We start from the raw sequence: 144179 nt of genomic DNA, 5'->3' as shown, positions 1-144179 counted from the left end.
CTAGATCAATGAAAACTTAAGATGCATTCAATTGTCAGTCATCCACATGTATGGTGGATGGGACAGATCAGATTATTTGATCCTGACCCGAATCCGATTGTCATCAAGCCTTTGGCTTAGGAAGTGGATCTGGAAATGGATTCGTCGACAGAATTCTTGCAATTCTGTGAAGAGGAAGCACATTTAGAACATGCATCCATGGTTCATTTGGTTTATGGGTTGGATTTATTTGGGTCCTTAGCCACATTTAATTCAAATTGTTTCTATGTTTTAAATAAATTTCACTGAATTTTATGAAACTTTAACAGTGGATAGCTTTAAATAAAATGAATTGGCCAAACAGGATTCATATAGCCAACCCCAAAGTATAAAAAGGAATATATTATGCAAATTAATTTCGACCAGAATTTCAAATTTTCATCCAACATTTTGGGATTTTAACAATAAAAAATGTAGATAAGATAATTAATTAAATTTTAGAATTTCTCTCAAATTTGTGAATTTTCTAAAAAGAATCATGATGGACCACTGATCTGAAACATGAAATTTTCCAAATTTAATTTAAAGCCCTGCTTATTTCAAATATGCCATGGTTGGATGCTCTTGATGAGAATATCTACCAAGTCAAAGACAACATGGTCAAACAATTCTAAGCATCAAGACATCTTAGTAGTTGTATTGATGAAATATCTTGAAATCGAATGACCAATATAAAAATCTTTCATAACTCACATATGGATTTAACAAATAAATAAAAAAAATATGGATTTACAAAAAGAAAAAGAAAAGAAAAGATCTGGTTTGATGAACCAACGCTGAAGGACAAAATAAGTGAGGTGGGTTTGGCTTAAAAAGATAAATTAATTAGAGATGCAAGAAGAAATGCTCATGCATATAAAGAAAATATCTGAACCCACTAGAACAAGCAGGAAACAAGACAAACAAAAGCATGTACCATAATATACTCACTTAGTCAAATCAAATCACAGTGCTTAATTCCCTTCTTTTTTTTGGACCAAGTAATTAAAGGCTCTACCTACTCAGAAATGACACCCAAAAGACAAAGAAAATATTAATTTTTAGATAAAAGAATTCTTCTTTAAATAATTTTGTTCAACTCTGAAGAAAAGAAACAGTGAGGCATTTCTTCGAACAGGAGAGAGTGTTGGGCTTTTGTGGCTATAAAATATAGCTGTAATAGTCTGACTGTGAGCAGATACCGGCAGCAATAAAGGATTAAACAGTATGGGCCCTCCGGCCAAACCACGCTGCAGAGTCCAAAGACGCCAGCAGAAAGATTGAATGGTGTTTTCTAACTTTTCTTCCTTTTGGTTTTCTGTCGCAGCTTGTTGGGCTGTGGGCCATAGCAGGCTTTAAGAAAACGAGGCGACTGGGAAGGTCCAAGTTGGTCTACAAAGAGACGTGATCTAAAAACTTTTCCCCTGCTTTACTGACTGTATCTAAAAGCTCGCCCAGCCAGCCTTTTCAGATACTTCCAACAACCCCTTTGTCAAGATGTTTTACTTTTACAAGCTATACAGATACAGTATACAGTAAGCAAACAAAATTAAGCTCACAAGCTCCCTGGCTTTACTCGGTTTGTTCTATTCTCAGTGCACTTGTGTTACGGTTCAAAACAGGCTTAGCCTTGCCTATGCTTGGCAGGTTTACGTTAGGGGCATGTCTGTCATTTTCGCCTGTAAAATTTTTGGGAGAACTGATGTCATTTTCAGGCAGACCACCAAAAGCTTAACGTACTCTTTGAGGAGGGGTGGTCGACCTCCTTGGGTGCCTAACCTTGGCACTCCTAGACCTTCATCCCCTTCCGGGGCGACCCTGGTTAACGGCTAGCATGGCTACCAGGGTTCCTCATGGGTGCACACTTGCTCATGGAGACACTATTGGACCGGCACTGCGCTACCGATACTCAAGGGAGGCTTGGCATGCGGGCCTGGCTCAAGCATGTCCCTTCACCTCGCCAGCCCCTTGCCCAAGCTGATTAAGCTATCCCGTTGCCCCTAGCGCACGGGTGTGTTTCGGCCCAAGCGGTTGCCTATCATCATGGCACACAGGTGCCTGTCATCATCGGCAAGCAGGAGACCCTTCACATCGGTGCCAAGTCACCTCATCGACGCATGGTCGCCTTCCATTATGGTTGTCCCCCTTTAGCACGTAAGCGACGCCTCCCATGGACCGGTCTGAGCCAGGAGAGTGCCCCGGCCATTGGACTTGAGGTCATGATCCAGTGCTACTGACTTTGGTGGAGCCATCCCATCGGGCAACTCCTAGCCTCTAAAGGCTTGTCCTGGCCTGCCTTGGCCAGGACGCCGCACGAGTTTCTTCCGCTGTAGAACTACCCCCGTGACACTTGTGCATCAAAGATAGATTTACTTTTATATAAGACTAGGGTTAAGTTGGAGTGCTTAAAAATAAGTGGTTATTCAAATAAATATTTATTTTAGGTCAGGATCAAGGTTTAAAATATCGATATATATTGGAAGCTTCTATCGGGGTTTTAACCGGTTTAGGGAGTGGACCCTTTGAACCGATTAAAAAAAACTAAAAAAAAACAATTGATACTGCCCAATATGTATCTATCAGCATATTGGGCATATCGAAATTTTGAATTTGATCAGGACCACATTAATAAGCACTTATTTATTTTAAGAAATAAGTTTGACTTATCTTGACCCATCATCCATGTCATTTTTAAAATACCTATATTGACCTATCTAAAATAAGTGATTTTTCATTATAAGCGATTATTAGAATAAACACGTATTTTTCAATTAAGCACTCCCATGCAAACTTAGCCTATTAGGAATAAAATAATATTGTCAAACCGTATAATGTTTATAGAGTGAAGACAAGCATTCACCTCTAATTTGCCCAGCCTCCCTACCCCATGCATGCACCCTGCTCCGCCCCCCACCAACAAGTGAACAAACCCACGCCCAGCTCATACCCCACCTTGGTTTTTCTGCCACATGTACACACGTTGAGGGCTGAACAGCTCAGCCCATCAACCTCAAACCGCCACGGTACCCCCCCCCCCCACCTGAATTGGATCAGTTCAGATTTAATGATTCAAAATTGTTATTGGATTGGATGGATTCGACCTGATCTATCTGTAATGGGTTTATAATGATTTGGGTCGAATTGAACCAATATATGTGTCTATTTATAGTAGATGAGAGTAGGAATGGCAGTGGATTGGATTTAGTTTCGACGCAATATGAATTAAAACGAATTTGAACTGGTTGGACAGTCTAACAAGACATTAAATTGGATGAGTCCAATCTAAAATATTTATCAGGTTGGATTAGACCTGATCCATCAGTAATAGACTCATGTTGAACCGGATCAAGTTGGACCAATATCTGGTCCATTGACAATCCTACCGCCCAATTAGCCCTTTACATGTCAAACGAGAGGCACCTTACGGCAGCCACTGTTTGTACTGAATTTTTAAAGCAACCAGGTTTGATAATAATATACATAGATTTAGAAGTAGTTGAATGAATGTTAATAAATAATGGTGGTGCAGCTGCAGAGAAGTATTGAATCTGAGGTGAAAGTTATTTTGGCTGGTCTTCCTTTTATAAAAATCCTGAATTGAAACTCTGTCAACATTGAGTCAAGTCTTTTGATGGCAATCAAGTCTCTAAGGGAGGCTTAGGCTGCATTTGACATTCCTTATTTTAAGAATTTATTTTCTTTTTGTAGTTAAAAAAATAGTATTCATGAAAAAGAAGATAAATCTTTAAAATAAAAATGCCAAATGCAGCCTTATACTGGGGTTCATTGATTATATTATTGCATTGTCGATCTAAGGATTTGTAAATGCATGAACCAAATGCCTTTTGTTTATATTAAACAGAATCTCAATAAGTAGCTCATTGGATACGCAGAGAGCCAAAAACTTTTCTTGGTTCGATAGGCCTCCTACTCTTTTGTTAGACATTGCGTCTGTTGAGTCTGTTCCTAGTTAATAAAAATTTATTTTTGCCCAACAAAAAAAGATAATGGGTTTCTGCCACATCTTACTAGTAGTAGTAATATTTTTATTATATTTAATGTTTAAATATTTTTATTTCATGGCAATTTCTTCATAAAGATGTTAGATTTTTTTCTTTTTCTCCATGGAGCTACACAACAAGATAGCCCATCCCCTAAACCTAGAACCCTCCAAGAAGACCTTAGCAGCAGAGATTAGCACCTTGTAGGATTCATTTTCTTCATGGAAAATAATAGTTGGTGGAAATTTAGAATTTAACTAAGTGCATTCAACACATTAAACCCAAATCTCAATCAATCATATTAAAGCCATCTTACTTTTCATTGATTCACTTTTTAGTTTTTACAAAGTGTACTTTCACAAAGATATCAATTGTTTACTTCTTTTGCTGCATGGTGCAGTGGATATACATCATAGATTTTGCAAGAAATTTATGTTATGAAAGTTTAAATTTCAACTACATTACATTCACTAACATTGGCTACACATTAAATCTAAATCTCAATCAATCATATTAAAGTCGTCTTACTGTTCCTTGATTCACTTTTTACAAAGTGTACTTTCTATTAAAAAGAACTATAAAGTAACTATAGTGCATTCAAGACATTGGTTATATGTTAAATTCATACCTCAATCAATCATGTTATGATTCATTTGATTTATAAAAATAGAGGAATTAGAGTCGAAAACTATTTGCTTTGGTGGAATCAGAATTCAATTAACATTCCTAGTGAAATGACATTCCCCAAATGAGCCTCCTCTGGAAAAGAGAATCCGTTTGAGCCTATTCTAATTCTAATTCTCATTTCATACTGAACCAAATGGGTGAAGAGAATAGATCATTCCAATTCTAATTTTTTAAGACATAAACCAAAGATATGATTAAGTAGTCTTTTTCTGCATATTGCGGTGATGCACCAAGAATTTTACCAGAAATTTATGCTATGAGAATGAATTATAACCACAAAACTCACTTATTGGGCTTGGCCATGAAATTTCACTAGGTCCCACAAAGTTTGCAGCTGAGGTGTCCCCGATAGTTTAAGGGGTGTTTTGATCCACTGAAGCGCTTCGATACCATGTCTTTGTGGTATTATATAGATTTTCCAAATCAACCTAATAAAAATCCATGAGATTCACTATATGAAGTATGATATGATGACACGACACACAGAAATATCACTGTAGTAATTTTAACTTTTCCTCTTTTTTGCCATTTAACTGACGTGTCAGTAAAATCAGGAACCGGATGAAAATGGGTTATTACTTATCCGTAGAAAATACGGTAACTGTCAGCAAATGCCATGACTGGTTTTGTGGCCTTTCGACTTTCTGGGGGAGCAGGAGAGAAACATAGGTTTGTCACTTGGCAGGGTTCTGTTGCATCACCCCATTGAAATATTTCATTCACCCATCCAAACCGTTCAATAAATGGACCCGCCTATTAACCACTTTTCAAACCAAAATGATGGTAACTTTTTGTTCTTTTTAGCAGAAACAAATGAGAGGGAGAGAGAGAATTCGACTCAAATGATATCTGATGGACGTGTACACGATGCATTGACGGCAGTGATTGCTCGGATACATATAATCGTGGTGGCCCACTAGATCTGAATAGGGGCCTCGGACGAAGATTCGAGATCAATGTTTCAGGTGTTATTGCATGTGGGGTGTATGGGAGTTCAGACGTCCAACCATGTTGCATGCTTTGCATGATAAGGGAATCTGCAGAGCACCGAGGCGAGAGCAGCAAAGGACATGAATTATGGAGAGAGAGAAAGATAGAGATGGACCAGGTGGTCACTGACTCGCTGACTCGCTCGACTCGTGGTCGTGGAATCCTCTGAGAGGCAGAAAGCCAAAAACAGCCAAATTACACCTCTGAGAAAGTGAGACGCCTTCGGTCTTCTTTGGCGGTTTATCATGATTTATGACAGACGAACGGACAACGAAACTGGACCCGTCTTACGGTCTATCATCCACTACCCTCTTCTAGTTCTGATGCATGAACATGTACGTCACTGGACCCCACCCATCTCCAGACTCCACTTGGTTCCAATCCATGGATCATCTTCCCCATCAAACACACAGACCAGCGTTGGATGACGACAGACGGTAATTTCGGTCTATAATCTTCCCTGGTGGTGGCCAAAAATAAAATGAAAATGTGCATGTATAAATAAAAATAGTAATAATAAATTAGTCCATCCGTGTCGACCGGCGAGTCGGCGACGTCGTTCTAGTTGATAATTCAGTCACTGTTGTCTTTCTCGGTTTACAGAAAGCCCCAACTTCTTCCCGTTAATTACGAACCCACCCTTAAAGTTTAATTACGAGCCCCAATTCACCAACCATGTGTACTAAATGCAACCGTAACAAAAAATGGAATTCCCAAGGGCAAAATAGTAATCGTAGGGATGAGAAATCAGTATAAGAGGAGAAGCGTGGCACCCAGCCCTAGCCTCAGAAAGAGAGAGACAGGAAATCAGATCGGCCACATTCGTTCCGGCCTGTTTTTTGTCTTGTTATCTCAGTTCCGGTTTCACGGGGAATGCAGAAAGATGGGAGGAGCTCCGACTTACTATCCTGATTTGGGAGGTCCGGCCAAGAAGATCATCGGAGGCAGGAATTGCCACCGTAAACACGTCGAAGACGGGTAGGCTTCTACCTCCGGCCTCCCCCTCCTCCGCCTCCTGCTCTTCATATTCTCCGGCGATTAATTAGATCCAAAGAGAAACTTTTTTCGTCTTTTTTTTCTGTATAGAATTTCGAATCACTTCAATGGCGGACAAGAACAGAGGAGACCAAACCTCGGTGCTTCATGGGAAGTACGAGTTGGGTCGATTCCTGGGCCATGGAACCTTCGCCAAGGTCTACCATGCCAGAAATTTGCAGACCGGGAAAAGCGTGGCGATGAAGGTTGTTGGGAAGGAAAAGGTGATCAAGGTTGGAATGATGGAACAGGTGAAGCGGGAGATTGCGGTGATGAAGATGGTGAAGCATCCCAACATCGTCGAGCTTCACGAAGTCATGGCAAGCAAGTCGAAGATCTACTTCGCCATGGAGCTCGTTCGAGGCGGTGAGCTTTTCTCCAAGGTCGCCAAGGGTCGATTGAAGGAGGACGTCGCTCGTGCTTACTTCCAACAGCTCATCTCCGCCGTCGATTTCTGCCACAGCCGCGGCGTTTACCACCGGGATCTGAAGCCCGAAAATCTCCTCCTCGACGACGAAGGGAATTTGAAGGTTACAGATTTCGGGCTCAGTGCGTTCGCCGAGCACTTGAAACAGGATGGCCTGTTGCATACGACGTGCGGAACTCCTGCGTACGTGGCGCCGGAGGTGATCGGAAAGAAGGGATACGATGGAGCGAAAGCGGATATCTGGTCATGCGGCGTCATTCTCTATGTTCTTCTTGCAGGTTTCTTGCCATTCCAGGACGACAACATAATCGCCATGTATAAGAAGATTTACCGGGGAGATTTCAAGTGTCCGCCGTGGTTCTCCTCCGAAGCTCGCCGTCTCGTTACGAAGCTACTGGACCCAAACCCCAACACTCGCATCACCATAGCTAAAATCATGGAGACGTCCTGGTTCAAGAAATCGTTGCCGACGGCGATAAGAACGAAGGAAGAGATGGAATTCGAGAGTTTCGACCGAGAGGAAAATGGCGCCAAGGAGAAGCGAACAGAGACGCTCAACGCTTTCCACATAATATCCTTGTCGGAAGGCTTCGATCTGTCGCCGTTGTTCGAGGAGAAAAGGAGGGAAGAAAAGGAGGAATTGAGATTCGCGACGACCAAACCTGCGAGCAGCGTGATCTCAAGACTGGAGGAGGTGGCGAAAGCGAAGAAATTCAACGTTAAGAAGAGCGAGTCTAGAGTGAAGTTGCAGGGACAAGAGATGGGGAGGAAAGGGAAGCTAGCGATTGCAGCGGAAATCTTCGCTATAACGCCATCGTTCCTGGTAGTGGAAGTGAAGAAAGACGGAGGAGATACTCTGGAGTACAATCAGTTCTGTAGTAAAGAGCTCCGGCCGGCGCTTAAGGACATTGTCTGGACATCGCCGGCGGAGAATCCGACGCCTGCTTGAAGAAGCAGAGTGGAGGGGGAGGGAGTTTAGGATTAATCAATGTTGTCATTTTGTTGTTAATCAAAATTAGGTAAAAGAATAGAATCTTTGTACTAATCATCTCTCCCTTGTTTTTTTTGTGTGTGTGGTTGTTTTCGTGATTTGTTTCTAGTGTGTATTTGTTTGTGCTTGCTTTGCAGAAATTACTTTCAGCTTTAAATTCTCTCTCTGTACATGTTCTTGTTGGTTTACCTTGGTTTGGAATTTGAATCATTGAATGCAAGTCTTTATTTTTCTTTCTGTGGTTGGAGTAAATACATCTCCTCAGGCTCAGGATTTCAAAATAGCTGAGAAAAGAACAGACAAGAAAGTACGTATAGAATATTTGCCTCCAGATCTCCGTTTTCATGGTGGAATCCAATTAAGCAGAAAAGAACACCAGAATGCCCCAGCAGGGTTCAGGCAAAGGTAACCAATGTCCAATGCCAATCATCCAGCTTAGCACATGGTTTTGAACTACTGATTGGGGGGTAGAAGTAGAGAGAAGAGTGTGGAATGCATGAGGGCCTTATTATTTCATTATTTCATGGGGTCTAGCTCCAGAGGAAGGGAAGAAATCATTATTTCAAAATTACAAACCCAATTGGGCTGGCTGGTTTGCTCAAGCTTAAGCATTAATGGTTCCATTAAGAACAATTACTTGGGTCTCTGTCTTTCCATATCAACTCTCTCTCTCTCTCTCTCTCTCACACACACACAATGAATTCAAAATTTTTTAACTTTCTGGACTTCTCTGATGTGGGAATCATTTCAAAATTATAAACCCAAGCTGGCTGGTTCAGTCATTTCTGCTTAAGAACAATTTCATGCGTTTGGCTCTCTTTCCAGAGGCCAACTGGCCACTCTCTCTCTCTCTCTCTCTAAAGAATTTCAAATGCATGGCATTTGGGAGGGTATCTGCTTGAAGCCTTGCACATGAGTGGGATGAATGAATCATACTTGCGTCAGTTTGTTTTTGTCGCAAGTGATCACTGAATCACTGAAAAACTCAAGAGCCCGTGCTCTCATAAAACCCCCAACACTCTATACCTACCACCCGAAAGTAGCATAGGCATTAGCCAACCGTGAAATCTCATAAACCATTTATCAACAGCTTCAACACTATTTATACATCTCCAATGACTAGTGAGACGGACAAACAAAAATGTTATTCCTGGTGAGAGAAAGAGATAGATTCGGGTTGTTTTCAATTTTTTTCTTATCAACCGGATACAGAATTAGTGAATTACCTTGCTGAGGATTTCAAATTTCCTAGTCCCAAATCCACGCAGTTCAATTCATCCTGCAGTCCATCCACTGGCTTTAAACTATTAACAACAAGTTTTTTTTTTCTTTTATATACCCCTTGATGATTTTGAAATTCTTTGTCAGATCATCCAACAATTGGACCTAGGACAAAACAAAACGCAATTTCTAATCCTTGTGTTTTGGTTTAAATCATGTGATTAAATCTTTAAATAAGTAATTTAGTAAAGTATTAAATAATTATTTACATGTATTTTATTAAATTAAGTGTGCTATCATCTTTCTTTTAGATAATAAGATATTGCTGATGACTGCTACCATTCTACCAAGTTCAGGCCTGACCAAGGAAAACCTAATTATTCTAAAAGGTCCCTTCATAAATTAGTCAAATAATGTAATTCTAGAATGTATAGCTACTAAACCAATCTAGGTTGCGTTTGAATAAGCTTCAGTTTTTGTGCTTTTAAAGCCCAAATGCACAAAGCCCCAATTTTACACATTGTGCTTTGGGGTTCAAAAGTGTATTGACTTTAGATAATAATGTTTTTAAAAAACTAGTCTTATCAAATGCACAAAACAATTTTTAACTCAATTTTGTTTACCACAGTGCAAAGCTCAAAAAGCAAAAGCTTAACCAAACGAGCCTTACTTAGTCTATAATTAAGAGACATTGATAGAAAATGCAACCTAGTACTGCTTGACACATATTAATCAGATGTGTACTTTGCTAAACTAGACAATATCTTAATGCCACAAGACAAATGATGATATGTCCTCATGCCACCAAAACTAGGGGTGGCAATATCTGACCTGTCCAGCAACCCATAGTTTCCAGAACAGTCACCACTCACCACAACTCCACAACTAGGGGTGTTGACCGGTTGCCGTCCGGCCAGTACACCGGGACCCCTGTCCCCTGCTACTTGCGTTAGGCTTGGATCTAGCCATGACAGAGGTTCTAGACCTTCACAACTGAATGATTAGAACCTTATGGGTAATTGTCAACTAGCTAGAATCAAAAATCAAAATCTCTGAATACAGGAAATTTAAGCTTTCAATATTTAAGGGCCCGTTTGGGAGGGTTTCAGTGTAAGTAGTTTGGGGCTTTCCAGGTTTCACCAAACATAGCTTCATGGCTTTTCATGTGAGACCTACCTTACAAAGCATTGCATGAAAGCCCTCCCAAACGGGCACTAAGATGGATACAAATTGACTCACAAAGTTCATATACTCCTTCCGTATGTGGACTGTGGAGGCCCATTTGGTTGGCCTGAATAGTTCTCCTTCAATCTTTACTGGAAAGAATAAATGTAGGCCTGACAATTGGGCCCAAATGGTGGACCCCAACTCTGGGTCCAGTTTGCTAATACCCATGGACTCTTCTATGTAGTAAGCTCCATCACCACTGCAATAGAAATGTCTATGCATTATTTCTTCTGTGTACCAAAAATTATATTCCAATAGACAAAAGATAAAACATTAAAATAACTAAAAAAACAGTAGGCCCATTAACACACATTCCAACTGTTGTAGAATTAAAATAAAATATAAGGCTTGGGTGGTCTGTTCTGTAACTTTGTTTGATATCTAACACTGACCCATCGAATCCTGCCAAGAGTTTTGTGGCTTGAATTGTTATAACTTGACACATTGCATTTGGTGGGGTTGGGGTTGTGCATCCTCTCAACAAGTCCAAACCTAAACCAATCACTTACTGAACAACCTGACCAGCCCAGCCCACACATCTGCTGTGTATGGTTGAATGCTTAGTCTGACTGATAATAAAGCAAGCTCGATTGGTTTTCTCATTCAGACCAAATATACAACAATCCGGCCCATTAATAGTACACAGCCCCAAGTTTGGAGCAAAAGCGGTTTTATTGCTGAGAATCATTGCATAGATTGTGGGCCCCCATATCTTAGATGGGCTGCTTTTGTCTCTAATCTATGATGCATTCAATAATCATAATCTGTAGTCTGTGAAATGTATTGATGGCAGGTTTTACCAACCATAAGCAAACTCATCACTTGACCCTTTAGACAATTCGTCTTCTGTAACTGTAATATGCTAGAGCTATAATGGGTGGGGGACTTCTGATCCCAATCGGACGGTGCAGATGCACTCTGTTATTTAAGATGGTAAGCCTCAGCTTGGAGCTCTCTGAACTCTCCCTTGATTTGGTTGTTGTTGATGTTGTCAAAAAGAGAGGCATGCCCATTCGCAGAGATAACCATGAGTTGACAGAATTTTGTGTTTTAGCTTGCATTAGGAGCCCATAGGCCATGGAAAGTTACCAAGATACATGAATCCGCCCATTTTCAATGGGCTCCACATGGCCCATTCCAATATTCTTGGTTTTGACTGTTTGGGGGCTAGAAATTGAGTGGATAAGTCTCATTGTGACAACCAAATAGGCGTTTGGTATTTTACCAAATCTCGTTGTAATATCTAAGTATGTGTTTGGTATCGTACTGATTAAGGTAAAAAGTAGTTGCAACTCTTTACCTTGTTTGGAGGGTGTTTTCTCCAATGTAGCATCTAATGAAATCTGAATAAATACAAAATATAAATAAATAAATAAAGCTTGGGAGATTGTGCAGAAATTACTTTTCTCCCAACTTCCCACGTGAAATCATTGCCTCAAAATCTTGAACAATGGCTACGATACCAAACACCACCCAAATGAGCCCATGAACAGAGTTCTGAAACGACATTAGCGTTGCTCATCATCCAAATGTTCTTGTGACAAGAAAGAACAACATACCCAAGAGACAGTTGGTATATATTAGCTGTCTTACTGTGAAGTAAGTTGTCCAGATCCTGGGCAGGATTCATGGAACCAGCCTTGGACAGTGTGGTCCATAAACTGGATCAGACCAGTAGATGGGACAGAAGAGGAGAACCAATTGATCAGGAAAACCAGGGCAAGTGGGAAGTAAAGCAAACTTGAAAAATGAAAGTTGATCAAATATTAAATCTGTACAATCATGTGCTTCTATTCTGAGCCAGATAAATGATTCAGCTTCCCCAATCACAAGACAAATTCAACCTAGTTGATCAGATATAAGTATAACCTGCCCCAGCTCCATTGCCAGAGCTATACAGAACTGAACATGTCAATGGGATTCATTTTCCATGCTCATCACTCATCACAAGGATGGGAAGTGGGAAGTGGGAAGCTTTTGGTCCAACTTGCCAACCCCATAGCTCAGAACCTCGGTTTGCCTAACTCTAGCCTAGGCTAAGCGTGGTCCTGAATCCTTGAATCCTGATTCGGATTTTCTCAGTTCCAACCTGAACCAGCATGGGCCTTGGTTTGCATGTCTTCATTCTGTCTGACGCCTCCTTGGCCCATTCTTTCAATACCTTCTCATTGTTCTTTTCGATGAGTATGATAAGAAGGGCATTAATTAATTTGTTGTCAAGTCCTGTGGATCTGAAGGCCCAATTTTCAGTTCTGTGTTAATAATGCTGAACTAGGATTCTATTCCCGGCCCATGGGCTAGGATTTGTTACACTCTATGCTCAATCTAGACCCATCTCAAATTGGCCCGAGTTACAGTATAGAAAATCTTTATGGCGCGATTCAAAGAGATGATACGCAAAGGTGTAAATGATTTAAGGTTTCAGGCTTTTAACCAGGGCTATTTCTGGGAAGGGGTTTTTTCATTTGAATATGGCCACTTATCTTAAATGATTAGGGTTGCATTTGGCATACCTTATTTTAAGGACTTATCTCCTTTTTGTAGTTAAAATGCCCTATAAACACTGAATTTTTAACAGCAAATAGAAGATAAGTCCTTAAAATTAGGAATGCCAAATGCAGCCTAAATCATTATATTTAACATATCAATGACCCTGAAAATCAATATGTATAGTCGATAGTTCGAATGTTGGTCTAAAAAACCCAGGGATCTTCATGTGGCAACTTGTTTTGAAACTGAAATATTCCTTGTGCTCCTCTATCCATTCTTTATTCCTTTATGTAAGTAAATTGATAAAGCCTTTCCAAAGGCCAAATCTAATGAGAGATTATTACATGCATCTTTCTATGATTTTTATATTTTCTTTTCAAAAAAAAATGTAAAATCAATCCACACATAAGATTATAAAGTTCTTTTCCTCTCCTTTTTCTCTTTATATTGTTATTTTTTTTTTCTTTTGTCCTTTTTCAGCATCTTAATAATCACTACAATCCACCTCACTCCTAATTTGCTTTTGATTCCTATAACTCCTTAATTTCTCTCTTCCCTTCCAAAATCATTTTTCATTCCTAAAGCTTCTCTCTCCTATCTCTACTCTTATTTTCGAATTCGGATTACCTAAACGCTTTAGTTGTTCAGCGGATTGTGGAACCAATGATGAGGTTACACGCCAGTAATAAATTCATGGGCCCACTATAAATAAATGCAGGCCCTATATATTTTAAATACTGGCGTGGAACCCTATCATTGGTTCCACAACCTGCTAAACAACTAAACCTTGCTCTTGCCACCCCAAAAACCTACCTTCTTTGTATTAGATTATTATATTCTTATGTTTTGTTATTCATGTCATTTCTATGGTTAGCCTAAAAAGGATTAATAAATTTAATTCAAAATAAAAATACATACGATCACTAAAACCATATTGTTTCCTAGGGTCCATTTGAGACAAGTGAAATACAAATATTTAGACTTTCGGGAAAAATATACAAATATGTATGATGCAAAAACTTGTATATGGCATTTCTAAACCTTGTATTTGCACTCTTCCCCAACTGAATGAAGACAAAGTGTAAATGTGTAATTACATGTAGCTCACTTTCATGGAATTTACAATTGAAACCGTAGAGCAAGAGTACGAACAATGCTCAGAGTACCAAAATGACCAACGAACCTCTATAATAGCACAAGGCTTACAAACTTGCGACAAGCATAAAACACCATCCAGGATCTGCGATGAGCATAAAATGACATTGCAAGCCTATGATGAACCCAATACGCCACTAATATCCCGCAATGAGCATAAAATAGTAGTTCACGTAGTGATAAATGATGAATAAAGCAAAAGCCGACAATATGTTTTTGCAAGCAATTCGCGCTCCGTATAATCACAGCTTGTCGCGACAAAGTGCTCCAAAGATGACTTACGGAGACATTTGAACCCATCGGATGGTTGAAAGTCTCGACATGTGTAAGCAAGAAAACCCATGAAGGGGTATAGCCAACACGTGCTATGCGAGAATCCTTAGGAAAAGGAAACTCTATCCCTAGAAGAGTCCCACTAGACACGTGGCGTAACTTTAATGGAATTCGCTTGATAGTTGATATGAGGATAAATATCCCATTTCCTAACAAATAAATGGTCTCTTTTGGGATCTTCTCATAATAGCATCATGATCCCCTCTATAAAAGGAGGGACAGCCCTCCTCCCATATCAGACACAACCATGACCATATAACCCTTATCCTAGGGTTTCTCAGAGGAGGTCTCTCTCTCTCTCTCTCTCTCTCTCTCACGCTCCCTCCTACACTCTTCTCCCACCGTCCTCTCCAGACCTTTTGAGGCTTGACCAAGCCATGGTGTACATGGAGTCTATGGCACATACACAAAGCAATAAGTCATTCAGTTGAGCTACTTTAAGCCAAGTCGAATATATTGGGCATGATGCATATAGGAATGGGACCCAAATCCCAATTTTGTATGCATACGGTGGTTGTAAGACACGGTTTGGGAAGAGTGTAAATAAAATATATACAAAACAAAATTAAGGTTTAGAATATAGTATTCAAGGTTTGCACTATACAAATTTGAATTTGTACTCTTCCCAAACTAAGAAGGAAGAAAAATTGGCTCCTTTGTGATTTTTCCCTCAATCTCCCATGATCTGATCACTCCACAATTTTGCTCAAGAAATAGTCTTGGCTACTCTTCCATGCAGATATGGTGGGACTTACGAAAAAGGCACACTACAAAATAAAGTTGAATCTTTTTCTCATGAATCCCACATTGTTTGTAGGGAGAAGACATAAAGAGTTGCATAATATCATGTTTCTTTGCATTAATTGTTTGAGATGTATTAGTTGTCTAATGTTTCAAAATTTTAGAATTGCCTAGACTCAAGGATTTATTTTGGGCATACATGCAACTAGAGCTTTTAAGCTGAAATTTCTATTATGAGTAGAAAGTGAAGAGGTAGTATGTGAACTTTTTTTTTATCCCACGCCATATTGAATTAGAGTCTTTTCTGAATTATCCACTAGCAAAACCTATGACTGGCAATGATTTATAAGAAAGCATTAACCATCATTTTACTAAACTAATGAGATGTTATTTTTCTACCACTATCCAATCTAGATTACTGAATAATTTCAAAAACCTAAAACCCTGGGGCATACCATTAACTCATATTTGAGCTTAGCACCTTAGGCTAGGCTCAGCGCATGAGTCCAATACTAAAAGCAAGTAGACTAGGCTAGTCCTAGGTAATCATGGTCAAGTTTGTCACCCATGGTGAAGAATGGTCCATCCAAATATTGATTTATCTAATGCCTATTTGGGAGGGCTTTTCATGCAGTAGCTTATTGCTTTGCAAGATAGGACCCACATGAAAAATTAGAAGCTATGTTTGGTGTAAAAAACTGGAAAATTAAGGCTCAGTTTGGAAGGAGTACAAATGCATACAAAATACAAGGTTTTGCGCTCTACATATTTGTATTTGTACTCCTTCCAAATGGAGCATAAAATACACTATAATTGAATTAATATATTGACTTTCCGGTGAAGTTAATTTCAATAGTTTCTTCACCACAGTTCAATTAAAGCAACTCAATCAAAGCTGAAGCCCTCCTAAACAGGTTCCTAGTATTTGACTTCTTTGCAGTTGGTTAGTAAGAGCCCATTTTATTAAGCTTCAACAAACAAGAAACTACTTTAGTTGTTTGGCACATCTAGCTAGGGAATGAGATGGAGTGGATTAGCCTTAAATCCAACCTAGACCACACTATAAGCAGTTTGAAACTTCATGAAACCCATATTTTAAAATTCAACAAGGTTCAATACTGAAAGCAAGGGCCCTAAACACGACCTTTACCAAGTATATGAACCCTGTCATATCTCATATCTCATATGCATATGTCTTCATATTCTACCCCATAAATCTAATCAAATGCATAATTTGATTAGAAGTGGATCTATATTAGGGATATCCCTCTAGGATCCAAACTCTAGGTGTGGATTTGGATTTACAAGCAAATCGGCCTAGTAAGGCCCATGGGCACGATTCACAAGCTCCCATGTGGGCAATGTCATGTGCAAGAGCTTCATCAACAGCCAAAGTTCCCATTTAACATTAGTTAAGTAGTTACAACCAACTAAGAGACTTTACTAAGATTAACTATTAGATGTAAAAAAATATATAAGCTATATACTAGTAGTTGTAATTTATGCTATATACTAGTCAGTATTAGACCTATTAATGGGTCAGGCTCAAGCTTATCTTTTATCAAATCTCTAATGGGCCTGGCTCGAAGCCTAAGCCCGAAACAATGTTAAAAAGTTGAGCCTGAAGCTTGACCTGTGAATAAGCCTAGTCAATATACATGTGATGCATGAGCTTTGTTGAGCTAAATTGAAGTAGAAATAGCCCTATGACAATCTCAATTATATTGAGTTTGCCTAACTCTAAAGCAGATTTTTTAGGGGGAGGGTTATGTCTACCTATTATAACCGTAATTCAAGTTGCCTCTTAATGTGCTTGGCCAAATGTCGTGTTAATTTTTATTATTTTTAAATGGAATTATGTGGACCCATTAAAATTAATACACTTTTACTATTTTTATTGATTATTATTTTAAATAATGTTTTGTTTTTATTAATAAAAGTAAATATAATTTTAAAACATTATCAAAATAATTGTTTTAAATGGAATTTAATTTAACAGAATATAGAAATTAGATTAATAAAATTTATTGTTTTTTATAGTAAAATTAATTTTATTAATATTCTTTATTAAATTTAAGTATTCATAGATGGACTTTAAATGGTCTTTAAATTAATAGAAATATTATAAATCTAATTAATAAAAAATGTACTAGTTTTTTCATTAGTATATTTGTATTAAACTTTACACTTTTCCAATTTTTAAGTAGAATTTAAATGGGTTTAAAATTATAATAGCTATTATCAATAATAAATATTAATTATTAAAAGAATGTACAATGAATTATAAGATAATAAGACTTTATAGTAAGTATTAGTTATTCTATTTTTACTATTATTTTATTATCTATTGTTTTTCTTTCAATAGTTCCTAGACATCTTTAGTTACTTATCTTATTTCAACATTTAATTATTAACTTGAATATGCTTGAAAATTAAATTCAGGGCCCATTTGGTTCACAGAAATAGGGGTCTAGAATCGGAACTGGAATGGGCCCAATTGTTTGGTTGGGTGGATTGGAATTCCTCTCCATTCCTGGTGGAATGGCATTCCCCTATTTGAGGAAATGGCCATTCCCTCCCCCTGCCATGGGAATGAAATCCCATTCCATCTAATTCTAATTCCCATTTAAATTCCAATCTGAACCAAATAAACTATGGGAATAGGCTATCCCAATTATGAACCAAATAGACCCTCATATGGAAGGAGGAGAGGGATAGATAGATACTAGCGTATCGGGTTGTATTGGGCCTCACTACTCTTTTTTTTCTTTGTGAACCCGGTTCAAAGGGGTCGGTCTAAGGCCCTTCTACCCCCAGAACCAGGTTAAACCCCAAAGCACCCCCTGTAGGAGCATATCAAGAGGCTCCTGATACGATACGTACCAACTAATATGGTTCGATATGTATCGAAATTTTGAACCTTGTTATATAACATAGATTAAGAGAAGTTTTTGGGGAGGGAGATATATTAGGAAGAAGTTGTGGGTAATTGAAAATTTGGAATAGTTAGGTTCAAAAAATTGAAATAGTTTAAGGGGGATTAGATTATCTTAAAAAATAAAAATAAATAAAAAAAATACTAGAAAATATTGAAAAGGGGATATTGACATTGACAACTACCTTTTAAGAATATAGAGTACACACATGTTATTGAATCCCAAAATTATCTTGGAGGGCAGGGTCTCCTCGAACTAACCCAACAACTCATAGTAGTGTTCTATCCTTTCATGAAAATAGGGAAGAAGATAAGAAACCCTCCCCTAGAGGCTTCCTAATGGATAACACCAGTCACCCATGTTACGGCATCTCATCACCTCGAATTGTTACTTTAGCATGTAAGTTGATGTAGCAGACCCTGTAAAGGGTTGTCTAACTAGAGAGGCTTGGATAGAATTCACTAGGGGAGATCATAGAAGAGGAAGCTTGGATCTTCTTCTCTATTTTTTCGGTAGCAAAGATAGCAAGAAAATTGGATTATTTCAAGGAAACCTAGACCTCAACGATTTGAAGTTGAGTACAAAAGATTATCTTTAGTCAATTAACAGGGAAATATTTAGAGCTAATTAATTACAACCGTAAGTTCAACCAAAAAAAAAAGAAAAAAGTTCTCCATGATTTTAGCAATGATCCTATTCATAAGGAGATTTGCGTAAGACTATACTTGGTTGGTAGTAACAACCTGACAATTATTTAGATAGATATATATATATATATACTATTATTAAAAGTGGGAATAAGGTCTAGATTCTTGAATTTTTCTTAACTAATATATTTGAATTTTACCCATCTTTATTATGAGGTCAAAATATGTAATTTGAACTTTTGCTTTTCTTAAATACATTCTCTTTCCTCTATACTATATTCAAGGTGTTAACTTGTATTCCCTCCCATTAAAGTCTATATTTAAGTTAAATTAAATAAATGGTCTTTGTGGATTTTTCTTGACTAAAACACCCTTACTTTTGAATTTGGTCCATCTTTATCTGTAAAGCCAATAAACATATTTGAATTACTACTTGTATTAATTTCATTCAATTCCCTCTCAATAAGTTTTATTTGATTTATCTTTCTTTCTCACCATTAAATGATTTTCATAATACAAGACCTATGTGTTCCTACTTAAACAAGAATTTTATTTTTGGTTCCTAGGGAATAACTGAAGCATTTGGCAATCTGTTCCTTAGGAATATATTTTTGTTCTATAAAAATAGAAAGAACATTTAGATAAAACTATTGATTATTAAGATTAAATATCCAAATCTATACACTCACAAAGCATTGTTAGAAGTCCTTAAACCTAAAATTAATAAAAAAAAGACCACACAACATCTATGCCTTTCATTATCCATCATTGAATAAGACTATTGAGGATCAAAACAACACAAATAAATAGCAAAATAAGAACCCAACATACCATGAAGAAGCAACACCCATAAGTCATAATGGCTAAGAATCAATGCATATTTCATGCAATTGGTTGTTGATGCACCTCAACATGTCTACCACTGTTAAGAGGAATGAACTCGTAAATCCATACAAAGCCATTTTTTGCACCTATTTATATAAATAAAACGTTCTATTATGGAATATCTTGTATATTAAGGACAAAAACATAGAACCACTAAAAGATATTACCATTCCGGTAGGGCATCAATAAAACCATCGGCAATAATTTCTTTATGTTGTTGCCATAAATAGTTGCATCTTGCCCCATCTACATGTACAAATTGGAAGTTTAAAAATTCTTGACATACATACTTCATAAAAACAATCTTAACTTACAATAAAGATAACATCATATTACACACTTAAAATTAACCAAAGTATAACAAAGTTGTAGTCAATAATCATTACCAACCAAAGTATCAAAAGCATGCTATATCCTAGGCCATCTTATTGAATCAACTATCTGATTTGCAATTTCTCATAAAAAAATTGTCATTTCTGATACATAATCAACATTTGCTACACTATTGACCAATTGAGCTTCATCCACTAAATCTTCTTCTACCTCAAGATTTGCATTCCCATATTCATTAAAAAGGTCATCATCAATGATATCTCTCTTTATTTCATCTCAAATAAAATTATGAATCACAGAAGTAGCTATCATTGTCCAACATTGTGTTCTCAACAAAAATGATGGCATAAGCTTCAAGATGAGAAATCTTGTTTTCAACACGCCAAAACAATGCTTTATGTAGTATACAAGCTTGAATGCCTATAATTTAACTCCTCTCTCGCACCCCTTGGATGTCTTTGCCTTATAAAGTCAAACAAATGGTAAAAACCAGTTTGACTTGGGGACCCTGAATCGGCAAGGTAGTACTTTTTTATTATACCAAAGCACACATTTTAGTATTTACCTTTGTTAGAAATGTGAAGTCAACAAGAAATTACCTTGAGGTGATAGGGGAAATAGACATTAGGCCTAGTAAATGCTTCCAAAAAAACATGTGAATCATTAGTGGAACCTTCCCATCTCACATAAACAAATGTAAAGTTCATATCAAACTACATGCGCATAGTACATCTCTCTGTTGTGATTTGCTTTCCACCACAATACAAGAATTGTTGGTTCAATGGAACACTTGCATTGATATGCATGCCATCTATAGCACCAATGCAATTTCTAGAGGAGTATCAAATGTTCTAGGGGTGTTAAAAGATCATGTGCTAGCTTGACTACTGGTTTTAGAACATTCTTAAAATGATGGTGAATTGTCTTACCAAAGTGTTAGCAAAATTCAACAGCCATCCTATTAGATAATCATTGACACATGACCGAAAAAAAATTCCCAATTCTTCTTCAACCGATATAAACTTTGAATCTTTCAATAGTCTATTCTCTCTTAAAGTTTTACACAGATTAATGAATACATGGGCCTCCATCTTAAACACACCTTGACACCTCTCGTGGTGTCCATTAAGCACTGCGAAGATATACCTAGTCCCTCTAACTAAATCTTTTTTTTTCTCCTTTACACTTTTGATAATACTAAATAACATTTGTCATGAACATATAGAATAATTCAAGCACCTCATCATCATCATTTTCATTAGTACCAACAGTATAGTGGTTTATCTTGTTATATGGATACTGATTAAGACAATATATATGAAAACAAGTTGAATGAAGCATTTAAAACATGGAGAACATGTCAAAGCAAGTTCAATAAAGCACTTGGATGAAAGATTTTAATCAATCACAAGTTCAAGTACCTAATTACAAGTTTAATGACTTAGACACCATTCTTTAAGTTCAAAGAGTTAACAATAAAAATTAGGGTAAATTTCTTAAACTACCCTTATGGTTTAGTTAATTAACTAAGTATACCCTTACTGTTTGAAATTTGACTAATGCTACCCATACTGTTTCTGGTAATTGACTAACTCTACTCTTATTGTTAGCTTCCATTAACTTTCTGTTACATGTGATATCGTGTGACTAATATATTTGTCAAAAATTTTGAAAATACCCTTCCCGAATTTTGAAGATGCATTTCCAGCGTGGAGTCCCCCTGCTAACTTCACTGCCTTCTCCTCCTCTTCCCAATCATCATCCTACGAACCCTTATTTTCAACTCAACCATCCTCTATCTCTTGTCTGCATCTACAGTTGGAACAGATTGAAGAAGGCCCATCTTTTTTGTTTCTTTGTCCATTTAGTTGTATTGTTCCTTTTGCTAGTCTGTGCTCTGTTGTTATTGGTAACGTTGAATTTCATTTTGTCTTTGATTTTATTTGCTTTTTGAATTCCTTTCATAAAAGTGTGGAGAAAAAGAGGTTTCTGGAGTGGATTGCAGTGGTTTTTTGTGGTCTTCGGGATGCTCAAAATGACTTAGTTTTTAATTTTAATGGTCATTGTCACGAGTTAGAGATGTAATGGAGTTTTCCAACAGACTTGAAAATGGTAAAATCAGTTGCTCAAAAGTTTTTTAAATGTCTTGAGGGAGCATAATAGGATTTTAGATGACCAATGTATTATCATCAAGTGTGATGGTGGTGTTAAATAGTAGGAAAGGAACATTTGGTTTCTTTGCTAGGAGTTGGTTGAAGTTTAGTTGTTGAGTCAGATTGTCTACATGAAGTGAAGGCTTTGTAGGGAGAAACTAATACTCTTTTTTTGGTCAAACTGGGATCTGGTTTATCATATTAAGTGTCCTTTGAATAAATTGAATAAAATATATGTTTTGTTTATAAGAGTAGAATGGATACTTCAAGAGCTCATGTTATTGCTCAGAATTAAAGATGGTGGTCTGGAAGTGTTCGGATCAAAATTAATCTGGAAACAGATTAATAAAAGGAAAATAAAAACATGTAAATACCACGGAAAGGTTAGAGCTTTTGAGGTCATAGCTAGTGACAGAGGAGGGTCGATTGCAATGGTGGGACATCCGCAATCATCACACGGAGGAGGGCATTAGCAATACTTTTGTTCGTCTCTCAGAGCTCGAGCGTAGTCATCCATCATCTTTCTAGTCTCCTTTGGAAATTGCCTTCCCTCTGCAGATGAATCCCCTTCCCTTTGCTTGAAGCAGATATGGGAGTTGCAGAGCGCATTGGCGCTGGACTATGTATTTCTCAGATCTGGGAGTTGTAGACAAATCCCCTTCCCTCCGTCGCCTTCCCTCTGCTTGAAGTAGATTTACGAGTTGCAGATTGCAGATACCATTTGAGCTAATCACAATGTTGATTAGCTGCCAGGGAACTTGGACAGAAGGGCTAATCATAACATTGAGCTCAACTGCTTCCCTCTCCGTCACTCTATCTCTTTTATCTCTATGTATTTGCGGTAGAAATCGAATGGTCCAGGCTAGTTTCTTGAGGTTTTAGAGTTGTAATTCGTCAAATATGCTAGTGTTTGTGACATACTAGGTATGGTTTTCGTTAGATTTGCTAGCTGTAATTTAGTCGGACACAGATGTAGCGGGATGATGGCAAGCGGTGTATTGAAAACAGAGAGCATCGATGATTCATTTATTCTTTAAAAGGTGGAGTAAGGCCTGCTAACATTGAGCAGCGGAATAGCTATGAATTAAGAGAGACCTAAGACCCATGAACTTATCTAAAGGGTAAAATAGTCCTTTTGTCTTTTTGTTAACATAAAATTAAGGAGTATTAATGGTAAGAGAAGTATTAGTCAATTGTCAAAAATAGTAGGGGTAATGTTAGTCAATTTTCAAAAAGTAAGGGTACACTTAGTCAATTCGCTAAACCATAAGGGTAGTTTATGTGTTGTTATGTTGTTCTAACATAACAACACATAAACCATAAAGACAAGTTCTATAGATTTAAACTCCTATTCCTGATTCTCCAACATCAATATTCTTTTATCAGCTTCCATTGTCATAAATGTCTCTCTCCAACTTTGGTCCTACATCCGTTTGATTGCCCTCATATACATACTCTTACTTAAGCCCTCCATATTCTTAAGGACTTCTTGACACTTGCTGATGGAGAAATTACCGATAGTCTCATTGGATCCATCCATTGCGATGAATGACTTTTGTTTAATGTAGTGTGTGAATGCCTGACATGATTCAACTATGACCTTATTTGTAGTACATTTCTTATGCTTCCTATCTTTGGGTGTGACTATGTACTTAGGATCCAAATCTAAACCTTGTGCGTCTTTCTTAGTAGCTTCATTATAGGTAAATCTTATGTCAAATCATCTAGTAGAGTCATTAGGACGCTCTCTATGCCATTAAGAAAATGAAGTTTCATCACCATCTCCATCAACTTCATGATCCATTTCTACATCCTAAAGCCCATAATAGCAACAACATTTAATCATATATAGTTTGTTTATGAAATTCTCCACTATTTTATATTAGTGATGAATAAAAATTAAAAGTTAATTCACCTACCCTTATCTATGCATCCCAAACTTCATCAATAACAATCACGGTATGTGTGATTGGATTATATCTAAATCTAGTATGTTTAAGCAATTTCTCAAATTCCCTGTATATTATCCTTAGCTTGTTAAACTTGTTTCTAAATTGTGTTTCTGAGTAGTCATTCCCATTCATCTCTACAAATTGTTTATGTATCACACTCCATTCAATTTTGTTGAAAGTTGTGGTGGGTCAATTCCCCTTATTGAATTGCTCATGCATCAAAGTGATAAATACCTTCTCATCTCTTACTGTCCATTTGGTCATGTCATAATGCTTTTTCTTTGTTTCATTACTTTGACTTGTAGCCACCTCCTTCCTTCCCTTTATGACTTTATGCCATCTTTCTATTAAGTCATTAGATCAAAAACCACCAATAACTTGAGCTTTAAATCATAATTGGAAAAAGCATGCTGCTTCCTAGAAGCTAGATAAGAGTAAGTGATGAATTTTTAATTTTTTATATTATCTTCTTTTTCCTTGTTCTTTTAATCCCACACCACAAATGTCAAGAATATTATTTCTCTAGTATGACTCCATTAAGGTCTTATATTGAGCTTGAATGACTACATGATTCTGAAAGAAAGATACCAGTTTTCTTTTATCTTTTTTTTCTTGAGTCATTATTTCCATTGTTCTATTTGTGATAGATTTATTCAATCATTGAATCTGTTTTATATCATTTCATGTATGGAATCCATCCCAGATTTAAAAGAAAGAAGAATTGCTTGGATGACTAGAATTCAAATGGATGTTAGAGAATGGGAGAAATTGAGTTTAGCACCTACAAAGCATAAATGCATCTATATTTGTTTGTTTTAAAATTATATGGTTTTCCATGTGAAGTTATTGGTCTAAAGTAGATAATTACATTAGATTTTTTTTCCTTGAAACTAGCTTTCTTAGTATTTTTGAAATCAAAATTAGTTTATCAGTAACAAAGTTATTTTGTACTTCATAAATCTTTGTTATGGAAACTCTCTCTTATGTCTTGTTTAAAACAACATTTTATTTTGAATCAAATGTTTAGTTTGAATTGTTTAAAGAAAAATTTTATTTAATTCTGTACTAGCTTTCCTTGGTTTCATTTTGGAATTGTTCAAAGCAAAGTTCTATTTTAAAATTTTATCATGAAAAAAATTCAAAAATTTATATTTCAAATGTCACATTTTGTAGAATGTCAGAATTTTGTTTTTCTGATTTTATTTAGCTTGAAGTTAATGACACGATGAAGGTGTGGTTAAATGTGATGATTACTATCTTCTTATCATGGAAGGTTTTGAACTAGATTTTGTTGCTCATGCATGAATGCCACGTTTTTCATACCAGCATATGGAGGATGGTTTCATATTGTACTTCCACATTTGCAATACCAATATGGAAGATGCTTTTACCAAATACTTAACAATTCAAACTTTCATGCTTGGGATGGTCATCTCAAACCATCACATGAACATCAATGGGCTCTGAAATTAAATCTCAAATTCATCTAAAGATGGTCGGTCATCGAAGCCTACAACTTCCACCACCAAAGATTATTAAAAGATCACTACAATCAAATTTTTAATTCAAAGATGATAAGAGATGGTTGGGGCATTGATCAAGAAAGGTAATAGGGGATATATGAATCAATGGATTACAACCACCATTGGAGATTTAAACTATATTCAAAATCCTAGTGATTTATCTAGAAAGCCACTTAGCACAATTCCCATCATAACGCACATTATTTGATAGGGCTTAGCAGCACTACATTGTGTTTTAGCAGTCATACCCATAGTTCAAAAATCCAAGAAATTGCTTTTAGGAAGACCCTGATGCTAAATATGAAAATACACTCATCAAACCAAGCCAACATTAGTCTGATTTACAAAGAAAATGCAAGTGTTGGACCTTACAAACCATATAAACAGTAATGCAAGCATTGAACCTCTATTTCGAGAATGATTGATCAATTTGGAGGGAAGAAACGAAAGATAGGGCGACGATAGATTGCAGAAATAGTATTTGTGTGGCAGATGGTCACTGTGTTTGTGTGGGCATATATGACAGAGAGACATACAAGAGAAATTAAATATATATAACAAAGACAAGCACATAAGAAACATTGAAATTTCATATTCGACCACACAATTAATACTATGAAATTGAAGAGTTGCCAAAGAGGCTTACTTGTGTGGCAATAGAAAGCCCTGTAAAGAAGTGATTGCAAGAAAAAAAGTTGTCGATTGGTAACTCTTTGGTAAGAAGCTCTATGTGGTGGTATCGTGGTAGCAAGCTCTCATCTATGGTGGGAAGAAGAAGGAAGAAAAATTTGTTAAATTTGACTAGGACTTTCCTTCTATTTGCTTTACTTGTAATTACCAAGTTGCCCTTGCTTTCATGTGGGTAACTACCACACATGTTCGCAACTTGAAATAATGATGTGGGAATCACATGTTTCCAAATATTTTGTTCTTATGGAGTGTTGTATCCGTCACTTCAAAAAAACACATCCCCAAAACAACATTCCCATTCTAAAAAAAACACATTTTCAACATAAATGTGGTACTAAATGTGCTTTTGTTCCACAGAAATGTCAGGAATGCAAGAAAACATTCTCACAGAATGATACTAAGCAGGGCCAAAACCTTCCTTTCATTTGGGTGGTGAGTAAAGTAGTTCAACCATCTTGGTGAAACACATTAATCAATGGTCTCATAGTTAAATAATAAAAATTTAAATATAAAAAATACAAAAAATGTGAAAAAGTTTGGGCAATTGTTTAGTATTGTGTGCTCTCACAATAAAAAAAAATAAGTGTGATAAATAAGAAGTATATTTTATTAAGGATGTAAACCAAATACAAAATATCAAATCAACCCATAAATGAAACCATTTTCCTATTTAGGTCAAATAGGTCATCCTATGGCTTCTTAATTAAATAATAAAAAAATCAAAAAAGATAGAAACACAACATTTTTTAAAAAATACATATATTTTGTGTAAACATTTGGGTACATTTTTAATTCCATGTATTCATCGTATTAAACAAAATAAAATTGATAAATAAAAATGATTTTTATTAATGATAGAAATAGAATAAGAAATTAAACTAACTCGAAAAATAAAATTGTTTTTCGATGAAGTGGTGGTTGAAGGTCCATGGCGGTACAAATTGGGTAGGCACAAATATAGTTTGGATTGACCCAGACCACAATTTTAATGGGCTAGGTTTGGATTTTCAATCCTTGGGGTGGGCCTAGGTCTATAAGTTTGGGCTTTTCTGTTTTCTTTCAGTTGGGCTCAAGCCCCACCCAATTGCATAGATACATACATATGCACATATTTGCAAACATATGCATATATTCATATGTATTTTCTTACATACATACGTTTGTATCAAATTTTAGTGCGGGATAATTAACTAGGATGAGCCAAACCCAAGTGCACCAAATTTCAATGTGGCTTAGGACTTGGCTAGGTAGATTAGGTTTAACCTTGAGCTTGGCCCGAGCTTGAGCATTAGGCCCAATTCACAGGGGTTGAGCTTAAACTTAGCCCAACCCACCCAATTTGCATCTCTAGTGGTCCAATTATTTGGGCAAAATGGGTCAATCAATGATGTCATAATAATATAATAAAAAATTCAAATATAGCTAGTGTGAGGCGGTTATTTAAGTGGTTTGAGCTCTAAAATTGAGAAGATAGAAAATTGGAGAAATTAGGGTTTCAAAGAGATAAGGTCTCAACCAGGGAAGATATTAAACATTGGGGAAATAAGATGTTAAAAGTCTCCTTTGTTCCTTGAAGCCCTATTTATTGATAAGGAGACTATGCATGTGTGCATGGAAAAGGATATTATAGAACATTCTTAAGTTAGTTAAGTCTCAAATCCCTACACTGGTTCAACAAGGACACACATTAGGTTGTGGAGTGGGGCCAACTACTGGCCTATGCAAGTTGTTCTTGTCACCTCCTCATGATCCAACCACGTGTCGTTTATAGAATACCCTAATGTATCAAACATGCTATATGGGGATTGTACATCTTGTTCCTACAAGTTTCTGTAAAAGTGAATAGGTGGTACACCATGGTCCATGAAAGCATGCCACAATCAATAGTTAGGTCCTTATCCATACACCCCAATGATTAACCATGGTCAACCACCATATTTCACAATACTACCATATATGCAAGTTTGCCTTCTTATAGATTGAAATAAAAAATTATATAAAATATAAAGTTTTGTCAAAAAATTATGCGCATCTCTAATATTATATATATCATATTAAACAAAAATAAAATAAGAAATATAAACTATTGTTATTACCAAATGGAAATAAAATGTAATAATGAATTTAAATCCACCAACACACTATGCTTTAATTCTTTTTATTTTTTAATGGGTTCTAATATGGATATTAAAATTATTATTGTTATCTGAAATTTTCATGCGCAAATGCACGTGGACACCTACTAGTGGACTATAAGATCATGCATACCTAGAAAGTCTCTCTACTAGGTTAAGCATTCTTTTAGGCTAGTAGCAATGCCCTCCTATTAGCTAAAAAAACTTATAACAAACTCAAAGCCAAAGAAAGAAACTTTTAAATTTTGATTTTCTTTGGACTAGGGATGGCAACGATTTTTTTTCTAAATTTAATAGGTTCAAGTTTTATATAAGCATTTTTCAATTAATTTTGATCATAAAATATAATATTAAAGTCATGTTTAGTTCATTTTTTTCTAGGGAATAGTTCATTTTGTTAATACTATATACTATTTTGATAATTTTTAGTTTATTTTATTTATTCATTTTGAATATCCATTTTCTAATCTGAATCCAATCCAAATCCAACATAAAATTTATGGATAAGATATGATTTGAATTTGAATATAAATTAATCAAACTTGGATCTACCTATATCCAATCAAATTAATTGGATATGCACATAGGAAATTAGCCATTCTTATTAGGTGTTCGACTTGGACTAATACTCATTAGTTTGTCCACTCTCATTGGTACAAGAGAATGAAAGTAACGTTAAATAGTTAAAATTAACTAAAAAAATGATATGTATATAGAAAATTAACCACTCTTACTTGTTCTTCGATTGTGATCAGATTGGTTAGACAATAGACATGACTCCAAAATAATTTCTAGGTTGAAGTTAAACTAGGGGGTGTTCGATATTGTGAATATATTGTGGATAGGACCGTTTTAGTCCCGTCCACAAAATAGCATGGATAGGGACGGACTACACCTCAATTTATCGTCAATACTTTTATCGTGAATGAGCCACATCATGGTGTGGACAATTTGTGGGAAGGATTCAATATAACACACTTATGTTACATTGGCTTAAACACCCTCGTTTTTGTTAACATTTTAACATGTTTTCATTTATAGTTAAATTCATCTTTAAATTGTTTGTTGTTGAAGATAATATTATAGTGATTTTTTTCTAACTATTTAACCATTTTAATTATTTTTATCTCCATTTTTTGTTCATCAAAATGATTTTGTAAAATATATTTATTTTATATTTATTAGTAAGTATATATTGGTGTTATGTTTTATTTATTATTTTATATTATTATTTCAAATTATTTTTGGCTTAAATTATGCTTTTTTTTCATTTATGATTAATTTTTTATCTCACAAATTGTGTATAAGATGTATGGAATCAACATGTGTGGTGTGGACTAATCCACACCCACTAATTTTTCATCCATATTAGAGAACACCCCTTAGATTGGCTCAATTGTGAATGTCATAAGGATTCTTATATTTTTAATTTCATTTAACAAAACCCATGCATCACATGTGTCCCAACTACAAATTAAAAACAGGTTATAGTGTCATTATAGTAAATACCTCCTTTGAACTTTTGAGAAACTCAACAAAACCTCCATTTTGTCATTGACCCCAAATAGAGAATGTATACATTTACAAAATTACCCCCATACATCATTTAAGCATATCGTAAAATACCATATTTGCCCTCAATCAAACGTCATCTTGCTCAAATGCTTGGCTGCTACAAATCCCCTCAATCTTCTACGATAATAAGGCTCTTCTCTACTTACAAGGGGTCCTTGTAAGTAGGACTCCGATTATTCGTTTGATTTCTGATTACCAACAAGAACAAATGAAAATTATTTGTTCCTCAATCAGGAATTCAACAACATGACGAACTCTTCTTGCTGCACAAAGGGCTTCCTGCTAACTTGCTTGATGGTACTTTTTCTTTATCCATTTTTTTTTGTTCTTTAGCATTGTCATCAGCCATGTGAGCAAGTTCACAACTTCCACTTTTTCCATTTCAAAAATCATCAAATCGTCAGAGTCTTGAGACTCTAGACTTAAAAATTGTTGTGAAACTTGAGGCATTTTCAAAATTGATTCAGGAATCAAATTTTTGAAGTTTGCTAAATCCGGAAACCAATTTCTATATCCGTGGGTCTCTCCATTGTCTTTGAGACATGGTTGTTCATGAAATGGCATCTGAATGGCTTGAAATTTGATCATTGTTAGCATGCGGTGCATGGCATCTGTACACCTAGATCTCAAATTTGATTTGCAGATGTAGATGTTTATGACAATCTAGTTGCTATTTAGAATTTTCAAACAAAAAAAAAATCCAAAAGTAAAATAAAATGACCTAGAGAATGATACAATCCCCAATATGATGCAAAACGGTGTCTCACTTCCCTATAGGCATAGGTTTCAGTAGTGAGATAAGCAAAGGTGGTTGATTAAATCGTAAGAATCAACGGTGAAAGAATCATTGACAAAGAGTAGAAAGATGTTCCTCTCTTCCTTAGTCAATGGATCAAGGTTTGAAGGGTTGGAAAATTGAAAGATTCGATGTTCTTTTGGAGTTTTTCTCTTTCTGATGAATTTAGAATAGGATCCCTCCCTTAGAATTGATGAAGTTTTTGAGCAAGGTTCCTCTATCTTGGTGTCGATGGAGTTTAGGATTGGGAGTTCGAAGGAAGAGGATAAAAATCAAAAGGGGTGTCTGTTGAGTTTAAAATGGGGTTATTTAAGTAATTTTGTATGTAAAATAATTTACGAAAGAGTAAAATTGGTATTTAAAAAAAATTGATACATCAATTTAACGTTTTTCGTTTGAATCAATGACAAAAGAGAGGTTTTTGTTGAATTTCTCAAAAATTTAGGAGAGGTATTTATTACAATGAAATTATAGGGGAGGTTTTTATTATTGTTAGAAATTTTAGGAAAGGTTTTTGTATTTTACCTTTAAAAATAAAACAATATAAAACCTATTAACCTGATGATTTTTTTTTTTGCACATACTAACCTAATGAATGGGGTAGACAAATTTGTGACTTGTGAGTTGTGACCACCCGGGGCCGGGTCATTGAATCATTGTTTTTTTTTTTGCAAAGTAGCGTGTGAACCGGTGTTTTGACTGACTCACCGGGTCACTCGTCTAACCGACTGGGTAAAGACGGGTTGAAATTGAAAATCGTCCGGGCGTTTCTTTCAGGACCGGTTAAAACGATCTAACGGTCCGGCTGGACTGAGCTGAGGCCCAAGGGACTCTGGTTTGACCGTTTGAGTGGGTTCGCCTCTTTGGCTCCGTGTGTGTGTGCGAGTGTGCCCTTCGAGATCGGATCTGCTCCTCACAAAAGGCGCCTCATACCGACCTCATAGGCACATTCCATCATGCATTTAGAATATCTTCCATATTTATACGTTGTATACACGAGAGATGCTCTCAATGCACGGTAAGATGTGCCTTAAGGTCAGTGTGGGGCGCCTTGTGTGAGGAGCAGATCCCAATTCGCGCCCTTCTGCCAAGGAATCAGGGATTCCTGCGGGTCAGAGACCTGGGAAGCCCTAATCCGAAGAAAATACTCAGAATACGCGTTAAAAATCCGGGATTCCTCAGATTTCGGTTAATTTCGATCCAGCGAAACAGTCCGCGACCCCGATTCTGATCCCGACACGGGATAACCATTGTCATAGCTTTCTGAAACACTGTGTGTGGGGAGAGAGTGAGAGAGAGGGAGAGCTGGAGGAGTAGAAGTTTGGAGTTGCCGGTCTGTCGTTCTGGGTTTTGTGTAGCTGTTTGTATTCTTTTGGCGGTGAAATGGAGGACGAGGAAATCGAGAAAATGGTGATTGCATACCTGAAGAAGAAGGGCTTCAAGCAAACGGAACTCGCCCTACAGGAAGAGCAAAGCAAAAGCTCCTTTGCTTCTCAGACCGATCCCGACAAACAGATCCTTTCTGTTACTGAGTACGCTTTCATCTCCCCTTAAAAAACAAACTCTTTCTCTCTAGTGCTGCTTATTCTGATGGTTTTCGGAAAGTTTTAATTATCAACTGCAAGCCTTGATAATTTCTTTATATTGCTAGCCTGTAGTCGTTTTGCATATATCTATTGATTGGTTAACGTAAAATGGATTTCATTTCTAGAGGTCACGTTTTGTATCGACCAAAATGGTATAGTTGAAGTGCATTAAATTATGCGAGTCACTGTAAACATGTTCAAGAAGTGTTAAGTCTAAATTTCTCTATCATGGGAATTAGTTTCTTACCGAGCTAACTAGTTCCTATATATGCATAGTCTGCCTAAATTGCTGTATATTTACATGTAATTACAATCCAAATACATCACGCTTCCCCAGTACGCCCCCTCAAGTTGAAGTGTGAATGTCAAGAACACCCAACTCTATTTTCCATGAATGCACACGTGGAATTTGACTATCATCTAGTTTGGCTGGATATGAATGCGGGGTACCAAGATCATGGAGAAGATTGAATAATCAGGTTAGCTCAAAAGATGCAGGCAAGACATGACATTTGACTTCTATAGAATACTAAGATACTTGTGTTGTTTCTCAATCTGCCAAGGTTTGGGAGAGTTGCCTAGTATCATACAGTAACCTGTTACAGGTAAATAAAAATATTATATGCATAGTTTTCAAGGCGCCAAGGCGAGGCTAGGCGACAGGGGGGCGCCTTGTTGCCTAGTCGCCTAGGCGGCGGGCGCCTAGGTGTTGCCTAGGCGATGGATTTTTTAAGTGAAAAATACATATCCTAGGTAGTTCCCTAGGTTCCATAACCATCTTTCCTTAATAACTATACATAATTTTCATAATAAAATTATAAACTTCATGTTTATGTCTAGAAATCAACATATTTATGAGAAGAAAAATAAGAAAGAAAAGAAAATTCAATAAATATGGGGACTGAACCCCAATTTTTGTTATAGGAAAAGAAGAAAAGAAAAGGTGGAAGAAGAAGAGGAAGAAATGTGTTGATTAGACAAAACTTTATGTTTTTCCCTTACTTCTTGGTTCAAATTTTGAAGTCTTTGAGGGTTCAATACAACAGTTAGCAATGTTTGTGTTGATTAAACCCTAACAAATAAGAAAATAATAAAAAGAAATTAGTTTATAAACACAAAAAATGAATATTTTTGTTTAATAATGCCTATTTTATAATTATAATCTCAAAAGAGTAACAATATAAAAGTATTTTATAAGACAGTATACAAAACTGCTAGGCGACTGGGTGAGGCAAGCCTCCAAGGGCGCCTTGTCGCCTAGGCGTCGCCTTGACAACTATGATTATATGGTAATATGTTTTTGAGTGTTCAGTCCTTGGAAAACTAGCTCAACCAGAGTCACAAAAACCTTTCAATTTCAAAGAACTAGTGGATTATAGAAGAAGATATTCTTTTATAAAAAAAAAAATTATAGAAGAAGATATTGACCTGGAGAGCACTTTTAAAATTTAAATAACGCAAAACATGCATAGCAACTTCAAAATGTGGCTTATGAGGCTGCTTCATGAATTTGCTCAAGTTCAGAGAGCAGATATTAGAGTGTGTAATGGCAAGACAAGGAAGGCTTCCTATAAGATGCTGGTAAGAAGTGAGGTTCTGTAAGAGTTCACCATGAGCGGTGGTCTGCATCAAATTTTGCTCCTTAAGAAAATCAGTAGGCTGAGCATCAAAGAGACCCATGTCATCAAGAATCTCAGGTGTATATTTCTGTTGCAATGTATAAATACATTGATGAGAATGGGCCCCTTTAATGCCAAGTAAAATGTTTTGAGACTCTTGATATGAATGTGGTACTGTTATGACGTAGAAAATTGTTAATGAAACAACTTGGGAAAGGATGTATAGTGGGCACTAGTATGGAGGAGATGATAATGGGGACATATGCTGATCTCTCGAGTTGTTCTTTGATTGAGTAGCCTTTGAGGTACTTGGACCTATCTTTAGGAGGAAATCCTAGATGTAGTATATTTTTGGAGCCCTGTCCTTGATAGGTTCTCAAAAAAACTAGTTGTGGAAAAAGAATTACATCTCACTCTCACTAGGAGTCTAGGAGTTAGAATTACCTTAATTAACTCAACTATAGCCAACTTATATGTCTATTTTTCTCTGTGTAATCTCTGCCCTTGTTGCCAAGAATTGAAGAATATGAGGGGTTTTTTCTGGGACTTGGGTGCACTAAAAAGGACCAGTTGATTAATTGGTAGCTCCGTAGCTGTGCGCAAAAGAAAGATTATAGGGGGTTTAGGACTAGGGAAACTTTTATTAAATTCCAATAGGAATTTAATAGGTTGTGGCATGTTGTGGTCAAGAGTATCTTTGGTCTCTTGGCCAATGAATGGGGTGCAACCTTATAGGGAATGTGGCATTTTTCGGAAGTGGTTATAGAGATTCCTGTTGGATTTGAACAGTTTGTGGCATGTTTAATTAAGTGCATCCATGGTCTCTTGGCCAATGGATGAGACATGAGTTAAGAGCTATCCATACTTCTCCTTGGAAAGCTTTTCTCTCCATCTCTCACTTATTCCTCCAACATTTGGTATGGCATGCATTTGGGTGTTATAATCAAAATTTGGACTAATTTTTGGTTGGGAGGAAAGGTTGTTTTCATAGTTTTTTACTCTTTATCCTCCCACAGAATCTTAGGTATCCCATTGTGTCCTTGGCTGATCAAGGGTTTGTTTGGAACTTTGGCCTAAAAAAAGGATTAAGGAAAAAATAAATCTCCATGTCTTTGCGCAAGGTGCCAACCAGCTGGTTGGTAAGGTCTTCTGCTGGTCGTAGTGGAAACTTGGGATTGAATCCCGCCCCGTCTGCACCTGGGTTAGGGGGGTTATGGGTAGGGGGATGGTCTAGCCCCCATTTGTGTAGTCCTTCAGAAGATACAAAAAAATCTCAATGTCTTTGTTCTTATTGGTTCTTTAGATAGCCTTCTCTTAGATGCCACCTAGAATGACAGTAGAAACTGGTTAGTTAGCAAGTTGGGTCTTTTTTCTTATGCTTCATTCCTCAAGACCGTTTCTTCAGACCCCAACTCCCTCTTGATCTTTCTGGTTAAGCTGTTTGGTAGTGATGGATACCGCCCTAGTTTGGGCTTTTTGTTGGGACTTGGGAGGTAGTATATGTTAAAATCATCACTTTTAAGTATATTTATAAGAGAAGGTTAATAGGTATCTCTCCCCACATGTGAATTCTTTGTCGAGCAAGTTTCTAAACCACCTTTTGTTTACTAAATACTAATCTCATGTTTGTTTGTATCTGCAATTTAAGATTTTTCTATTCATTATTTTGATGTATGTGGACTCCCCTAGTAGATTTGGGTAGCTTGTTTCATACAACTTGGGAAGAAAGAAATGTAAGAATTTTTAAGATAAAAGTCCATCAAAAGAAGCAATGGTTGTGGGGGTGGAAAATTGCTTAATATCTATTCCTATTTTTGCTTACTATTCCATTCATTGATATTTGACTTCCTTCCTACACACATCTTTATTAAAATGAACTTTGATGGCTGTAGTTTGGGTAACCCTGGGAATGTAGGGATTGATGGAGTCTTCAGTAGTTTGGCTTAGACATACAGAAGTTCGGCTTAGCTTGGCTTGATTGCACCCCTAGTCTTCAAGAACTTAATGGAGATGTAATGAAACTTCTTTGAGGACCTATTGGACATGGTGGCTCAGCAGGGGCAGTGTTATTGCTAACTTTATTTGGGAGTGGTTTTCCTCTCTATTTGGTTGCAGCTGGAATCCTCTTGCTAATCTGGAAAATCTCTTTAGCTCCAACATATTCAGGTGCTCTAAAAGGAGAGGCAAAGTGATGGGAAAATGCACTAGAGCAGCAGTGGCTTGGACAATCTAGGAGGAAAGAAATTTGAGGATATTTGATGATAAGGAAAGAGGTAGAGATGCTGTGATTGAGGTGATAGCCATAAGGGTGGCACATTGGGTGAAAACTTCGAAAATATTTGCAGATTTTTTATTTTTGATGAATGAATATAATTTATTAATTCAGAAAAGGCAGTACGGGAAACTCAAAAGAGGCACGAGCCGTTACTTCTTCAGGGCAGATTTTAAGACAGAAGACTTCTTCAGATCATGGGGAACAATTGCAAACATTGCTCTTCAGATCATGGGAACAATTGCAAACATTGCTTCTAGAAGACCTATTGTATCTGAATTTTGGTCTCCTCCGGATGTTGTGTGGAAGAAACTAAACTTTGATGGTAGCTGTTTGGGAAACCCTGGCCCATCGGGCATTGGTGGGGTAATAAGGGAGGAGAATGGAAATATCATTGCCATGTTCACAGGCCCTATCCAGCATGGTGATGTGGTGAATTCAGAACTGAAGGCAGCAGTATTTGGTATTGAGAAAGCTAAGGAGTTGGGGATAAACAAGTCGGTTAAAGGGGACTCAAAGGTTGTTTAAACTGGCTGAAAAAAGAGGAAGGAACAATCTGGAGATTAAGAAATGAGTTCAGGCGCTTTAAGCAGGCTTCTAAAGATATGGAAATTTACATAAGATGGATTAGGAGATTAGCTAATAGCATAGCTGATGGTCTAGCTAAGCAAGGAGTTCAAAGACAATCTATGTTCTGGGCTATATTATAGATAGTGGGATTTCCTTTGGGTCCTTTAGGGCTTGTTTGTAACTAATGAATTTCTTTGTTGGGTAAAGCTTGGGTCTGTATGGTAATTAGTGGGGTTTATGTGGATTGTGGACTTTGTCTACCCACAACTTCTTGTTGTACACATTCTATTAATTTAATGAATCTTTTCTGTGTTGCCGATCAAAAAAAAAAAAAAAAAGAGGGAGCTCAAATGGGTAAGCTTTGTTTTCATTGTCAAAAGAGTCGGCAACTGTAGCATTCTTATTACTGGCAATGCTATACAGTTCAGGAGATAAGGATTTCAAAGATGAACCATCACACCACAGGTCTCTCCAGAACCTAACCTTATACTTTATCCCTTTAATAAAATGGGGAAAAACCTTGCAAATTCCTTTCCAGAGGCTGCAACCATAAGGAGAATCAGGGACAGCTGCATCCCAGCCATTACTTTGAAGATCACACTTATCCACAATGAATTTCGTCCAAAGACTATCATCTTCAGTAGAGAATCTCCAACGCCAGTGTATTAGAGCTGAGCTTCTAGCGGTGGTACAAGGTATTCAGATTGCAAATCAGTTAGGAGTTCAGAATTTGCTTATTGAAGGAGATTCCAAAGTTGTTGTGGGTTGGCTAAAGAATCCAGATTCAGTTATTTGGTGCTACAGGGACATTATGAGAAAAGTTAAGTGGTATTCAAGGAACATGATTGTCAATTCTCAGTGGGTGGGTAGAACAGCTAATGCCATAGCGGATGGGTTAGCTAAGCAAGGGGTAGCAAGGGAACTTCTATTCTGGGCAGCTCTGTAATCTTTTTTTCTGAGCTCAATGTAATACTTTGTTGTTGGTAAGGAGAGGTACCAGCTCGTGCCTCTCCTCGGGCAGTCTGTTTTTGTATCATTATCTTATTATGTCTGAATAAATTACCATTCATTTATCAGAAAAAAAAACTCCAAAGCCAGTGCCCTAGAGGAGAAATATTAAATATCCTCACCCTTCTAATTCCTAGCCCACCGCAATTGATCAGCTTGCAAACCTTCTCCCATATAACGAAATGGATCTTATTAGAGTTCCTCCAACCTGACCACAAAAAATCTCTCATGGATTTTTCCAATCCATCAGCCACCACACCTGGGATAGGGAAGATGAACATGTAATAAGCTGGCAAACTTGGAAGAACACTTTTAATTAAAGTAATTCTGTCCCCTTAGATGAAAATCTTGATTTCCAAGAAGCCAGCTTTCTTAATATATATATGTATATATATATATATATGTGAAACAGGTAAAGTGTAATGTCATTAAAGGAACAAAAAGAAAACAAAAATATGTACACCAAGATGCTGTATACAGGGATTTATAAAACACTGCCCAAGCAGTCCTATACCACCCCCACCCTGCTTTACAGAAAGATATTCTCATGTACAAAAAAAAAGAGTCGTAATTCCTATCCTTGAACAATTTGTTTACGGATAGCCATGACATCATTTTGCCCACTATTCTCTGAAAACAGTGTTGGGAGAGCTTCTCTTGTTCTTGAAGGTTCTTGCATTTCTTTCCTGCCATAAACACCCAAAAACAGCTTAACAGCTGCAGGCGCCATGTTCCAAGCCAATTTTCCTTTCAAGGTTAAACCCCCTATACTCCTACTGCATCAGGTGATTCATCTTGAGCCTCACGGATGACACAGTTAGTGGATGTCAACTGCATCCCTTTTCTAACCAAATTGTCCCTGATAAAGAGTCTCTTCAGGCAGGCCAGCCAAACAGAAGGCCACCTCGGTTGGAACATTCTTACACCAGGCGACCTGTACTGGAATATTCTGCTCTTCTGACCTTGAGATAGCATTCTCACCGTGAAATTTTAATAAAGTTGAAGAAAATGGCTTCGGTTGTGTAATTTCCATAGGAAGCAATGTAAATGCTGTGAAACTAAGACTCAGTACCAACTTGAGGATGATTGTATTGTGTTTTTACATGCATATATTCCAAAGCAAGTTATACAGAGTGAAAAAATTCACTTTGCTATGAGCATCTCTTGAAACTGCACCGAAAACTGAACTTTCATGTGTTTAAGGTTCACCATCTTTTAGTCTGACGATGTGTTTGGGCCATTTTAGATTTTCTTGAAGTCTTCTGAGAGGACTACTTGAAAGTGTTTTCTTGTTCTAACATTAACACCCATAGGATTGTACTCATTTATGAAGCCATCTAACTCAATTTTGTCCTTTCTGTAATTCTGTTTCCTCATTTCTTAGTTTCAATGTTTCAAGCAGAATCTTGCGTGCCTCTTTCCTTTATTTTCCTTTCTTTCCCCTCTTCTTCTCTCTTCCTCCCCCTGTTGCATTCTATTACATTGTAGGCAGTGTTTGAACTAGAATTCAATGGCGTATTATTGTTTTCCCGTTAGTCTAAGACAGGCGATTTTAATCACAATACATGCATTTACCATTCTGATGGAATTTATTGCTTGTCAGATCAGAGAGTGGTCCAGCACAGTATCAAGATGGATATAGCAAGCTAAGATCATGGACATATAGCTCACTGGATCTATATAAGGTAACTAAGTCTGTTTGATAGCATCTGTTTTCATCAAAATCATGTCCAAGACATAATTTTTCATGGATTTTTTGCAATGTTGCATGGACTCTCCTAAATAAACAATGTGTCTATGTCAGGCATGTGTTGGATACCAATAATTAATGGATTCTTTAAAGGCATTTTTGCATATATATATATTTTTCTTTTTTCTCCTTTTCTTGTATGAATGAGAAATTTTCATTCATGGTTGTCAAGGCGATACCTAGGTTAGAAGGTGCTTATGGAGGGTCGGTTGCCTTGCTTAATCGCCAAAATATTTTTTACACGGTGCTTTTGGTTGCTATTATATTTTTAACCTTTTGAGATTATAATAATAAAATAGACATTATTAAACTAAATTATTCAGTTTAAGTTAAAATACTACTCTATTTTTATTATTTTTTCTTCATTTTCTAGGGTTCAATCAACATGGATACTGCTTTGAACCCTTGAATATTTCAAAAATTGAATTGATAAGCATGGAAGAACTCAAAATTTTATCCACTCAACACATATTGATTCTCTTCTTTATATAAATCATTGAAGGTTGATAAAATAGTTTTTTTATAACTTTCAGTTCTTATTAAATTTTTGGGAAAATTCAATCTTAAATTATTTATTTCAGTTTTTATAATTATAATCTACAATTTTTATTAAAGTTCAAAAACAATCCAAAAACGGCCATTGTACAGTTTTGTTAAACTAACACTGATACGATTCTGTATCAGACCGTATCCACTGATACAATGTGATATGGCCTGATATGGAGGTGTATCATGCCGATACACACGACTTGTGATATAAGAACCTAGTCATGACGTATTCTGTATCCATGGCCATGGATATGGATACAATACATTCCGTATCGGGAGTATCATATTGATACTTTAAACCTTGCTCATAGGTATTTACTTTGTGGGGAAGAAAGTAACCTCAGCCAACCATTTTGGTTGCTGTATCCAGCAAGAGAGAATAGATGAGTGACACCTCCAGAGGACCCTAGATCAATCCCAAGAAAAGTAAAGAAGAATGAATAGATTCCCCTTTTGAGACACACACACACACACGCAAAAAAAAAAAAAGGAAGTGTTGGATCTGGTTATTTACTGCTTTGATACCATCTTAAGTAGCCTTGCTAGACTAGCAAAATTAGATAGGAGACGGAGAATGGAAAAGAAGAGAAGAGGTGAAAGAAGAGAAGGCAAGGTGCCAACCAGCTGGTTGGTAAGGTCTCCTGCTGGTCGGAGCACAGAATTGGGATTGAATCCTGTCTGCACCTGGGTTGGAGGGTGGGCTACCCCCCATTGTGTAGCCCTTCAAAAAGAAATAAAAAAAAAAGAGGAGGTGAAAGAAAAAGAAGAGAAAGAGGACTATAGCATGGAGAAGAAAAGGGCCATCCTAATCTGATTGACTGTAATAGTTGCAAACTAGAATTACAAAATTATCCCTACACGTTTTTAATAAAATGCTTTTGTTTGATCAGAAAAATCACCCCTACACAATTACTACTAACCAACCCATATATTCACTGTGGAAAGATTGAAATGCCCTTAGTTGAATATCTTTAACAAACATAGTGTTATCTTTGCTTGTAAAGATTTTTATAATTTATAAGGAACTTCTAGCTAATAAGATGTATATGTGCAATGGATCAATTTGCACTTGCAGAGTTGCAGTATTCCTCATATAGTGTAGGTATATGGCCTTCTCTAAAGGATTGGGCTAAGTGCTATATCTTAATAGACACAAACATAACAAGATTATAACTTCCCTTTTATTTTATCATGGTGTAGGCTGCATTACTGGGAAAGAGTATGACATCTCAAGATTATTGCAGATGAACAAAGACTGCCTATCTAAACTATCTGCTGTCAACTTGTTTGCCTTTTTATTCATGGAACCTAACCTCCCCACTTTACCACACACTTCCTCCCCACCAAGGAAAAAGAGAAAGAAAGGAAACAAGCTAAGAACACCACTCAATTAATAATGCCTCTAAGTGCCATTTTCTAATGGCTAAAGTGGCTGAACTGATTACTCATTGTTTTGTCTTTTAGTGGATAAAATAATTCAATAATAAAATATTTCAGAATATGGTAATCAACCCAACTTTAGTTTCAGCCATTAAGGAGCTCACAACATCCTTAATAACTTATTCACTAAAAAACCAATAAGCCATTCAGTTCAACAATTTTATCTGTTACCTAATGGTCCCTAACTCTTGATAATTGAGATTGTTATTCCAAAGCAAGTTTCTTTATATATCAATGAACAAGGTAGTAGATGAAAATGAAGACATATGATGTATTTGTGTTCTCCATTCCCTCATCCTTATGTAGCTCTTCTATGTCTTTTTTATGATGTTTTACCAAGTCTTGTTAAATGACAGCTACATTGTACCATTTAAGACTTGATAAAAGCTGTGCAGGTGCACTTTCTTGTTAGACATATGTCATGTCTATATGAATTTATACCATTCTTATTGCATTGTGCAGCATGAGTTGCTTCGTGTGCTTTATCCTGTATTTATTCATTGTTTTATGGATCTTGTGGCGAAGGGGCATACCCAAGAAGGTAATTTCTGAAAATTGTTGGCAACTTGGCATTGATTCAGATAAGTAGTTTTTGTTTGGATCTGACTTTATCTGTTTTCCTAGCTCGAGCATTTTTCAATAGCTTTCGTGAAGACCATGAATTGATGCACTTAAGGGACCTTCAAAAGTTGGAAGGTGTTCTTTCGCCCTCACATCTGGAGGTTAAATCAACTGTTCTCAACGTTTGTTTAGAATCATTATATTTTTAATTAAATTAATGAAGTTAAGCTTCTAATTTTGTTCTAATCATTACTTCCATCCAGGAGATGGAATTTGCTCATTCTTTGAGGCAGAGCAAAATTAGTATAAAGATGTGTCAGGTACTCTTTTCCTTTAGTTCTTCTCAAACTATGTAATCCCCTCCCAAGTAGTGGTTGGTGGTATGAAGATTACATTGAATTTGGTCCTCTTCAATTGGAGTTACAAAGTTTATGAGAATTCATGGAAATTTCACTTTAACCAATGACATTAACTTCACTAGAAGGAAGGGAGGAAACCAAAATGAAGAGGAGAGACAGAAACACATGAATGCAAAACTAGAAAACAACATGGACAGGCAAACATAAAATAGAGTACATGGGAATAAGGCTAGACCACTAGTGTTAGGTGAACATCTTATTTAGATGGATCCAATGATCGACTAAACTCATTGGCAGATTGCCTTGCCAGGGTGGAGTTGGGAGGAACAAGTTATTTGGAGGCTATCTCCTCCGAGAGCAAGAGGTAGTCAGTATTGTTAATATATTGTTTTTGTCTTAGTTAAGACTTGTTTGTGAATTATCTTTTCTAAATAAATAAATATGCGTATATATATGTTTATTTATTTATTTATCAGAAGAAGATGAATAATTACATTAGGATGTTGGTGACAACATATAAAATAATTGCCCTCCATCATATGGATTTTATTTTTCTTTTATGTGGTATCATAATTAAATCTGATCTTTAAATCCAAGAAAACATTGATATTTTAGTTTTCTACTTTTTCTTTTTTGGGGCAATATTTTTTTAGTTTTCTATTTTGTATCTCATTCTTTTGTCATTTGATAAGGCAAAAAAGTGTTAATTGGAAGACTTTGTTCTCCCTTCTCCCTCTCTCTCTCTCTCCCCCCTCTTTATATTTTGAGATAAATTAAATTGTTGGTACTGAAGTGCCTGTCAGTAGGGAATTCACATCTGCGCCCCACAAATGCCCCACAGCATATCCCAACCGTGTATTGGGAACATCTCCCACTGACAACTTTGGGGGATGTTCCCAAATCCCAATGCACACTGAGATGTGCATGTGGGGCACCCTCTGTGGGGTGCAGATGTGATCTCGTTAGTAGGTTAGTTTTAAGGTATGACCCAAAATGCTCAAATAATTGTAGATGCTTTAACCTTTCTCTCTCTCTCTCTCTCTCTCCCCCTCTCCTATCTTTACACACACACATACGCTTGTGTATACATAGAAAGGGGTTGTGTATATGAGACATATATCTACACATATGAATATGGCTTTGTTTCCTAATCAGGTTATGTAGAAAACCTTGCTAGATGGTCCTACATTTTTTTTTAGCATGCAAAGGAATTCTGCTACTGGTCCAAATCATCTGTTGGACAGGGGACTCTCTAGTTAGGTCAAATGTTCACTCTGTTTTGAATCATCTTTATACCTCACCTTATATTATATCTTCTATAGACCTATATATGATATTACTAAATAACTAGACAAGGTAACATTTACTAGAATTTGTATTATTTTTTCAATAAATTTTTATTTAGAATTCTTTTTTTGTTCCAACTTTTTTTAGACCAATCCCTTCTTGTTTACTTTTGGGTGTTGAGGCATATGTATGTATTATGATGATATTTTATAACATACATCAATACACATCAGTGCAATTAAGATGCTCAGGAATATTACTTTATATTGGTTTCTATTGTGGATCTGTATCTGTAAGAGCAGATTCTTATTTGTTCCAGTAGGTGCAGACTCATACACTTGTCATTTTCTTTAATCTTTAACCTTTGCTGGATGAGGTTCCCATGATAGAGTTACAGGAGACTGGTGTCCCACTTTCAGAAGAAACCTGAATGATTGGGAAATAGCCCACTGGATGGAGTTTATGCAAGCCCTTAGTTCTTTCGGACCAGATTTCTCTAGGCCAGATAGAAGAATCTGGGTGGGAGATCACTCGGGGGTTTTCTCTGTTAACTCCTATAAAAGTTTAAACAGAGAGGAGGAAGGGAATTTCCCAGAGCAGAGAGTTTGGAAGTCTGTTGTTCCACCTAAAGTAGCTTTTTTTGTTATGGACAACCACTCTCGGAAAATGCCTGACAGCAGACTCATTGGCAAAAAGGGGATTAGTGGTGGAGCCAAGCAGATGTAGCTTAGCTTCAGTAAATGCAGAGAATCTTTTCATTCACTGTAAGATTGCTAGTATGATCTGGGGGAAAGCTTTGGGGCTGTTCAAAGTTAGCTTCTGTTTCCCAAAGGACCTGGTCTCCTTGTTGTGGTGGTGGAAGCTTAAGGGTCTGTCCAAGAGAGGGAGAGTTTTGTGGGAAGTGATTCCGGCAGCAGTGATTTGGTCTATTTGGTTGGAGAGAAATAGGAGAATCTTTGAAAACAAATACAATACAGAGGATACAATTTTAAAAAACTTATGGGGAAGAATTTACTCATGGACTGCAGTGCATAGACAGCTAAAGTATATATCTTTCAGTTCTTTTTTTGACCATAGAAATCTTTTTGTATCTAGATCAGAAGTGTAATAATCTCTTTAGTTTCCTTGCCTTGCTTCAATTTCTTTTTGAGCAGGGATTTGTATATCTTTTTTTGCTGTTTATAATACATTACCTTTCTCTCTCTCAAAAAAAAAAAAAAGATAAAATTGTCTGTGTTTTCTCTAGAAGTTCCAGATACTGACTTATTTTTCTCATCAGTACTCGTACGAACTTCTTGTGCAATATCTACAGAAATCACAGTCGATTACTATTCTTGGAATAATCAATGAGCATATTAATTTTGAAGGTACAATGTCTCATGCATTTTTTTTTTTATTTAAGTCACCTGCAATTTGATAGCATTTATAAATGAGTTGTAATAAAATGTAACAAGATTATGTTGATTGAATTTTTTCAGTTTTAATTTTTGGCTGTTTTCTTTTCTTTTCTTTTTTTTTTTTTCTAAATTCTTAACTCGGCATATTCACTTCTAAATTCTAATCATCCTTTGACAGTTTCACCTGGTCAACCAAGCACAATTTCTGATGATGCCGATGTGGTAACCCTGCTTGGAAGCAGCCAAGATACATCTAAGCTGATAAACCAGAAGGAAATACGTTGGGGGGTGAGTCAGGAAAGCCAACTAATTGCTGCTTTTTATACACTTTTAAGGGCAATCTTAGTTTTGTCTAATTCTTTTGTTGAATATTGGGGAAATGTCCTTTAGGGGAGGCTATATTAATAACTAATAATATGTTACAGTAGTTGGTGTTTCGTTATCAAAAAAAAAAAAAAAAAACAGTAGTTGGTATTTGATTACATTCTCTTTTTTGTTCGAATGTTCTATGAAGACAGAAGAAGAATCCCTACTAAGCAACTGGTCAATGATCATAACTCTAAGAATGTTGGGTTTTGCTTAATCAAGCACTTATTCTTTGGACTTTTAAACTAGAATTAGAAAAGAATGACATTGGAATTTTTATTCAATATGAACCAATCTTGTTGGTATTTAGGCAGATGCGGATCTGCGGTTCCAAAAGTGACATTCAGGAAAAGGAACTATAATTACATCATAATTCATTCTTGTACAGTGTTCAGTAGGGCTATAAATGGATCAGATTCAGCAACAGCCAAATCTGGTCTGATTAATGACAACTGAAATCCAAATCCAATTGGATTTGAAGATCTTGGATTGGATTCAAATCCTATGGTGACTAGAATTAGAAAAGAATGACATTGGAACTTTTATTCAATATGAACCAATCTTGTTGGTATTTAGGCAGATGCGGATCTGCGGTTCCAAAAGTGACATTCAGGAAAAGGAAATATAATCACATCATAATTCATTCTTGTACAGTGTTCAGTAGGGCTGTAAATGGATCAGATTCAGCAACAGCCAAATCTGGTCTGATTAATGACAACTGAAATCCAAATCCATTTGGATTTGAAGATCTTGGATTGGATTCAAATACTACGGTGTGTATATATATATATATATATATATATATAGCTTGGGCTTAGCTTTTGTTATAATTTCTGGCCCAAAGCCCGGCCCATGAACACATCTAAATATGAAATGTTGGATTTATTATATATATATATATAAATTTATATATAGTAAAATACTAAAATATTTAAAATTATATTTTTATTATTAAATAAATTTTATATTAAAATCAATTATATATTATAATATAATCGGTTTCGGATTTTTAATCAGATCAGATGGAGTTAAATCTGCATCTGATACAATTATTAATCGGATGCAGTTCGTAAAATCCAAAATCTGATCCAATTATGTAAACAGATCATCCGATTCTGGGATAATTGGATTGGATGTCACATGTCAGACTGGATTTCTGATTTTTGGTGTCTGTTGACAGCCCTAGTTTTGAGCTCAGCTTTCTAAGCTTCTCTAGGTTCCTTGAAATTGTGTTTTTTGAATCCTTATTATGGTTATGGTTAAAGATTTTCTGTAATTAATTTCTTGGATAAATATGATGTGTTATAAGACTGCTATGTCATTTGTTTTTTTTGATGAATAATAGTAAGTTTATTGATTCATAAGCAAATTAGAGTGAGTTCATACATCATCCCAACGAGAGGCGCGAGCTGCAGCCCCTCCTTGAAACTTACAAGTAAACTAGGAAAGAAAAACAAGAATCACAACTGAGCCCAAAATAATTCTTCCCTATTTACCCCTTGCTTAGCTAACACATCTGACAAGGTATTTGCTGATCTCCCCACCCACTGTACAGTGACCAACATATTCCTTGTCAACCAACTAAATTTCTTCATTTCATTCTTGTATCGCCACATAGCCTCTTCAGAATTTTTTAACCAACCCACCACCACTTTGGAATCTCCCTCGATTATTAGATGTTGTACCCCTAGCTGGTTTGCAAATTGGACCCCTTGTACAACAGCTAAAAGTTCTGCCCTGATGGAATTCCCAATTCCCAAAGGACCTGAGTAGAGCAACAAAATCTCTCCCTTCTCATTTCTCAAAGCACCCCCCACTCCGGATAATCCTGGATTACCCATGCTGCTTCCGTCAAAGTTCAACTTAATTGAGCCTTCGGGTGGAGGAGACCAGCTTGTAATTGATTTGGCCTTTAAAGATGAACACCTTGCTACTGCTGACCAATTTCTCCAGATGTCATTAAAGGAGAATTGATGAAAGATTTCCAAGGTCTTCAGCCAATGTATTGCCCTGTTTAACACACAGTCTTTCAAATCTTGGCTGTTCCTTTCCTTATCTTGAAAAATTCTGAGATTCCTTTCCTCCCAAAGAGTCCAAGTCAAGGCAGCACGAGCACATCTCCACATAATTCTCCTTGTTATTTGTCTCCTTTTGCCCTTGTTTTCCATGCTAAGAGTAAACCATATCTTATTTATCTATTTAGGAAATATTCCTGTTTCTGATGGAAGTGTGTGCTTTATATTGGTCTGAGGATTGTTCATTGCCAAAATTTTATCAGTTACCATATGTTTTTCCTTAGTTGCTTGAAGATTCCTTAGAAGAGCGTCTAGAGAAGGCAGGGGCTTTGATGTCAGATTCTGAAAAGCCTGAAGGAGAAACCAAAGAGGGAGAAGTGGAAGAGAACAAGGTACTGTGATTGCTTTTTCACGTGTTTCATGACTTCTCCATCCTGTATTTTCTTTGTATTATATTTTCTTTCCTTTATGTTGTTTTCAGCACCATATGACTTCTCATCTAAATGTTCCACATTGGGAGCTTATATTTAATATAACATCTTTTCCCTTTCCTCTTTCTCAGAAGAAATCAGTGGATGGAGGCAAGCAAGGTGCTTCAGTCAAGAAGTTGAAAAAGGACAAAGTTGTTGGTACAACAGGAAAAAGCATTCGTTCTGAGACTAATATTGTATCCATGGCTCCCCGGGTTAAACCAGAGCTTTCATTGCCTGAAATGTAATCTCCATGTTCTCTATTTCCATTTGATTTTTCCATAGAAATGACGTGGATAATATATGGTATAATGTAGATATCAATAAGAAAAAGCCTGTTAGAGGGTTCTGTACTTGAGGAACCATTCTATGGAATCCCTTTCTTTTTGCTCCTTGTTGTTTAGAAAAAAAAAGAAATTGTTGTATCCCTGATGGAAAAAGTTCACCCATTCGGATGCTGAAGGAAAAATTCAAAGGACATTGGTCAACTGGGCAACAATGTTTAGGGATTTTGTGGGGCTGAAATATGAGAATTTTACAAGATATTGGGAGGACATAATTTTTAGCTCTTCTTGAGGATTTATTTTGTTGTTCAAATCAATGGGTGTATCAACTAGTTTATTCCCTAGTTTTCCTGTATCAGCAAAGCCATCACATACTTCATCTAGGAAACAAAGCTATCCTGCCATGCTTTGAGATGTTGAATTCAGATGGGAAATTCTTTGTAACTGTTGAGAATCGACCAATCTCAGTTAACCTTTTCTCAAAAAAAAAAAGACCAATGTGGGCTGATACAAAAAGGAGCAGAGTCCTTTTTGCATACCACCTTTGGAGATGCAAAAAGGGTGAAAAGAGTGCAGGAAAATGAAGAAGAAAAGAAGAGGGCGGAGCCCCTGTATTATTCCAAAAAAATCACACAAACAACGTATGGAAAAGACAGAAGAAAATGAAGAGGAAAAACTAACGAAAAGGAAGAAAAAAGGGCTGAAAATGAAGAGGTTAAGAAGAAGAATAAGTGGTCCAGGTTGGACTGAAAACTGAAAAGTTGTTAAGATGTCCTTTTTGGTTATGTAGCTACAGGTTGGAGTTGGACTGTGTATGAAATGAATCTGATTGGGCAGCTCTCCCTCTTCTATTTGATTCTGACCTGAAAATAAAAACAAATGTATTAATGTGTCTTGGATCTAGGTGCCTGCCTAGTCGCCTAGGTGTGTGCCTAACTGACTGGGTGTGTGTGACTTGTACAAAATTTACATGGCGTTTGGGCGAGGCGAAGTTTGAAAACCACCTAGTTGCCTTGGTGTTGCCTCGAGAACTATGCTAATGTGTTTCCTGACAGCCTTCCAAGAAATGGAGGAGTCATATCTGTTTCTCTCTCTCTCTCTCTCTCTCTCTCTCTCTCTCTCTCTCTCTCTCTCCTGGGGGATGAGCCCTTCCGCCTGCATTAGCTATGGGTATTTGTTATTTGGGGTTGCTGATTGTCTATGTACTGTGCCTGATTCTAGGCATGGCATTGGTTCCTCTTGTTCATGAGGATATTTTCTGAGCAATTTTTCTGTGTCCATTATAATTCTTTTGTTTTAGTTGTCGAATCCAGGTTGGGGCAAATTTTTTTTTTTTTTGGTGTTTTAGGATGTGCCAGCAAATAAATAGGACATGCCAAAGCTTTGCAGATGGTTTTAACCAAATTGCCCAGAATCTCTGTTTTAATGCTTTGTATGGTAAAATTCAGTCGCCATCATTGATAGGACTTGCTTATTGGCCAGATTTCATATATAGAAACTGGAATACCTAAGGAATTTTTTTCATCAATTTGTGTTAATTATTACTGTTATTATATGAAAATGGGAAAGAACTAAGTAGCTAACCTAGATATTATTTGTGACATTTGTTTAATATAGAAACTGGTGGTATCACATGAGACTCCATTGCCTTAGTTTTTTTTCGTGTCGTCAATATTTCTGCATGTCTTAAGAGTCAATAGGATATGGATAAATAAATTTGAACTGTTTGATGTTTAATTATCTTTTAATGGATTTTATGCTATTTCGGGCAAACGAGTACATACATAGACATTAATGATCATTAGCTGAGGTTTCTATATATGCTGTTGAAATCCTCATTATTTATTGCCCTTTCCCAGACCAACAGAAGTTGAGCATTCTATTCTTGAGGACCTAAGGAACCGTGTACAGTTGGGTAGCTTGGCCCTGCCATCAGTCAGCTTCTATACATTCATTAATACACATAATGGGTACTGGTCATCCAGTCTTAGCTGATAAATATTTATCAACTATTTCTAGCACTCTTGACTTCTATTTCTGCTCCAGTACTGACTCTTCAAATTTTTTTAGTTTAAATTGTTCATCAATATCACATGATGGATCCTTGGTTGCTGGTGGATTCTCAGACTCATCAGTAAAGGTACTGCTTTTCTTCTTCATAATTTATGAAAAAATGCTTAAGTTCCGAAAGTTTATTAAGTTTCTTCTTTTGGTTTAGGTTTGGGACATGTCAAAGATTGGACAACAATCTGATACTTGTAAGTATTTAAAGTGTCAACTTACCAGTAGGATTAAGTGATTATTGTTTTCTTTGTGAATAGATAATTAAATGTTTATTCCTGAAAGTTTATATGGTTGCTCATTGAGAAGGGTCCAGTATTTTTTTTAGAGTATAAATGCAAGGAAGAGCTGATATTTTTGGTGCCTTTTGTTTTATCTTTTAGTTATTTTTCAAAGAAGCAAAGTTGTATGAAGTGGTGGGAAATTCAGGGGTATGCACCATTTTTGGCCATGAAATTGGCATTCTTAATCGGTCCCTTAGAGTGCAGGAGAAAATTAATTATTGTTGACTTTCTTAAGAGTCTCCTTCCGTCTTCAATGGTCTTGAGAACTTTTCTTTAAACAACCAAGGCCTTGGAGTAAAGTTTTGGTCACTATTTGATCATTCCTTGAAGTATTTGGAACAGTTTGGGAATCCTATCTCTTGCCCTTAAAGACTCCTCTTGTAAGCTGGTTTAGGTAGTTAACAGCTGCTTATGTTATGGTTTTAACTTTTCCAAATATCTTTGTTGTAGATTTCATATTTTTTCTTCTAATGACTTGTCAAAAGTGTATTCCACTAAAGTTGTTTATTTGATCCTTGAATTGGAGATGTGGAGACATTCCAGTGGATTCTCTACTAATATAGTGGTTCATGGTGAATTTTTTCCTCCTAGGTTGTTTATGGCCCCTTTGTATGCCCCTTGTTTAAGTTTGCAGTAAACTTTGATCAGTGTTCTTTTGGAGATACAGGTCCTGGCATTGAAGGGAGTTATCAGGAGCAGTACATTTGAGGTGCTTTTAGCTTACTTAGGCTTCATTTGGATTGGTAGTCCAGTGGATTTGATCTCCCTCCTTGTTGCAGATTCTGTTTTTTGCTGGATTTTAAGAGGATTTTTTTTTCGGGGGGGGGGGGGGGGCTACTGAGGTTGCCTAATGGTGTATGAGAAAGGAGGTAGAATTCCTAGGATTAATTTTGGAAATTTGCAAAGCTTTATTTGGGTGTTCCTGAGGTATGTTGGTTATCCCTAGGGATGGTTTGGAGCTGTAATGATTCATGGAGAGTGGGAGAGAAAGAGAGAGAGAGGAAGAGAAGAAAAAAAGGAGATACGATTGAGAGGAAAAAGTCACTACTGGCAGCCGCCAGTTTTCTATTTATATTAACTTAATAAAAGAGAATAGAAATTACAAGTATGCCCCTGGCGGCACACCCTAGAACCAAACTAATAAGAAAAAAAGACAAGTAACTAACTGACAGTATCTTAAGAAGTCAGCCTACTAACAACAACTATAAAGTAACAATTAAATAAGCCTTACAACACTCCCCCTCAAGTTGGGCTGAATATGTCTATCATGCCCAACTTGTCACATGACTCATTGTGCCGCGAGTATGGAAGCCTCTTTGTGAGGACATCAGCAAGTTGTTCCTTGGAGTTGACATAAGGGATGCAAATCTCCCTTTTTTCCAAATTTTCCCTTATGAAGTGTTTGTCCACCTCAATGTGCTTGGTCCTCTCATGTAGGACAGGGTTGCTGGCGATGTTTATTGCAGCCTTGTTGTCACAGTAAAGGGACATAGGACTATGAACAACAACTCCAAGCTCCCCTAGAAGATTCTTTAGCCAAAGGACTTCAACCACCCCATGTGCCATAGCTCTATATTCAGCTTTAGTGCTTGACCTTGCTACCACACTTTGTTTCTTGCTTTTCCAGGTCACTAGATTTCCTCCCACAAATGTGCAATACCCACTTGTGGACTTTCTGTCATCCACAACCCCTGCCCAATCAGCATCTGTAAAGACTTCCACCTTTAGGTGATTGTGTTTACTGAATAGTAGGCATGTCCCGGGATATTTCTTCAAGTATCTAAGAACTCTCTCTGCTGCCTCCATGTGTGGTTTCTTAGGAGAGTGCATGAACTGGCTTAGGACCCCAACGGATGGACAAATAAATCAACTTTCCCACTAACCTTTGGAACTGTTTCACATCTTTCAGAGGTTCACCAACACAGTCACCTAACTTGTGGTCAACATCCATGGGAGTATCTGCCGGCCTTGCCCATCTGTTGCATTGCCATGTGAAACTTACTAAACCAGGCTCTGGGAGACTGTTTTAAGCCATAAAGTGACTTTCACAGTTTGCACACCTTATTTTCACTTCCCTTGGCACAAGATCCAGGGGGTTGAACCATGTATACTTCCTCCTCTAAGTCACCATTCAGAAAAACATTCTTTATGTCCAGTTGATGCAATTCCCAGTCAAGATTAGCAACTAAGGACAGGAGAACCCTAATTGAGTTCATCTTAGCTACTGGAGCAAAAGTCTCATCATAGTCAACCCCGTATACTCGTGTGTATCCTTTGGCTACTAATCTTGCTTTGTACCTTTCAACTGTTCCGTCTGCCTTGTGCTCGATCGTGAAAACCCATTTACACCCCACGGGGTCTTTCCCCTTTGGAAGATCCGCCAATTCCCAAGTTTGATTTTTGTGAAGAGCATTAATCTCCTCCTTCATGGCATCTATCCATTCAGGGCATTTTAAGGCTTCTGCAACATTTCTGGGAATAGGGATGCAATTAACTGCAGATAGGAAGGCTCAGTATGAGGGGGAAATGTGATCATAGGAGACAAAATGGGTAATGGGGTGTCTGGTAGTGCATGACCTGACTCCCTTTCGTTGGGCAATAGGAATGTCAAGGTCATCCATAGTAGGAGTAGGGTTAGGGAGTGGGCTTACCTCCTCGGAGTCTAATGGTGTCGGTTGCTCAGTGTTTGGCTGCTCCATATCTCTATCACACCGCTGATCTCTACGACGTGTATGTTGGAAGACACGGAAGGGAGCAAGGTACGGAATAGAAGGAAGAGATACCTGGACCTGCTTCTCCTCTTCCACACTACTACTCTCCCCCTGAGGAGAAGCAGGGAAGAATGGCTCAGACTCAAAGAAGGACACATCCATAGACACAAAGAACTTACTACTAACGGGATCAAAGCACCGGTACCCTTTTTGAGAGGAGGGATACCCCAGAAAGACACAAGGAATGGACCGAGGGTCTAACTTACCTCGAGATGGAGACAAATCATGGACAAAGGCACGACAACCAAAGACTCTCATGGGAATGGAAAATAAAGGAGACTGAGGGTACAATAACTGATGAGGGGCCATGTAGTTCAGCACTTTGGAGGGCATGCGATTGATGACATAAGTTGCTGCAAGTATAGCATCCACCCAAAACTTTTTTGGAACATTCATGTGTAACATCATCCCGCGAGCTACCTCAAGAAGGTGTCTGTTTTTTCTTTCTGCAACACCATTCTGTTGTGGTGTTCTGGCGCATGAGCTCCTATGAATAGATCTGTGGGAGGCAAAGAACTCATTGAGCTCCCCATGGAAGTATTCTTTTGCATTATCGGATTGGAAGATTTCTATTTCAACATGGAACTGCGTAAATACCATCCTCTGGAAGTCTTTCACAATCTTTGGAACTTCGTCTCTACTACGCATAGGAATTACCCATGTATAGCGAGAGTAATCATCTCGATCAATGTAATGAAGTACTTATATCTGCCCTTAGAGATTACATTGGTAGGCCCCCATACATCAGAATACACAACATGAACAGGATTACTTGAATGAAAAGCTGTTCTACATTGTTTGCTCAACTGACACGTTTGACACTGGAACTCTGGCACTGAACATGACTTAAATAAAACTGGAAACAAAGACTTTATTAGTTCGAAAGAAGCATGACCTAAACGACTATGCCACAAAAAAAAATGACTCTTATTTGACTGACTATGTGACTCTGAGGATGTCACCGAGAGACCAGCTTTGTTGTCAAGAATGTAGAGACCATCCATTAGGCTCCCTCTACCAATCGTCCTCCTAGAAGTTAGGTCCTAAAAAACACATAAGTCAGCAAAAAAGATTACACTACAATTTAAAGAGCTTGTAATTCTACTAATTGAAAGCAAATTTATAGGAAGTTGAGGGACATGCAATACACAATTCAGGTTAAGGCCATGGGGAAGAGATATTGATCCTTGGCCTGCAATGGAAGAAAAAGAACCATCTGCAAGTCTCACTCTATCCTTTCCTGACAAAAGGCTATAAGACTGAAACAAGTTGGGCTCACCGGTCATGTGGTTGGAGGCCCCCGAGTCAATTAGTAGCAAATGAAGTAGAGGGAGTACCAGTGACTGAGCTGTCCATTTGTCGCAGAGCCCTACCATAAGATTCCAGGTGCTCTCTGAAGGAATTCAGTATATCTTCCTTGGGGTCAGACCTATTAGGGTGGTCCCAGGTACTATCGGCAACCTGAGTATCTTGGGTTGCCACATGTGCTGCATTTTGAGTTGTGTTTATTTTCTTCTGATGACCTTGACCTTTACCCTGTTCTTGATTCTTCACTGCCCACTTAGGTTTCCCGTGGTTGTCCCAACAAGTGTCATGTGTATGCCGTGAGCGCCGACAGTGGGTACAGAACAACTTATCTTTATCATCAGTCTTCTTAGTGTCACTTTTCTTCCCCGTGGAGTTATTATTCACTGCAGCCAAAGCAACTTGTTGCTCCCCCTCAGCTGTAACCATTACATTCCGCCTACTTTCTTCCGATTGAACAAGGGAGTATACCTCGTGAACTGTCGGCAACTCTTTGCTTCCTGGGATCTGAAACCTCAATGGCTCATATGCAGGGTTCAGTCCCAACAAGAAGGCAAACACACGTTGCTGAGAGACCAGCTTCCTGTAGGCCTTAGCATCATCATCATGTTTCCACTCTATAGCCTGATAATGATCCAATTCTTTCCATATGGAGGTAAGGGCTGAATAATATGAAGACAAGCTACGGTTTCCCTGTTTACAGGTTGAAGATTCAGCCTGTAACTGGTAAACCTTAGCATAATGCCTTTGCTCAGAATAGGTAGTTTTGGCCTGTTCCCAGATCTCACTAGTGGTGTCTGCCCACATAAAGTTCTTCTTCACATCAGGTTCCATGGCTGCGAGGAGCCAAAACATCACCATACTGTTCTCTTGGTCCCACCTATCATGTTCTGCTGTCTCACCCTTGGGTTCTTTCACCCTTCCATTAATGTAACCAGCTTTACCCCTTGCCGTTACATAGAGTTTTACGCTCTTAGTCCACTCCAGGTAGTTCAGACCATTTAAAGGAGTAATTGGCATGGGAAAAATCATGTTTTCACCTCCCATACCTGCTGTGCTGCGGGTTGGTGTAACCCCTGATGAAGTTGATTCATAGTTTTCCATCGGAAACTGCTGAAAAACAGTCCAAACACCATACAACTACACAGCAGCCACAAACAGAATACCAACTCTCAAGGAATTTACTTCTAGGATGTGAGGAAGAGAACAAGACACTGCTGGAATCAACTCTGAGAAGATTCAGTCATTAAACCAGCCCGGTAATCAGTTCAACACAACCAAGGCAGACATTACTAGCAGTCCGACTGCAGTTCGTACAGCCTAACAATCCAACAACCAAACCAATATATATATAACCAAGGAATAAGCCCTACACATCATCGGCCAAAGAAGACAGACACAAAGAACACACCTGTTCAGCAATTGTATGAAGGTGCTAACCTGAAATCGACTTCACAGCATCGAACAGAGAAGGCAGGGAGTCTGTATCAGCATCGCCCTTCTCCTACTAGGGTTTCCTTGGTATTATGACCAAAAAAAAAACACAGGAAGTGCCGCCAGAAATCTGCTAGGGTTTCCGCCAGTAATCTACTAGGGTTTCCGCCAGAAATCTGCTAGGGTTTCCGCCAATAACCTACTAGGGTTTCTCTGTCTTCCACGTCCAAGATTTTTAAGAAGGGAACCTTGCTCAAAATAGTAGGGATTGTAGGCCTTTTACAGCCCAGAAAAGCTGCTCTGATACCATGTAATGATTCATGGAGTGGGAGAGAGAGAGAGAGAGGAAGAGAAGAAAAAAAGGAGATGCGATTGAGAGGAAAAAGTCACTACTGGCAGCTGCCAGTTTTCTATTTATATTAACTTAATAAAAGAGAATAGAAATTACAAGTATGCCCCTGGCGACACACCCTAGAATCAAACTAATAAGAAAAAAAGACAAGTAACTAACTGACAGTATCTTAAGAAGTCAGCCTACTAACAGCAACTATAAAGTAACAATTAAATAAGCCTTACAACAGGAGCTTATTAACCAGCCCTAATAAACTGAATAGCAAATTAGAATCATATTCTGCCATTACTGTTTAGAGACTCTGCAACTAAACAAGTTGGGATGTTTGAAGCATATTATTACAGTCATAAAACATGGCATTGAATGCTCTTATTTTGCATAAAACATGTCTTCTGGATCTGGTCTTTCTACCTCTCAACAAAACACAAACAGGATGATTAGTTAGAAATGCACCCCTGCTGCTTTCATAGTTAACATTTTTTTTCATGTGAAGGCTGTAACATTGTCTTTTCTTTTTGATTAATGACTGGGTATTAAATAAATATTTTGGTCCCCCCCCAGTATGCTCACAGACATGCATATACACATACACATTCATGTGATGGAGATGGTAGTGAGGTATTTGTATACTGAACCATGTTCCCATCAGCTATCATGCAGGGAGAGAATGACTCGGCTAGTATTGAACATTTGATGGGACCAGAGGATGGAAAAAGGTCTTATACACTGTTTCAGGGTCATGCTGGACCTGTTTATTCAGTTAAATTTAGTCCACTTGGGGATTTTATTCTTTCTTCATCAGCAGACTCAACCAGTATGTGCTCTTTAATATGCCACATATGCTTGTTTATTTATATCTTGGTTACACTTTGCCTCCTAAATGCTGAACTTATTTGGTATTTAAAGAAGAATATATTGCCTGCTGCAGTTCGGTTATGGAGCACCAAGCTAAATGCAAATCTTGTTTGCTACAAAGGTCATAATTATCCTGTCTGGGATGTTCAGGTAGAGCTTAGATTTTTCCTAAACCTGGAATATTTTGCTAGTATCCTCTAGAGCTCTTTTCTCAATGGGGATTGTGCTGTAGTTTTTTTCCCTACTTATGTAGAAAGTTGGGATTAGGTAGGTCTGGACCAGGCTATAAAGTTCAAGTAGAATGGAATACATTCTCTTTTTACAACCTCCTGACATCATCTAAACACTGATATAGTCTGTTTTTGTGCTTTTGATACTAAATTAGCAAGATGTTTGTAGTAGAAGATGGAAAATGAACTTACTTGTTTGCTTCTAGCCCTATATATCCTGAACTTCGTATGATGCCCAGATATGGATACTAACACAGACATATATACAGGAAACAGGGATATGATTCTATGCTTCTTAAGTGTTGTTTCTCAAGACTTTGTCTTGCCAAATTTAATTAAATTTTTAACATATATAGATTTTTATAATATGATTTATAGATTTTCATATTTTCGAAGTGTTGAATTTATAGATTGTATCTAGAAGTGCCTGTGCAGTATCTGGCATAGTATTGAGTAGATATAGATATCATGCCTGTGACAAATGTGTTAGGCATGCCCAGGTATTTGTGTCATTGCTAAACTCTGGATTCCTTAGGTCCCTGACCCTGTATTCCATTTTGGCTAATAAGGCACTATATCCATGTTGCCATATAGTTTTCATATAATCATAGAATTTTCATATGCCTTTAGCTCACCACTAAGGATTATTTATGCTCTTGAATATTTTGATTGGTTATGATTGTAAAAGCACAACACCATGACAACTGTCACATGTAGGATCAGCATCTAGCACTCAGTGGGTCCCACAAAGGACATATTTTAGCCTCCGATTTCAGTATCTTTTTACTATTATCTATAGAATAAACTTTTGTATTTTCTGAATTTTGATCTATGAATTTATGTTGAAGACCTTCATGAGACCTTTTAAATCTTTGGTCATAGCCCTCAATCAACCATCATATAATATTGATTTATGCCTTTTCATTTTACATCTCAGGATTTCAACTCTCACATTGTGCTGATTTAGACACTGTTCCCACAGCATGCCCTGGTACTGCAGTAATAGTAGTATCATTCTCCTAACCTGTGAAGGATTAGGCATGCCAGCTGACTTGTTGCTATCATAGGCATCTGTCTTGTGCTTTTGGTTTTTCCCTAGAAGTTCTTGAACCTAAAACCACTCAGAATGGCTACCAGACAATTGTTGGCTTGGTGGGTCATAGACATAGATGTGCGGACATTGAATATTGTTGGACTTGGAGGTTTCTAGGGCATCAGCAGAAATTTAGGAAACAAAAGAAGAGAGACCTGGTATACATTATTTGACTGATGTTTAAAGAATTATTCTAATTAGAAGTTGAACTTTGAATGAATGCCCAACCAGGGATGCCCCTTTAACTTATCAAGTGGATTTTACTAAGTGTAAGGCTTTGTTGAATTGAGTCTATTATGTCAAATTACAAGTTTATTATAGGAATTCATGGAAAGAAAGATATGCTGTTTCTTAGGAGTTCTGAGTTTCCTTTTGGAAGAGAACCATGGAAAGCTATCTATGAATTGGAGTTCCCATGTATGATTTTTTTTTTTTTGATAAATGAGTAGAATTTTATTAATCATAGAAAAAGTGTACAATCAGCCTAAGAGTAGGCAGGAGATGTTACCTCCCCTTGGAACTGAGCACTAAGCAAATAAACATACTCTAGCCTGAATTACAATTATAAGGTATCCCAAAACAGATCACCCTCTGATACCCCTTGTTTAGTGGCCTAAGAATCAGCCAGCATTTGCCGATCTGCTGACCCACTGAAACTTAACTGCCATGTTTCTTGTCAGCCATTTAACTTTCTTCAAAAGATTCCTGTAACCCCAAAAGACTATCTGAATTTAACAATCAACTCTAGCAGTTTTTTTTTTGAATTCCAACGAATATTATTTTAGGAGTTTGGGAGAGGCTGAGAGGGGTCTACTAATATCAAAATTTATAGATCCATTATTAAACACAGTTTTTATCAATAATGTGAACTTTTTATGAATGAAAAAGATATAGAAACAAGATATGATATATTCTACAGGAATATAAAAGATGTAGCTGAACAAGTAGTGCCCCATCTTCCATCTTTGCTAAGATTCCCCCAAAAAAATACACCCCTTGCATGTATTTCAAATCCGTTCTTTCAATTCCTGACCTGTTAAGCTAACAGCCAATGAATTTGCTGATCTCCTGATCCTAGTGAATTAAATACTAGATGCAAGAGTTCCTGCATCTCTCATATAATCTCATTTTCCATGATCCTTATATTCAACATTCATCCAGCTAATTACTACTTATAAATCTCCTTCCACTTTCAGCTATTGGAATTCCAATAAGAAAGGCCATTACCCACTGGTTGTCCTGGCTATCTGGGGTTTTAAGTGGGGTTGACTGGGTACAAACCTAACCTGCATGAAGTGTCTGCTCTTAGACAGTTAGACTTGAATCTGTATTCTCACTTGTCAGCCTGAGATTTTACTATTGCACCAAGGGGTGGAATCTAGCCTTTGGAGTTCCAGCTCAAATCTACCCATCTCAACTCAGTAAGGCCTCTCTCCAACTATATTTACATGAATCCTGTTCAACTTTTCTACTCTATTCAGTTCCATATCCATTTTTAAGCCTTTGGCATTTCATTGAGTACTTTGATTACAATAGTTGTAATGAGGCAATCATTTTCATTCCAATGGTAGTTCCATATCCGGCTGGAATTGAGTAGACACAAAAGGTGGCACCATTTGCATCTCTAATGACTTCACTAATTCCTGAATTTCCCAAATAGCCATCAAAGTTAAGCTTAATTTCTGCTTGGGATGGAAGGGACCATGGTTGCACCTTGAGTTTGCCTTCTAGTGAAATACTTAAAGATTTCAGGACATGTTCTCATTACATCATCCACAGAAAATTTAGAAAACTCCTCTTGAGAGTGTCCAACGAGCTATCCTCAAATAAATATTCATCATTTCTCTGGACGGTTATTCTTTCTTGAAAATTTCTGTCATTCCTTCCATTCAGGCTATGGAATATCTGCTTCAATACACTTAATATAGTATTCCAAAATAGGACTTATATGCCTAATTATCAAATGATGTAGAACAACTATGACTCTTGAATCTAGGAATTTATTAATTATGTAGAATAGGGTTTATGGATGGTTGTATGGCTAATGGTAGAGATTGATTAAGTTAGGAGGTTTCAGAGTTAAACTACAAAAATTGTTTGTTCCAAAATTGTGAAAACCTTCAAGTTAAGAAACACAAATCTAGGATTGGAAATTCTTCAATGAGATTATGTACACAGGTTTGGAATTGACAGTTGCAGGGAGTGATCTTGTAGGATTTAGAGTAGGTCTTGCATAGAAGGGAAGAAAATATGCTCGGAAATTATAGAATCTAAGGTTCTGGGTAGAGTTTTGAGATGAAATTTGGCTTTATATATATATATATATATACAAAATGTACAGCTCCTTCATGATTGACTCTGAGGCTACTCTCATACAAGCAACAACCAATTCCTCAAAATCTGGCACGCCCTCATGCCACTCTATAACACACCATACAACCACAGAACTCTTCCTCAATTTGAGAGTGGTTGCCATCTCACAATCAGAAAATTGGTTAGCTGGCTTCCTTACCCTACCACCCTTTCCCCTTTCTCTAGTGCTCTTAGTAGACTTTTTGAACCTATTGTCATTTTGGATGTCTGAATGGCCTATTTTGATGGATCCAATTCCTTTTTTCTCTTACCCCATAAAGTCTGGCACACCCTAATGCCAACTCTGCCCCAATTTGAGCAGCAATTCCAGCCCACAATGAGAATTTTTTAGGCTCAGTTTGGGAAGAGTTGGCATTAGGGTGCAAATACAAGGTTTAGAAATACTGTATATTACATTTTGTGTTGAACATAGTTGTATCTGCACTCTTCCCAAACTGAGCCTTAGCTTGCCTCTTTACCCCTTCCTCTTTCTCTAGTGTTCTTATTTGGACCCTCTTGTCATTTTGGATGTCTGAATAGCCTGTAGCCCTTGATGATGGATCCAACTCTTCATTTTACCCCTACCCCTTTCCATCTCTGGAATCTTCTAAATGGACCAGCCACCATCACTTTCTTCTGGGAAAGCTTCCTCTGCTCCTTTTTCCTCCAAAGATTCATCCAACTCACACCCAGCCCCACCTACAACTACCATTAGCTTAGATCTCCTGCTTTCCTCTTCTAATCTTTGAAAGAATTATCTTGATTGGCTTTGCCACACAAGAGAAACAGGCAAACAGCCTTAATGATTTGGATGTTCTAACCTCTTGATCAACTATTTTATATTCAGGAACATTTGTTTTTTGATCAGCAGCAGAAAACAACTTTTAAAAACGGAGGTAATATTTACATTTTCTTGAGTAGCCTTGGCTACCCCAGTAGATCTTAAGTCAACATCAGAATCATTTTCTTATAGTTAGAATTGAGCCCAAAAGCAATTCCCTCTATTGACCCCTTGCTTAGCTAAATGATCAGCTAAGCCGTTTGCTGATTTAGGAACCCACTGCAAAACCACCAGGATGTCTTTTGAAATTTTTTATATCATTCCTGAAATGCCACAGAGCCTTAACATTTTGTTTCAGCCAACTTATGGTCACCTTCGAATCTCCTTCAACCAACAACTTTCTAGTTCCTATCTCCCATGCTTTTTGAACCCAAAAAACAGATGCCTCCAGTTCTGCGGCCATGGAGTCCCCTATCCCTAAAGGTCCAGAATATAAGAAAATCAAGTCTCCACCATTTCTTATCACCCCTCCCATTCCAGCAGCACCCGGATTGCCATAATAGCTCCCATCAAAATTCAATTTAAAGAAATCATCCCACTGGTGGTTCCCAGCTCCTCATTAGTTTCTGCTTTGCTGAAAGTAGAGGGATCAAACAATCTTATCCAAACTACTTGGAGCGTTCCACTTGCAACCAAACAAAGAAAAAAAACCACTCCCAAATTCAGTAAGCAAAAGGACAGGAAATGAGAAGGTGATGAGCAGATTCACCATTTGATTCACACAGAACACACCAACCAGGTCTACTCCTTTGTAATAATTCATGAGTATTGATTGCACCATGGAAAACCTCCCAACAGAAAGCACTCACCTTAGGGGGGATTGGATGACACCACACTTTAAAAAAGGAAACACAAGTGAACACCCCAGAAGGATGACCATCCAACAATTGTAGTAGTTGGGACACAATTCCAACCACTATCAGAAAGGGATGGGGAATGATCCAAGAAATGAGAGATAGGTCTACCCTTGAAAGATGAAAAAGCAAACGAAGATGGAAAAGACTCCATTGAAGGAGCTTCTTCTAGCCAATACTCCTCCCAAAATTTGATTTTATTTCCTGAATTGATATCAAACCTGGTATGAGTCAGAAAAAAGTGGAAGAATCTTGTGGATAGCCTTCCAAGGAGAAGAACTGGAAGTCCTGTTAGATGTTCTAGCGTGCCTACCATTCTCTGAAAGCCCATGAATGCTGACTACCGCTCTATGCTGTGTTTTTACTCCCTATCTCCTCTTCAATCTGAACATCAATCCTCTTCCATCTGTGTCCACCTGTATGCAACAAAGACTGCCCTTACAATTGATCAGTAACCAGACATTGAGAAACATTATTAGTAAAAGGATAAAAGTGCAATTAAAGTCATTTATGAGGCTGTGGGCAGCCAACAACTCTAAAACTCCCCATGGACTTCAGTGTATTTATATCCTTTGGCAATCAGTTTAGCCTTATACCTTACAATTAATTATTCTGTTTACCTTGTTCCTTGTAATGAATGCCCATTTACAACCTATAAGTTCTTATCCCATAGGAAGGTCAACTAGCTCCTAGGGCCCATTTACAACCTGTACATGTATAATTCATTAGGGACCCCCAAAAAAGTCCACTTTCAAAAAAGAAGAAAAGGTATCGTCTTTAAATACAGTATGTATAACAACCAACTACTAAGTTCCTCTACTACTATATATATCACCCTTGCTTCCAGACTTGATTTCTGTAATAAATTCTATTGTTTCTTTCATACCAAATAGCCCAACATAGTCACCAGAGGAATTTCCGACCAGTGAATTCTCCTCTCCCTTTTTTGGACATACCTGGGACACTCCATTCTTGTAAAAGTGCTTTAACTTAAAACGGGAAGCACCACTTTGGATTTAGTACCCTGATAAAATGATGCCAAACAGCACTACTAAACCTGCAATAAGACAGCATTTGGAACTTGAAGAAAACTGAGTATATTGTTTCTTATCCTTGCATAACACAATGGATGAGCAGAGATCAGAAGGAATATCAGAAGAACCATCCGGAAGAGTATCAGAAGATGTAGTTGGATCAAGAGAGGGATTGCCTGAATTACCTGAACTAGATGCCTTGTTATGGGGGATCAGCTTTATAAAATATCTTCTTGCAATGAAATTGGGTTTCATTTTTGTGTAAGCATCACCACAAGCTCTGGGAGGCAAAAGCCTGATTAACAAAATACTATGTCCTGACCATCACATTTAAGAAGGTAAAATTACTAAAATCTATGAAAAAGATAAAATTGCCCAAGCATCCATAGGAGGAAAAAACTAGAATATCTATTATCACTTCAATGCCTGCATCACCTAGGTTCCAACAAATTCTTTATATTCCCTATTTCTTGACACTTGTCCATATCAACATCATCTCACCTTTCCTCATTTTATGCAAATATTTATTTCTTGCCAATATTTTGCCCACTAGGCATTACCAATCCCATAGCTATGTTAACGAATTTCTCCTCTCTGATTTGCATGCCATTGGTGGACAGCAACAGAAAGATATATGGCCACTTTATCCTCCATTCTCTAATATTAATTTATTTATTTTTTGATCAATAACAATAGCTTTATTAAGAAACAAAGCCAAGAAAGAACATAAACTCTATTAGCTCTCCCAGAAAGGTACAAACAAAACAAAAACAAGAAAATTAGCAATTACAATTGAGCCCAAAACATTACATCCCCATTCACTCCTTGCTTTGCTAGCCCATCAGCTATGGAATTGGCATTTCTTTTGACTCAATTTTTTTTTTTTTTAATTTCAATATTTTGTGTTAACCAATTGAACCTTTTCCTTTCATTGCTGTAATTTCAGAAACCGCTCCTCTCATCATCCAACAATCCCACCACTAGCTTGGAGTCACCTTCTATGCACTAATATTAATTTATAGGTAAAATCTTTTGCAATTTCTCCCTTAAGGATAATGAAATGGAATCATCAAAAATATTTTCCAAGTGAAAGGATGCAAAACTATCAGTATGCATATTCGATAAGAAACAATTTGGAAACAGCCTCTCTGTATGTGCAGGGGTAAGGCTGCTTACATTTGTCCCTCCTCAGACCCCACATTGGTGGGAGCCTCATGCAATGGGCTGCCCTTTTTTATTTGACAAGAAGCAATAACAATAACATATTAGTTATGTTGTAACTTGTAAGATAATGCAAGAAATTCCAAGTAGGGATGAAACTTAAGCTGGTTTAAGCTTTTATTGGGATTCAGAACAGATAAGAGATGCTCAACTTTAACTCTTTGGCTTGATTTTTTATTTGATATATCCATTAGTGATGGAAATATGTTCTCTGCAGAAAACATTAATATTTCTTTTTCCTATACTTTTTAATGAACATTTTGTTCATTTAGATTTGTATGCATGTGTTCTATTGGTTGGACCTTAGCTCCCCTTCTTGATAATAAACATTCATCTATCTGTACGCACACATTGTATTGAACTCTTCTTTGTATTTAATATCATAAGTTTCTCTATTAGGAGTCATCTTATCTTATTCTTATACCAAACATGTTTCGGTATTGCATTTTGTCTGAGCAGTTTAGTCCTGTGGGGCATTACTTTGCCAGCTCTTCACATGATCGTACTGCCAGAATTTGGTCAATGGACAGAATCCAGCCTTTAAGGATCATGGCAGGGCATCTATCTGATGTTGATGTGAGTAATTAACTACATCTCTCTCTCTCTCATATACACATGCATTTAAACATCACATGAATACACGCACAAGTGCATTAGTGCTGTTGGCTTTGTAATTGTTCATCATTTTGAGAGATTTTGAGAGCAGTATATTTAAAATTTAAGGAAGAATTTAGGTGGTGCAGAAGAAATATTTTTTGGGCCCTATTGTGCACCTAGATTCTAGGAGCAATAGAGGTAAACTAAGGGGATAAAACTTATTGTAAGGTATTGATATCAGCAACTCAGAAGTTTTAAAGGAACTCAGAACTCCAAGGTAGAATATTTATTTTGTCTGTTGATAATGAAGAATTTATTAGCGAAATAAAAATTTAAGGTACTAGTGTACTACAGGTCCTTTCCAAATAGGAAGGATAGTCACATAGCCAATGGAGATAAAGTTTTGTTTTGGGAGGACATTTGGATTGGTAACTCTACCCTCAATGATCTGTTTCCCTCCTTGTTTTCCCTTTCTTGCCTAAAAAACCAACCTATTAAGAGTTTTGTTTCCTATTCCCTCTATTTCGGTCTCAGCTGGAATTTGGGTTTTAGGAGGGATTTGAGAGACTTTGAACTTGATCGAGTTGCTTTGCTTATATGTGGAAAAAGATTAAACCTGTCTCTCATAAACCATGTAAAGTCCATGTAGACAGGTTTCAGACCTTTATTTTTCATTACAAAAATACAAATACAATGGACTATACTTATATATGGAAAAAGATTAAGGGTTATAAGGAAAACCCATTATGGATGACATAATTCAGAACAGGTCATTCAATATATGTTTAGAGATCTAAACATTTATGTTATATGTTGGCTGGGGTTAACAAAGAGCAGTATTAAAGATCTTGTAGATCAAATCTAAGAATAGTTTTAATAGAGGGAAATTAAAAAAAAAAATAACCGAATGAAGAAAATACCTTGGATGCAGTTGATAAAAGAAAAAGAAAATACCTTGGATGCAAGTGATAAGGAAAACCTATTAAATAGCACCATTTTCAAGTCACAAGGGAAAAGACGACAGGTTATGTGGAGATAGATTTTTTTTACCATTTGGGAAGATAGGAATGAAAGTCTCTTTCAGTGGGTAAAAGCTGATCCAGATGCAGTTATTGAGTGTACCACAATCAAGGTGATTCTTTGGGTCAAAACATTGGGATTGTTTGACACCTTTACAGTGGAGGATTTCTTAGAAGAGGGGACTACAGAGAAGGTTCTTCACCTGCGAGATCTATCCCATCCTTGCATTGGAGGTTACCAAATCCAATTCAAATCAATCTACCCATTGCAGCAGCATGGGTAATCCATGGCCTTCTAGAATTGGTGACCTATTCGGAGATTGTAATGGAGTAATACTTGCTTTATATTTGTGTACCATGGGACATGGGGATTCTACAAAAGCAGAACTGAATGCAGTGCTTAAGGGCTAGGTTGGTTAGGTCTTTGAACTTTGACAACCTGATTGTGGAGGGGGATTCTAGGGTGATTAAAAAACAACAGTAAGGTTCCATGGAGACATCAGAACACTATGAAGGAATGTAGGAATTAGGAAGGGGAAGAATCAGTAGCTCTGTGGAACATAGAATAGCCAATTTCTTGGTGGATGGTATATCTAGACAAGGTGTAAACAAGAGCCAACTGTTTTGGGTGAGCTAAAGGACTTAGGATTGTAAAAGTATAAAAACTTAAGGGTGGGGTTAGTTAACTGATGTTCTTAGCCTAAGTGTGTGTTGGAGTTCTGATTGGCACATAGCTTCAATTGAATGTTGTGATCAATTTTTCAATACTCTTCTGTTGAACTTCAAGAAAATGATGGTTGATGGATCTATGGTAATGGGATGTATGACTGATGGATATTCCAGGTTGTCTTGGAGAGTTGCTGCCAGATGAAAAAAAAACATAAGAATGCTCAATTTAGATCTCAGGACAAATAAAAAAAAATCCATATTATCCAATCACTTCATAAACTTCTTCTCTTGGGACTGCTTGGTGGTCTCATATATATAAAAGCCTAATGTCCTCTAATAGCCAGTATGTACTGAACTATGTAGAAGACATTAAATTTTTATGAGTAGATAAAGATTATTTTTACTTTGAATCCTAATTTCTATAAAAACCGTCATTAGGGAAAGAATGGGTTTTACTTATAATGGAATGATCTATGATGTTTCCCTTGATGGATTTGATCACTACACATGAAGAGGGAATAATGGGGTCCCAACAATATCCAATAACAAACTATATCTCAGTGCTTTGACCTCCAAAGAGTGTTGTAGTTGATGGTGCTGATTTCTCCAATTGTCCTCTGATTGATGACTTCTTTTTCTTTTCATCATCCAGTAGTAATTGGGTGACTCCTATTGGAGGTTATAGGTTTGTTTTTTACAAGAGTGATAACTTGCAGCACTCAGAGGCAAAAAATATTATGGCATGGCCTCCCCTTTCAGTTAGTGTTATGCATCTCCATTCTTCTTAATATAAAAGATTTTATTAAAAATAAAGACAAATGAGATCCTCACTCCTCTTCTTCCTCCTCCCCCTCATTCCACTCCTCTTAAGGAGGCTTACGCTTCCTTGTGTTTGAGTGGCTTACACCTCATACGTTCTGAACTACGCCTCACGCCTCCAGGTAGTGGAATGCCTCGCATCATGCGTCTGTATGTTAAATACTAACTTGAATAGGTAATTCAAATAGATACCTAGAAGTGCAAATGCCTTGGCAGATTCTTTAACAAGGGCAAAGGTTTTAAGGGATCAGATGGAATGGTGATGCCCAGTGCCGGGTTGTAATTTGTAATAGTTTTTCTTTTCTCTACAAAAAAATGTCATTTGTTGGCCTGCTCCCTCTTTTGTGGGGAGTAAGGAGGTTAGCTTTTTGATGAAAATATTATTGTTATTTATAAAAAAAAAGTTTTCTGCCATGATGTTCTATCACTTTTTCTGGTGTTTAGATGTGAACAACTCTTTCGGGAATGGAATTTCAAGCACACTTCACATGCACCCTATGTCTGAAAACCAGGAAGTTGTCCCATCTGCTCTTGAATTTCTAGGAAGTCTTAGAGAGATAGAGGGTGGACTTGGACTCTAAAGGTCATAGCTGATGGTGGATACACGTTACCAACCTAATGTGGCCCATGCTAACATGCTCTTCATTGCCATTATAATTGCACAAATATCTTTTTTTTTTTGTGTGTGTGAACTCTGGACATAAAAGGAACTTTATCCCTTATTTGATAGGAGTTTGGAGAACATTCTCATTCTCTTGATGTTGTTCAGGAGCTCTTCTAAGTGTGCACATGCTTGGTGAAGGTGGTGTAGGAATTATTTCATCTCCAACGAGAGGGGGGAGGAGGGCAAAGAAATGGAAAAACCATCCTTCAGAACATGAGCAACTAGAACTGCATGTAGTACTTAAGTTACTTACAGATGATCTGGTGGGGAAGAACCACCCTTCAGAAGTCAAACAGTCATGGTGGGGAGGAACTCCCAAGGTTGAAGACGAAGATGAGCTGGCAGGGTGGTGGACACATGGAGGAAGGAGAATGGGTAGCGAAGATGAGTTGCAGGGGAAAACTAAAATAGTAATTAATCAGTCAGCTGGGGTAAATCAAACGACAAGTCAGCCTTTAAAGGAAGTTAATTCAATTTTTTTTGAACTAAGTAAAACTAAAGCAGGCAACTTATCCTTTTTTGATGTGGCAAAGAATTTAAGTGGACCAAGCCATGTACACCAAAATGCTTGGTCTGAACCAACTGGGGTTATGGGTGGTTCGATCACCAAACCGGGGTACAGGTTTAGAGATCCACGTGATAACTTAAAAGCTCATGTGGGTCGGGGCAAGGAGAAGGAACTAAGGTCGACTGTAGACGGACCCGCCAAGATCAAGTGGATGCTCCGCCAAGATCAAGTAGACCCTAGCTCCTTGCGACGTTCCTCAGAGAGACCGAACCCTAGATATGCAAGAGAGAGATTTGAAGAAACAAATGAGGTGGACGAAGGATGGGTGCACTATAGAGTGAATGATGAAGACTTGGATGATAGTTTAGATGATGGTACTAGCATTGGAAGTGTGAATGATGGTGGTGGTTATGATGCAGGTTATATGGGTTTGTTGAACATTGCAGGTCTATTTCAGGGGGACATAGAGGAGAAACGGAGGATCAATCCAGATTGCCAGAAATGTTCGACAGGTGATGAAAGAAGTCCTGGGACTCATGAAGTGGGGATGAAGACTCTTACGGGAATAATCTATCCCCAAGACTTCAGACTGTGCAAGGCGCAAATGAAAGGATAAATCAGGAGAACCTGAAGTAGTGCAGGAATACACCAACAAGGGGTAAACCACGGGGAGAGAGGACAGATTGCCATGTTGTCCAAAGGACAGAAATGCTTCCCAACCAACTCAGGGAGACAAATAGTTACCAACTCTCAGAGCAAGAAAGGGAGACTGTTAACATTAGCCCGAATCCACTTCCAACCTTCCAGTCAGATCCAGGTAACCAAGTGAATTCAGTTTTTTCTACTGATGCGTGTTTGTGTCCTATGTTCCAGATTCCGATCCCATTCCAAGTCCAGCAGCCCTAGCATGTGAAGCCAACCAAGGTGGTGGGTGCTCTAAGCTTATGGAGAGGGTGATGAATGAATGTGGGGAGGTGTTGGAAGGAAGGTATAGGAATGAGAAGGTGTGGGGAATCATTGAAAGAATACTTAGTGAAGTTGAACAAAATATGATGTGGAGGAAGGATATAAATGAGATAAGAGGGGAGGGGTCAATTGAGAGGAGAGAAGGAGAGAAGGGGAAGAGTTAGAGAGGATAGTGGTGGAGGGATCTAATATAGTGGATTTGATAGCAGAATTTGTGGGGAAGTTGGGATGTAGAAAGGAAAACTTGAATGTCTTCAAAGGTGGCCTACAAAACAAGGAGGAAATCAAAATAAAGAAAAGAAAATTGAGTGAAGTTGAGAGACTGAAAAGGGATGTGGAAGGTGACAAGAAGTTCGGGGTAAAAGGAGATAGAAGGAAGGGGGAAGTAGTGGTTAGGTGAAGAAGGGAACTAAGGAACAAGTGATTATGAAGATACTTAGTTGGAATGTGAGGGGTATAGGAAGTGCAAGGAAGAGAGCAACAATTAAAGAGGTTTGACCCAAACATTGTACTAATACAGGAATCCAAGAGGATGGAGTTTGACAATAGATTTGCTAAGAGTGTATGGAAAGCCGGGGGGGGGGGGATTAGCTGGGTGGTTGCTCCCTCATGGGGAGCTTGAGGGGGGATAGTGACAATGTGGAAGAGGGATGTGGTTGAAGGATTGGAGGAACTGATCGGAAAATACTCGGTTTCCTTGAAGTTTGAGCAGCAAGAGGATGGTTATGTGTGGGTGCTAACAAATGTTTATGGACCAAATGATTACAGAGAGAGAAGGGAATTGTGAGAGGAATTGGCTGATGTTAGAGGGCTATGGGATGGGCCTTGGTGTGTGGGTGGAGATTTCAATGTGATTAGATTCACAGCGGAAACCAATAATACTAATAAGAGGGTGAGAAATAGCATGAGGAAGTTTAACCGGTTTGTGGATGCCTTTGAACTCAAAGAGATACTTTTAGCCCATAAGACATTCACTTGGTCCAATCTCTAATTGAGTCCCATCTGCTCTAAGCTGGATAGGTTTCTATTCTCCTTGGATTGGGAAGACCATTGGGGGAACTTAGCCTCTAGAGATCTTCCTAGTTTGACCTCTGACCATTGGCCCATAGTGATTTGCAAGGAGGATAGGAGTGGAGGACCTACCCCTTTTAGGTTTGAAAATGTGGTTAATCCATCTTGGGTTTACTAAGAGAGTAAGGGAGTGGTAGAATGAGTGTAACCCAATAGTGGAATGGGAAAGTATGAGGTTCCATAAGAAACTACAATTTTTGAAAGCCAAGCTCAAGGAGTGGAATCAATTGGAGTTTGGAAGGTTAGAAGAAAGAAAGAGAATCTTGATGGACCAACTTGAGCTCCTTGACTCGAAAGAAGAAAGGGGAGAATTTGGAGAGGCAGATAAGTAACAAAGAAGAGGTTTGCGAAGACAGGTAGAGGGATTGCCTACATAAGGAGGAAATAAGATGGCAAAAATCTCAATGCAAATGGCTACAAGAGGGAGATAGAAATACCAGATTTTTTCATTCTGTGGCAAATGGGAGAAGGAGAAACTTTATTTCCAGACTGGAAGTGGATGGAGTTGCTCTAACACAACAGGATAGCAGGGGCCTTTGTAGAACACTTCAAGTCCATCTTAAGAAGGCCTTTAAGTAGGGGGGTGTGGTTAGAAGGATTGGGCTGGCCAAATGTAGGGGTAGATAACAGGCAGAGGTTGGAAGAGATTAAGGATGTTGTGTTTTCTATGGACAGAACAAAAGCTCCAGGCCTGGATGGTTTTACAATGGCTTTTTACCAAGACTGTTGGGATATTTTGGAAGGCGACCTTTTGCTAGTGTTTGAGGAATTTCATAGGAGAGGAGTTGTTAACCTGAGAATGAATTCCACCTTCTTAGCTTTGGTTCCAAAAAAGAAAGATGCATCCCATCCAAAGGATTTCAGGCCAATCAGTTTGGTAAATAGCTTGTATAAGATTTTAGCAAAGGTTGTTTTTGAGAACTTCAGGAAGGATAGAAAGAAGGGAGTGGTATGTAAGCTGGATTTGGAAAGGCTTATGACCTGGTGGACTGGTCTTTCTTGCTGGAAGTTATGACCAAATTTGGGTTTGGCGCTAGATGGTGCAAATGGATTATGGGGTGTGTTCGGAATGGGACAGTGGTAGATTTCTTTCCAACCATTCGGGGCATAAGATAGGGGGACCCCCTTCTCCCTTCTTATTCACTCTGGTTGGTGATGTTCTGGGGAGATTGATTCATAGAGCAGATTCTAGGGCCCTCTAAAGAGGATAGAGATTTGGAAGGGAGGAAACCCCCCTTGCCCACTTATAGTTTGAAGATGACACGACTTTTTTCTGTGGAGGAGGAAATTTGAGGTACATTAGGAACATGAAATTGGTGATACAACTCTTTGAACAAATGCCCAACCTAAAGGTGAATTTTGGGAAAAGTTGTGTAGTGGGTGTGAATTTGGAGGGAGAGATTAGGGAAAGTGCAGAATTGTTGGGTTGTGAAGTCTCAGGATGGCCATTGAATTATTTAGGGTTGCCATTGGGTGATGATAATCCAAAGAACGAGAGTTTCTGGAATCTGGTTGTGGAAAGATTTGAAAAGAGACTTGTATCTTGTAAAAACAATTACTTGTCCCTTGGAGGGAGGATTACACTGATTAGGGCTACTCTAGCCAACTTACCCATTTATTTCCTATCAACGTTCAAAATCCCAGCAAAGGTATCTAACAGATTGGAGAAGATGATGAGAGATTTTCTTTGGGATCCGAGAGAGGAGAAGAGGGACCATAGGGTGAGTTGGGGGGTGGTGACTAGGAGCAAAAACCTAGGTGGTTTGGGGCTTGGGAACACTAGAAAAAGGAATTTGGCCCTTCTGGGGAAATGGTTGTGGAGGTTTCCACTAGAGAAGGAGAAGCTATGGGCTAAAGTAGTGGTAAGCATACATGGGCTCGAGCAAAATGGATGGGATGTTGGAATCCGAGCTAGGACTATAAGCGCGTCACCTTGGAAAGCTATTCATGATTTGTTACCCGTCTTTTCCCCTCTAATCAGGTATGATTTGAATTCAGGTAACTCCATAAAATTCTGGGAACAAACTTGGGTGGGGAATGCCCCTCTAAAAGACCATTTTCCTTCCTTGTATGCTCTATCTGACCTGAAAAATGAGCCAGTTTGTTCTTTCATTACCCCTTCCTCTTCCAATTCTGGGTTTGGGTGGAATTTGGGTTTGAGGAGGGCTGTGAGAGACTCAAACCTTGACAGTATTTCGAGTCTCCTTGGACTTCTTGATAATGTTTTCTTAGACCCTGCTAAGTTGGACTCTAGAATCTGGACCCCCACCCCCACTGGCTCATTTTCCTGTGCCTCTTTCTTCAAAGTCTTAAGCCAGTCCACCAATCCTGTGGCCCTCCCCTTCCCTGTTAATGAAGTTTGGTGTAGACCAATTCCTCCTAAGATTGATAGTTTTTGCTGGGAAGCTTTTTTGGAAAGAATCAGTATTGGTGATCTGCTCCAAAAGAAGAGACCCAAGACATGTTTATCCCCTCACAGGTGTGTGCTTTGTAAAACGGATGGGGAAACTGGTTTTCACCTATTGGTGTCATGCCAGTTTGCAAAGTCTATTTGGGAGTGGGCTTTCTCCCTCTTTGGGTGTAGTTGGAACCCTCCATCAAACTTGCAAAATCTTTTTTTCCCTTCTTTCTTTAGGTGGCGTATGAAAAGGGGAAGGACCATGTGGAGATGCCTAAGGGCTACGGTATGCTGGTCTTTATGAGAAGAAAGAAACTCCAGGATCTTCTCTGAAGTAGAGAGAGGTGCTGAAGAACTGAGAGAACTGATCCATATAAGGGTTGTATAGTGGCTGAAATCCTTAGTGCTGCTCACAGATTACACAGTGGACAACATGTTGAGGAAGTGGGGTGAGATTGCTAATTGCACCCAGACCAAAACAGTAATGAGTGTGTACTCGACCCCCCACCTGCTGGTTTCTTAAAACTGAACTTCGATGGGAGTAATAGAGGGAATCCTGGACTCTCGGGGATTGCGGGTGTGTTTAGGGATGAGAATGGGTTTGTTTCAGCCCTGTTCTCAGGCCCAATTGGAGTGGGTAACTCTCTCAGAGCCGAGATCTATGCAGTTATGGAAGGAGTCTAGAGAGCTAAGGAGACGAATATAATAAAACTCATAATTGAAGGGGACTTGGAGGTGGTGGTAGGGTGGCTGAATAAAGACAACAGTGGGTTATGGAATAACAGCAATGAGAGGAGGAAATTTAGGTGGCTGGTTCAAGAGATGGAAGTCAAGATCAGTTGGGTGCAGAGATCAGCTTAACTCTTTTGCTGATGGGTTAGCTAAACAAGGGGTGGAGAGGGAGTCAATGTTTTGGGCACAGGTGTAGCTTTTTTCTTTTTCTGTTCTTGGGGGTTCAAGCTTCAGATGGAAGATAAGAAAGTTTATCTTCCCCTTTGTAATTATTTCTGTGATTAATCAATGAAATGTGTTATTGATCAAACAAAAAAAGACTTAGTGTTGAAATGTTTATCATGCATAGGCACTAGAAAATAGTTGTTCCACCATGGCCATGTTGTATTTGCATTGAAATGTTTTATTTGTGTTTTTCAAACTTCTCAACTGATTCTTTAATTGAGGCACCTTTCATGATTCAGTGTGTGCAGTGGCATGCAAACTGTAACTACATTGCAACTGGATCTAGTGATAAGACAGTTAGATTATGGGATGTCCAGAGTGGGGAGTGTGTGCGCATTTTCATTGGTCACAGGAGTATGGTTCTATCATTGGCAATGTCACCTGATGGTCGGTATATGACATCAGGAGATGAAGATGGGATGATCATGATGTGGGATCTCTCAAGTGGTCGTTGTGTTACACCTTTGATGGGGCATACCTCTTGTGTATGGACACTTGCTTTCAGGTGGAAATATCTTGATGCTCAAAAACTATGGTTTTCCATACTATTGTTATTTATTGATGTTGTTTCCTTACAAGAAGCAATCTTCAATTAATTATTATTACTCAACATCCTTCTTGCTTGGTATTGTCAGTCGTGAAGGCTCTCTTCTGGCGTCTGGATCTGCTGATTGCACTGTAAAACTGTGGGATGTGACTGCAAGCACAAAGGTGGCAAGAACAGAAGAGAAGTAAGTCTAATTGTTCTAAGAATTGCTTGTGACAAAAAATTTCTGCTAGGCATTTTTAATCGTTCTGAAGAGAGATTTAGTATTTTTATTTCCTTGTTATTAGCAAATCCGGAGCTATGAATAGACTGAGGTCATTAAAAACTCTACCAACCAGATCAACTCCAGTTTATACTCTCCAAGTAAGTGTCCAAATGCATTTCTAGGAAATTTTATGCTATGGTCTCCCCCATCCCTCTTATCTATTGATATTGAATAAGGAACTCTGATAATCTAATGTTGATTACTCATTTTGGGGACAGTTCTCTCGAAGGAATCTTCTATTTGCAGCTGGGGTGCTTTCAAAAGGTGTATAAAAATTGAATTTGGACAGCCCATACTAGAATTCAGGAAATTCAAGTAGGTCGGTGTAAAGTTGTCTTAATCATCCCTTGATGGGGTAAAAAGCATTGTTTTTTATCTCTACACGCTTTCTTCTTACACTTGAGTTCCCGTTCTAGCATTGCCTTGCTTTTAGTTTTTTAGGTTATTGTTGTTACTTGTTATTCTATCCTGTTGGTTTGTTTATTGTACATTCAATCTCACTTCAATTATTGCATCAATACCTTTCCAAGAACACTTGAACAATCTAATTATTCCTTAAGCATCTGTTGTGACTTGTAATTTTTGCAACTTAAATTAGTGCTTAGTGGGTCAGGATATCTGGAACTGTCATGAACAAAATTAGCTGCTATGTGTCAGGCAACAGGTGATCCATTGGAAATGGATCCAATTGGATAGCCCTGTGATTTCTTCTTAAGAAGACAAGGGTCGACATTTTAGAGAGAAATTCTCGTTACATCTGATTATGCAGGGAGATATCCAAATACGAGGTTGTTTGGTGTTATTTGTTTCACTATGCGTTTCCATGTGGATCTATAATCTATGGAGATTGCATACTGAGCAGGTTGATTTGATTGTTAATTCAAAAGCCAAAGGTCCTGGCATGTTGGTAGCCAAAGTGTACTTGCTTTTTCTTGGTTTTGCTACTAAACATGGTTCAAAGTCTTGATCCGAACTCCATGAAAACACCCCCTAAACCTATGTAAACAACATTTCAATGGGTTCAGCAATCGATACTTATAGGGGGTGGTGTGTGCAAAACCAAATCACTGACACTGCAGCCAGCATTTCTTGTCCGTTTTACATGAATAATTGACAATTCGTAGTGGCAAATTAACATGGACCATAAATCATTTTAAACCCTCAATATCAGAGAATGACGTACAATGTAAGAACAGAAGATGATAACTTACTTTTCCAGCCCCTATTGGTCCACATTTCCACTGTGAAATAGTGGACTAGTACGAATACTAGATGGGCTACCCGTGAACAGAACAGTAAGCTCAAATTTTGACTGATACAAATACAATGAACACAAGTGGAATCTCGGGCATGAAATGCCAAGTCGAAATGATCTTCAGACTGGTCTAGAGGAAAATATTTCTCTTCTATATTTTACATCTAGAGATAATAGCATATAAGGGCAACTATTGGGGTTTAATATCAATAAAAGTAATATTTTTAAAAAATTTTAAAAATAGGTTAATTTTTTGAAAATAATATCAATAAAGGGCCAAAAACACTATTCAACATCTTCTTGCCATTTGTCCACCAGTGCTGCTGTCAGCTGTTGCCAGCTGCCCCCTCTGCCCATCTCCGCCTCCGCCTCCGGCAATGTTGCCGGAGTGGCCGGAGGCAAAGGTGGTGGTCATTTCTCTGCCCAACGTCGCCACTTTCACCCACCACTGCCTTCGCCTCCAGCAATGTTACTGGAGGTGGGTGGAGACTGGTGGTGGCGGCGGTGGCGCTGGGTAAAGGAATGACCACCAGCGTTGCTGCTGCCACCTCCGCCTCCGGCAATATTACCGGAGGCAGTGGTGGAGATGGGCGGAGGCGGCGGCTGGCGGCGCTGGTGAACAAATGGCAAGAAAAAGATGAACAGTGTTTTTGCTCTTTATTGATATTATTTTTTAAAAATTAACCTATTTTTGAATTTTTTTAAAAAAATATCACTTTTATTGATATTAAAGTCCAAAAGTTCCCCTTATATGCTATTATCCCTTACATCTATCCCTGTCTAATTGTATCCCCAACGCACATAAGAAAAAGACATGTTCCTTTAACCCCCCCACCGTCTTGAAGAAAAAGGAAACAGAAGATAAAAAGACATCTGTCATGTCAATTTTACAATTGTACACAGTAAGTCTGGAAAAATTCTCATCTTTTGTGGTCCAAACTGTTTTGGACCGCACAGTACGTTCCCTTCTTCCGTTCATTTTTGTACATCTGACGACAACAAACCTCTTAACATTGTCTATTGGTCCCAAATTGTACCTTCAATCACACTGGGCGACTCTCAGATTGGCCATGTGACCATGCCTGGTGTCATAGTTGTATCAGACTGCCGTGCAATTAATTGAAGCAAGGTATAAGTATACTGGTGGACTGAACAGTAAAAACCCCTTAATTGCATAGAGAATACTAGACTTGGAATAGAAATACACAATCTAAGATCCAGGTGACTGTTGTATTGTTTGGAATCACACTCGATGGAGAAAGGACGGGCACTAGCTATTGAAGATTGTACTGGAATGGCCATTAACGGGCTACCAACCAAACCAAATAAAAAGTAGGCTTAATTAGTTGAAAGTACCCCCTGAACTATCTGAAAAAAATACTAGAAGTACCTGTGGAATTCAAAAACCTACTTGACCATGACAAACCTACTTGATCACCCTTCGGTTAGTTGACCGCCAGAACTCGTGTACGTGTGATATCACGTGATCAGTTTAAATTAAAAAAATATATATATTACGTTTGCCCTTACTTTTGTCATTTTTCTTGTTTTGTTCCATTGTTTTTTAATCGTTCTTGACCCGGATGGTCAGACCGTTCGGCTCAGGAACTATTCAGGCAATCGATTTTGTTTACTCCAAACCCGGTCCTTTGTCAAAAATCGTTGAATCAGTCAACGACCTATTGACCCAGGTGGTCAAAACGTTAATCCATTCAACAGTTTTTTGTCATTTTTATGCACAGGGAGATATTCTTCATGTGTGGCTGTGATGTTATGTGGGTACCGTGGGCAGGAGTTTCGGACTCGGTATTCTACAAAATACCTACTCCCTCCAACCCTCCTCAACTGGTCCCCCGTCCCTGCCCTGTCCATATTAGGTAAGAATCACCTTTCATGTAAATGTTTCATTGAAAACGGAAAGATTAACAATTTTTTTCTTTCTTTATATTATAGGACAAAGAGAGGATGCAACTATTCTATGTCGCTAAATGAATTGAAGATGTGTCCATGTGAAAATGTTGTTTGTAGACACGAAGGGGAGGCGTTTTTGGGTTTGTGGAAAAGTGCCAATAAGATTTTGTTTCGACATCAATTAATCAATTATTGTGAAATTTCTAGTGGTTTAGTCTTTAACTTATATTAATTTATGTTGTAGGAAACTAGGAATACAGTGGTTGTAATTTCTTTGCTTGGATACCGATTCAAGGTGAATGTGATGGTAGAGAAATAGTTGTCAAAGGGGAAACACCTGTCAATCAAAGAGGTTTACTAAGGAGACATTGAACTATGTCGAGTCAGTGGTGCAAACGGAAAAAAAGTTGCATTAAATAAGATGGTTTATTTCGATAGTCTGCTTGGTTCAGACGGGAATAGGAATGGAAATTGAAAATTAACAGGGGATGGTTATTCCCTCAAATGGGGGAATGCCATTTTTGCAGGATTGAGAATGGGATTCTGGTTCTACCCAATCAAACAGTTGGAATTGGAATAGTCCATTCTGATTCTGATTCCAGACCCCTATTCCTGCAAACCAAACGGCTATGAAAAATGTGAACATTATGAGTGATTAGGATGTTTAGAATGCTATAAAAATTGCATAAAATATGATGTAAGTTTTTTTTTTTTTTTGTAATAAATAGGATGTTAAGTTGTGGTACATGGAATGCTAGATTTGTTTTGTTTAAATTAAGTTGTAGGCATCGTAATTTATGTTTCAACTCTCATTTTAATCTGCTTAACTCCCAAAACAGTGCGATAACATTAAGGCTTATTAGCTTTTCTAAAAAAACCACATTCTGAATTAGCTCTCTTAACCATTCTACTTAGGAGATTAACCAGATTCGAGTTGCCTGGCCAATCAATGCAGGTTATGTGTTCTAGTGGAACATATGCATCTCATAATCCCTTTAAATGTTGAGTTTATATTGGGTCAAAAGAAATGGGGTAGTTGCACCAAAAACCAACATCATACAATGATGGCCTTGATTTATCCTCCCTTGCTAGATAGTTAGTCTATGGTTGAGTAAAAACTCCAAGCTTAAGTAGAGTGTATGCATCGCCTTTGTTAGAGATTTTGGCGGTGTTTGACATTGGTGCCGTTTTTTTGAGAAAATGGTGCCATGTAGGCACCACATCAGAAAAAGCAGTGTCTTAGAAAATCTCTTATTTGGTACCATTTTTTCATAAAAAATGTTGCTTCAGATCATGCCTTAGAAATCGGGAAAGTGTGGTCTGAAGAAACATCAAATTTGGTGTTTTCTCAGAAAACATCTCAATTTTGCTAGTGGCGCAATGATGTGGCATCATCTTGGACATTGTATAATATGACCAATGCTGAAAACGATTCTACAACACTGGTACCAAACAAAACCAGCCATGTTTTCCCAAAAAACAGCCTATGTGGCAGCACCGCTTCCAAACAAAAAATAACCACCATTTTCTCATGTCCTAGCACCGTTTTTATGATAATTGCACCCAAATGATGCCAAATGAGTATTTGAGTGCATCAGGATACAAATACCATGTATCCATTGAATTGATAAGTGAAAACCCATTGAGGTTCTTTAGCGGCTATTTGGCATTGTTGCCGTTTCTTGGAGCAACGGCAATGATGCCACATTAGTGCCACGTGAGAAAAAACGGTGCTCTAGGAAACAACCATCTGTTTCGAACCGTTTTTTCATAGCAAACGGTGCTCCAAGCCACACCTTGGCAATCGGGAATGCATGGCTTAGAGCAACGTCAAATTTGGTGTTTCCTCGAGCTGCAGTTCGTTGTTGCCAATAGGGCAGTGATGTAGCACTGGATAATGGGTAGAAGTGCAGAAAACATTTTCTAGAGCATTGGTACCAAACAGAAAAAGTTATTGCTCCAGGAAACGTCCTACTTGGCAGCAACAATTCCGAACAAGAAAAAGGCACTGTTTTCTGAGAAAACAGTGCTTCCAATCCACACATCAGCAAAACGGTGCTGCAACTGCAGCATTGATGCCAAACAGATACTACATTTATCATATTTCGTCCCTAGCAATAGGGAGTAATAAAGGGGTTCCTTACATCTCTACCTGTTAACTCTCTCCATATACAACTTATACAAAAAACATAACCACCTTACATTACATTTCCCACTTAAAAAAAAAGAGTTCAAATTGCATAAAACTTAAGCTCCTGGTTGGACTGTTCCTCAAAATGATTGAGGTATACAAGAGAAGGAAGTCATACATTGAGAATAGGGTAGCATGTAGCATGACTAATTGTTGTGAAAATGACTCACATTCATGGGTGGAAGGGTGGGATAGGATATTTCCTAATACCATGTGTGGGTTGAAACTGAAACTGAACCTGCTGCACTCAAAGTGATTGAAGTATATAAGAGAAGGAATTCATACATCCGCCATAATAGGGTAACGTGCAAATGACTCACGTTCGTAGGTGGGATAGGAGATTGCCTAACACCATGTATTGGCTGAAATTCAAACTTAACCTACACTCTAAAGTAATTGAGCTATATTTAGAAACACACTAAAAATCCAACTCAATTGACTTACATATATGTGGACTTCTTGGAATGGAAGATTGCCTGATACCATGAATAGAGTAAGACTACAACTGAACCTGCAATCAAGGAGGTGTTCGGAACTGTATAAATCTCGTTTTGGTCTCGTCCATGGGATTTGATCTCGTTCGGTTGGGTGTGGACGGGACCGGTCCACGCCACACCCCAATATAACGTGGGACAGTCCCACCCACACCCCAAAATAGCGTAAACGGTAAAATATCGTGGATGTGTCCCTTCCACGGTTGATATTTGATCCCATGCTTTACAAGTATTTCTTCAACCATCTGCAACCTGTCTGTTGTTGAGGTCTTCGCCGCCCATCTGCTTTGCCCGCTGCAACTCTCCACCACCGCTGGTAAGTTTTTCTCTGCTCGCTAGATTCATATTTCTGTAGACAACCTGATGAGTGTTTCTCGCTAGTTTTTGTTTCTCTCCGCTCATTTCTACAACTCTCTCTGTTTCTATCTACTCATTTCTGCAACTCGGAGATGAGAATGAGACGGTTGGAGAGATAGAGAAAGAAAAAGAAATGTAAAGGAAAGGGTAAGACGATAAAAAGAAGGGAATGAACGATGAAGATGGATAAAAAATCCAGGTGTGTTGCCATCGTTGCAAGCTACTGAGAGTTGTAGCGGTGGCTATGGGGAAGAAAGGAGACGGAGGGGGGGCAGAAGGCCGCAAGAGAGATAAAGCAATGGAAAAGATGTAAGAGAAAATGGGAGGAAAAAAGTCCAAGAAAAGTGACCGGAGGGATAAAAATGCCACCGCTGGTTAGCTATATCGCTATATCGAGAGGTTCAGGGAGATGAACAGTAGATCCTCGTGTTGATAGAGAGAGAGAGATAGAATATGAGAGGGAGAGAGATAAATATTATTTTTAATATTTTTATCAATAAAATATTAATTATTTTACTTATTTTTAATTTTTATAATTTTTAATGTTTTTATCAATAAAATAATATTTTTAAATATTTTTTTAATTTTTTAATTATTTTACTATTGTTTTATAAAAAAAAATAATATTTATTGGTTAACATTAATTCATTGATGCATTTTTTTTCAAAATATTTTATCATATAAAATACAAAAATTAGATATTTATGATTAACTGTGTATATCATGAGATATATGAAATAAAAAAAAGTATGGTATGGGAGCCTAGGATGTAGACGTCATTCGTGTCTAAGTTAGAAAGACCAACTCCAACTCAAATGACTTACATGTGGTGTGGGAGCCTAGGAGGAATAGGACATTGCCTAATATTAACTTGAAACTATAATCAGAATAATTGAGTTTCATTAGATGTGGAGTTCAAAGTAGACTAATCGGGTAATTAATATACCAAAAATTTAAAGGAAACAATTTACTTGTGGGGACTAGATATGGGATTGTTTGATATCATGTATGGGTGGAACCTGATCCTACACTCATAGTGATTTGGTTTCATGAGTAGTGGAATTCATCCATGTCTAACCATGTAACACTCAAACAATTGGAATTCAATTGACTTGACTCACATGTGGTGTAGAAGGGATATGGTGTTGTCTGACCGAAGCAACTCGGCTGGAGGATCCACCACCCCTTCTTACTCTTATTTGCTTATGCCTAAAACTGTGATTTGTTTGAGGTGTTCCATTCTGCTGTAATTAGGGAACTAAAAATATGTCAACTTTTTTTTCTATGTAACCAAACTTTCATTAGATAATATGATACTCATTACATGTGTACAAGAGCTTGGAGTTGGTTTTAAAGTTGACTTTCTCTTTGTTGGAGGAGAAGCGTTACAAAGTTGCTTGCTTCCTGCATGGCCGGCCACTGCTTGATGGGACTGTTTCTCCCTCCTTTCCCCTTCTATTAATGGGTGGCCTACCGGCCGGGCTGGCTTTCGTTTGACTGTTGCATGGTTGAACCGGGGAAACCTTGGTTCTGGCCAATATTTCTCACTTTGATCGTATTGCATGGACTACATGGTTGTAGACCTTCAAGTATGTTTTACAATAGAACTAGCGGAGGGACCCTGCTTCGTAGGGGCTGGAATGAAATCGTCGACCTATTGATCCATGGACCTGGTCTTTGGCCAAAAATTGTTGAATCAGTCAACGATCTATTGACTCGAGGGGTCGAACCATTGATCCATTGACCCGTTGACCGATTTAATGATTTTTGGCCATTTTTTATATTTTTTCATTGGGAACAATCCAAGCAACCGGTTTCGTTTTATCCTAATCTCAGTCCCTAGCCAAAAATCGTTGAATCGGTCGACAACCCATTGATTTAGGTGGTTGAACCATTGACCTGTACAATGGTTTTTGGTCGTTTTTTTTTTTTAATTTTTGTTGTCAGAACATGCCATTTGTTCGAACCGAACAGTCGAACCGTCCACCCAAAAACCAATGGCTAGAATGGTTTAGTCTTTAGGTTGTATGAGTCACACGCTCGAATGACATAACACGTATGGTATTGCTTAATGGACCTCAGATACAATTTTTTGCCTGTAATTCTTTTTTTCTTGTCAGAACGGGTCATCCATTTTTTTTTTAATTGGGTACTATCCAGGCAACCAGTTTCGTTTTACCCCAATCCCGATCCCTGGCCAAAAACCATTGAATCAGTCAACGACCATTGACCCGAGTAGTCGAACCGTTAACCCATTGACCCATTAAATGGTTGTTGGCCATTTTTTTATTTTTTTTTTATTTTTGTTGTTAGAACGGGCCATCCATTCGAACCGAACAATCGAACTATCAACCCAAAAACTAGTGGCCAAAACGATTCCATTTTCGGGTCGTATGAGTCACACGCTCAAATGACATAACACATATGATACTATTTAATGGACCTCACAAACTCAATTTTTTGCCTATAATTTTTGTTGTCAGAACAGACTGTTTGTTTGAATCGTTGACCTGAAAATCGGTGGCCAAAATGGTTCCATAATTTTTTGCTTGTAATTTTTGTTGTGAGAACGGGCCATCCGTTCGAACTGTCGGTTGTCAGAATATTATTAACAACATTTATCAATAATAATAAGTAATTATACTATTTAATTAAATAATCATTAATGATAGTTTTAATAATATTATTTAGTTATTTTTAATATAAAAGTAAATATTTAATTTATGAATAGGATTTATTAACAATATTCAGTAAAATAATAATTACCAAAATTAAATTAAATTAACAGTACTTATCAGTAATAGTAATTATAATATTTTATTAAATAATCAATAACAAAACTTTTAATAACATTTTTAATATAACAATAATTACTAAATTTATTAACAGTATTTATTAATAACAATATTTATAATTTTAATTTAAAGTAAATATCTATTTATTAACAATATTTATAATAACAGTAATTATTAATTATAATCATTAATTTTATATTTATTAAATTACTGAAATAATCAGTTATTTATAACAGTATTTATAATTTTAAAGTAAATATCTAATTATTAACAATATTTATAATAACAGTAAATGTTAATTATAATCACTAATTATATATTTATAATCAGTAATTATTAAATTACAGTAAATAATTACTGCAATTAATAACAGTAATTATTATTATTTATAATAGTAATTTAAGTAACAGTAATTAATAAGGATGTTCTCAGGTGGGACGAGTAGATTCCATGGAGATAGCACCCCCCACACACACACAAAAAAAAGGCGGGGATTTTAACTGTTCAATCCACCCCTCAAAATCTTAAAATGAATTCTGACCGTAGATTTAATGTCAAATCCACGGACAGGATGCGATTTATAGGGCAAAATAGTAATTTTGTCTCCTTCATCCAACATTAGTATTTGTCAGATAGTTGAGGGGGAGGGGGTACAATAAGTAATTAACCCATGAAAGTATTCTTATTCCTTCCTAATAGTAGGTAATAGTAAGTAGGACAGGGACACGACAGTTGTAGCCATTTGTACAATATATATGAACTCGGATATGCCAAAGATTAAAGGAAAGAGCTTATAAATTAGGTTTTTATTTACCCATCCAATGTGTAAGAGCTGGGGTTATTTCAATCATCTGAAGTACGCCTTCTCTTTCTCTATTTTGTTTCCATTTGAAGTGCCGTAGACGGTAGAACATCAATCACAATCTGTTGCCTGTTGGATAAAAATTAGTAGATCTCTGCACAAAGCAACGCACTGTATAAATTATAAAAGAGCCCCTCAAGCAGATTCTTTAGTGGCTAGGCAGGCCTAGGGGACGTTGTTTAAAACCCCAACTTCCCCTTGAAACTTGTTATATAGCTGTGACAAAAGTGGCTTTTGGTTACGCACGCACATACAGACATAACACAAGAGAGGAGCAACATGAACAAAACTTGATAAATGGTGCATGCACCACAGAGAAGAATACAAAGGGTTGCTTCTCTTAACAGAAACCTCATTGAGGGATAATGAAAAAGGATAGATCAGTGCGCTTATGGTGCAAATCATAATCATGGGACTGAAATCTTTCATTGTTTTGCATAAGCACTAAAAGGTGGCTTATTTAATCTGAGTGTGAAGACGTAACCTTTGCTCAACGCCAACAACGATCCAATCCATTGTTTTATCTATACTTTCATCTCACCGGGATGTGTCGGAAGTGCTGCGTTATTGAACAGCTCCATTAAACGTAAGGTCGACAAACATCTTAAACCAAATACAACTGCCACAACCAAACTCCTAAACCAGAACCCACAGAGAGCAGAGGGACCAGTTGGACCACTCACATTTGTCAAGTCTGAGGGTTATGTTACGTGTATTTGTTCAGAGGGTTCTTTGCCAATGGCATAACAACTAGATTATTGTTTATGTTTGTTCTAGGCCATTGTATTCCTGGTCCATAAATATATGAGAGAGAGAGAGAGTATATTGGCGGGCAGGGACAGAGACATTATATCAAGTCCAAACAAGAAAGAAAATACAAGAGGTAGAAGCCAATTTCCCGACAAATGAATGATAGATTTACTTTTTATTTATTTATTTGTTATATGGATGATTTTTAAATAAATCTCACAACTCTGTTCTGAACTATGAAAATATATAAACCGACATGGTCCAGGAAATTGGCAAAGGTTAGGTGTTGGTGAGGCCCATGTCCAGTACACACCCCTTCCATGAACCCTGATTACCAGGACAATCACCGAGTGTTGGCCCCTTTCTATACTTGGACTGAAGCCTGCTAATATAATTTATGCAACTTCTCTTCAATAAACTTATCTGGTAGAGAACAAATTCATGTAATCAGAATAGGAAAACTCTGATTTGAAGGAATCAGAGATGGCAGGAATTGGTGGTATCTTCTTAACAAACTGGGAAGAGATTTTATGGGTTTACAGTGGATCCGATCGTGTTGCAAGAAAAGTTGAAGGCTGAATTGTTGACTCTTCTCATAGGTCATAGACTAACTAAACAATATGGGCTTTGTTCCTTCACTATTAAAGGGAGTTGGCCATTGTTGCCAGCTGGTTGAACTCAAAGACAAGTGTGGTCCATGGGGGCAGGAGCACATATTGAATGCCATGTTTGGCTCAATTCTCATTTTCTCTCATTCTTACCGAAGATGAAATTCTAAAATGGATAAGAATGAATAAAAATAAACTGAATGAGAAAATATTGTTGTGAACAGGCTTTTTTTTCTTAAAAATGAATTATTTTCAGACAAAGTGTCCTATGTAAAAGTATTTTTGTAAAAATACTTTGATAAAAGTTCTTTAGTAAACGTACTTTTCTATTAAAATGCTTTTGTGTAAAAGTACTTTTATAAGAAAGGTTTCGTATAAAACTGCTTTCATAAAAGTAATTCCACAGTAGTCCACTAATAAACATGTATGGCAACAGCTTTGTAGGCAGAGTTCCCTCTCAAAGAATGAAAACTAAGCAGTCTAATGTTATTCATTCTTACTCGTTCTTACCAAACTAAACAATAAATAAAACAATGAGGCCCAGAGAAATAACCGAACATGGCGCAAGTTGCTTCTGTATCTCAATGATTCATCCAGTGGATATTTAGGGAGTTTTAACTCAACTGCAGATAGTTAAGAAAAATCAGGGGTTTAGATTAAGTTTGTATATCAGTGCATTTAATGCCTTGATTGTTTGGAGGGTCTTTTGGCTATTTCCTCGATTTAATTTAACATCTTGTTATCTAATTGCCTGGGAAAACTCAGAAAAGCGGTCTGTCTTTTCATTTTCCAATGTAAACAGTGTCTGTAGCAATACCGTCATGTTTTTACTAAATCGAAACGGAGGATAAATACCAAAACAACCTTGAAAACAACCACAAAGGTCTTAAGCTTGAATAGACAGCTTTTCTGGTGCGTGACAGACCACCCGACCACGTACGATGATTCCATCTAAAGCAGAACAAGGTACTCCCATTGAACAGAAACTCTCAAAAAGGGCAGACCTGGAAGTGGCGAAGTTTTGCATATTTTCAGTTACAAATGTAAGGTAACTGTTTCAAAAACCATGTGCATTGGCAATTCGTATTAATATTCTAAATTCAACTTCTTCATCAATGCCATTGCCTGATATCTAGAGGGATTCCTTTTGACAATATTTCTCAAATCCTTTCTTTCTCTTATCCCTCATGGACCATGGTGACTACTGAATCTTCAGACTTCAGAGCATGTTTGGAAAACACGTAGATTCGCATCATTTCATGATCAACATATAATAGAGACTGAATTCAGGGGTAAGCCTCCTGATACAAAATCATGCATTTCAGAGCACAAGGTAATTCCTATGAAAGAACACCACCTATATGACATGCAAAGGTGCTACTCTAATAATGCATTATGCATCTGATCTAACAAAATAAATGATTAGGACTTGGAAAAAATCAGACAGACTAGATTGGAATAACTGGCAGAACAAGTACTATGAACACTAGAAGATGCTTTTGTGGAGATGTAACACTAATCCAGGCTTATTTAAGCACTGATTATTTTATTTATTGCCAATGAGATTATAATATATACATCAATTTGACTAGTGTAATACCCTTGGTTCACTAATGTGTATCTCAAGTACTTGTAGATGGGAGACAACTCTGTGTGACAAATAAATTAAAAAAAAAAAAAACAAAATGGTTAGATCTGCTTCCAATCAAGTTAAAAGGAAAATTTTGCAAGATGGATAGAAGGTCAACAATGTTTTATGGATAAGAGTGTTTGGCTGCCGAAAAAACAAGTAAAGAAAAGAATCATCATCATACAAGTCTTTTATTCTTATTTTTTTTGAAGCCTAGATAGGCAAATTCATTAAGGAGAACTCAGAGAAACATCTGAAGCAATACAATCTGAAAGAAAATCAGGGCAGACGACCTTGTGTGAACCATTTGAGATTTTAAACCAAACTTAGAAAGGAGATGCCCAGCTTTATTGGCATTCCTTGGGTGTAATTCACTAAGAGCTTCATTCTACTTAAGTATAATATTTTTTTACCTAAAAACAGAAATAATTTTGAAGTCTCAAATTTTAATGAGTATAACTCCCCAGATAAAGTGGAATGGTTAAAAGGATTTGAGTAGCCAACCACATAGTTTATTGCATTTTTTTCTTTTTTTTTTTCGTATTCTGTAATCACAAAAACCTTTACACATGATTTGGTTGTAGGAGAAATAGATCTGGGTTTTGGAAGAAGAGTTGTAAGTAGGTACTTGTTAAAGATGCATATGAGAGTGAAAGACAAAAGATGTTCTTTCCTTCTTATCTGTAGAGAGTTCCTGATGAAATGTCTATACCCCATAATTGGACCTTTCAGACATGCAAACAACATTCTTCGCAAATCCGCAAATACATTTTATACAAGTTATACACCTCAAATCAAAAGTTAGAATTAAATGATTTAAGGGCTTGTAATTTAACAATGAATGACACTAATAGAATTGGAATGGAAAAACACTACTCATGTAACCGACCCCATATAGTTGCACAAGGCTTAGGTGATGATGATAATGATAAGACCACAACTCACATGCTAGATCATCCAATCCTAATTTGTCAAATTTCAGTCCACAGTCCCCTTCCACATGGCAAGAGAAAGAATTCTTTTCTGCGAATTTTTTTGTCATTGAAAAGTTCAGAAGTTCAATATCATGAGATAATGTGGAAAAACTGGTAAGTACAATATATGTGGGCATATAGAAAGTGTCATCTAGGCTGGTAACACATGATCAGTAGAGGGGATTATCAATGTGAAAGAAGTATGATTGGCCACTAGTAGCCCTCCATATAACTAGTGTCAAGAGGACTAATTTACTTGTTTTAAGATTATTCAGAGAAAGGACAACTGAGCTTTAAAGAAAGGACAATACTATCCTCCCCCATCATGCGGAAAAAGCAATTTTGTAAGTTTGTAAGTTCCAATTTCTGAAAAAAACAGATTCCTGATTTTGGCCATTGAATACTGCTTACAAGATGATCAAGCATTCTGTTACTCTTGTAACAGAAACATAAAATGAGGTGAATCCAAATCATCAGAAACTTTTTCTGTTTTCAGGGTCGGGGTGCTTATTGGGGGTTCACAGAGATCTCTCTTCCTGGACCAACTATGAGGTTTAGGTTTTCAGTATTTCAGCACATCAGATAATGCCCTTATTTGTGGTAGTAATGCTTCTGTAATTATATTTAACACATTCACTTTAGCTGACAACTCATCACCTGGAAACACTCCACTTTATACTTTACTTAGGGAGGACAAAACAACAAAACTACCACCTTGATACATTGGTTAAAATAGTCAAATTATTTAATATCTGTGGAGCTTAAGATTATGTACTCAATTAGTAAATGTAAAGGAGGCCAATCATCGGGAATGCTGTCAACTTGGGCGGAAGGCCCAACAAGTAGAACCAAACTCAACAGACCACAAAACGCAGTAGCGTAATAGCGCACATATTCTTGCAAACCCGAGAAACAGCAAGACTTCCACACTCACTATTTGAATTCAAAAAGTGAATTCAGTGGTCGATGCCTCACCTAAATTAAAGCCAGATCCCCATCCACAAAACTAGAGCCAAGCCATCATCCTGAGTCAATAGCAAACCAGTCATCATTACCAAACCCCTAGTGACAGCTGCAATTTACATTCACTCCAAATAAGAAAAAATAGCACCTCCCTTTAAAGGTCGCCACATTGCAATAAAAGATCAAGTGAAGAACTGTCTCCTCATTGATGTTGCACAAGAGACAATAGCTTTTCAAGTTGAAACCTCTAATCTTCAAGTGATCGATGGTGAAAATACTGTAATGACCTACCAGCCAAGCAAAAGATTCCACCCTTGGAGGTGTTGGGTTACCCCACACCTTTTATCTGGCCTGAACCCATATTATCTCTAACTAACGCCTTGTAAAATGACTTCACCAAGAACCGTCCATCTTTGCATTCTTTCCACCAGAGGCCATCACCATTAGATGTACAAATGGTGGAACTTTCTAATTTTTCCAAGGCAGCTGGCCTAGCCTAAACCAGAACCATAAACTGAGTTCATTTCCAACCTGTTCTACCTCTTCCCCTAATGCTCACCACTCCCATATTGTCCACATAGAAATCTACTCCCCAAAACATCCACAAAGCTATTAGGAATCATCATACAACTCAAAAAGGCTCCCTCTCACATTAATCCTTCTCCAAGTCATTCCATAGAAAGTTTAGACTTCCTTCCCTATCCCACATTTTCCAATTACTTGAAATTTTCTTGAGCTTGCTCTTTTCCACCCAAGAAAAATAACCCCATTATTTTGCCTCCTTCAATGTCTTCACTTATGTGTTGCTCAATAAAGGCTGCTCCCCCTCCTCTACTTCAATTGAGGTGCTTCACCCTCAGAACCAACATCTCAAACAGCACCCTTAGCGACCAAACTAGCCTCACCAACTGCCACCAACTCCTCTCCCTCCTTGCCACCATCTTGATTTGAAGAGGAGTTGAAAGTCAACAAGGACTGGTCACCACCATCAACAACTAATCTTTCTCTTCCCCCTCTCTCTTTAAAGATTAAATACCCACCTCCACAGAAACCTTCTCCCCAAGCTCTTGATTTGAATTTGATGTTTTTCAATATCTTAGTTGAATAACTCAAAACAAGAGAGGATGAGGAGGATGTCACCCATAGAATTAGAGTAAGATGGGCACATTGGAGAGCTACATCTAGAGACTTATGTAGTAGATGAGAGACTTATGTAGTAGATGATTACCATTTTGATTAAAAAGAAAGTTCTATAAATCAGTTAGCTAGCTATGCTATACAGAGCAAAGCATCGGGCAGCCAAAATACATGTCCAACAAAATGAGTGAAGCATAAATGTGTAAGAAAGCATTTTAATTAAGCCATTCTTTATTTCCAACACCATGTGACCAACTAAATCTCTATTTACAAGAGAAACTGGGTCAAATGGCAAAGAGTAGAAACTTTGGGAAACAGTTTACCAAGAGATCAAGGATCAATGATTAAAGCTTGAATACTTCAAAAAGACTGATGAGTTTGGGTCCAAGTTTTGTGGTGTGCTATTCTTCATTTTCCTTTGGTAGTCAGCATTGCAAGTAGTGCCTATAGTGGAAATTAGAGTGCATGAACTAAATTTTGAGAAAGGAGTTTGTATATTTAATGCAGTGTTAATGCTATTTTTATTACTATTATTATTGTTGTTGTCATCGCTATTGTTCCTTTGATTGGTGCTTTTCGTTCTTTACTATTATTGCTGATCTACATTCCAAGTTAATGAAGAGCAAGTTAGCATGTGTTTGGAACCATGGGCATTTATTGAATTAACATTGCCACATAGGCACCACTACAGCATTTTCCCATTATGTGGATCTGTACGCATAGAGACTTGCAAAAGCAAATCTTGATTTATGTGCACGCCTATTGTTGGGGCAAGCTTCATTTTAGTGCCTCACCCAACGGATAGGCATTTATTCACTGTTTTGCTGATGTGGTGCCTAATAGCGCCCAAGTAAATTTCATTTCCATAGTTTTATTATTTTTGGTAATAAAGAAAAAAAATCTAAAAGAAATAAGCAGAGGAGATATGTCAAACCAAAATTTTATGTTTTATTATTGTTGATTACATTTCAGTTTTTCTATAGGAGATCAAACATAATTCATAAGACTCCAATCATTCAAAAATTCCTTTTTTTCACTTTTGTACTATAAGAACCACTAAAAACAACAAACAAGTAAATACCAACTAAAACTATGGTCATAAAATAAAATTTGAATCTCTTTGTCAAAGATTAAGAGAATTTGAGAGGTTTTATGATATGATAAGAGGATGGGAGAAAGGATGGGTTAGGCCTAACCCGAAGTCAACAGTAAATTATTTTATTGAGATGATATGCAATATCCATTAATTAATGTTAATATAAATAAATAGTTGTATAAAATTAAAAGTTTTAAGCAAGCCAAGGCAAAGAAAACAACTAATCTTTGTAATAGAAAACCAATAATTCACTTTCTCAATGACATTGATTTAATTAATATTTTAGACATACCTCAGCATGATAGGTTAAAAAAACCAAGGTCTCACTAAAATGCCTTGACCATATCATCCACACTAATTTTCCTAGTCTTAACTTTTTAAAAGGTAAATAAAAAAGAAATTTATTAAAATACAAAAAAGAGAGAGGATAAGAGAAGAAGAACCTATAGAATCCAAACCCAATCACCATAACCTGAAACAACACCAGACTTTCATCCTCCCCAGTCATGGAATTCCCATAGAAAAACCATCAAATGGTGAGAAAACCAAACCTTTCGCAACTTTTCCACCTCTCCCTCCCCTGCCCTTGCCCCTCACACTCTTAAAACCTCTTCCCCTTCCTTTTGTTAGAACATCCACATAGACATCCATTAAATCGTTCAATTACCTTATATTTACTAAAGCAGAGAGAAAACTACAAATAGTAGAATTAAAAATAAACATTGATGGGAATTTAGGACTAGCACCAATAGGAGATTAAATTGGAGAAGGCTAGTACAGTTTGTGAGTGTGCATCAAAAACCACTTGGGCTAGTAAGAAATGGTTTGATGCAAATAGTTGGTTTTAAGCCACAGACAAAAATCGTTTTGTTACCATGCACAACTGTGGGCACTGAAACAAAAATCGTTTTGCACATTGTTTAAAATTAATAGTTTTTGTTAAGTGGATCATCAAAAAATACCCCTTGGTGCCATCAAGGAGAAAAGGGCGTCTAAAGCAAGAATATATTCAAAATTTCCAAAGAATATCCTTGAGTGATCAACAGCATGCTCTTGAGCCAAGCTTTCCACTGATTTGCATCAGTAGCATCCTAATTCATGATTGAAGCAAGATAAGGGCAACAAATGCATCAGCTGTTACAGTTTATATTAACTTCATTTGTTCCTTGATATTGGGGTTGAGTGTACAAGAGTACAAAAAGAATGATAACAACTTGACATCATCAACTATTCGCTTCTATCTTCTCCTAAATGATCACTTTATTTGAAGTAGATCAAGGTACATAATTCTGTTTATCAAGGTTGAATGTTGCATCAAAAAGACCAAGCCATATGTTAAGTTAATCTTATGTCACGTTGATTTCTACGATAAATGTTATGATGGAAGAGCATGTGGTTCCACTCATAATAGCTGTTGCTATTGCAACTAAATTGCATCTTGAAACAAAAATTTGCCACTTCCAAAATCTCCAGGTCCATTGTAACCTTAAATGCTACATTAAAAGATAACACTAAAAGATAAACAAATAACTAAAAACCATACTTGAAAACTCAAAATTTGTTGACAATCACCACCCAGGGAAAAAAGTTAAGATGAGTGAAAAATACCTAGGCCCCCTTTTCTATGAACCAAGTAGAAATTTTGCCTTATTTGAAACTGTATCATTATTAATTTTTTTTATCAATTAGATGATTATTAATTTTTAAGTTGTCTAAATTGCAAAACAAAATAGAGCTGAAATAATCTCTTCTTTTTTCTTGATGGATAAAGAGAACTGTAATAAACCTAGAACCAGTTAACAAACTTCCATGTTAAATAGCAAAGTAGTCAATGGTTAGGGAATTTTACCAAATATCTTCATAATCTTTCTTTTCAAATTGTTTCTTACCATATGCTGATCTCTATATACATATAGATAGATAGATAGATATAACTTGATAACTAACTCTCTAAAACTATCACTGATTAGTTGAGACAAATAAAAAAGAAACATCAAACCTTATTCATCAAGAATATCCATCTACCTTAAAAAAATTCCCTTAATGCCTTGAGGAGTAAGGAGATTCTAGTTTCTACACAACTTCCCGTATTTGATTCAGAAGGGAAAAAACAAGGTCACTACTCAATTTTGGTGCACGGAAATCCTGGGACTTGGGAGGGTGCACTGGAACAAGGTCACTACTCAATTATGATGAATCTCAAATTAATTAAGATGCAACAAACTAACGCTAGAACTAAACAAAGAAAACTCAAACGTTACAAGTCAGGTGATGATTGTGGCATAGTTATTCCTACGTTTTCTTTGTACCAATTAGTTACGATTGACCTTTAGATAACCTTTATGATATATTGTACTTTAAACTAATTAAGAATTGCGTATTTTTATTTTTAGTTTTATAAATCATTTCTTAGTGGTTTCTTTCTAAAATGGTTCTCCTTTTTGTCTTTTCTTTGTTTGCATTAGAAAAAAGTAGCGTCTAGAATTTTTCTAATTTCTATTTTAAATTTCAACTCTAGTAATCTAAGTTAGTGGGCATATTAAAAAAAAAAGAAAAAAATGTATCGAAGAAAAAAGAGAAAAAAGAGAGTGATGATATCAGTGGAACTTGATACTGTTTTCTGTTGAGCTGTAGGTCCACAATTGCTCCATGATATTTGTTTTAATCCACTAATGATATTAGTGGATTAATACTGTTTACTGAAGTTCTATTTGTAACAATGATATAAGAATTCCATGTGAATAAACATTTTGCATGGTAAATCTCAGATAGTGTGTCGCCATTGTTGTAAGACAGTAGTTGGGACAGAAGATGTTACGATGGTGTCTCCAACAATACAAGAAGATGAAGATGGTGAAATATAATCTTAATATTTCAAACTTTGGACCATGTGATACCACCATAGATCACCGTCTAACCAAGCTGGTTTATTCCCAGATGAAGATGAAGCCATTGTTATTGTTGTGAAAAACCCATCAACTAAAGCAGTCAGATGTATATCGTCCAAATCTACAGTCTCAACATTTGAAGTTCCAAATGGTGATGTGGGTATAAATCAGACAATACAGCATTGCATGCATACGCAACGTATCAGATACCAATGAATCAACAATTCTAAGTCTCATTAAATCAAGCACCAAGAAGTGATAAGAGTTGTGCCAACTCCTTTCCATAAATTCCACATATATAAAGGCCTGAAGGATCCGACTACGAGGACCCAGATTTTTAAAACAATAGCGTTTCTATGACTGGCTGGATATAAATGGAGTAAGACACAGATATGGATAGCTAAACGCTAGCTCTAGTCAATGAAGAAATAAATCACTTTGTCCCCTACTACTAGACGCCAGACCGAAGGTCCCTGCAGCTATAAATGGGCAGATTGTACCTCTCAACAATTTATTTATTGGTTGTAATAAAAGGAAAAGAGAAACTCAGTTTCCCTCGTTCTTCCCTCCTCTTCTTATTGATCTTTAGTCCCAACAATAGAGGAGTAGGCTCTTATCTTAGCTGGCAGTCTCACAAAAGTACTAGTCAAGCTCCTTACAGTCTATAGTATGAGACTGTCTTGCACCATTTAAAGTACCTGTCTAACTATCTTTAGCCTGGTAATTACCTACTGACTCAAACTTATTAGCCCTAGAAAAAGGTGAGGGATGATGTAAACCGGAGCAGCAGGACATACAAATAAACCCACACTCATTACGGAATTCATTATCTGTTATTTTGTACTTGTGAATATCCTAAATGCTTGAACATCAACACACATTCTCCAGAATGCTGGTTATGTAGTACATTTTCCTCAGAACTTCATGCATGCAATGGAGAAACCCTTTTCAGTTGCATCTATCAAACTATCATTGCTTGTGATGGTTAGATTCGAACTACCATAGTCTATACACCCACCACTGTTGTAAATAAAGTAATAAACTACAGAGAAACCATAACCAAGAGAATCAAATGCATGAAATCACTGTGTATTAACCACCTAAAAGGATCCAACAGCAAGGTGGGCAGTCCAGAAAAGTGTTCACAACAACGTAGGGGTTCTTACCTCGTCAAAAAAATGAGGTGAGGTCTTCCATTTTCTTTTGAGGCTTGAGCCTAAAGTTACCTCGTCAAAAAAATGAGGTGAGGTCTTCCATTTTCTTTTGAGGCTTGAGCCTAAAGTTTAATACCCAGAAAGAAAGACGACAACATCATTGCCTCATTTTTGCCTTCAAATGGCAACGATCCCAGTTTCTTCAGATTCATCCAATAATGTGGAGACCGGAGAGGATACAGGAGACCAAGTTTCTGTATAGAAAGATGAAGCTTGTCATCAATAAAGCAAGTTCTGAAATCTTCAAATGAGGGATAACTCAGAACCCGATCTGAAGTTGATAAGAACTGCAGGAAATAATACTTTTCAAGAATGTAACCATGAAGCACCAACACCAACACGGCTTCTAGTCTAGATATCTACTGATCAGTAGAAATAATATGCTCAACGAAAATAACATGCAATATGGATTCATAGGTTGGCGTTAGCATAAGAAAGTAATCACTTAAGAAAAGAAAAAAAAAAAATAGCTTAGAACCGAAGATACCGACCAGGATTATATATAACAGGAGAAGAACGACATAAAATGGAACAGGAGCTCGGAAATGAAAAGGTGTAACAAGATCTTACCTATTAAATAGCTTACACTTCTATGAGAGCATGTCCATGGCTGGAACCTCGATTTGAATATCATACCCATCTGCTCACAAGCGGCTAATATATATAAAGAAACAACGAGAGAGGCCGAAGAACCAAAATGGAGAGTTTAAAAGAAAACTGCAAGAGTGGACAAAGAACCAAAGTGGAAAATCTCCATATCTACGACCATCCACCATGAGCAGCTTCCCGAGATCTAATCGTCTTTCAAGCAGGCCATGATAATGGAAACAGATCCCCACCAAAGAAAGACAAAAAACCGTTGTTTCTTCAGAACTACGGCTCAAATCTGCAGATCGACCAGGACCCATTTGCACTCCGAGTGCAAGCATCCAGATTCCGGCCAGATCCGGTGAAAAACGAACTCCAATGACCAGCGAATCATCAGTCGCATGCGCACGAAATAAAAAAGAAGAATGGTTAATAAAGAACGAAAACTAAGAGAAAACAAAATTGATGAACTGGTCCATACGGTTTTCGTTAAATCCACACAGTGAACAGGCGTACCTTCTGCGGTTAGCCACTTCGTTCGTCCTCTACTAGAGTACCATCAAAAGTCACGCTTTCAAGCCTTCAACGAAACTTAAAAATGATTAAAAAACGAACTAATTCACTGTTTCACAAATATAATAACTAATACCAAGACCAACAAATTAAAACCTGCATGGTCAATTGATCTCGATTTCGCTACCAGAAAATAAACGCAAAGGTAAACAGATCTTCCTTTCTTCTTCACCCTTAGCACCGACCCGTAAAGAAGGTAAGGAGAACATGACAGACTGAAAGTGGAAGAGACAGACAAGATAAGATTAGAAGCGAGCGAACGATAAGACTGCTTGATGTGTCGTTACCTTGCTATCTTTTCCTCTTTCTCCCATTTATTTTAACCTTTTCATTTTCCCTTTTCCTGGACAGACGACAGGCAGATGGAGAGAGAGAGAGAGAGAAGGAAAGCAAAAAAAAAATCATATGGGACTGCATCACCAGGCCGGGAAACGACCAGAGAGGCCGGATTCCGGCACCGGAAGCTGACAGAAAGAGAAGTGAGCACGCACCGGCAACAGCATACCATTATACAATTGTCTGTGTGTGCTCACTCTCTTCTGTCAGTCTCTAGCGTCCCAGAAAAAATAAACCCGGAAAAGCTTTCCCAGAATGGAAATAAATAACCATCAAAAGAGTCAGATCTGGAGAAACAGAGACACCCATTTACGGAAAGGTATCAGAAGCCGTGAAACTCACGAACTCAATTGCACTCCTCCTTTTAAGACGAGAGGACGATTTTAGGGTTTATGTAGACGAATCCACGAAGCCCTTTTTGTGTCTCGTGAGTTCTCTCCCTCTCTTCTTTTCTTTCCATTTTTTTTTTTTTTAATTTTCTCTCTCTCTCTACCTTTGTAAGTAATTAGTGATTAGTCTATCTATTTCCCAATTCCCATGCAACCGCACACGTGTCGATGGCACGTACCCTGAAAGAATTTGAACCACTGCAGAACTTCCGGTGAAGGGGTAGATAAACTGATAAGGGTTTTTACAGAAGGCAAGCGAGAGAGAGAGAGAGAGGTGATGAGGCTGCTGCGTGCGCTGCTTTCATATCACTCGTTTTGGCAGAGGCAGAGAGACAAAAGAATACACGGAGCCCTTCGGGAAGCGAAACGGGCCTGTGTAGGGAGGATTGGTTGGCTGGGATCGTCTGGCTACGTGTTCCTTAAAATGCGATTGACTTTTCATTATATTTGCAACCCTTGATTTGACTGGTGCAGAGGACTTATGGCCATTGATTGACATGAAAGGGGACCCGCTGTCGGTGCTGATAGCCCTTATTGGCCTGTGCGGATGGGACTGCGTCAAATGGGGAGACAGGATAAAGACGGGCTCTTTTAAATTCTTTGGTGCATCTATTTATTATTCTACAGTAATGGTTCTGCTGCAGTGTAATGGACTATAGTGAATTGATTACTCTTAGAAGAGGAGAGACACAGACACCCTCACCCATTGGAATGCTGGAATCGGTTTGTGTTATTTTATATTGTGTAGTCCATACTATATCCACGTCGTCTGTATGAAAGAAGAGAGTAGTTAATTACTAGACTCACTCATAGAGATAGAGTGTACCTCCTTACAGGTTCATTAATTACCTCACATACCCCACTTATGGGTTCTCTCTCTCCCCTTTTCTGTTTTCCCTTTTGCGGTGGGAGAGAGAAGGGTTAAGAATGTTCATCATTTCTCTATCTTTCTCTCTCAAATAACCATGAAGCTAATTGTTTTAAACGTGTTCTATTCATTGGAAGTAATGAGGAAGTGGTACAGTAAATGAGAAACTGGTGGTACACATTTGTCATATCTAGAACATTTACTACACTAACTTCAATCTAATTGGATGCTCTCAACCACCTGTGAAGAGGCAGATCAGGGTGTGTTTATAAGAGCAAAGTATATAGTATAATCAAGGTTCAAAATATCTTGGTAAACGTGTATTGGGTTATATCGATTTTTTTTTTAATTTGATTCAGAGGGATCAGTTTAAAGTCCATCTATCTCCTAAACTAATCAAAACCCTAATACACTCTATATAGGGACATATCGAGAAACTCCCGATAATGATAAATATCAGTCTTTATAACAAAGATTGTTTCATAAATGGACCATATATAACAAAGATTGTTTCATAAAATTGACTCTCAAGTACGAAAGTCTTTTGTGTCCCAAGCTGTGGGGTCCATATATAATTCATCTATTCAGTCATTCAATAAGCTTTGTTAAGGTTCTTTTACCATAGGGTCCCTATACCATGTAATGCTTATTTGACTAAATGACTAGTCGACCCAAGATCCATATACATTGGCATATAATGTCTGGTGGGAAAAGACAAAGTGTTTCATTACAAAAGTTCTATCAACATAAAATAAAATAATGCTAAAATGGAAACGTAAAAATAACGCTACCCTCAAGTCTGTTGGGCTTTTTCATAATTTTTCATTACTATATTTCCCTCATTTTCTTTTTTTTTTTCCTTTTTCGTGAATTTTTAATATGTGGGATCTGTAGAATGGAGAGAGAGAAAAAAAATCAGCAAATGGGAAAGTATAGCCTTTAACTTTAACCAAATATTATAGAAAAGGTGGGTAAATTAATCTATATATATCCACCTAGGTTAAAGTGATTTCTAGTTATGTCAACCTCTTCTTTCACTAGTTTTATATTCGATCTATTTGGTTTGGTGGGAATCAAAATTAAGCCAACAAGTGAATTCAAGTGATTTTCATTTCTTGTGTTTGTCTAAACACAACAAAAACCATTTTCCAATATTGTTTACAATGGCCCCAGCAGAAAAAAAAATGTCCATGAATGCTGACAAACTACTCAGAGGGGAGGCACCAGAAGTCTGGATGTAGAAGGCTTTAACAGGGCAGAATTGTGACTGATTTATCAAATTAGGATGTGCCCATATCAAATTACTTCAAGCTAGCTATAAGTTTAAAAAATTAATCAAGTCAATGGATCCAATTGGAATAGGTTAGTATTTCCCATGTTGACTGGTTGATGTACAGCTTATGGATATAAGAACCAAACCCTTTTTTGCTTTTTTTTTTTTGAGCTCCTGTATAAAAAAAGAATTTCATCACAAGGGGTCCATGTGAAAATGAAGTCATCTTCACAGAAGCACTAAGTCATCTTATTCCAATGGGCTCCAACTTGTGTAGCGAGAGGTGCATGAGAATGTACAAATAGGTACTGTATTATTGTGCTTGAACTTCGAAACAGTATTGCGTCTGGCGTTTATTGTGGGAAATATTCACATAGTCAAAGTGCTTTGGTACCTTTCTGTCCTACTCAAAGTACTCAGCACCAATCCCACTCTGAATTTACTCCAAAGTTGTATTTTCAAAAGCATTTTTCTGCGCTTTTCACTCATCATGAGAAGAAAGTTAGACCCTTATCATCTCGGCCCCCTCTTGTTGGGGAAGGAGAGGTCATCCAAGCAATTGATTGGATAGGGTCCATAGGGATTCCCTTATTAGCAACCTATACCTATGTATCCTTTACCAAGAAACCCGCTAGATATCCTCCATAAGCTACACAACAATTAAGCAGGGTTGGGGGATGTCAACTGATGACCCATCACAATATTCATCCATATATATATAGCTCCAAGAGTAAGTAAGTAAAATTTTTATTCATATTTTGTGTGAAACCCTTTGTATATATGAAGAAACTTACTTAAGATTTCTTATTAAATAAAACAAGTTTTTTCATTGATAAAAAGTGTTACCCAATTAGCTAGTCTTAATTTGTATATCCTTCTCTCTATATGGGGGGCTACAATTTTTATCTTGCTCAATATGGTCAGGCCAAACAACAAGGTGGCCTTATCCTTTATCTAGACACAACAATGTTTCAGAGTGTTATCTTTTCACACGCAACAACAACCAAACAGCCCATGTGTACCACTATCGTTCTCTATTGACCCATAAAATTTGAGCTTATGGGTCTTTTACCATGTGCAAGGAAAAATCTTTTGTTTTTCTCAGTGTTGTCAGACCTGGATCAGATAGGACAGTCAAATGGTGAATTCCTAACACTCTGAGCCTTCTGGGTCTCAATCTTTATGACAATTTTTACAAGCTGAACGATTAAACCTCCTCCGGTGATCCGATCAGCTTAATTTCTGGTTTCCAGTCCAATCCAATCTGGGTTCCAGAACACACTGTTTGGTTTATATTTGTTTATTTATTTAGAAATTTTATATGGTTAAGCATGCTGCATAAACAGACAGAACCAACCTTATTTGGGCTTGGACCACTAAGTATTTGAATTTGATGAGGGAAACAAATTAAGAGCTAGAGTCATATTGTTGCAAGCCAAATTCAATTCTGTTTTTTGGTGTTCATCATCTGCCTCCTCTGCACAAAAATAAGCACTCTGACTGATCCCCACAGAAAACCGCCACCCACCAAGTGTCCGTTAGAGACAATGAATTTTAATTTGGGTTTCCAAAGTTAATGGGCACAAGAAGCTTACGCACTTGCTCTTGGTGGATCAAGGAAAAAGCTCTTAATCCCATGTAATTAACAATAAGATTAATATAATGCAAAGTTCTGGGTCAAAAGAAACCTTCATGGGATTCTCAACAAATGCATATATAAACATCTAAAAACCAGTAAACAATTGCAGAATCATTGATACATCACCTTTATTGGATTAAAGCATCGTTTGTGTGGCGCAAAATCCTAAAACAACCTAGCTTTTGATCCAATTTAGATACTGAACACTGTTACGGACATATGTATTAAATTAAATTAATTTGGAGGGGGAGGGACCATCTAATTTAATAGCAACGGAGGAGGGACCATTTAATATTTTAGTGAGAAATTGTTTTAGATGTACGCGTGGAGGGGGGAGGGAGGAGGGAGTCAAAACTCCAAAAACTGTAGAGATTCTAAATCTCAATTGATTGATTATTTTGTTTATTTATTACACAAAGTGTGCAACACAACACTCCTCCCTTAGTCCCTTAGCCATTCCAGAGAAGAGACCGTACCTGCAGGGAGATGTGGTAAGTTTGTTGAAAGCTTTTAATATGGCGTAGGGATTTGTTTGCCGCTTCGGGCGCCCGGACTCGCGGAAGGGGGAGATCCGGCCAACCATATATAAAAACAACTTTATAGAACAGAAGAAAAGCAAGAGAAAAGCTGATCAGGCCATCAGAGCGGATGTGGATCGGAATTAGATAAAGAGGAACCAAGCTCGAAATGTGGGGTTGGTACACGTGGGAGCAACTTTGGTTGAGAGAATAGATTAATGGGGTTTTCATTGATTCTGCCCAACTTTAGTGTTAGGCATGTAGTGGATCGGATTTGGTCTGGATCCAGGTTGATAGGTCTGCTAATTTATTAATTTAGTACAACTTTTAGCCTAGGATTCTTCTTCGGAACGGGTTAGGATCCCTGGGTAATGGATACAGATCGTGTTAGAGTCGGGTCGTTGTCAAATCCGGAAATACTAGTCGGGTGTACATTGTATTCTAGTTTAGCTCCTTGTCATGTACAGGTAAACCCAATACAATCACATATTTCAATGTTTTGGGGTTGAAGAAAAACAACAACAATTGTTCATCCTTCCATGTCCACGGTCCACCCCATGTAAAATGTCTATATAACCATAACTACAAGTGAAGCATGTCTATTTCCAATTACTATGTACTTGGTACATGAATCCACATAGATGTTTGCATGCATCGATGTATGTATGCATGATTGTATGTATGTATTTGCATGACCTCATCCGATTCATTTAGGATATGCTCTTGAATTATATCAAGGTCTGAATACTCAACTGGATCTCATTTTTGGACCCTAATAAGATTAACCCATTCAAGCCCACTTCTATCATCAATCGGGTCTGACCTTTGAGGATTTTTAAGTAGCACATACAATTAGGGGAAAATTACCAAAAAAAGGCATAGTTTTAATTTCCTATGCCAACTTCTAGGGCAGTGCAGGTAATTCTTTGTACTAATTGTCCTTAATTCTAGGTTACAATAAAAAAAAAAAAAAAGAAGATAGAAAAATAAGGACACTTCTAGGGCAGTGCAGGTAATTCTTTCTTCAAGTTAGCCTGTTAGGGTCATGTTGTTCAAAATACAAATGGATAAATGATTAAATACTAAATAAAAATAAATATAGAAAAATAAAAAATACATATTTTCACTTGTATAAAGTACATACAAAAAAGTAAAATAAAGCAAAAAAAACTTCATATTTGGTGAAGTTCTCCCAACAATAATAACAATCAATAGAGAAGGCTATCAAATATCTAGAAAGCCATTTTAGAAGCAGTTTTGCAGTAGAGATTGAATATAATTAAAGAGGAACTAGTGTGGGCATAAACTTTCATTCATACCTTTTTTTTTTTGCAAATATTCTATTCCACATTCTGTGATTGTAAGTGAAGGTATAATAATACTAATAATAATAATAATAAAATTGTTGAAACCTTCCTTGAAGTTTTCTAATTGCAATCACCTCCCTTGGACTTTTTGACCCAATTGCAAGTAGACCCCCTTTGCTAGAATCATCTAACAAAAGGTAAGAAAATGTCCAAAATACTCATGCAATTACTATTGAAACTAGTTAAAGTTGCATCTTTACCTTTGGGTGATTGATATAAAGGACAAATTCGAAAAATAAATCAATTTTAGGAAAGAGATTGGAAAGGTTTGAGCTAGCCATTCATATAAAGAGAAAATTTGGAGAATAAACATTTTGGCCAAAACTAATTGCATGGATATTTTGAACAATTCAATGCCTCTTTTTAGAGGATTCTATCAAAGGGGATCTACTTGCAATTATGTCAAAAAAGTTCAAGGAGGTGATTACAACTACCAAACTCCAAGGGGTGGATGACATTGATAATTTCTTTGTAGTCAGAACTCATGTTTAGGTTTTTCGAGCTGGATGAAGTGACAATCTAGGTAACACCGGCGAGACATCATGTGTGTGTGGGTGAACTCGGAGTAAAGGAGAGGGAGGGTTGGTTGAAGAGATGTCTGGTTGGTGAGCTTGAAGGGGAAATTCACTGGTCAGAGGAGTTACAACGTCAAGTCTCGAAGTTTTGGAACTGCGGATCAGTATTGGAGTTTAGGCAGCTGGCGAGAGGTCGCGTTTTGGTGATTTTGAACTCCAACCTTGAGACTATCTTTCTAGTGGGGAAAAGCCCATTCCGAATCGAAGGGAAGTCCTTATCTATTGGGCAGACCTTGAAGCGATGAGGTTGTTGATCTAGGCAAAAGCATCATATGAGATTCCTAAATCTATGATGATGGAGATATTAGGGTTGGTCTTTGTGGTTAACTTCGTGGTGGAAGGTCCAAAATTTGTAGTTGTAAAGCTGGAGAGGACCCTTTGGTGGGTAGTGGTGGAAGAAGAGGGGAATAGGGGAGGAGAAGCTATTTTTTGTTCTCATGAATATGCAAGTCAGGCAAGGAAGACAGAGGAAAGTGGGGAGGCCTCAGAGGAGGATATTGGTTTTGAAGGGGAGATCTCAAAGAAGAAGAAGAAGAAACTTGATTCTGGCCAAGGTGCACACTATTTTGATAAGGAATCGGAGAAACTTGATTTTGGCCAAGAATTCTGCAAAGAAAGTTAGCTTGAGGACGGTTAGGGGTGAAAAGAAAAACAAAAAAATCTAACCAACCAAAACCAAACTAAAAAATTGGTTAACCGAATTGGTCGGTTCAATTTCGGTTTGATATTCTAAAAAAACTAACAATTCCGGTTCGGTTTTGATTAACCTTTTAAAAAATCAGCGATTAACCGAACCAACTGGTATATGTATGCTAATATATATTTATATTATATTTTTATATATTTTTTTAAATCGAATACCCTTTTCTAATCTTCCTCTCTTCGAATCTAATTAACCTAAACGCTTTTTCCTTTCTCTCTCACTCTTAATTCTCAGTCTCTTGATTCTCTCATCTCTCTTTTTCTTTCCCAGACTGACCAATGGCCTCTGGGCTCCCATTGACGACCTCCGAGTTCTCAGTCTCTCATCTCTCAGTTCTCTCTCTCATCTCTCTTCTTCTTCCCCAATGGGAAAAAATCCCAGACCGACCAATAGCCTCCCACTAACAACCTTCAATCGACCGACGGTCTCTCAGTTCTCTCTCTATCTCTCTCTCTCTGTCACTCTCTCTTAGTTCTCACTTCTCACTCAGTCTCTCAGAGTCTCAATCTCTCATCTCTCTCAGTCACTCACTCACTCTCTCAGTCTCTCATCTCTCTTCGTCTTCCCCAACAAGAAAAAGTAGGTTGTTCATCAATCTCTCAGTACTCTCTCTCAATGCATAAAAAAACCGAAAAATCTAGACCGTTTGCATCGGTTCGGTTTTGGTTCAAATACTTAAAAAACCAAACATGTCAGTTTGGTTCAAAAATAACCCCACGGTTCGGTTAACTGAACCATGAGAACCCCTTAGGATGGTGTTCAGAAAATTGGGAGAAAGGAGGGTTCGCTATCGGTGCAGATGGTTAATCACCCATTTGGGGTACAAAACCAATTGTCTGTGACGACGCTGGAAGTGGGTGGGGTAAAGGCTTTAGCCACTATTTCTGTGGGAAGAAAAGGGGAAGAAAAGGGGAAGATAAGAGGGCCAGAGGAAGGAAACCCCTTTGGAAACCCAATTTTTGGGGTTAGGAGCTCAAAGGAACAAGAGACAAGGATTGTGGAATCTCGAGTTGAAAGAGACCTCCAGATAACGAAATATGTTGGATTACATTTTTGGGGAGGGGAATAATTCGCGAGGGTGATGTTTTGGAGGTTCAAAACCAAAGCAAAAGAGGAGAAACATACAAATAGGATTGATAGTGATGAAGAAGATTTCTACTTAGAAAATGATTCTTTGAACGACGCAAATGAAGCATTTAGGTTTGGTGGCATGCAGGAATGGCAATGGGTAGGGTACCCATTCAAATTGCCCTACCCATTCCCAAACACACCTCCTATGTATCCCTGATTCCAAACCCATCTAACTTTTCCTCTCAATTTCCCATGCCCGTCCCGACCTATCCCACCCGTTAAACCCCTTGACCAAAGGTTTTCTACTAAAATAAAGCTTCTTAATGCTTATAGTGTGACTTGAACTTAGACCAATTAATGATAGCACCAAATCTCTTAACACTACTTTAAGCCACTAAGCCATCTCGCCCTGTGTGTTATTTAATGAAATAACATAGATTTTATTAACTTTTGTTTTCATCAAAACAATCAAGACATGTATATAATTAACAATTCCAACTAAAAATTAAAAGACCTAATATTTAAAATTAGCATTTTATAACTAAATGAAATAAATAATCTATTAAATCCAAATTTACATCAAATGATGATTTTAATCCCAACAAATTTATACAAATAAAATATTAATAATATAATAATTATCTTAGTACTTAAAATTTATAAATTTGTGCATGATATATAATATAATAGATTAATAGGTTCATACTTATGCATCCCGGGTGTCGAGTATTGGATACCCTAAAGTCAAAACCCAAACCCGTCCCAAACCCTATAGGGTTTTAATCTAAAATCCCAAACCCGTCTCAAACCCTATAGGTTTTAATCTAAAGTCCCAAACCCTATAGTGTTTGGATAAACGGATCCTATTAGGGTCGGGATGCATCGAGTACCCAAAATTGCCATCCCTAGTGGCATGCCTGGAAGTAGAAAACTGAGAAGACTCATTGACTTCTATGTGGATAACTCAGTCAAAGCGGACTTAAGGGGAAAGAAGGTTGTAAGAGGTAGAGGAAGAGGGGGAAGAGGCAAGGCTCCGATGTAGTTGTTGTGTGGAGGTTTAGAAGCAACAGACTCTTGTTGCCTTGAGGTGGCTATGATGTACATTTCTGTATTGGTATATGAACTCACATATTGGTCCATGTCGTAACTAAATATGTGTTAAGGAACCATTCAACCTCAAAGATTAGGCTGTTAGGTGAGGTCATTGAATAGGTTTTTATTCTCTAACATGCTCCCTCACACGAAAGCCAATTGGGCTTGAAACATGGATAAGTGCAAGCCCACCCAAATCTTGTGCTGAAATTAATAAATTATAATGGGGGTGGTGATTAGGGAGGTCAACAGGTTGGGTTCGGCATGGGTTTGCCTCAACCCTAACCTGACCCTTCAGAGTCTCAACCCGAACCTGACCCACCCCACCTTAAAAATACACTATTTCCAAACCCAACCCGACCATATAGGATCTAACCCGATACCGATGCAACCTAACCCATAGCATTTTAGTTGTATTTTTTTAACATGTTTTGAAGACCTAAAATCCATTAATTTAAGTTTGGAAATTGTTTTATAGATTCTAAGTTGTCACTTTTTCCATTTTAAAAAAGAAAAAAAATCAAAACCAACATGTAAATAAATCTTAAATTGTAAGGCTATAGAGTTAGAAGTCAAAAAGTTATAAGGATACTTCATATATATGTAGGGTATCATGACCCATTGGGACGGGCCAGCCAAAACCCAAACCCGACTTGGGTTGAAGAATCAAAACCCTAACCCAAACCTAAATCCAAATATGCTGACCCTAACCCAACCCTATAGGTCAAGTCAAGCCAGGTTTACCATTTAACCTGCCCATTGACATCCCTAGCAGTGATGATCAAACACTAGATCACTTGGTCAAATAGGTTCTAATACTATGTCAATGAACCATTCAACCTAAAATCTTAAAGCTGTTAGGTGAGGTCCATGAATAGTTTTTATTCTCTAACATGGTGTTTCAACATTGGTGGTTTCTTTTCTTTTGTGTTGTTCTTTGGGTTTATGAGTGCTTTGCTCCTGGATGTATAGTTCTTGTATACATTTTATTTTAATAAATTTTACCTTACCTTTAAAAAAAAAAAAAAGAAGTGTCCTTTTGTAGATCATGATAGAGTACTTTTATGTCCTTAGGCTAATCCCATCTTCACTTTAATTCATGTCAGAAAGGAAATCTGGTCTCACAAACTCAGGGGTATGTTTGGTACCATTGCTGTCTTAAATCTGTTAGGTGAGGTCCATGAATAGGTTTTATTCTCTAACATGGTGTTTCAACATTGGTGATTTCTTTTCTTTTATGTTGTTCTTTGGGTTGATGAGTGCTTTGCTCCTGGATGTATAGCCCTTGTATACATTTTATTTTAACAAATTTTACCTTACCTTTTTTTTTTTAAAAAAAAAAAGAAGGGTCGTTTTGTAGATAATGATAAAGTACTTTTATGTCCTTAGGCTAATCCCATCTTCACTTTAATTCATGTCAGAAAGGAAATCTGGTCTCACAAACTCAGGGGTATGTTTGGTACCATTGCTGTTACCAGCTGAAACCCTGCCACATCAGTGCCACCTAGGAGTTTTGAATTGCAGTGGGAATTTTTTATTTGGTTGAGACTTTTAACTCAAAACAGTCAAAAAACATTTTGTTTGAAAATAGCAATGAGGGGGCGTTGGAGGAAACGTCAAAATTAGGTTTCCCTCAATAGCCATTGTGTCTCACAATGTTTTAGCTGATATGGCACTTACTTGTCATCTGATGTGGCATGGTGATGAATTGATATGGCGCATCATGTATCACACAACACTTCAACGTGATTGGTGTTACACCGGAGAAAAATAAAATCTGATGAAATCCTCAATTCGAAAAATTCTTGTCAATTAGATTGGCATAACAATAGTTGGAAGTGTGATTGGTGTTACATAGAATTAAAAAGTTTACTTCAATGTGAAACAAGACATACCAAACACATCTACTATAAACACCTAGTCAGCATTTCTGTTGGGAGTCTTGAGACTATAAACATTAAATGTTAATGTTTATAGTCTCAAAATGTTTCAGCCTGAAATGACAATGACACCAAACACAACCTAGATTGTTCAGTCCATCAGGTGCAATAAGGAGATGGCATAACTCAAAGAACAAAGTCTTTTTTTTTAGATCATATGAGCTATCAAGGGATTTTAGTGTCTTGTTTATCATTCATAAGAATAAAATTGCATATCATAAATTCCACAATTAAAAAATTTTGATAGGGTGCACGTTTTATGTCTTTATTATCAGCATAAAATAATTTTGAAAAATAACCTCGAGAGTATCTTGTAATTATTTTAGTATTGAAGATGATCATTGTCTAATCCTTAATTAACTATGAAATCCTATTAACTGTATTTGAAAGACAATGAACACAACCAGACACTTCGACTGCATGCGACACTTTATAAATAAATTGAAGATATATAGTTGTCTGTAATGGAAAAATATCTGTTGGAGTTATCTACCTTATAAACTAATGTTGGAAGGACTGTCAATTAACTCCGAAAGTTGGATACTAAATTTGACTATTTGGAAGTTAGAACTTGAATCCAATCAGTACTTGGATTAGATGTGGATTTAACCCCATCCGATCCGATTAAAATTCAAGTTTGATAAAAATTATTATTTTATGTATATATACACATATATATATATATATATATTATAATTGATAAATTTAATATTTTGTATTTATATAATGAGACTTTTTAATTAAGGTTTTTAAAAACTTTTTAATTTTTTGGTCATTAAAATATAATAAAATAGTGAGAGATTAAATTCGAATCTAATCCAAAATCCAACATAATAATTGGATGCGGATGCAGATCTAGAGGTTTCATAATCAGATATGGATGCAGATGCGATTGTCTCAGATCCATTATATGTTGGATTTATAAATTTTTGTTTCAAACATTTCTTTTGAGTGATTAATTTTTATATAACATATTATATTAGTGTTACATATTTGTGTATGTAATATGCTTCTAAAGATAAAGCAATGTGTAACATTATATTAAATATAACATAGAAAATGCCTCAAGCAATAAATTAGGCTAACCACTATGTCTTCGTACATATTTCATTTATATGCATGTAAGAATGTAATAACTTTTTTACATAAATATGTGTATAGATGTATCTTTTTGTATACATATCTAATTTCTTATACAAATGGCAGCATCAAGTAATTAGTTGCCTTTTAAGTATCTTTTTTTTATATAATTGATAGTGGTATACATCAATTATATACCTTCTTATTTATTTGTTTATAATTATTTTGTCATAAATTGGTTTTGTAATTTTTTCTTTTAAATAATTAATAGTTAGTTTAGGAAATGCTATTGTCTGTAATGTTTTCCATGTGAAATATTAAAAACCCTCTTATATCTTAATTTTATTTATTAAAATATATCATTACTCCTTTAATAAATTATTATTAATTCCACCCTGGCCCCTCTAGTAAATGTTGTAATATCTTCCCTCTTACTATGTATAATATTGAGAGAGAGAGAGAGAAGCCCTCCAAGACCTTTCCATGTGCCTATAGAGAAGTGGGAATAATCTATGCTCCAGATAGGCTATTAGGTGCTTGGTTTCGGAGCCCCATAATTTGCTTCCTGTCCCATTTAAAATATTATCATACGGCAATGAGTTGTTCCATGGAGAATGAACTATGATAGCAAGCCATCAACTATATGTCTTCATTTGCATACATTTGGATGGAGTGAAGTTTTATTACAACTTTTTATTATAAGTTCCAAGAGATGCCTTTGCTAGTATAGAAAAATTAATTTGCATTTTAAGAGATACAGAGGTGTTTTGATCTCCATTTCTCTCCACCAACTTCGAATTCATAAAGGAGGCAAGCAAAACTTTTAAAGGAGACTAGCTATAGGAGCTCGGTTGAGAAAAAAAGCTTCTCTCTCTCTCTCTCTTAATTAGCATCAATTGACATTCTTCAAAAGTACTACTAATTCCTGTATAATCCGAAGCTTGTAACTTCTCCCTCACAGACATGTAATGCAACAAACAGGAGTCACGGAGAGATAACTCAAATAAAGTCAGCCATGAACAGGTCAAGCTTTCATCAATTGTGAAAGAAACAACTCTACTCTTTTGTATGGCTGATACTAATCAACGGAATACTGAGGTGTCAACTATCAATCACATGGGTGAAGATAACTTACTTGGACCAAAACATGAATGCATGGTTATCTTCCTTGTCATCAGATTCCCAAAGCGGGCAGATTCATTGTAAAAGGAAAAAAAAAAATCTTTCTTTTCCTTATTCGAGGAGGTTCATTTAGACTTTTTAGAGGACTCAAACTTGTCACACATGAAGAGAAGATGATATTGCTGTGAGCGTGGCTCCCTTTCAGCCTATCAACTAAGATTGTAAATAATATATATAAGGTTTCATGAAACCTGCTTTTGACAAAACCTTGGCCTTATATATCATGCAGCTCAAGATCCCAAGCTCATAACCCACTAGTGATCTCTCTCTCTGTCTCGTGACATCCATGTTCTATGTAGGTCACAGGGGGGATGAATCTAGCAGCTGTTTTGGGTTAATATCATATTATGGTTTGTGATTGATTTTCCAAAACTACCAACAACTCCCTTAATGATCCAAGTCAAATATCAAAACTTTTGACTCTCTCCCATTGCAACACTTGAGAAGAACTATATTTATATATATATATATATATATATATATATATACATAATCGATCAGGTCGTCTTTTGGTCTGAATATATAGCAAAAGCTAGCTCTTGCTCATCATTATGACTTAATTTCTTAAAGACCCACACCACATCTTGAGCTGAACTTTCCTTTCAATATTGTCTACAATCACAACCAGCAAAGAAAACGATGCCTATGTAGTGACAAGGTCTGGTGTGTCGTTGGCTTTATATATACTTTCGTGAGTGCACCACTAAAAACAAAACACAGGCAAGAAGGATCAAAGCGGAGCCTTCCAGCTGAGGCCAGAGGCGAGTTATCGCTATCAAACCCATGACGTACCAACCGGACTTACCGAAGATGGATTGGGAAAACGCGCCCCCACACAAGCCCACCTGCTTGCTAGATATCAGCCCAGACTCTAGAGTAGCCTTCCGCCACCAACTTATGGCGGTGGTTCAAGGGCGTTTGGAACCCAAAAGGAAATGAAATTATTCACTCTAGCTTGTTTTTTCGTATCACATGAAAGCACGAATTCAACCTTTGAAACTAATGGAATCATTAGGAAATAAAAAAAGATGATAGAGAGTTGTTCTTTCATTAAAGAAAACAAAAAATAATGGTCTCTTTAGTTTAGACAATAAATTATATTAAGGGGGTGAAGAAATGGCCTCCTGTCAATACTCTTTTGAGGGAGAGATACTGTGTTTTGAGCCTCAGCACAGATCATGACTCCTTAGATGAGTTTATGTTGATATATAATAGCATCCTATGCATGACTATAAAACAATTCATTAATTAATTATATTGTAGGTACACAGTGATTATGCTAACCAAACTCATCAATAAGGCTGCTAGTCTGGTGCTGCATGTTATCCTAATTCTAGACTCATTTGAAATGCTATAGAAAAAGTTAGGAAAGAGATCAGAAGTAGAATGCAGAGACCAAATAAGTGGAGAGAGAGAGGAAAAAACAAATAGATTAGAATTTTCACATGGAGAATGACTACCCTAGCTATGGAGTCTATTGATAATGTGAGAAGGAGAAACTGGTAATCTCAAGTCAAATCCATATTAAACATTAATCACCACAACCGACATTAGATGTAAGCAAATGGGTCAGTTCTTAAAAAAAAAAGGTCAGTTCTACCATGAACAGACTTCCAATTGGTTCTAGGGTGTAGTTCCAAATTCTTGGAACTGATCTACACCTAGGCTGATTCCAAGGTATGGGGGTTTACCCTAATGCTATGTTTGATTTGAAGGAAAAAATAGGGAAAGGAAAAGAAAGGAAAGGAAACCTTTACAAATCTTGGGTGTATATCCTTTCCCAATATGGAGAATCAGCCTTGATTTTCTTTGGTGGAACCTTCTTGGGTGTAAATGGTTTATTGGTGGGTTATGTATTAATTATGTTGTATTGTTTGGGTTGATTGTGGATTGTACTCTATTTGCATTGAGATTACATTTAACTAAATTGTGTGGAATGTGTGAAGTTGGATGATCATCATGTGATATTATTTAGGTTGTTTAAGTTTGTTGACTATGTTTTATTTTCTTTGAGATTGATTGAATGGCTATATGGATTTGAAATGTGTAATGTTTATCATAGATCGTTATTCAAGATCAAAGCTTTGAAGGGAAAAAATAAAAAATAAAAAAAAACAATATATTATTATTATTTTAATTTTTAAAGAACAAAGTTGATGGATAAACCCTAGAACTGACCTTGGAATCCCAAGGGGAAAATGTTACATAGATACTCTAAAAGGGCAAAAATAAAACCATTTTGAACTATCATATCACTTAATCGTTGCTTCTAAGGATGGTAGATTCATTGAGCTCAGTTGAGTAATATTTCTTGCTTATCGATTGGATTTTATTTTTATTTTTTATTTTTGAATCCATCTTTCATGATTATACTTCCAGCATCATCTTTCATGATGATGATCGATCGGGTTTTATTGAGACCAACAGAAATCATCTTTCATGATTATACTTCCACCATTGAACACCATGCCATAAAACCATGAATTTTTAATGTTTCAAATCAAATAATAATATTTTCAAATTGAATTGGTTTAAAATGTTTCCATCAATTTCTATCCAAAGAATCTTTTAGGTGGCATTAATTATATTCCATTATTGGATTTTTTAAATTTGTTCCTTCAATTTATCGAAATTTACGGAAACCCCTTCATTTGGTGGTCTTGAAATTTGGCTCTAAATTGCATATTTCATCATATTTTGGAGGGACATGGTCTTCTTTTTATTGCTGTGCTAAAGGAAGATTTTCTTCCATTACTACTCAGTTATCTTCGTCCCCAAGAAGAGAAATGAAGCAGCTCGTAATATTACTCATTTTGCTCTTTCTATTCTTCAGATTTTTTCTCTGATGTGTGCTCTTTCGGCTTCAAAAAAAAAATGAATGCTTTGTATTCTTTGACAAAAGATTATTTAAAAATTCCGTTTACATAGTAAGAATATTTCTAATATTTTTGAAGTGTATTACAATTTACAATTAACAAAATAACATGAATTAGGGGGTGTTCTCGGATGTATATGGTTTTGTTTTTGAAGATAAAGACAACTGACAATTCAGCAAAAAACATTATTTATTTTCAAAAACAAAATCACGTACATTTGGCAAACAAACACCCCTTAATTGTCAAAATATAAGAAAGCAAGTGTTTCTTCTGCCATGATAATGTCAGCATTACACTAACCATATTCCCAATTCTGAATACCGTCTCGAATCATGTCCACATTAAAAACCAATATTCTAAAATCTGATTCATTCGGATTAGGATATGGATAACAAAAGTAGTTGGGTAGCAGATTTGGTGGTTCAACCAGGCAGTTCATCCGATTAAATGACCAAAATCATCAAAAAACCAAGATCCAGTCAGCTGTCCAAGTCATCAGTTTCATCCGCTTGACCAGGATAACATCAAGCTTAAATCACTGTTAAAAAAAAAAAGAAAGAAAAAGAAAATCCTTTGGCTTAATTCTTCGTATAAGTTTGACAAATCTCATTAAGGTATACTTACATACATTAAGAGGTCATTTGTAAGTCTTTTTTGAAAAATCTTCTAGAAGATCTAATAGTTAAAAGACGATGTGATCTTTTGCACCAAGATCTTAGCAGATTGAAGATCGTTTGATTAAAGCATGTCTGTTCGCACGTCTTTCCACACAAAGACTAATTGAAAAAAAAGAAAAAATGTTCCATTTAGAGTTTCTTGAAAATAGCCCGAAATGGACTTCCCATATCTTTTTAAAGTTATAACTACTTTCGACGACTAGATCTTTTTCTAACTAAATGGAAAAAAAACCAAAACATAAACTACCAATTTTCTAAAAAAACAATAACCTGCCCGAAAAAATGCACTAAATGAGGCCTAAGTTATCAAAAGCCTAACAAAGTATTAGTGTTCCTAGGTTTCTTGAATCATGATGACGTGAGTGATTACTCAATATAGGCAGGCAGAGGCTTAGGTATGGGAGATGCAGGTGCCTAACTAGCTTCTGGGACCCCATAAGTTGTCACTTACCTTTTGTCCTCTAATGGCACAATTCTTTTTCTTCTTTTTTTATTCAAATGGAAGAAGACTAACAACTAAGCAACCCATGAGTGGTCCCAAATAATGGAGGTTGATTCCCCCAAATTCAACTTAAAATATGATCACAATTACATGTTTTTTGGTGCATTGGACGTGCATATACAGAAGCTTTTGGGGATTTCCGTGGAATTCTCTCGATGCAATATAAAGTCATGAAATCGAGTGGTTGAAATTCATATATAATTATATCATGCTTGTTTGTTTTTCTGTGAGCATATTCTCTTAGATAGGATTTGTCAAATGGTTCATCTTAAAATTCAAAAGCAACAGATCAATTTTCATTTTGTTCACAACCCCCAAAAGAAAAATCATCAAAATTAGTTCGGCAATATATATACTTCAAAAGGAAATATAATACCAAAATTTTCCTAAATTTTATACTATATTTTAAAATGCACTTCTCCACGTCAGATTCCTCATTTTGCTTCCCAAACCCTTTGAAATTGTATAGTTTTTTTATTTAAAAATTAAATACAGGGTTCTTTAAACTCACCCACAAGTTCACAACCAATTCAATTAAACTCACCCAAGCATAGGTCCCTTCTAGTGGAGGAAAAAATGTAGAAATACCCAAATATCTGTCCTTATAATGGAAAACCTGCTCAAGTAGTATTCCCTTAACTTTAATTAAGATGTATGGTGAAAATCCACCCCACCCAAAAAAAACAACCTAAATAATTATATCATAATGCCGATAGAGTAGTTTGAAAATCAAACCGAAAAGAGGTCTGGTTTCAGTTTTTCCCTGTCTGTCTGAATCAGCTAGTATTCTTTTTTTTTTTAAGGCCCAGAGGCAATTCTTCATTCAAAATGCTCATATTACAATAAAAGACATAAAGATTAAGCCATTGAGGAATTCAAGAGTCAAGACTCAATACCAATATAAACAAGGTTCAAAGTATTCTGTATCGGTCCTTTTTTTTAACTTTTACTTGTTTTTTTATTTCGATTTTGGTTCAGAGGGGCCAGTTTAAGTCCCGACTACCCTCTGAACCAGGTCCTGACCCGATATAATATGTATCGATAAGTAACGATTTTTTGAACTTTGATGATAAAACATACAAAATCAAAACCGACCAGACACCACCACCACTAAGAAATAAACAACAACTTAGGTAAGTTGAACACTAGGAGCATAAACAAACAAGGTATCTGCAATCGCATTAATGAGGAAATTGCCAGCAAACAAAATGATAATCCTTCAACAAAAACCACAAAACCCTTGAAGACTCCTGTAACAATAAAGATACAACACAGACACTTAAAACACCTAAGAACCAGCTAATTCGGGTCCAATTCAATAAGTCACTAGGCCAGTTTCAGTTGGGTTTTGAAAACATTACTTTATATGCTTTGCACTCAATAAAACCCATATGTAGCTTCTCAAAAAGTAGGAACGTTCTACAGTGGGGTGTCTCTACCTAATACATGAAATGATATTCTTTAATTTCTTTATCAGAAGAGATACATAATCCAAGAATTATAAAGTTAAACTTGGAGGATTAAAATAGAAGGAAAAAAGAGTATTACTTTCTTGACATGGCTAGTGAAATTAATTAAGATTTTGGTTGAAGGGAGTTATGTTTCAACTTACAACACAGGTTTAGCTTTCCAATAGTATTACACAGTCTTACAGAAACTGTCTGTAAGACTACTCATGAGAATGAACTACTCGAGACAGTCTGAAACATAAACTCAAGACTACTCAAAGCCCTAACCTGCTGGAGAGCTAACTCGAAGCCCGATCTTGCGCACCTCACCCTACCCATGAGATATTACAGCTGCGCATTGGGAGTATCTCCCGTGTCATTCATAAAGAGATATTCTCAATACACAGTGCCACAGTGGTGGTGTTTTGTGGGTAGAGATGTGGAAACAGTTTATGGGTAACAGATCTAGTATTCCACTAGTTAACTCAAAGAAGGTTGTCAGCTAATTGTCACATGTGTGTTTAAATAATTCTACAACTCCAAACTATCCTTTTGGAGACGATTTTGTCTTCTTATTGTTATTGATGTAGGCCAGACTCTAAGTTAATGCATGCACAATACAACCCACTAACTAAATTGATATTTAAGACTCTTAACAATTCAAAATAATTAACAACAACCAACTACTAATAATAAATACTAAATTGATACATAATTAATTTAACTCATTAGATGTCATATAAGCACCATCAGTATATCTTGAATCTTGCAAATTGGTATTTTTTTAATTATGTTTCTTAGTTGTCCAAACATGCTTATGTGCTTAAAAAAAATGTTTTGTCTGTCACAATCAAAATGATAGAGACTAATTTGAATTAAACCAATGCATGCACAACAGCACGACACAACCCAAACTGATAATTAATACTCTTAACAACTCGAAATAATTAACAATAACCAAATAATAAATTGTCACATAACTTGACGTGTCATCATTTTGATCATGCTCTTGCATCAGTCTTCTTCCTCTCTCGACAGAATGAGAACCAGTGGAGGATACATAAAGGACACAATGAAAACAAGATCAGTAGTGGGAACTATGAACTATACCACATCCGAGGGAACTGCAAGCATAGTTTGGAGAAAAGTCAAACTAAACCTTTACAATTTCAAAGGTTTGCACCAGGTATCCATGGATGCAATCAAACCACAGACTACTCACAGGTGGCCCAATTTAATGGTTGCACTTCTAAACAATGCTTTAATACTTGAACCCACTTCCAAATTTAATCTGCTAAATACATGAGCTAGAGCGAGCTTGGCAATCCGCCATTATTAGTTACTTAATTAGATATATAGAAATACACCCTTAATTCGTGATATAGAAATACATGAACTCAGAGTCGCACTTCTTAGTTCATCGATGGCTGATCCTCATGGTAACCTCTCTGTGGGTTATGATCTTGGTGCTCAGAACTAGTGCATAAGAGTTAGGATGGGTTCCCGATAAGCAGGTCCTGAGTTAAATCAATGGAAATCATCCCAACTATGCAACCCGTTACATAGAAGTTAAAAGGCTATTTATATCGCTCTTCGTCTTAAAAATTGACAACCTCTCTGTATGTACAGGGGTAAGGATCGATGCGTACATCTGTCCCTTCCCTAGACCCCGCATTGGTGGGAGCCTTATGTATCGGGCGAGTTTACATCTGCGCCCCACATGGGGGGTGCCCCACAACTAGACCTGTTCATGGACCGGGTAGCCTGGCCCGGCCCGACCCCAGGACGGGCTTGCGCATGAACTTTAGCTTGTGGGATTGACCTCGGGCCTAAAAGCCCGAGTCCGACTATTTTACGGGTCGGGTTTGGGATTTGTCACAAAAGCCCAACCCGACCCAACATTTTGTATTTTATTGTAAACCCTAGCCAATTAACATTTCCTATTCCCTCTTTTCATCTTTTATCTTTCTCTCATCATTCTCACTCTCAATAACCGGTGTGAATCCAAGCAAGCAGCCACTGTTCTCAGTCTCAGAGGTGATAGGCAAGCTCAGGAACCGGTAAACTCAGGCACCGGTCATCTCTCTCTCTCTCCTCTCTCTCACAATTCTCACTCGCATATTCTCAGGATTCAGGAACCGGCGAACTCAGGCACCGGCGCCAACCGTGCCACTAGTGAACTCAGTCACCCCTCTCTCCAGCAGTGAATCTTCTCTCTCTCTCCACCATTCCTCTCTCTCTTGTCTCTCTCACAGTTCTCATTCTCATGCATTGTTGCATATTCTCATGAACCAATGAACTCAAGCATCAACGATGGCGAACTTGGGCACCGGCACCAGCCGCACCACCTGTGAACTCAGTCGCCCTACATTTCAGCCTCGGGCTTCGAGCTTTTTATGAGGGCCGGGCTCGGGCCCGAGTTGTAGGCCCGTTAGTCGGGCCGGGCTCGAGCTCAGGCCTGAAAAAATCTTGTTAATGAAGAGCAAAAGCCCGGCTTGACTCATGAACAGGTCTACCCACAACACATTCCCATCATGCATTAAAACATCTTCTGATGATGACATCATCATTTCTGATACTATCATCAGGGAGATGTTCCCCATACACGGTGGGAATGTGCTGCGGGGCATGGATCTGAACTCGTACTGGGTTGCCCTATATTGCTAAGTGACAATATTGTGGCAACAACTGAGGATTAGAGTGTTATTGCTCTTGCTCTTGAGCTTGATCCCAGCTCCTATCTTCTAATTTCGAGGAGTGGATTGAATGACAAAAAGAATATAATATGCTCTGCCTCCTTTCTTTTTATTAGCAGCTGCCATATGAGGGGAATTGAGATTTGCTCCTCATAGAGCTTTCTCATACAACCTCACATCCACATCCCATCATATATTGGGAATATCTCCCCATGAATAATAATATATAAATACAGTAGATGTTTCGAATATGCAAATGAAACATGCTACGAGGAGCAGATCCGGACTCTGGTGAGGAAGAGAGGAATTAATGTAATTGATAGCAGCAGAGAAAGAGCCCTCAAAATGTCTCTTTTGGAGCTGGACAACAAGGCCTTTTGCAATCCTACTGAGTTTAATGAAGATGGAGACCAGTGTTGACAAGGTAATGTGTGGAGACCTGAACATGCAAGTATAGAGATCTGCTACCTACAAATGGTTTCTTACGTCTCTAGCTACCCTCACAATACCATCACCGTTTATTGGAAATACCTTCTCAAGAAGATATTTTCAATGTGCAGTTGTAATGTCTCCGTGGGTAGAGATATGGTAACAGTTTATTGTAAGCAGTAGATCCAAATCTATACAATGGCGACAGTGATAATCAAGAAATCCAAGAAGATTTGAGAGGGAATCCAAAGTCTAAATATCTTATTGGGCCCCCACCAAAATACCTCTAATAAGAGCCCAATCGTTAAGGATCTGAGTACAAATGGGAGGAAATTGTTTCATTACCAGAAAAGAAAAAATGGGATGAAATTGTTTAGAAGGTAAATTGGCAACCGAGTTTCACGTACTTGGGCCTGATTGAACCGGTGAAACTCGACATTGTTGGAGGCATCTTGATAGGGTTGTGAATAATGTCAAGCGATTGAGGAATTCTTCTCCCGCAAAGAAACGAGGACCGAGGATTTCTTCTTCCTTAGAATAGGTTACATTTTTTTTTGTTCTTAGCTCATGTATGGGCAATTTAGTCATTTTACCTTTTCCATCAACATTGTTAACAAGATATGGGCAATGTGCTAGAACTTAAAAATTCAGGGGACTAATTATCATTACCCATAAGGGGTACAGGTTATAATTGTAATTTACCCTTTTATTTAAAAAAATTCTCTCTTATTTTTTATCAAACCAAACATAACTTATAATCATCAGTAGCCTGTATGTTGCCCTCCCTTTTCACTACTCACTCTCATCAATAAATAGTTGACAAGAATATTTATTTTGGTAACAATTGATTCTTCCAAATCTTCTATAATAATTATTTATGTATCAATAAAATAAAGATAAAATTAGGTAATTCAACTTTATGTGTGATAATATATATAACACTCAATTGCTATGTTTTTGAATCGTCGTTGATCCGGATGGTCGGACCGCTCGACCCGGAAACCGTCCAGACAATTAGTTCCGCTTCACCCCTAACCCGTTATTGGGTCAAAACCTGTTGACTTTGTCAGAAAACTGCTAACCCGGGCGGTCGAGAGAACTCAGATTATTCAGATCTGAGATCCAGTCAAAGACACGAACTCAAATCTAGGATCTAGCACAAAGAGGAGAAGAAGAAGAAGAAGAAGAAGACTTTCTTCTATAGGTGTTTTAGAGAAATCGATCTCAGATTTGAGATCCAAGAACTCAGATTTCAGATCTGTATTTGTTGCCGCCGCCTCGTCGTTGCCATCGCCGGTGAGCATCCAATCATCCTCATCCTCTTTCTTCTTCTTCCCTCATTCTCTCCTTTCCTTCTTCTCTCCTTCCTTCTTCTTCTTTCTTTTTTTCTTTCTCAGACAATAATTCTCTTTTCTCCTTCTGCTTTCTGGCTTTCTCAGCCGACATCTCTTATGAGGTTTGCATATTAGGGCAAATATCATATAAACATTTGCCCTAATATGCAAACCATCCAAACCGTTCGACCCGGATGATTGAACCACTGACCCAAAAACCAGTAGCTAAAACGATTTCATTTGGTTTTTAAAACCTTGCTCAATTGTTTATCTTTCAAAAAAAATTTCAACTTTCCAACATTTTAATGATTAACAAATAAAATAATAAATGACTTGGTTGGTAAAATTTATATAGTAGACTCGGTAAATAACCTGAGTCGAATTTGATTTTCCAACCATGCAATAAACAAGTGTATAACATGCCAAAAGTGGAAACGAACTGATTTTTTTTTTTTTTTCCAATTGTACAATTGTACATTGCTAGAGACAAAGAGCTCAAATAGGACAAAAATGCCACCTTTGTCCCCAAAAATCACTATTACAAATGTAACCAAGAGATGACCAAGGAAGGTCCTGCAAATTAAAATTTAAAAAGCCTAACCTAAAAGATTGAGCTTCATGAACAATCTAGTCTGCAGCCTGATTCGTCTCCCGGTAGACATAACGATACTTCATTCCGTTCTCGAACAGGGTCTTCAGATCAAGGCAGTCTTTAATGATATTCTTTATACTCCATGGCGGCTACGTTTCATTTTGCAGGCAGGAGATGACGAACTTTATACTCCACTTTTTTTTGGAGGGAGCGAACTGGGTAAAAATTCCCAGACCATCCCAGTAATAGAAGGTCACAACAGATCAACCTTCATTAGCTGAAGGACTGTCTATCTTGCAAAGAACCCTGAAGAACGTAGAGAGGGATCTCTGACTGACTTGCGCCATATAACCATATGATGAGTGAATTAAGCATCTACAGAGGTTTCAAGCATCATGTGGGCAGATCAACAGTTAGAGTAAGGCATATTGGATCGTGAATTTTCTATTGCATGGTCTTGAGCAGTACTAGCTTCATTATTATAAACCAATGTCCATGGCTTCTATTGTTGAATCTGAGCTTACATATATTCAAATGTAAATGGATATATCGGGTATGGTTTGGGTCCGGCTGTCTAAGCCATCTAACCTTAACCTAACCCAAAGTTAAGTCACTTCATACTACAAGATCCGGATCTAATATATATACATGTGGCTTTCTATTAATTCAGGAAATAGCATTTCAGAAATGATTTGCTCCCATTTTTAAATAAAATTCAAATCATTCTAAAAAAGTTGAGAATGGTTAATTCCACCATCTATGGTGGAGGTTTTAGCATCAGATGCAAACTAAGCAAAGATACAAAATGAGGTGGCGGTTCTATGAGTTAAATGGACGGATTTAAACTGAAACGATTATAAACCAATTTTAAATCGGTTCAAAATTATAGAAGTTTTGAAAATAGAGGCAACTATATCTCGTCTTTGAACTTGACATAGATTCCCGCGATTCCCACTTTCCTTCACGAGTTCTCTCTCCCACTCTTCTTCAACTTGGATTCCAATATCAATTTCCTTCTTAGATTAGGGTTTTGATTCATTTTAGAATAACTAGAGCTTTAATTCATTTTAGAATAAATAGGATTTTGATTGGAGAAAATCAAGAACCATTTCAGCGACATTTATTGTCAAGAAAAGGCTCGAGTGAAGAGAGACAAGAAATAGATTCAATGTTTTTAGATCTTCGATCGCTTGATTGAAGAGAGAGAGGAAATAGATTTAGCTCGATTTGAGATCTTTCAATCAATTGCTTCACTCATTCCACTTGAAATTTCTGAATACCTCATCTATCAATAGTGAGTGAATTCACTGTTCTATTTCTCTATCTAATTTTCAGATTAAAAATGTAATATTCCAACACATATAACTGAATCCTTATTTGTTTCATAATGTTCTATGTTTTATCTTTTTTTTTATTTTTCTTTATTTGTGTCTCCAAATGGATATCATGTTTGAGCATTCCCAAGGTAAATTACTGTTTAGACCTACAACCGATCAAAAACCTCAATCTAAATAAAGAAACATGAGTTGTCAAGATACCTGTAGTGGTTACTCCTCCTATATCATCTTCTTATAAGAAACAAGATCCCATCGAAATCTTTAATGCCTATAGTTCAAAGACAATAAATCCCCTTAAGTTCACATCAAAACAGCTTAATCAATGGGACAAGATTGATGCAAAAGTAAAAGGAGAAGATACCCCTATACAAAATCGGTTTTAGTAAGAAAAAAAACTATTTTTAAAATATGTGTGTTTTTCATGTAATTGATCAATCAAACCCCATTGGATTTAATTTTTAATGAGATTAAAATTCAACAATCCCCCACTTTGATTGATCAATTACATAAGTTTCTCTCGATCCAAACTACTATAACATAGTTGTCCATACAAAACGTGTTTTATAACTTAAACCTTTTATTAGTATAGATATCTCAGAGTCTTGTCAAAATCATTAGTGGTAATACCCTAAACCAATTACTCTCAAAACAAACCACAAATACCCATACACATAAAATGTATAGTCTCTGCAAGAGTTTCAAATTTTTGTTCAACACTGTTATGGCCATATGCTTCTTTCTTAGTTTCATGAACAATCCTGAGAGAAAAACCCAAGCATTCATAAGAAGTGGCACCACTTCTATGTTTACGTAGGTGAAGTTCCACTATGTGTTTGATTACTTGATACATTTCAGAACTTCATTAAGAGTTTAACTCAATCTCTCATCATAACGGACAACATTGTTTATGTTGCGATAGAAATTTTCTCAATGTCAATGCTAACAGTCATATTGTAGTAACTTGTTGTATTACCTATTAAACCCAATACTGATGTTAGTCAGGTTATCATTATTGGTGTCTAAGTAAAGGACTTTAATTACATCTCTTTACTTATCGTTCTTACCAATTATCTGAGCAAACCTTTGGTAAGAGGATTAACCAAGTTTTTACTCGGCTTTACATAAGTTATAGTGATGACTCCATCTTGAATCAATTGCCTAATAAATTTATGTATCAAACTTATATGTTTAGACTTACCATTGTAGGTACCGCTATAAGCTCTCGATAGAGTTGTTTCATTATCATAGTAAATGGAAATTGGAGGCATAAGACTATGCCAAAGTTTTATATTCAATAATAAATTCTCAATCCATTCAACCTCTTTTCTAGCAGCTACCAAGGCTATGAATTCAAATTCCATGGTCAAGTGAGATATACAAATTTGTCTCTTGGGTGCCCAAGAAATCGTACCCCCACCAAGGACGAAAATCCATCCAAATGTGAAGTTGTTATCTCCATTACCAGTAATCCAACTTGCCAAGTTTCGAATTTCTTTTGAGATACCCAACATCTTTCCCAATTGCTTTTCAATGCTCTGCATTGGGATTACTTATAAACCGACTAAGTTTACTTACTACAAATGCAACATCAAGTCTAATACAAAGCATACCATACATCAGACTTCTTACTACACTAGCATAATCAAGTTGTGCAATTGCTCTACCAGAATTTTTTACTAGTTTTATACTAGAGTCATATGTTGTGTTACATTCTTTAAATCTTAAATGCTTAAATTTCTTAAGTATTCTCTCAATATAATGTGATTTCCTTAATGCATAACCCTTACTATGCTTTTTAACTTTTATTCTCAATATGATGTCTACTTCTCCTAAATCTTTCATTTTGAAAATAGAGGATAAGTAGTTTTTAATTTCATTTATGTCAACCATATTAGTACCCACAGTAGGCATGTTATCAACATAAAGACATACAATCACACCATAATTTTCAGTAAATTTTGAGTAAAGGCATCTATCAGCACTATTATGTTTAAAACTAAAAGCTAAAATCCAAGAGTCAAATTTTTCATGCCATTGTTTGGATGTTTGTTTTAAATCATATAGTGACTTAATTAATTTACAGATTTTTTTCTCATTTCCAACGACAAATTCCTCTAGTTATTCCATGTAGAATTTTTTGTTTAAATCACCATTTAAGAAAGCAGTTTTAATATCAATTTGATAAATAAATAAGAGATAAATGGATACTAATGCTATAAGTATTCTAATAGAAATTGTTCTAGCCACTGACATATAGGTGCCAAAATAGTCAATCTCTTCTTTTTGATTGAATCCTTTAACTACCAATTTAGCCTTAAAAGTTTGTATAGATCCATTAGTATTGTATTTCTTCTAAACACCCTTTTAGCCATTTACATTTGATTGGTTTTGATCCCAGAGGCAAGTCCACTAGTACCCATGTGTTATTTGACATTATTGATTTTATTTCATCATTTATAGCTTCCTTCCAAAAGGTAACATCTCTCAAGGTCACGACTTCATTATAGGTCTTTGGATCATCTTCAATGTTTAGTACAATGGGTATCTTATTTAAAATCTTTTCTCTATCAGCTTCAATCAAGAATACAATTAACTGAGTAGAGATAAAATCAAAACCTAAGTGTTTCTCTATTTTTTGTCTTTAACTTCTTCTAGGTTCTATTGTAGGTGTTATAGTTGTGGCATTTCTTATTTCAGTCTCATTGTTACCAATAGTTATTGAGATCTAAGTCTCTCTTCCTGGTCCTCCATCATTTTCTGTGGATTCAAAATATAGTTTATTTTTAAACAATTCAATATCTGTAGTTTCAATTATTATGTTAGACTCTAAATGTAGAAGCCTATAAGCCTTGTTATGTTTTGCATATCCAACAAATATACTTATTTTTGCTCCGAATCCTAACTTGGTTCTTTTAGGGTCAGGAACTCTGTAATATGCTAAATACCCTCATGCTCTTAGGTATGCTAAGTTAGGCTTTCTTCCTACCCATAATACATATAGACATTATTATTAACTCTAGAAACAATTCTTTTATGTAAATGGCAAGCCGTTAAGAGTGTTTCCCCCCCCACAAGTTTAAGGGTGTATTAACTTTCATCAGCATATAGTTTATCATTTTTATGTGTTCTATTTTTCCTTTTGACTAGGCCATTCTATTGAGGGGTATAGGGAGCAAAACTTTGATATACTATTCCAAATTCTTTACAGAAAGAATTAAACTAATTCTTTAAAGTACTCAACTCCCCTATCACTTCTGAGGATTTTAATTTTTTTTTCAATTAATTTTCAACTTCAGTTTTGTATAGTTTAAACATGTCAAAGGCTTCATCCTTAGTTCTTATAAGGTAGACATAGGTGTGTATCTTGAAAAATCATCAATAAAGGTTATGAAATGTCTCTTACCTCCTCTACTTAATACACCATTGAGTTCATAGATGTCAGAATGAATTAGTTCTTGAAGTTGAGGATTTCTCTCAATACTTGGAGAAGGTTTCTTATCCATTTTAGGTTTTACACATATCTCACAATTTTCATTTAATTCATTACTATAAGCAATTAAACCAAGTTTACTCATGTTTTTTATGGATCTAAAATTCAAGTATGTTAATCAATTACAACATAAAGAGAAAGAATCAACAATATAAGTAGAACATTTTTCTTCATTAATACTCCAATTTTAACATACCATTACAACCATATTCCTTCCCAACAAACATCTCATTCTTAGACGGGATTAGTTTGTTGGATACAAAGACAACTTTGAAACCAAGTTTTTTCTAATGTTAGGAATATGAAAAACATTCAAGAAAATTAGTGTCTTTTTAGAGGTGAAGTTCAATTCCACGTTGTCCCTTTTAGCAATTTTAGCACATGTTTGGTTTCCCATCTGTACATCTTGGCCATTAGTTACTTCTTTATGTCTTGAATGAGAACTCATCCTTACAAACATGGACTATGGTGCCCAAATCAAACCACCATCAAGAAGATGATTCTGCCATATTCATTTTAGTAATCATGGCCAATAGATTGTCTTCTACCATGTTTGTAGACTTGGTTCAACCTTTCTGGTGTTGACAAACTTGGGCATAGTGCCTCTTATTTCCACAAGCATAGTAGGATCTTTTCTTATTGTTGCTCTTTTTGAAGTTCTCGCCATTCTTCTTTACTTATATAGGATTAGTCTTCTCCGATCCGTTTTCCATGAAATTAACCTTAGAGTTTAGCATACCGGCCAAGGTCTTATCCCTACTGTCTCTAATCCGAGACTCTTCTTCAATACGAAGGTGTTACTGAATTTGCTGCAAGGTAAGTTCTTTTACCTTGTGCAAAAGCTTCTTCTTGTAACCGTTCTAAGATGGTGAAAGTTTGACAATTGTTATTCCCATTTAGAAAAATTCAGAAAGGATGATATCAAGGGATCGAATTCTATTGACTATTAATTGTAGTTTGTGAACTTGCTCTAGTATGGGCTTATGGTCGTTTGTGGTGAAGTCCAAGTATTCTGTGATTAGATACTTATTCGTACCTGCTTCTTGCACCTTGAATTTGAACTTCAAAGCCTTCCAGATTTCTTTTGGAGATAAAAGTTCTTTATTGAAGTTGTAGAGTCGGTATGATAAGGCATTCAGTATATGTCCCCGACACAAAAGTGAATCATCTTCTCGTTTTGCTCTTTCTATCTTTAGCTTTTTAGAGTCTTTGTCAGTGGGTTCAAGAAGTGGTTGCAGATTCGAATCCCGGAAATAGTACAATTTCAATGTGGTAAAAAAGAATATAATCTTGTCTTGCCATCGATTGGAATTTGCTCCATCGAACTAATTAAGTCGAACAAGATCTTGGTTCATCATCTTGATCGAAGTCATGCTTGCTTCTGCCTCCATTGCAAAATAACATTCTAAAATTGTTGGAAAATTGTGGTCACTAAAACTTGGAGGAGAAGCTTTAAGGCGTGTCTGAAGACACTGTCTTTAGAATGTTATTTGCCCCCACTCAGTTCCATTGAGTTTATTGTTGGGCTACAGGAAAATCCGTTCCCAAGATACAACAGAGCCTTAGGCAAGAATCTGCAACTAGGAAAGTTGAAGATTGTGACTATTAAAAAGGTATTGTTAAATTTGAATAGTGCATTTTGATCACACTTGGTCGAATCGTGAGCGTTGAAACATCAACGGTCAGCTTCGCACCAAAAGTCAAAGCCACTATTAGTAAGTCATGCGAAGTGCAAGCAAAATGCGCCTCTAAAGCGCCTCATTGCGCCATACACACATGCGTTGTGCGGTAGTAAGCCCCCATACTCTCCTCTTTATTTCTAAGGAGTGTAAATAAACTCCTATTTAAAAAATCAAAACAAGTTTTGTAATTTTCTAATGTGGGACAAGTTGAAAATTGGTTTTATTAAGAGAAAAAACTATTTTCCAAAATATGTATACATGTGTGTTTTTCCTGTAATTGATCAATCAAATCCCATTGGATTTAATCTTTAATGAGATTAAAATCCAATAATATTGTTATCCACCAATAAAAGTTAAACGACAATCTAAGCATCGACTTTAAGAACAATAGGAGAAAAGTCTAGTTGGGAGGTCAATAAAAGACCTTCATAAAATGCCCTAGCTTCAGCTTGTAAAGGTTCACAATGTTCTATACAGAGAGCTCTTTCGAGCAAGAACTTCGATCCCTATGTGATCACGGGCAATTATCCCTATTGAAGTTTTGTCTTTTGTAACTATAGCATCCACATTCACTTTGATAACTCCAATTGGTGGTTCTTGCCATAGAACATTAGTGACAATAGAAGAATGGAGACTATTAGAAAGAGTGGGTGGTGTATTGCTAGAGATGTTTCTAGTGCACGAATGAACTTGCAGAGCCACTAGGACAAGATGCCATAAGAAATTTATGCCCAGATGCGGTGGTGTATTGTCCAAGTGGGGTATAACACAATACTATAAAAGCATATCCTTAACATCAATGTTGAGCTTTGGTATTGCAACCAGTTTAATCATGGATATATGATTAATTATCAAACAAAGAGTATTATAGAGTTGATTGATGTACATCAAGACATAGAAGAATAATCAATAAAGTGAGCAACTCTAAGTAGAATTAATTGGATGTAAAAATCCACAGAGCAATCAAGAGAAAAGGTTGTTATCACACCATGGATCATGGAGGAAGTCCACATATGGCCCTAGTGCTTTAGAAACCCCAATAGTACTAAAAAATGGAATTGCATTCTCTTTAGGTGCAATGACCATGGGTAAATCTTCAGAATCTTGCAATAGATGTTGCACCGATGTGAATAATGAAGTGTTATGTGAGCATGATGGAGATTTTAGTAGAATAAAATGTTCAAGAACCATGCATCATCCTGTTTTAACCAATATAGTTTTCTTCCTTTTCTAATAAATACTCCACTTTAGTTGCAAAATCAGAGGTGTACATTGGACGTAAAAGTTTGTAATTATTGCAATTGCTTCCCAATGAAATTAATTTCTCATATAATTTGAGAGATAGTACTACCATTAGAAATTTGAATGAAGGACAAAGAAGACAATTCTACAACTAAAATGGTGGTTCAGTGGAGGAAGAAGAATAATTGACTCGACAAATATATGGGAATTGTCCTTGCTTGATTTAGCGGGAATACTTCTTTGGAAAGGAGTAATCCGGCCCTCCTTTACACATATTTCATCACAATGCATTAAGGAATTTTGAGCTCCAAGAAAAGTAGAATGGTAAGACTCCAACTCCAAACAAGATTCGTCAAATGACTCATAGCAAGTAGCATCCCCATAGACGATAGAAGAGAGTGATTTATAAGAATATTATCACTTGAAGTAGATAGAGGGGTTTATGGTTTAGTGGTTTAACCTAGTTTGACGGGATATGTTCCATTGGTTGTGGCCTATGGGCAGGATTTATTCGTCTTCTCATTGATTAGACTAAGGTCTTGTGCCATGTCAACCATGCAACAATGGTTAATAGTTATATGTTCGTCAAGGTTAGAAGTGTCATCCACAATGGATTGTATAAGCATTATTGCACATCGTGGAAGAAGTGAGTAGAAAATTTACAAATAAATTCTTCATTTTCCATGTAAAACAATTATAAGTTAGGTAACCATGCAACAAAGAAGAGAAGAAAGAAAACAATGGCAAGAAAAACAAGTAACTAGAAGGAAAGATAAAGATAACGAGAGGGAAACAAAAGCTTATGAAATGGCAAGAGAACCGTCCTTAAGGACTTTCTTTAATCACATAATTTCTTAATAAAGGGAAAAGTTCCAATTCACAAACTAATATTAAGTTGGTCAAGTATTGTACCCATTTGTAGTTACAACCAATATAATTCTTAGTTTAGAATTAATTTAACTATAGGTTGGATTAATTTTTTTTTTTTCACTTACTATAACATTCAACAATAAAATTTTAATTGTGGACAATGCATCAAGAAAGTGAAACAATCAAGAATGGTATTTTTTTATGTTGTTTAGTGCCACATCCGTTGTTAAATTAGACAACTTAAATAATAATAATAATAATCTCCCTTATTTTCTTATTATACTCTCCTCTATTCTTTTCATAGTTGCAATAAACTAGAACATAGGTTAGCCCTATATGCCATTAGGCATAGGTAATCAATGACCTAGTACTATGCCCCAGATTTAATAGTCATTGATTTCTAATGTGATGTAATTTTGATGATTGCTTGATAGATTTGCCTTCGGGCTCCAAAAAGTGATGCCAAGTTGATTGTGGAAATCACCTCTACCAATTTGGATCCTCTTTAGAGGTTACATACCATTGATTTGGACTGTTATAGTATCATAGCTTAATCTCCAATTTTTCTTGCTATGCTCTCCTCTACACATCTCTTAGTCACAATAAACTAGCGCATAGGCTAGCCCAATATGCCATTTGGCACACTCGGTCAATGATTTGGCTATCGCCCTAATTTTGTAGGGTCATGGATTTCTAATGAGATATAATTTTGCTGATTATTGAGTGGATTTGCCTAGGCTTAAAAAACATGTATAAGTATACATTTAATGTATAAAATAATATTTTGTAAGGGAAGCCATGCTTGAACATCAAAACCTAATTCCATGCCTAGAATTTCTGGGTTGGATTGAGCTAGGCTAGAAATGATCCTATCTATCTATCTATCTATCTATCTATCTATGTGTTTGTGTATGTGTATTGAAGAATAGCTTTCAAACTAGAGACTGATAAAAAAATTGATACGATACGCCTAGTATAGGGCATAATGTATCATATCTTTTGGGTCCCCCTATTTTTTCAACACACACACATATAAACCAAATTAAAAAAAATTACAAAAAATATATAAAATGCACTATTTGATACACATCTATCAATACACAAGGTGTATCAATACTTTAAACCTTTACTAGAGAGTTTATCATACAAACACATGACATTCTATTTTTTTTTCAAGAAACAATATCTAATAAGTGTGTTCTTTCCACTCTCAAATAAAAGCTTTATTCTTTGAACATGTGCCTATCAACTCTTTAAAAAAGTATTAATTTTAGACAAATGGTTATTTATAAAAAGGTAACCACTCTAGATTCTAAGAGATGTGGGATCCATATTAATCTTTGCAATTCAATTTCCTAATTCAAATAAAAGACTTTTAAATTACAAATTAAACCTGATTTAATTATTTAAATTTAATAAGGGATTTAAATTATATATAACTATCAAATAAATAATGAATCTCAAACAAAATTATATTATTACCAAAAAATAAAAAAAATGAAATATAGGTATAGTTGCCTTGTACTTAGTACAAGAGCATTCTCTAGTATCTATACTACATTCTAAACTGCAATTGTCCATGCCAAACTCATATTGCTTCTAAACCCTTTTAGAATTTTGTATTGTTTGAAATTTTAAAATAAAAAAAATAAATATGGGACTTTTTAAGTATGCCTGCAACTATCTTATTAAGAAAGAGTATCAAAAAAGTAGATGCTTTCACTCTAAAATAGAAGTTTTCTTCCTTCAGTCTAAATCTGATCCCGACATAGGATCCCATTAATTAGTCCCAACATCCATTGCAGTTGTACATCTATAACACCTCTCCATGAAGGACAAGGGAGATGTTCCTAAAGCATGGGAATGCACATATGCAATGGTTGATGAGATTGATTGGAGGGACTAAATCCAAACTCTTCTTTTGTAGACATGTGTTTATCCACTCTAATCATAAAAAGTGAGAGTAGTTACTTAATTCTAATATTAGAAAAATCACTACTTTTAGACACATGTTTACCAATAAAAAAGTAACCATTTAAGAGATGTGGGGTCCATATTTTAAATTCAATTTTATAATTCAAATTAGAGTTTGATTATAACCAAAAACTTGTAACCAACCAATTGGTATCATGAAAGTTTTAACTATAATCAGGTGTTGCATTTTATCAAATTAGGAGGCTGATTGATTAAAACCCTTGTGATATCATGTATTTTCAATTGCATATAGCTTTTTAATTCATATCAAAGACTCAACATAAAAACTTTCAATTACGTAGATTCCATTTTTAGAAAAAAAAGTTGTCAATTAGAAATTAAACTTGATTTAATTTTTGAAATTAAATAATGAGTCTCAATCAAAATAATATATAAAGTGTAGTTACCCCATACTTACAAATCCTTCTATAGTCTATTAGGAATTTAGGACACTCCTCAATCCCCAAATTCAATAATCACAAATCAACACTTTCATTTTAGAAATGAGCTTTTCTTATAGGTGTAATGTGATGAATGACCCACTTTTGTGGACTTTGTCACATTGTAGTGGGTTGTGCCTACTTTAGCATAAATCCCCAAAGAGAGGAGCCTGACACGACCTAAAGCCTATCCCTAGTGGGCCTATGCCTAGCATAGTGACCATGTGCCTATATATTTTTACCTTTTTCGTTTCCTTTTGCTAAGAAAAAATGACAAAGAGTTTTAAAAAATAACATAAAATACTAAAAAATAGACAACAAATTGAAAAAGAATCTAAAATTGTTATTTCATTTGAATTTAATATGTACAATTGATCATATGTAACATAATAAAATTAAATTGAAAAAATACAATGGTTAAATAATATTTAAAGCTTACTTTACCTATAAATTTAAAATATAACATGTACATCTAATACAAAATCATTTTTCTATTAAAAAATAGTTTAAATTGAGATTTTAAAATATTTAATACAGAATAATTATTATTAGCATCATCAAAGCTAATATAAAAAACTTTATTTTCAATATTATACATACATAACGTATTTAAACAATTTACAACAATTGCTGAGTCAATATGTGGCAATTCAAGTCTTATAAAACTTTATTTTTTATTTTATTTTTTTTGCAAAAGCCATGCTTTATCAATAAAATGTCCCATGACATAAATATAACTAATATTATATTTATAAGTTCAAATATCAAAAGTAAGCACACCTCTATTAAGATTTGACAAAGTACCAATTAAGTCTTACTTTATGAATAAAAAAATTTAAAGCATCCTATTATAGTATTTCTAAAAACTTTTTAAATTTAGAATTTAGGGTAAATTTCTTAAACTACCCTTATGGTTTAGCTAATTGACTAAGTGTACCCTTACTGTTTGAAAATTGACTAAAGCTACCCCTACTAATTCTGACAATTGACTAATACTTCCCTTACTGTTAGTCTCCGTTAACTGAAAGAAAAAAAAAGACTATTTTACCCTTTATTCTTCTTCAAATTTTTAAAATAAAACAGGGAAAAGGGAAAAAAACATTGGTTCATCAAAACCCTAACCTTTCAAACCCAGCGATGGCTAACCTTCTCTCCTCTCTCTCTCTCTCTCTCCCTGTCCCCTTCTTCATGTTATTCTAGTGCTGGCATCGACATCCGCAATGCCATTGAGGCTGAACTTAAACGGCATTGCCCGAGTTGGGGCATGACCACTAGCGTTGTTGCAACTTCTTTTCTATAGTTTTCCTCTAAGATATCCCTAGAAGAAGATGGAGGAGGGATCATTGGCATAGTTTTAAACAATTGCTAAGGCAAGCTTGGGAACCAAAGCTACAACTTATATCAAAGGACCGTGTATTGATGATCATTTGTGAATCTGAAGGACAAGACAGTGAGTGAATAAAGGAGAACGAATCAAGAACAAAGGGAGAAAAGACAGATTGCCTTGAAGAACAGAGGAGAACGAATCACAAGATTGAATAGTTCAAAGAACCGTAGACAATAGAGTTGGTGGGTCGTACGGTAATTGTTCAGACTTCAAACCATGTCAGGGTGGGACTAGTCAAATGCTTACCATTACCATAGCAGAGGAAGACGTAACTAGACCACTGCCACTTGTTGGAAAGGACTTAATGACATGTTCTTTGAAGATCCATCAGTTTATGGCCTCACCTGTCAGTGACCTCCCTGTGCTCGTCGGAAGAGGAAAAGGACCTCCCTGTGCTTGTCAGAAGAAGAAGGCGAAGGCGAGGACAAGACAGTGAAGGTGGTAGTAGTAAGGGAAAGAAGCTTGAATTTAGATGGAGGTCCGAGGATCGTGTACTAATCATTTTGTCGCTACTAACATGGAACTTTGGTAGTAGCAATGCCGGGAATTTGCCACTTCACAAATCTCGAGCTTTGAGAAAAAATACTAGCAGCAACGTTGGGAATCTACCACTTCACAAATCTTGAGCTTTGAGAAGAAATATGAACAACCCAAGGGAACTAGTTTGGTTTGCTGTTGAAAGGAAGAAGATAGAAAGAGTAAAACTGGGTTTAAAAAAATATACTATGATCTGAATATGAATTTAACGAAATATTAACGGATGCAAACCATAAGGGTATAGCTAGTTAATTGTCAGAAACGATAGAGGTAGTGTCAGCCAATTTTCAAACAGTAGGGATACCCTAAGTCAATTAACTAAACCATAAAGGTAGTTTAAGAAATTTACCCTAAAATTTATAAATTGTTGTAAAAAATTTCAAGTATAGGATCTTCAGCTAATAAAAAGGATTGTTCAACATGTATGAATGTGTGTGTATATATATGTATATGTATGTATGTATGTATACTAATTTCTGTCTCATTTTTCTTGTAATTAATGAAAATTATCAAAAAGCCCGCATGCAATTTGTGTTTGGTTTTCATCATCATTTTTTCTTAAATGTGTCGCCATGTGTTTATCTAAATGGCTAGTGACACTTTGACTACTATAGCTTCCATATATATATATATATTTGCAAACTGTTTTCTTTCCCTTTCCCTCAACTTCTTTTACAAGGAATATTTTTTAGACTTTACTAGCTTTTCTCATGTCACTCCTAACACTAGGAGTGGCTTTTATTAGTAGCAATACCATTGACACTAATATTGGCGCTATTGTAGTGTGGCTAGACCTTATCGAAAGTGTAGGGAAAGGGAGTTTAAGAAGAATCAACCATTAATTTTAATAAATTTAAAACATTAAAATCCTAAAATTTAGAAAAAAAATAATTACTGCTAACCCATTTATTTTCGTATGCCAACTTGTTTCAACTAGTGAAACTTCTAAACCTCCCAATTGCTAACTTTAGACACTTGTGCAAACATTTTCATTGTTGAAACTTGAATAAAATTGAGAACTAGGGACTAGGAAATAAGAGATTAAAGAGTATGGGAGAGTATGTGAGCATGAGAGTGAGAATTGATGTGATGAGAATGAGGGAGGGTAAGGGTATTTATAGGATTTGAGAATTATTCAATTGACCAAAATACCTTTATAAATTAACAATTTTATAGTTTTTGGAAGGGGTATTTTAGTCTTTCACAAATTTAACTATCACCTTATTAAGATGCCCAGCAAACTAGTTGCTGGGGGGCATTTAAGTCATTTTTTTACCCCAAGGCCAAATACACAAATAATCCTCAAGCTAGTTATTTATAGTTATTGAGGGGGTATTTTTATAAAATTCTCCCTAAAAAAGCTAAAAATAGCTATCACGGACTATATTGTTTAGGCTGGTCAGTGTGTACCAGCTCTATGCCATTGAGCCATCATTCCATGGGCCAGGCTGACACGGGCCAACGTTTTCATGCCGTGTTGTGCCAGCCCATGGGTCATAAAACCCCAACTGGACCCGTGGGAATGGCAAATGGGGTTGGGCACCCCCTTCCCATTCCTGCCCTATAGCCAAAATACCCTACCCCATCCTTGGTTTGGGGGCAGGTTCGGGGCAGGGCACTCACTCCCCATTAGGCATGGGGAGTCCTCGAATTTTCCCCACCATGATGCAATTAACCAAAAATACATCAATTTAGAGATATTTTAGAAATAAGATATAAAAAATTGGGGTATTTTAAGAATTGAATTATGACAATTTGGGAGTATTATAAAAATGAAATTATGGGATCCTAGGATTTTAAGAATTTGGGGAAAACTTAGAGGCATTTTAGAAATTAATATTAAACCTAGGATATTTTACTAGTTTATCACGAGGGTTGGGGTGGGTTTGGAAAATTATATACAAACAATGTCCCTGATTTAGGGCGGGACCTGGCATGGCCCAGGTTCGGACGGTGCTTGTGCCCAGGGGTTCGGACCGTGCTGGCCCGCGGCCGGCCGGCCCACATTCCATTGATAGAAGATCGTCCGATAGAGCGTCACTTGGTTTTCGTTCAGATGCATCTGCCTCATTCTAACCGTATGATTGATAGACTTTATTAGACTAGTTATATACGACCGGTTTCCCCTCCAAACTTCGAAACGGAAAACTGTTGATGGAGGGAAGACTGTACTCGCAGATACGTTGAGGTGACGATGGCTTTAGAAACCTACGCCTCTCCGGGCTCCGACAAAATCCATGCAGACGTGCTTGCAGAAGCGAGGCAAGCCTGTTACAAGGTACCTCCTTTTCCTTCGATTCGTTAATTTGTTATTTATTATTTTTGAATTTCTTTTCGAAGAAGAAAAAAGAACGCAGGCTGCTTTGTCTAATGGATTGTTTCGTCTAGGCCCGGAATGCGTTCTATGCTTGTTTAGAGAAGGAATCAAACAAGAAACCCACTGAAATAGCGTCGGTGGGTCTTCTCTATCCGGTTGAGTGCAAGAAATCTAGGGCTGAATTCGAGAAACTGTGTCGACCCACTTGGGTAATTTGAATATTTCTTACCGTTTAAACTCATTATAATTCCTATATTCTGTTTTTGAATTTTCTCGAGTCCTGTCTAATTGGGAATGATGTGGCATTTGTTTTTTTTTTTTTTTTTGATGAATAATGTGGCATTTGTTTGAATTACAGGTTAAGCATTTTGATCGCCAGTATTGCGCGAAGAAGAGGGTTCAGAGGCTTTTGGACAAAGATGAGTCCCGGAGAGGTCCGATATTACTACCACAACCTTACACTTTCAAGCCTTAGATCCTGAAAATAAATAAATAAATAAACTGATTCATTTTCCTCCCACTCCCCCACTATGTTGAAGAGTTTACATTGGTGGGCTTTTGATGAAACGTGCACTTGTTGCTTCATAGAAGAGTAATGATTGTTGGATTTCTAATTATAGTATCTTTATTATGGGTATAGTTGATTTTTAAGTCTACATTTATGCTCCAAAAGTTATGCTTGCAATTGTTCAATTACTTAATATCCCAATAAAAGTGTATGTAGAGCTATATCAGTTATTAATAACTATTTAGTAAAGTTTAGAAGTTAGCCAGTATTTAATGAATACAAGAAGGGGATTGACCCTTATTTAGTTGGGTTGATCCATGTTGACAGGAGTTTAAAGCCTAGTCCACAAGGGGAGGGTGGACGAGAGTCGTGTGGATCATCCTGCTAGTTTATTCCATGGTTACTTTGAGCACCTCATACATAACCAGGTGAAAGCATCAGAATTCTTGGGTGTTGAGTTTGCTGTACTTGAGCTGTTTCTTTGAAGTTGAGATTATTGGCATCAGTAGTTAATTTAGTTCAAATCTATTGGGAGTTTGGGACCTGAAAAGTGTATTTCTGGCAAGAAGCATGAAATTAAGTTCAAAGTGATGACAATGTACTTCCAAATTGTCTGAATATTGGCTATTTTTGTTTGTTCTCCTATTTACCATTCAGTTTTCTAATCGACATTGCAATGTTGGAATACACATCTTTTTTGCTGGTGAGACTGCTTTTAACTCTATGCAAAGCAACTGAAAAACAAAGTTTTCACTATAAAAGGTGAAAAAATATACTGAGACATTTCAGATTAAAAAATTTTCTTCCTCAATGTTGAAATAAACGGAACCTAATCCACATATTCTCTAATCATGTCATTCTAATATGTAAATAAATTATATAACTCATCTTCTGATCTTCCATTTTCCTTATCTCTCAGATTTGTGCAATTTGCATGGTAGTATAAAGACTCTTAGGTACTGATTTTGTGAAGTTTTTTTTTTGATGAAATTTTTATTAATGCAAGAAAAAGTTGTAAACATTACAGGCACCCCTTTGGGAAGGTAACAATTACTACCTTACCACATAAAAAGAGAAACAACTACAAATAAGCCCAAAACATTTGGTTTCTATTAATCCCTTGCTTTGCCAAAGTATCAGCCAGCCCATTTGCAGATTTAGGTACCCAATTAATCTTAACATTTATATTTCTTGCTAAGCTTTTGATCTGCCTTAATTCATTCCTGTATCCCCACACCACCTTCCCACTATTTCCCAACCATCCAACTACAGCATTGGAATCTCCTTCAACAGTCAGATTATTCAAATTCAATTCCTTTGCCATTGTAGCCCTAGTACAGCTTGAAGTTCTGCCCTTGCGGGGTCCCCAACACCTATTGGGCCCAAAAACGTTGCTATGATATTTCCATTCTTATCTCTAAAAACACTCCCTGCTCTTGATGGATCAGGATTACCTACATTACTTCTGTTGAAGATTAATTAGTTTTATGATGTTTTTCTGAGTAGATGTTTTATGTTAGTTGTTAGATAGGAGGTGGGGACCACAATAGTTATGTGAGTCCAAATTTTATTATGTTTTTGTGTGTTATATATGCTGTTTTATGTTTTGCTGCCCTATAAGGGCATAGTTGTCTTTGTACTGTTCTATTATTTTAGTATAAATAATAAGTGAAGGGGGCGGCCAGATCATTGCTCTCTTTTCTTTCAAACTTCTCTTTTTCTCCTTCTCTCTTCCTTCTCTCTTCAAGAAACTACTTTCTTTCATATTTTTTAATTCAGCAGACTCCTACTTGGTATCAGAGCATTGGCTAGGGTTTCTTGAAGCATTCTCATGCAGCCCTAGATCAGTCGACTGCATGAAGTAGTAAAGGGCTGATCGATCTGCTATAGATTGCCCAGTTCTTGGAGTTTTTGGTGGGATCTAGACATAAGGAAGGTGATCTACTGTTTGGCATCAAAATCAGGAAGAACTGGAGTACGGGGAAGAGTCCCAGAAAAGTTGGACTCTTTGTTTTTTATCTGATCTTGGGCACCTAGGTATTGTTAGTTTTCTTTTGATTTTCTGAAGAGGGCGGTTTGGTTTCTAGAATTCTCTAGGCCTCCTGGACTGATCGATTCACTTTTCTCTCTGTTGGGAGGCGTGAGGAGGAGAGAGATTTCCCTCCAGCTAGGGTTTTCTTCTTCTGGAAGGGTTGGTTTCTGTGTGTGTGATATTAAATTATTTTTGAAGGTCTTCAATCTATTTTTTTCTTACTGTTGAACTGTTTGAAGTAAAATGGTGAGTTGGAATATCGAGATGAAATCTACCGGTACCATGGGACTGGGTGTTGGAGGTAGTAGTGATATTTTTGGGTCTGGGATCATTACTACAGTAAAACTTGATGGTACAAATTATTTGGAGTGAGCACATTCAACTAAGATGGCTATTGGTGCTCGTGGAAAATTAGGGTATCTCACTGGGGAGGAGAAGAAACCTGATACAGACTCTTCCCGATGGGTGCAAGAGAATTACATGGTAATGTCTTGGCTGTGTAATTCTATGTTACCTCATATTGCAAAAAATTTCCTATGGGCTAATACTGCTAAGGAGATTTGGGATGGAGTGACTGAAACCTACTCTTAGAGCAAAATGAAGCCAGAGCCTATCAGTTAAGAAATCTGGTGATAAGTATGAAACAGGGAGAAAAACCTCTTGCTGTTATTTCTCTATGCTGAAAACTATATGGCAGGAAATAGATCACTTAGAAACTGTGGTATGGGAAAGTGTAAATGATGCAGCGACTTATCACAGACTGGTAGAGAGGAATAGGGTTTTTGAGTTCTTGGCAGGGCTGAACCCTGAATTTGACATTGCTAGGCAGCATATTCTTTCTAGGGAGGGTGGGACACTTTCTCAAGCCTATGCTTTTGTCTCTGGAGAGGAGAGTAGGAGGAATGTAATGTTGAGACAGCCTGAGATTGACCAGTCGGCTATGGTTGGTACAACAAAACCTAAGTCGAATGGAGACAGGGGGAGTAGTGAGACTAGAAGGGAAGATAAGAAGGACTTGGTGTGTGATTATTGCAAGAAGCCTAAGCATATTAGAGACACTTGTTGGAAGCTTCATTCAAATCTTATGCCTGCTCGGATAAGAAACAAGAAGGGAAATGCAAATGTAGCCACTACAGGAGACTCTTCAGCCCCTCTTTCCCAAACTGATTAGGAATCCATTGCAGTAGCAGCAGTGAGAACAGAATTGGAGAGGTTTGGACAGTTTATGAGTAAGAAAGATTCACCCAGCTCTAGCCTTCCAAATGGACAGCAAAATGCAGGAGCCAACTACACCACTTCCTTTGCACATACAGGTAGTTCATATGCAACTACAAATTTTGCATCCACTTCAAGTAAGGAGGGACCTCCCTGGATTATAAACTCAGGAGCATCTGAGCATATGACTAATGCCCCTACCTTTTTCAGTTCCTATCAGTTGTGCTCTGGTAGAGACAAAGTCTCTACAATAGATGGTTCACATATGCCCATTGCTGGGAAGGGGACAATTAGAGTGACCAATGATATAACTCTGTCTTCTGTTTTACATGTCCCTAGACTTCATACCAACCTACTGTTTGTTAGTTCTTTGACAACAAATTTGAATTGTTCTATGACCTTTCTTCCTGGTAATTGTGTTTTGCAGGATCTGGAGTCAAAGAAGATGATTGGGAGTGGTTGTGAGGTGAATGGAGTCTACCTTCTGGATGAGATTCCGAGACATCAGGGCCATCATGTTAACAACAACAGTAGTAGTGGGTCAGAGTCAATGAACCAGATTATGCTTTCGCACAAGCGCTTGGGACATCTTTCTTTTAGTTCTTTAAAATGTCTTTTCCCAAAGTTGTTTGAGTCTGTTCAATTATCTACTTTAGAGTGTGAGAGTTGTCAGTTAGGAAAGCATTGTATACAGTCTTTTAAACCAAGTAATAAAAGAAGTACTTCTGCTTTTAATATTGTTCACATTGATGTATGGGGGCCATATCAAATCCCTTCCATGGGAGGATTCCGTTACTTTCTCTTGTTTGTGGATGATTATATACGATATTCTTGGATATATTTGATGAGATCACATGATGAGGTTCCTAACTTAGTATGACAATTCCACTAGATGGTTCTCACACAATTTAGAGTGAGATCTAAGGCTTTTAGATCAGATAATGTTAGAGAGTACTTTGAGAAAGACCTGACCACGTATTTCTTAGAACATGGTGTAGTTCATCAGAGCAGTTGTGCATATACACCACAACAGAATGGAGTTGGTGAGAGGAAAAACAGACACATTGTGGAGGTGGTAAGGAGTCTTATGGTGTGTGCTTCAGTTCCTATGCAGTTCTGGGGAGATGCAGTTCTTACAGCTGTGCATTTGATTAACCGTGTTCCTTCATGGACTTTGGGGTTTAAGGTGCCATTTACCCTTCTTTTTCCAGATGGAGAGATATTTCATATACCTCTGAGGTTTTTTGGTTGTGTTTCTTTTGTTTACATTCTTGGCCCTCATTGCAAGAAATTGGATCCTAAGGCCAATAAATGTGTTTTTCTTGGGTATGCTTAGAACCAAAAGGGGTATTGTTGTTATGACCCAGTGTCGAGGAGCAGATTTGTCACTATGGATGTTACCTTTTTTGAATCCACATTATTCTTCTCGAGTGGTTCTCCTCAGGGGGAGAGTTTTGGGGAGAAGAATTCACAATTTGTTCTTCTTCCTATTTCTGTGGTGCCTCCATCAATTCAGCTAGACATCTACATCAGTTCAGCCACTACCTGCACCATCAGTTCAGCCAGCACCTGCACCTCCAGTTTCATTACCTGAGCCACTACGGGCAGCCTCACAGCAATATCAGCGCCGACAGATGATGGTTGACTCCACACATCCTCAACCCACACCACTCTTTGTCAGTCCTTCTGAAACTCCAGATTCGGCAGATACAGTTCCAGGTATTCCTCTTGAGCCTGAGCCTGTTATGTTTTCTGATGATAATGTTTCTGTCCCTAACACCATTGTTGCAGATAATCCCACTGACCTTGATCTTCCCATTGCACTTCGTAAAGGGAAGAGAAAGCGTAAAGCCCACTGCATTTCACACCATCTTACCTACAGTGCCTTATCACCCTCCTACCGTGCTTTTCTTTCTTCCCTGGATTCTGTGTCTATACCCAGGACTGTTACTGAGGCTCTCTCCAAACCTAAGTGGAAAACAGCCATGCAAGATGAGATGGATGCTTTGGTCAAAACCCAAACTTGGGAAATAGTTGATCTCCCCCCAAACAAGGAGACGGTCAGATGTCGATGGGTATTCACAGTGAAGTATAAGGTCGATGGCAAGATAGAGAGGTACAAGGCAAGGTTGGTAGCAAAAGGGTATACTCAGACTTATGGTGTTGATTATCTGGAAACCTTTGCACCAGTAGCTAAGATGAGTTCAGTTCGTATCCTTTTATCTCTAGCAGCCACCTATTCATGGCCCTTATTCCAGCAGCCTTTATGAAAATGTTGGTAAAGGAAAGGTGTGCAGACTCAAAAAATCTCTGTATGGACTGAAACAATCACCTAGGGCTTGGTTTGACAGGTTCAGAGGGGCACTCATCGGTTTTGGATACACACAGACACAGTTTGATCACACCCTCTTTGTGAAGAGGAGAGATGCTTTGGTGTCAATTCTGACACCAAAGAATTTGAGATCAAAGATCTTGGTGAGCTCAAATACTTCTTAGGGATTGAAGTTGCAAGATCCAAGCATGGGATCTTCATTTCACAGAGAAAGTATGTACTTGACCTACTGCGAGAGACTGAGAAGCTGGGGACCAAACCAGCAGACACATCTATTGATCCTGTTAAAGTGAGCCGAATAA

The 144179-nt window shown here is 37.0% G+C and overlaps 3 protein-coding genes and 1 long non-coding RNA gene across 10 annotated transcripts; 3 read left to right on the top strand and 1 right to left on the bottom strand.

Annotated features, from left to right (window-relative positions):
* Nucleotides 1-6385: 6385 nt before the first annotated feature.
* On the top strand, nt 6386-8386 carry LOC104610721 (CBL-interacting serine/threonine-protein kinase 6-like). Its single transcript, XM_088893926.1, has one exon. The coding sequence runs from the start codon at nt 6800-6802 to the stop codon at nt 8105-8107; it is 1308 nt and encodes a 435-aa protein (XP_088750052.1). The 5' UTR covers nt 6386-6799; the 3' UTR covers nt 8108-8386.
* Nucleotides 8387-32111: 23725 nt separating this feature from the next.
* On the top strand, nt 32112-76170 carry TAF5 (TBP-associated factor 5). Its single transcript, XM_010277473.3, has 19 exons — nt 32112-32473; nt 39600-39681; nt 42198-42276; nt 42360-42457; nt 42560-42616; nt 45222-45309; nt 45518-45627; nt 48005-48112; nt 48283-48434; nt 50334-50444; nt 50545-50614; nt 50693-50732; nt 57331-57495; nt 57610-57686; nt 65621-65737; nt 75069-75334; nt 75465-75560; nt 75664-75739; nt 75860-76170. Exons 1-19 carry the CDS (start codon nt 32325-32327, stop codon nt 75911-75913), a joined length of 1995 nt encoding a protein of 664 aa, XP_010275775.1. The 5' UTR covers nt 32112-32324; the 3' UTR covers nt 75914-76170.
* Nucleotides 76171-87621: 11451 nt separating this feature from the next.
* LOC104610719 (uncharacterized) lies at nt 87622-98977 on the bottom strand. 6 transcript variants are annotated; one of them, XR_016079752.1, is made up of 5 exons: nt 98832-98977; nt 98024-98142; nt 97337-97934; nt 96719-96960; nt 87622-88165 (listed from the first exon to the last, which is right to left on the bottom strand). It is a non-coding gene; the product is annotated as an uncharacterized LOC104610719 (long non-coding RNA). The 6 variants fall into 6 exon arrangements; XR_016079751.1 differs by lacking the exon at nt 98832-98977 and adding an exon at nt 98606-98752; XR_737483.2 differs by lacking the exon at nt 98832-98977 and adding an exon at nt 98215-98585.
* A 38614-nt stretch (nt 98978-137591) lies between these two features.
* LOC104610718 (Cytochrome c oxidase, subunit Vib family protein) lies at nt 137592-139005 on the top strand. Of its 2 annotated transcripts, XM_010277471.3 has the most exons (4): nt 137592-137751; nt 137862-137999; nt 138149-138224; nt 138626-139005. In XM_010277471.3, the coding sequence occupies exons 1-4, from the start codon at nt 137668-137670 to the stop codon at nt 138631-138633; spliced, it is 306 nt and encodes a 101-aa protein (XP_010275773.1). In that variant the 5' UTR covers nt 137592-137667; the 3' UTR covers nt 138634-139005. The 2 variants fall into 2 exon arrangements, with proteins under 2 accessions (XP_010275773.1, XP_010275772.1); XM_010277470.3 differs by lacking the exon at nt 138626-139005 and having other exon boundaries at nt 138149-138280.
* The last annotated feature ends 5174 nt before the right edge of the window (nt 139006-144179 follow it).

The sequence above is a fragment of the Nelumbo nucifera genome, chromosome 8, assembly GCF_055504915.1.
Source record: "Nelumbo nucifera cultivar China Antique chromosome 8, China Antique-T2T, whole genome shotgun sequence".
In the NCBI taxonomy this organism is placed as follows: Eukaryota; Viridiplantae; Streptophyta; class Magnoliopsida; order Proteales; family Nelumbonaceae; genus Nelumbo; species Nelumbo nucifera.
This window is presented reverse-complemented; position numbering and strand designations above follow the sequence as displayed.

What these genes read in the sequence shown, in the direction of transcription:
- LOC104610718 (XM_010277470.3), top strand. Translation starts at nt 137,668, where the DNA reads ATGGCTTTAGAAACCTACGCCTCTCCGGGCTCCGACAAAATCCATGCA. An exon ending in CGAGGCAAGCCTGTTACAAG is followed by an intron (nt 137,752 to 137,861) that starts GTACCTCCTTTT and finishes TGTTTCGTCTAG; the next exon opens with GCCCGGAATGCGTTCTATGC. An exon ending in AACTGTGTCGACCCACTTGG is followed by an intron (nt 138,000 to 138,148) that starts GTAATTTGAATA and finishes TTTGAATTACAG; the next exon opens with GTTAAGCATTTTGATCGCCA.
- LOC104610721 (XM_088893926.1), top strand. Translation starts at nt 6,800, where the DNA reads ATGGCGGACAAGAACAGAGGAGACCAAACCTCGGTGCTTCATGGGAAG.
- TAF5 (XM_010277473.3), top strand. Translation starts at nt 32,325, where the DNA reads ATGGAGGACGAGGAAATCGAGAAAATGGTGATTGCATACCTGAAGAAG. An exon ending in TTCATCAGCAGACTCAACCA is followed by an intron (nt 57,496 to 57,609) that starts GTATGTGCTCTT and finishes TGCCTGCTGCAG; the next exon opens with TTCGGTTATGGAGCACCAAG. An exon ending in GTATGGACACTTGCTTTCAG is followed by an intron (nt 75,335 to 75,464) that starts GTGGAAATATCT and finishes TGGTATTGTCAG; the next exon opens with TCGTGAAGGCTCTCTTCTGG.